General features: G+C 48.7%; 7 protein-coding genes, 7 non-coding genes and 2 pseudogenes across 32 annotated transcripts in view, besides 7 other annotated features; 9 read left to right on the top strand and 7 right to left on the bottom strand.

Moving 5' to 3' along the window:
* The window catches only part of Armh1 (armadillo-like helical domain containing 1), a 38,592-nt gene extending 23,822 nt beyond the window's left edge, over positions 1 to 14,770 (top strand). For 3 of the 5 annotated variants that reach the window (XM_006503206.4, XM_030253635.1, XM_006503207.4), the window contains 6 exons: positions 12,535 to 12,657; positions 12,731 to 12,803; positions 13,631 to 13,760; positions 13,855 to 13,932; positions 14,298 to 14,379; positions 14,466 to 14,770. In XM_006503206.4, coding sequence (XP_006503269.1) covers positions 12,535 to 12,657; positions 12,731 to 12,803; positions 13,631 to 13,760; positions 13,855 to 13,932; positions 14,298 to 14,379; positions 14,466 to 14,581 — 602 coding nt within the window. In that variant the 3' untranslated portion in view covers positions 14,582 to 14,770. Of the gene's footprint in view, positions 1 to 12,534; positions 12,658 to 12,730; positions 12,804 to 13,630; positions 13,761 to 13,854; positions 13,933 to 14,066; positions 14,115 to 14,297; positions 14,380 to 14,465 lie in introns of all 5 variants that reach the window. The other 2 variants (XR_867885.3, NM_001145637.1) reach the window with 2 other exon arrangements.
* A 2,366-nt stretch (positions 14,771 to 17,136) lies between these two features.
* Positions 17,137 to 17,252, bottom strand: Gm23287. Its single transcript, XR_003955548.1, has one exon. It is a non-coding gene; the product is annotated as a U5 spliceosomal RNA (small nuclear RNA).
* Positions 17,253 to 25,452: 8,200 nt separating this feature from the next.
* Gm23143 lies at positions 25,453 to 25,568 on the bottom strand. The gene has a single exon (XR_003955549.1). It is a non-coding gene; the product is annotated as a U5 spliceosomal RNA (small nuclear RNA).
* Positions 25,569 to 38,038: 12,470 nt separating this feature from the next.
* Gm25099 lies at positions 38,039 to 38,154 on the bottom strand. The gene has a single exon (XR_003955550.1). It is a non-coding gene; the product is annotated as a U5 spliceosomal RNA (small nuclear RNA).
* Positions 38,155 to 45,471: 7,317 nt separating this feature from the next.
* On the top strand, positions 45,472 to 68,463 carry Kif2c (kinesin family member 2C). Of its 9 annotated transcripts, none has more exons than NM_134471.4 (20): positions 45,472 to 45,665; positions 47,430 to 47,524; positions 49,850 to 49,951; positions 50,127 to 50,175; positions 53,088 to 53,210; positions 54,375 to 54,494; positions 55,711 to 55,811; positions 56,284 to 56,379; positions 57,957 to 58,011; positions 58,099 to 58,261; positions 60,712 to 60,802; positions 60,984 to 61,047; positions 61,124 to 61,215; positions 61,642 to 61,784; positions 62,534 to 62,738; positions 62,844 to 62,954; positions 65,426 to 65,493; positions 65,778 to 65,883; positions 65,982 to 66,086; positions 67,714 to 68,462. In NM_134471.4, the coding sequence occupies exons 1-20, from the start codon at positions 45,605 to 45,607 to the stop codon at positions 67,927 to 67,929; spliced, it is 2,166 nt and encodes a 721-aa protein (NP_608301.3). In that variant the 5' UTR covers positions 45,472 to 45,604; the 3' UTR covers positions 67,930 to 68,462. The 9 variants fall into 9 exon arrangements, with proteins under 9 accessions (NP_608301.3, XP_011238923.1, XP_006503498.1 ...); XM_011240621.2 differs by lacking the exons at positions 45,472 to 45,665; positions 47,430 to 47,524 and adding exons at positions 49,322 to 49,387; positions 49,512 to 49,754; XM_006503435.3 differs by lacking the exons at positions 45,472 to 45,665; positions 47,430 to 47,524 and adding exons at positions 49,322 to 49,387; positions 49,508 to 49,695.
* A 3,500-nt stretch (positions 68,464 to 71,963) lies between these two features.
* Positions 71,964 to 74,260, top strand: Rps8 (ribosomal protein S8). The gene is made up of 6 exons (NM_009098.2): positions 71,964 to 72,038; positions 72,419 to 72,525; positions 72,989 to 73,088; positions 73,283 to 73,458; positions 73,668 to 73,797; positions 74,109 to 74,260. Exons 1-6 carry the CDS (start codon positions 72,035 to 72,037, stop codon positions 74,216 to 74,218), a joined length of 627 nt encoding a protein of 208 aa, NP_033124.1. The 5' UTR covers positions 71,964 to 72,034; the 3' UTR covers positions 74,219 to 74,260.
* On the top strand, positions 72,248 to 72,325 carry Snord55 (small nucleolar RNA, C/D box 55). The gene has a single exon (NR_030704.1). It is a non-coding gene; the product is annotated as a small nucleolar RNA, C/D box 55 (small nucleolar RNA).
* LOC115490046 lies at positions 72,807 to 72,910 on the top strand. Its single transcript, XR_003955478.1, has one exon. It is a non-coding gene; the product is annotated as a small nucleolar RNA SNORD46 (small nucleolar RNA).
* On the top strand, positions 73,522 to 73,580 carry Snord38a (small nucleolar RNA, C/D box 38A). The gene has a single exon (NR_028524.1). It is a non-coding gene; the product is annotated as a small nucleolar RNA, C/D box 38A (small nucleolar RNA).
* Positions 73,934 to 74,003, top strand: Gm22980. Its single transcript, XR_003955476.1, has one exon. It is a non-coding gene; the product is annotated as a small nucleolar RNA SNORD38 (small nucleolar RNA).
* Gm13015 (predicted gene 13015) lies at positions 78,791 to 79,194 on the bottom strand (annotated as a pseudogene).
* On the bottom strand, positions 79,811 to 82,839 carry Best4-ps (bestrophin 4, pseudogene; annotated as a pseudogene).
* On the top strand, positions 94,133 to 99,441 carry Plk3 (polo like kinase 3). Of its 2 annotated transcripts, none has more exons than NM_001313916.1 (15): positions 94,133 to 94,444; positions 94,594 to 94,701; positions 94,791 to 94,907; positions 95,062 to 95,191; positions 95,282 to 95,369; positions 96,100 to 96,195; positions 96,288 to 96,486; positions 96,597 to 96,723; positions 96,943 to 96,983; positions 97,279 to 97,372; positions 97,505 to 97,588; positions 97,691 to 97,853; positions 98,007 to 98,136; positions 98,697 to 98,810; positions 98,918 to 99,441. In NM_001313916.1, the coding sequence occupies exons 1-15, from the start codon at positions 94,232 to 94,234 to the stop codon at positions 99,107 to 99,109; spliced, it is 1,896 nt and encodes a 631-aa protein (NP_001300845.1). In that variant the 5' UTR covers positions 94,133 to 94,231; the 3' UTR covers positions 99,110 to 99,441. The 2 variants fall into 2 exon arrangements, with proteins under 2 accessions (NP_001300845.1, NP_038835.2); NM_013807.3 differs by having other exon boundaries at positions 96,943 to 97,034.
* Tctex1d4 (Tctex1 domain containing 4) lies at positions 99,358 to 103,553 on the bottom strand. Of its 5 annotated transcripts, none has more exons than XM_006503100.4 (5): positions 103,509 to 103,553; positions 101,238 to 101,300; positions 101,008 to 101,114; positions 100,752 to 100,820; positions 99,358 to 100,125 (listed from the first exon to the last, which is right to left on the bottom strand). In XM_006503100.4, exon 5 carries the CDS (start codon positions 100,112 to 100,114, stop codon positions 99,455 to 99,457), a length of 660 nt encoding a protein of 219 aa, XP_006503163.1. In that variant the 5' UTR covers positions 100,115 to 100,125; positions 100,752 to 100,820; positions 101,008 to 101,114; positions 101,238 to 101,300; positions 103,509 to 103,553; the 3' UTR covers positions 99,358 to 99,454. The 5 variants fall into 5 exon arrangements, with proteins under 5 accessions (XP_006503163.1, XP_006503162.1, XP_006503161.1 ...); XM_006503099.4 differs by having other exon boundaries at positions 99,358 to 100,122; positions 103,509 to 103,551; XM_006503098.4 differs by lacking the exon at positions 101,008 to 101,114.
* Btbd19 (BTB (POZ) domain containing 19) lies at positions 102,438 to 108,877 on the top strand. The gene is made up of 8 exons (NM_001384196.1): positions 102,438 to 102,767; positions 103,956 to 104,157; positions 104,314 to 104,367; positions 105,818 to 105,877; positions 106,614 to 106,682; positions 106,767 to 106,898; positions 107,000 to 107,125; positions 107,235 to 108,877. Exons 1-8 carry the CDS (start codon positions 102,682 to 102,684, stop codon positions 107,367 to 107,369), a joined length of 864 nt encoding a protein of 287 aa, NP_001371125.1. The 5' UTR covers positions 102,438 to 102,681; the 3' UTR covers positions 107,370 to 108,877.
* Positions 108,878 to 111,994: 3,117 nt separating this feature from the next.
* Positions 111,995 to 132,040, bottom strand: Ptch2 (patched 2). 2 transcript variants are annotated; one of them, NM_008958.3, is made up of 22 exons: positions 131,669 to 132,040; positions 131,057 to 131,249; positions 123,174 to 123,363; positions 122,997 to 123,066; positions 122,771 to 122,862; positions 121,966 to 122,161; positions 120,076 to 120,197; positions 119,794 to 119,941; positions 119,582 to 119,713; positions 119,337 to 119,492; positions 119,148 to 119,240; positions 118,678 to 118,803; positions 118,466 to 118,584; positions 118,011 to 118,359; positions 117,589 to 117,901; positions 117,355 to 117,497; positions 117,089 to 117,269; positions 116,691 to 116,971; positions 116,444 to 116,581; positions 113,942 to 114,084; positions 113,754 to 113,853; positions 111,995 to 113,456 (listed from the first exon to the last, which is right to left on the bottom strand). In NM_008958.3, the coding sequence occupies exons 1-22, from the start codon at positions 131,738 to 131,740 to the stop codon at positions 113,265 to 113,267; spliced, it is 3,549 nt and encodes a 1,182-aa protein (NP_032984.1). In that variant the 5' UTR covers positions 131,741 to 132,040; the 3' UTR covers positions 111,995 to 113,264. The 2 variants fall into 2 exon arrangements, with proteins under 2 accessions (NP_032984.1, NP_001299832.1); NM_001312903.1 differs by having other exon boundaries at positions 119,794 to 119,936.
* Positions 129,330 to 129,921: an enhancer, noted in NCBI's record as "Ptch2 peak 1 region based on Gli1 ChIP". NCBI's record gives its function as "Gli1-inducible enhancer" and the evidence as "EXISTENCE:reporter gene assay evidence [ECO:0000049][PMID:17442700]".
* Positions 129,330 to 132,944: a biological region, named in NCBI's record as "Ptch2 Hedgehog-responsive enhancers".
* Positions 129,451 to 129,462: a protein binding site, noted in NCBI's record as "conserved Gli motif in Ptch2 peak 1". NCBI's record gives the evidence for it as "EXISTENCE:chromatin immunoprecipitation evidence [ECO:0000226][PMID:17442700]".
* Positions 131,246 to 132,944: an enhancer, noted in NCBI's record as "Hh enhancer overlapping Ptch2". NCBI's record gives its function as "Hedgehog-responsive enhancer" and the evidence as "EXISTENCE:reporter gene assay evidence [ECO:0000049][PMID:26912062]".
* Positions 131,885 to 132,384: an enhancer, noted in NCBI's record as "Ptch2 peak 2 region based on Gli1 ChIP". NCBI's record gives its function as "Gli1-inducible enhancer" and the evidence as "EXISTENCE:reporter gene assay evidence [ECO:0000049][PMID:17442700]".
* Positions 131,947 to 132,405: an enhancer, noted in NCBI's record as "highly conserved 459 bp Ptch2(-0.5kb) region". NCBI's record gives its function as "Hh enhancer in CNS" and the evidence as "EXISTENCE:transgenic organism evidence [ECO:0001131][PMID:23900540]".
* Positions 132,088 to 132,202: a protein binding site, noted in NCBI's record as "region spanning three conserved Gli motifs in Ptch2 peak 2". NCBI's record gives the evidence for it as "EXISTENCE:chromatin immunoprecipitation evidence [ECO:0000226][PMID:17442700]".

The following is a 136,265-nucleotide window of genomic DNA, read 5'->3' as shown; positions in this document are numbered from 1 at the left end:
AGTCCAGAGCGCTCTCTCATACGTTTCTCGCGTCTGCACTGAAGCCCCTGACTAAGCTACAGTTGTAACTCTGACAGAATGCTCAGCCAGTGTGTACAGGCCTGGGTCGGACTTCAAGCACTGGGAAAACAGAAAAGGAAGCCTAGCACGGTGGTACACACCTCTATCCTCAGCAGTTGGGAGGCTGAGACAGGAGAATCTCAAATTCCAGGCCAATCTCAGCTACACAGTACAACTGTCCTGTTGTAGTAAAGATTTGATCTCTGCTTTTGGTCATTCAGTTTCCAGATAAAATACACAAAACCTTTACGTTTATGATAGCCTTTAAAGCACTAGAGCTGGGCAGATATTTACCCTCCAAGCTATTAGAATCTACTTCTCGGGCTGGCGAGATGGCTCAGCGAGTAAGAGCACTGACTGCTCTTCTGAAGGTCCTGAGTTCAAATCCCAGCAACCACATGGTAGCTCACAACCATCTGTAATGAGATCTGACACCCTCTTCTGGTGTATCTGAAGACAGCTACAGTGTACTTTACATATAATAATAAATAAATCTTTGGGCCTGAGCAAACAGGACCCACCAGAGAGAGCAGGGTTGACCGGAGCAAGCAGAGGTCCTAAAATTCAATTCCCAGCAACCACATAAAGGCTCACAACCACATGTACAGCAACAGTGTACTCATATACATAAAATAAATAAACACATCTTTAAAAATTAAAAAAATGTACTTCTCTATCAATAACCTCAAGTTATAACTTGCCATATTACATCTGAGCTGCTCTTAACTCCAATTGGCCAACCCTCATGGCCATGTTTTCGTGACTCACCTACCCCATGGCATCTTCTCCTCCCTACATGTACTCTCCTGCTGCAGATACCAAGCCGGAGACCTGAAACCCCACCTACCTCTCTTCTGTCCACCTCTAGACCAGTAGGATCTTTATTCAACCAATAGTTTTAAATTAAGGAGCAAGGTCACATAGTATCACTTGGTGCACACTCCAGGCTTCTTTTGTCCCTGAGGTAACCAGGACCAGTATTTAGCATTATGGCATACACAGCAACAGACCAAACCCCACAGCACTGACTCATAACAACACAAACAGGAACCACCCTAGAAATGTCGTTCTCATTAAAAAACAAAAACAAAAAAAACAAAAAAACAAAACAAACAAAAAGCCAACCGACAAACTAAATAATTTGGACCCTGATGGCAGCTACATTTTCATTTGCTGAGTCGTTCACTTATTGATCTTCCATTGGTCACACCATTTATTTCTCAAAATAAACCTCAGGGTACAAAGCCTGCAACCCACCCAGCTGTCGGCTGGCTTGAGGGAATGAAGGCTAGATGTATGGTAAGGGTTTCTTTTTTTCTTTTTTCTTTTTTTTTCTTTTGGTTTTTTTTTTTTTTTTTTTTTGGAGACAGGGTTTCTCTGTGTAGCTCTGGCTGTCCTAGAACTCACTCTGTGGACCAGGCTGTCCTGGAACTCAGAAATCCGCCTGCCTCTGCCTCCCAAGTGCTGGGATTAAAGGTGTGCGCCACCAACGCCTGGCTCCTTTCTTTTTTCTTTTGAGACTGTGTCTCTTAGGCAGTCTAGGCTGGTCTTGAACTCTCTGTCCTCCACCAGCTTCCTAAGAACTGGGATTACAGGCACACAGCACCACACCAGGCCAAGTGTGGTCTTGAACTCATGATTCTCTCAAGTCTACCTTCTTACCTTGGGATGGTGAGCACATGCCACTGCTGTGACCTCAGTGGCTGGGTCCTAGAAACCCAACTTGGGCAACAAGAGAATGGAGAAAGATCAGACAGACAGATGGGAACACACACACACACAGAAGAGCACTCTAAGAGAGATCACCAGCCACAGAGCTTATTTCACACATATTGATTCCAGGAGGCAAGAGTACTGTGCACAGTTGAGAAGGAGGCCATAGGACTCTCCCAGAGGAGCAGGCTGCAAACATCTGGGAGGCAAAAGCCAAGACTGATAGTTTCTGGATACACTGAATAATTTGGATATATTATTCATCATGAATGGCTTTTTCATTAATTTTCTTTTTTTTGTAAATATTGTTTTTAAATGATAATTATTCTGATTTCTAAGGCCTTTTTTTTTGGCCCACTCTACTTGATTTTTATATCTGAAGAAAGTCTAGGTCTTGGGGCTAATTCAAGGGGACTGAAGTATTTGGGGGTAGGACTCAGCCAGGACCATCAACTGTGATGACACTTGGTTTCTCCTAGCTTGGTGGCTGGGTCCCAAAAAAGGGACCTCCAAGGACACCCAGTGTGAAGCTGCGGGGCCTTCTGTGGCCAAGCCTCCTAAACAGCATACACTCTATCCATCCCAGCACTCAGGAGGCAGAGGCAGGCAGATCTCTGAGTTTGAAGCTAGCCTGGTCTATAGAGCAAGTTCCAGGACAGACAGGGCTACACAGAGAAACCCTGTCTCAAAAACAAACAAAAAGTAGTAATTCATGAGACCACACAGTCTTCATGAGAAGAAGGGCAAATAATATTGCAGCCAGTCCTTAAAGCCACTGCAGAGGGGGTGCTGGATCTGGGCAGTACATGAGGGTAGCACTCTATGGGCAGATAGAAGAGGCTCCTCTCCCCTTTCTTGTTCAATTGCTCAATTTAAAAAATAAAATAAGGACTGGAGAGATGGCTCAGTGGTTAAGAGCACTGACTGCTTTTTGACTGCTCTTCCAGAGGTCCTGAGTTCAATTCCCAGCAACCACATGGTGGCTTACAAACCATCTATTAATGGGATCCAGTACCCTCTCTGGCACACAGGTATACATGCAGATAGAACATTCATAGATTAAAAAAATAAATCTTTTAAAAATAAAATAAAGTGTGTGTGTGAATGTGAGTCTGTGTGTGTGTGTGTGTGTGTGTGAGTCTGTGTGAGTCTGTGTGTGTGTGTGAGTATGTGTGTGTGTATGTGTGTATGCATGTGTGTGTGTGAGTCTGTGTGTGTGAGTCTGTGTGTGTGTGTGAGTCTGTGTATGTGTGTGTGAGTCTGTGTGTGTGTGTGAGTCTGTGTGAGTGTGTGTGTGTGAGTCTGTGTGTGTGAGAGTCTGTGTGAGTCTGTGTGTGTGTGTGTGTGTGTGTGTGTGTGTGTGTGTGTGTAAGAAGACACTGAATCCTCTGGAGCTGGAGTTACAGGCAATTGGGAACCAGCCAGTGTGGAGGCTGGAGCTGAATTCCAGTTTTCTGCAAGAGCAACAAGAGCTCTCAACTTCTGAGCCATCCCAGCAGCCCCTGGTTTCTCAGTATGTTAATGCAGTTTTCAGAAGGGTGCAAGGTTTGAGTGTGGGTGCACTTGGGGGATGGGAAGTAGAAACAATGGCGGGAGGGGGCCTGTGTTCCTGACATTCCAGGCCCTTTATCACACTGCAGACTTTAGAATTTCTCTTAATGACCATCCCATTTAAGCTGAGCCAAAATCAGAACAGAAGACTTCTCCAAAGTGGTCCTGCCTGGAATTTATCTCCATTTATAACTGCTCTGAAGTGAAAAATGGCACTTTCCTCACAGGAGGGATTGCCATTCCAGGAACTGGTGGCAAGCGGGGACTTATCAGAACTAGCAATATCAAGGGACAAAAACGGCCATTCATTGTTTCCCTTCCCTAGAGTGGAGAAGCTAGCGAGGCCAAGGCCCCAAGCCTAAGGCCAGCCTCCTGAGCTAAATTGTGAGGCCCTGTCTCCAAAACCCAGAGCTGGTGGGATGGCTCCTGAGTGAAGGCACACCCACGCCTCCAAGCTTGGCAGCCTGAGCTCAGTCACCAGGATACACGTGGAAAAAAAGAACTGACTCCCACAAGATGTCTTGTGACCGCCACAGGAGCACTGTGGCATGTGCGCACGCACACACACACACACACACACACATACACACACTCACATACACACAAAATTGAAAAAAAAATCTTTATTTTGTTTGTTTGTTTCCTCTATGTAGTCCTGGCAGTTCTGAAACTCTCTCTGTAGACCAGGCTGGCCTTGAACTCAGAGATCCACCTGCCTCTACCTTTCTGTTGCTGGGATTAAAGGCGTGTGTCACCACTATCCAACAATAATTTTTTATTTCATTTTATTTTACTTTTGAGATATAGTGTCTCACTGTGTAGTCCTACTGGCCTAGTCTTTGCTTCTCAAGTACTGGGATAAAAGGCATGTGCCACATACCTAGTTAAATGTAAGAATAATTATTTTGTGGAGATGGGTGTTTTGCCTGCTACCTGTGGAAGCCAGAAGAAGGCATCAGATTCCCTTGATACTGGCGTTACAGATGGTTGTTAGCTGCCATGAGGGTGCTGGGAATTGAACCCAGGTCTTCTAGAAGTGCAACCAGTACTCTTAACAGCTGAGCCATCTCTTCAGTACAATGAATGAATGAATGAATAAATAAATAAATAAATAAAATTAATGATTCAGTGGTGGCCTGTTCCCTAGCAAAGAAGAGAGAGAGAGAGAGAGAGAGAGAGAGAGAAAAGGGAACCAATAAAGTTGTTCGTGTCTTTTACAAATAAACTATTAATTGTTGCCTTAGGCACATAAACATTCTGATGTATCACTTGGTAAGGATTCACCAATTCACTGTAACTTAGTTTATCAGATGCATGCTGGCCAAAAGATTAACTTGCTGAATGACAATTCACCAAACCACTGCTTAACTGATGCCATGTGTCCTTCAAAGGTTTGAAAATGGCTTAGCAATTCATATTGGCAGCATTAGTGGAGCCAAAAGAGTTGGCAGAAACCACATCCTGCAAATTCCGAGGCCATCTTCCCAGCACCCCCTTTCTGACCCACGCTGGCTCTTTGACCAGGTCTCTGGCCCTGCGGACCTCACACAGCTTCTCAAGAATGGGCAATCAAAGCCATGCAGATGGCCACCTCTTCCTGACCTTTGTCCCGGGCCACCACACAAAGCAGAGACAAATGATCCCTTATAGTGCTGCCATAAAAGGGAAGTGAGAGCTGTTTATGTGAATGTTTGCATAAACCCACAAAAGCTGTTATCTGTGTATATTAGGGATTATTTCTATATTAAAAATCATATATAAAATGTAGCCGTTAGAGACAGTAAAGCTCTCACTACATAGCCCAGGCTACCTCAAACCCTCTATCCTACTGTCCCTGCCTCCATAATGCTGGGATTACAAACATGGGCCAACACATCTGGCTAGTAAGCTTTTACTGTACCATAGTGTTCACGGCTCAGACTAGTACTAGATCCTCCCACACCACTCCCTTTTTGAGTCTTTTTTTTTTTTTTTTTTTTTTTTGGTAACCCATGGTACTGGGATTATAGCTGTGCACCATCATACCCAGCTCTGACTTGGGATATTTTGTGAGGTTTTCACAAGATATCAGCCGGGCTGTCTATCATCTGGGGCCTACAATGCCAACACTTGGAAGGCAAAAGCGGTAGGATTTCTGTGAGTTCAAGGCCAGCCTCATCTAGAAATCAATTTCCAAAACAGCAAAGAGAGAGAGAGGGAGGGAGGGGGGAGAGGGAAAGAAGGGAGAGAGGGGAGAGGGGGGGAAGGGGAAAGAGAGGATAGAGAGGGGGAGAGAGAGAATGGGGAGAGAGGAGGAAGAGAAGGAGAAGAGATGGGAGAGGGAGGAGAGAAGAGATGGGAGAGGGAGGGGAGGGGAGGGGAGGGGAGGAGAGGAGAGGAGAGGAGGAGGAGAGGAGAAAATAGAGAGGTCCAAGCGCCAGCAAATTTGCTCAGCAGGTAAAGATGCTTGCCTTCAAGTCTGAGGACCTGAATTTGGTCCATAGGACCCATATGGAGGGGAAAGAACTGACTCTTCTGCCATCCACAGGTCCACTGTGGCATGCATTTATCCATATACATACACAGTCACACATGCAAAACATAACCAAAGATGAAAACAGCTCTTACACCTGCATGCTTGTTCTGCTCGATCCTGTCAGCAAAGTAGGTTCCATCCTTGAATTAAAAGCCAACGTGCTGAAGTGTCTATGGGGCCATCCAGCTGGCTCAGCTGGTGAAAGCATTTGCTGCCAAACCTGATGGCCTAAGTTCAACTCCCCAAAGGCACGTGAATAGAGGCGAGAACTGACTTCACAAAGTGTCCTCTGAATCCAACACACATGCTGTAGCACATGCATCCGTGCAAGCACGTGTGTGTGTGTGTGTGTGTGTGTGTGTGTGTGTGTGTGTGTGTGCGTGCGCGCATGCATGTGAGAGTCCAAGTGTCAAGGTGGAGCATGGCAGCAAGCACCTTTACCACCGGATCTTCTCACTGGCTCCAAAACCGACTACTTTTTACAAGTGTGTCACATACACCCGGTTATATTAGCACTGAAACTGTGACACTTGGTTTAGCATTTAAAGAGTTTTATTGCCGGGCGGTGGTGGCCCACGCCCTTGATCCCAGCACTTGGGAGGCAGAGGCAGGCAGATTTCTGAGTTCAAGGCCAGCCTGGTCTACAGAGTGAGTTCCAGAACAGCCAGAGCTACACAGAGAAACCCTGTCTCAAAAACCCTGTCTCCAAAAACCCAACCACCCCCCCCAAAAAAAAGAAAGAAAAGAGTTTTATTATACAGTTATCCAGGGTTTAAGTAGATTAGAAACCCCAAGACAAACTTGTTTTCAGTTTCCGCACTTTCCTGGCCCTCAGGTAGCTGCGCCTCACCCTCACCTGGCAGCATCTTCCCCTCTAGAGCCCGTGATGTTTGACTCAGATCTTAGAGGGCGTTCACATCCTCTGTGCACAGGCTGGATGTACTCCATAAAACCTGCTCAGAAGAGGAAGCTGGAGAGATGATTCAGTAGTTAAGAACATTTGCTGCTCTTCCAGGGAACCCAAGCTGGGTCCCACGTGCACCACACAACTATACCTGGTGTGGTTGCATACATAAAAGGCAAAACACTCAAGCTCATAGAATAAAAATAAGTTAAAAACAAAACCAACAACCCTTGCTGTCTTAGTTTGGGTTTCCATCGATGTGAAGAGACACCATGACCATAGCCACTCTCACTCTCACATTTCATTGGGGCTGGCTTACAGGCTCAGAAGTTCAGTGCATTATCATCATGGCAGGAAGCATGGCAGAAATATGCTGGGGAAGGAGCCAAGAGTTCTACATCTTGATCCACAGGCAGCAGAAGGAGACTGTGTTCCACATTGGGTGGAGTTTTAGCACAGGAAACCTCAAAGCCTGGCCCCACAACACCACACCGACTCCAACAAGGCCACACCTCCTCATAGTGCCACTCTATATGGCCCAAGCATTTAAACACACGAGTCTCTGGGGGGCCATTCCTATTCAAACCACCGCACTTGCCTAGAAGAGCAGAGAGCAGATAACTGAGATAGGTTCACACCTGTAATCCTAGCACTCAAGAGGTTGGGACAGGATGAACAGGATGAATGTCATAAGTTCAAAGCCAGCCTGAGCTACAAAGTAAGATTCTGTCTTCAAACAAACAAACTGGTAAGATCAGTAATTCAAGTTCATACTTAGCTACATAGTAAGCTTGAGTATAGTCTAGCTACAGGAGACTTCAGAGAGAGAGAGAGAGACAGAGAACATGTCACCATAACTCCTGGGTCATCAGCACATATGTCACATCCATAGCTTATGTTTATACTTTATCGATTTTCTTTATTGTTTAAAAATAACAATAATAACAAGCTGGGTTTGGTGGCACACAACTTTAATCCCAGCACTCAGGAGATCTCTGTGAATTCTAGAACAGCATAGTCCATGTAGCATGCTCCAAGACAACAAGGACTATAAAGATAGACCCTGTCACAAATAAGTAAGTAAATAAGTAAACAAACAAATACAATAACAATACTGATAATATATTTTTTGTTTGCATTTTGGAGACAGATTCTTGCTGCATTATCCAGGATAGCCTTGATCCCCAGCACTTAACCAACCCACTTATCTCAGCTTCTCTCAGCTGAGTCTGGCTAGACTTTAAAGTTGTGTGTGTGTGTGTGTGTGTGTGTGTGTGTGTGTGTGTGTGTGTGCACTCGCACACATGTGCATGGAGGTCAGAAAATGACATCAGAGGTCTTCCTTAGCCACTCTGTTTACATGTTAATGTCTCTAGCTGAACCTGTAACTCACCAATGTGATGAGCTGGGCTAACCAGCTTGCCCCTGGGATCTCTGTCTCTAGTTCCCTAGTGCTAAGAGTGCAACCCAGCCACAGTGCTAGCCCAGTTTACCTGGGTGCTGGGGACATGAACTCCAGTTCTCAAGCTTGCTTAACAAGTGTGTTAATGCCGGGCAGTGGTGGCCCACGCCTTTAATCCCAGCACTCGGGAGGCAGAGGCAGGTGGATTTCTGAGTTCGAGGCCAGCCTGGTGTACAGAGTGAGTTCCAGGACAGCCAGGGCTACACAGAGAAACCCTGTCAAAAAAAAACAAAACAAAACAAAACAACAACAAAAAAAAGTGTGTTAACTGCTGAGCCTCTCCTGCCTTATTTATTTATTTGGGAGGGGGTGTGCATGCCACAGGGATGGCAAGGTTGGGGGATAACTAGCAGAACTTTTCTCCTTCCACCATGCAACCCTGGGATCCTACTCAGTTGATGAGGCTTGGTTTCAAGTGTCTTTGTCCACTGAACCATCTCATCAGTCCTCCTCAGCTCTTAAAAAGCAATTCTCTGAAAGTATTTTTATCTGGGCATGATGGCATGTGTCTGTAACCGCCGACGATGGAGGCGGTAGCAGGAGGACTGCCACAAAATGAAGGCCAGTTTGATCTAACAGTGAAGGCTCCATGTCTAATAATTAATCCATCTATTTTTAGTGTTTCAGCATTGGTCTTTGAATACGGTGTAATTAAAAATGTATGAGTTAATCTATTTTTAGTGCTTCAACATTAGTATTTGAATAGAATGTAGTTAAAAGGGCAGCAGAACACTCAGGAATCAGAGAGCATGTGACTGGTCAAGTACAGCCTGCAAGGATATTCCAGTAGAAAAGAAAGAAAATTTATGCTGAAGCGTGCTTCCTCTGTGCAGCCAGCAGGTGGCAGTCTCGTCCAGAAGTGCACAGTAAACCGGTTTCCCAAGACTCTAGCAGCAAAGACATGGGTGGGCACCGTGGAAGTGACTGCATGTGTACACCAGCTTTAGATTTAGTCTGTTCGCTGTCAAGGCATGATCATCTTCATCTGTAAAATGATTTATAGACAGAGTAACAGAAAAAAAAAACTCTGTAGAATCCTACAGAGTATGAGGCTGAAGGGAGGTGCTGGTTAACTGAACTTTATGTAGAGGCATTCAGGCTTCCAGTTATGGAGGAAAAGGAAGTGGCTGCTCTTTATGGAAGGTTGCTGGGAGGAGGCACAAAAGGATTTCCGGTTACACAAAGTCCCTAGTCAAAAACCACCTGTGATGCAATCTGTCTGGGCAAGTGTCGGACCCCAACCTCTTCTGTCATGAAAAGATCTTCCCTAAGCAAAAAGGAGGGTACGTCATAGAAAAGCCTGTGCATAGCCACGAGCTGGCTAAGACAGATTTCCTTCATAATGTCAGCCCCTTTAAGAGAAGGGCGGCCTTCCAGACCTGTTCCTATCTACAAGAGGCCGTACAGTTTCTCTGATAACCAACTCTGATGCTGGGCATGGTGGCACATACCTTTATTCCCAGCACTCAGGAGGCAGAGGCAGGTGGATCTCTATGAGTTCAAGGCCAGCCTGGACTACATAGTTAGTTAGTTCTAGGCTATCTGGGACTATGTAGAAAGATCCTGTCTCAAAAAAACAAAAACAAAAACAAAAAAAACCCAAACAAACAAAAAAACAAAACAACAACAACAAAAAAAACAGTAGCAAAAAGCAATTCTAAAATGCCAAAGCCAAACACACACACACCTGGGATGGAATATTTTATTCTCCCGCACACACGGGATATCCAAGTGCTGGACCACTTATTTTGTTCCTTTGTTTTGTTTCGAGACAGGATTTCTCCATGTAGCCCTGGCTGTTCTGGAACTCACTCTGTAGACCAGGCTGACTTTGAACTCAGAGATCTGCCTGCCTCTGCCTCCCAAGGCAGAGGTCAAAGGCGTGCGCCACCACCAACTTTGGTTACTTGGCCACTTGTAAGGTCCTTTTGCCACAGGAACATTAACCCTGGTAGAAGCTTTCCTGCTCACTGGCCCCCTAACAAGGCCACTTGCCCTCAACTTCTTCATCTGTTCAGAGGGATCAGCAGGAAAGCACGAGGCATCCTGGTGCAGACAAGGGTGAGTTGTTTTGCTTTGGTTTTTTTAGACAGAGTCTTAGACAGCTTAGACTGGCCTCAAACTCTATATGAAGTAAGCAGTGGCCCTCCAGCTCCCGAGTGTTGCTCTTATAGGCACGTGCTGCCTCATCCAGCTTCAGGCTGTGGGCTTTCTGGACTTGAGATATGACTCTTTCCTCTTGAACTAAGTGTCCATGGCATCCACCTTACATCTGCTGATCACTGCCCCCTCTATCTCCTCAGCACAGGTCCTGTAGCGAGCGCATGCCCCATCCGGGTTGGCCAAGGGGTGGGGATGAGTCCGTAAAGTGCTTGCTCAGAGAGCAAATGTCTCAGCAGAGAGGCAGGGCCCTGCTTCTCTCTCTTTGGGTATAACCAGTGACAGCTGCGAACACAAAACACAGAACTGGCTGGGTGAGAAAAATCTTCATTTGTCCCAGGAGCTTCGAGCATTCTAGTTACATAACCAATGGAAGATGAAGCATTCAGTTTAAAGTGGGTTGGCAGAAGTAAATATTTATCTCCTGGAATATCTGACTACGTTGCAGAACCTGCTGCTCCCAGCCAGGAATTTATCATAAACATATCTTCTTACACTCCTTTGGAGCCTGGGCATCCACCCAGTCACTTCTCTTCACATCTCAGGCATAGACATATTTCCCAGGGTGCACTGGCATCGCTGTGGCATCCTGCTCTAGCTGGCAAAGTGACTCACAATCCAATAAAAGGAGTCAAAGCGTTCAGACCCAAACGCATCCCCATCAACCCAGCAGCAGAGCAAGTAAGAAACATTGGAGAGTCTGGGACTCTGGCCGCTGCACACAGTGGCTGCCAAGCATTCAGAGCTTCTTGTTTTGTTTGCATAAAGTTTGGGAGATGCCAGAGAGGCTCCAAATGCTCTGCGGCACCCCAGGGCTGGACCCTGTCCCTGTACAGTGTTTTCGGATCTGTGACTCCAGGTTAGAACGCTAATCAGATGGGCACGCCAAATGCAGTCTCTTGTCCCAGCACTCGGGAGGCAGAGGCAGAAGGATCTCTGAGTTCAGAGTCAGTCTGGTCTACATAACAAGCCCCAGTCCAGCCAGGGCTACATAGCCTAGGCCCCCATCCACTACAGTAGCAACAACAATACGAGCCACCTCTGAGCATCAAGAAGTGTCAGGGGCTGCATCAGAATTGACTTTGAGGGTACCCTGGAGGATCTCTATGAAGCACACAATCCAGAGACATGGCTGGCAGGACCAAGAGGACAGTGGGTGGCTGTTAGCACTGTCGTCTTGTCGTGGTTTCCATTCGTTCGTCTGAGACAGAGTCTGACTGTGTAGCCTAGATTTGTCAGGAATTAGCTATATAGAGCTATCCTCAAACTCAAAGCTCCTGCCTCTGACTTCCTCAGCCTCCCAAGTGCTTAGAGCACAAACTTGTTCCACTGTCCCGAGCTGCATAAAAAGTGTTTCTCCTTTTTGTTTGTTTGTTTGTTTGTTTGTTTTATTTTGTTTTGTTAATTCATTAAAAAAAACTTTAGTTAGATAGATAGAGGGTCTTTTTTTGTTTGTTTTTGTTTTCCGAGACAGGGTTTCTCTGTGTATCTCTGGCTGTCCTGGAACTCACTCTGTAGACCAGGCTGGCCTCAAACTCAGAAATCCGCCTGCTTCTGCCTCCTAAATGCTGGGATTAAAGGCGTGCACCACCACTGCCCGGCGATAAAGGGTCTTGATCTACCTAAAGCCTAAACCATGCTCAAATTCAAAATCCTCGTGCCCCAGCATCTGGAGTGCAGAGACTGCAGGCGTCTCCCTGTAGGAAGTATTTTGTGGAGGAAGCAGATGTTGTGGCTACCTTTCCTAGCTACTTCTGAGGATGTAGCTAAATGCTTGCCTAGAATGTAGGAGGCCCTGAGTGTTTGATCCCTAGGGATCAGATTTTTAAAAGGTAAATGTAATCTGTTCTAACCCAGCCCTTTCTTCCTCTAATCAAACCTGAAGCCCTTCAAGCTAAAGGCAGCTCTTTTCTGTGGGCCTCAGATCCGCAGCTCTGACCTCCGGGACTTTCTTGATGGGCTAGGCATCCCCTTCCTTCCCTCTGACTCCTACTCTTGTATTTAATCATGGGCTCCAGAATGGCAGGAAGGATGGGTAACCTCCCCCATAAGGTCTTACCAGTACTGAGCAGCAGAAGGTACTAGGAGAGGTGACAGAGGCAGCAGGGTAAAAGGTATGGTAGGTTTGGAAGGACACAGGGCCTCCCCAGCATCTCTCTCCTCCTCCAGCCATCGAGCTGATAAAGGACCTGATCCACTACGACGTGCGCTTGCCTCTGCTCAAGGGCCTTGTGGCGCTGCTCATGCCACCAGTCAAGGAGACATCCAAACTGCAGGCCAAGATCTTCAGTGGTAGGACTCCTCCATGGGACTGCCCCCTGGAAGTGGGAAAGGCTTCCTGGCTGACGGTCCCTCATTTCTTCAGACTCTTCGATTCTCCAGACCACAACCCAGTTACCCGTGTTCCTGCAGCAGGCTGCAGCTGCCAAGACCATTGGGTAGGGCTGCAGCAAGAGTGGGTGATTGCAGCAAGCTAAGCTGGACAATGCAAGCCCATGCATTTATCTGCCTCCTGCATGCTAGGATTAAAGGCGTGTCATGATCCCTGGCTCATAGATAGATAGATAGATAGATAGATAGATAGATAGATAGATAGACAGACAGATATGCACCACTCAGGAGGCAGAGGTGAGTGGATCTCTGTAAGGTCAAGTCCATCCTGGTCTACATAGAGAGTTCCAGAATAGCCAGGACTACATAGTGAGACCCAGTCGCAAAAAAGGAAAGACAAACAGTAGTGTGGGTATGGGCTTCTCAAGGAAGAATTGTAGATTACTGATTGTGTGTGTGTGTGTGTGTGTGTGTGTGTGTGTGAGAGAGAGAGAGAGAGAGAGAGAGAGAGAGAGAGAGAGAGAGAGGACAGAGAGACAAAGACAGAGACAGAGACAGAGACAGAGACAGAGACAGAGAAGGTTTCTCTATAACATAAAGTCTATGTAGCCATGGTTGTTATGGAACTCTCTACATAGACCAAGCTGGCCTGGAACTCACAGAGATCTACCTGCCTCCATCTCTGCCTCTGCCTATGCCTCTGCCCCTCTTCCCCTCTGCCCCTCTGCCCCTCTGCCCCTCTGCCCCTCTGCCCCTCTGCCCCTCTGCCTCTGCCCTTCCTGAATGCTGAGATTAAAGGCATGGGCCGCTAATCCTCCCTCTACTGGAATTCTTGTTTCTCAGCTGGAGAGAGGCTTCAAACTTGGGGTTGAGGGGCTCCTTTGCCTTCCTATGTCCCCACATTTTTTTTCTGTCTTTTTTCCTACCTCACAAGGATCCTGGCACGCAATGACTTGAACTTGGCAGTGGAGCTGCTGAACCTGCGTGTGGTCCATGGCCTGATGTCGGCCATGGGTAACACTGACCACAGCAATAGCCAGAGGCTAGCCAGCCTCACACTGGAGGTATGAGGGCTGGGGTGGGCAGACTGCAGGACTCGGGCAGTCAAGTCTGCAGATGCCCACACTGTCCTGTCACCCCGCCCACCCTCTGCCACAGTACTTTGTGCAAATGTTCCCATTGGTGGAGGAACAGGTCCGCAAGTCCATGGGGGACGAACTCTACCAGCTCTTCCTTGTAAGTACTTCCATTCCCACCAGCCTCAGCAAATGCCCAGAACAAAACAGTGCCCCTGTGCACAGAATGAATCTTGTCTCCTGACTTGGACATCCCCACCCCTACACTGTCTTCTTGTCCCCTCCCTGCCCTAGCCAGTAAGCTGGAAGCAGGATCTCTCTGCCTAAGCAGCTCTGCTCGAGGTAACCCTTCCTCCCTAGCCCCAGCTCCAGGGGTGCACTGCTCTGGTGCCCAGCCCCAGCTCCAGGGGTGCACTGCTCTGGTGCCAGCCCCAGCTCCAGGGCGCGCTGCTGTGGTGCCCAGCCTCAGCTCCAGGGGCGCACTGATCTGGTGCCCAGCCAAGCTCCTGCTGTTTCTCTCCCCAGAATGACGCCGAGATCCTGTACACAAAAATAGACAGTATTCAGGCGGACATTTTGGCAGCCAATAAAGTCAATGCTACCACAGGTGAGCAGCGGGTAAGGGGACCCAGAGCCCTTCCTGTCAGGGCCAGCCATCAGGCTCACTCTGACTTTTGCTGCGTGCAATGTTAGACAGCTGCGAGTGCATTGACAACAGCTCCATCAGCTTCTCCACGGGCTCCAATGATATGAATCAGAGGGGCTACACCAATGACTTTGAGAAACTTCATTCAAAGTCCAAGGAGTGACAGAGCCCTGTGACAAACCAGGAAAGCTAAGGTTGTGCCTTGTGGAAGCCTGCCTGACTGCCAGGAGGGTGGCATTGAGGATGGTGCCATCTGGCCCTGGGTGGGAAGCTGAGTATTATAAAATGCAGGGGGGAAGGGGGAAGCTGTTTCTGCAGAAGGGCCTAATAAAGAGTCTTGATGCTATCCGCACTGTGTGGTGTGAGCAGAAAGGAGATCTATGAGAGCTGTGTAATAGGGTTGAGGAGTGCTCCTACTTATCCAAAGCAAGTCCCAGGGGAAGGGTAACCAAGACTCTGGAAGGGCTCCAGGGCATACTGTGGCCTTAATAGAGGCCCCATCTCCTCTTAATCCTCTAAGGCAATAGTTCTCAGCCTTCTGAACATTGCGACCCTTTATTACTATGCTATGGTGACCCCAACCATAAAGTCATTTTTATTGCTATTTCACAACTGTGATTTGTTACTGTTATGAACCATAAGTATCTGTGTTTTTCATAGTCTTAGGCAACCCCTGTGAAAGGGTTGGCAACCTCAAGGGGTCATGACCCACAGGTTGAAAAACACTGCTCTAAGTCTCTCCTCCCCGCCCCTTTCTCTTCTACCTTCTGCTTTGCTTCTGTTTCCTGTTCCCTCAACCCCTTCTGTTTGCAGACATTTAGCTCTCATTGTCTCTGAAACAACTCCAGATACAAACACCTTTCCCAGTTTTCCCTGCAGTTGCTCTTCCTTCCTGTAACTCAATACCAGAGTGTTCCTTGAAGTCCCTTCCGAATCTTCATCTCCCTAACCATCTGCTGACCTCCCGAGTACTTTGACTGAGCCGTCCACACTCCTGTTCCTGCCACCCGCACCCCCACCCCCACCCCTAGTCTCTTAGGCTGCCTTGCATGGTACCAAGGCCCAAGCCCAGATCGTTTCTACTTTTTATTTCTGAGGCCAAAATATAATAAAACTAAGTTTACTAGGCTGGCTTCGAACATTAGATCTTCTGCCGCCTGGAATCACAGGCCTGTGCCACCAGACCCAGCTAACTCGGCTTTGTGTTTCAGTTTGAGTTCCTTTGGGCTCTCTTGCTCTCCCCATTGCTTTGAGTGTTTTGTTGGGGATTCTGTTCGTTTTGGTTTGGCTTATGTTTGTTGCTGTTAGGTTTTGCCCGATATTTCTCTTTTTTTCTCCAGCCAGGATCTCAGTGTGTATAGTCCTGGCCATTCTGGAACTCATATAAAATTTCTGTCTGCATCTGCCTCCTGAGTGTGGGGATTAAAGGCACACACCAGTGCGCCTACCTGGGTGGTTCATTCATGTCACCAGAGTAGGCGAGGACCCAAGGAGAGAATACCAAAACGTTGCTTTGCTGCATTGGTTGGGTTTCTTCCTTTTGAGAGGGTGGGGCTACTCTCTTGCTTTGTTTTTAAGAGAGTTTCTTCCTGGAACTCACTCTGTAGACCAGGCTGGCCTCGAACTCAGAAATCCGCCTGCCTCTGCCTCCCAAGTGCTGGGATTAAAGGCGTGCACAGCCGCCCAGCTCCTTTAAGATGATTTCTTTTTTTTTTTTTTTTTTTAATTAGGTATTTTCCTCATTTACATTTCCAATGCTATCCCAAAAGTCTCCCATGCCCTCCCCCAACTCCACTTCTTGGCCCTGGCGTTCCCCTTTACTTAGGCATATAAAGTTTGCAAGACCATTGGGCCTCTCTTTCCACTGATGGCCGACTAGGCCATCTTCTGATACATATGCAGCCTAAGACACAAGCTCCGGGGTACTGGTTAGTTCATATTGTTGTTCCACCTATAGGGTTGCAGATCCCTTTAGCTCCTTGGGTACTTTCTCTAGCTCCTCCATTGGGGGCCCTGTGTTCCATCCATTAGCTGACTGTGAGCATCCACTTCTGTGTTTGCTAGGCTCAAGAATAGCCTCACAAGAGACTGCTATATCAGGGTCCTTTTCAGCAAAATCTTGCTAGTGTATGCAATGGTGTCAGCGTTTGGAGGCTGATTATGGGATGGATCCCCAGGTATGGCAGTCTCTAGATGGTCCATCCTTTCGTCTCAGCTCCAAACTTTGTCTCTGTAACTCCTTCCATGGGTGTTTTGTTCTCAATTCTAAGAAGGGGCAAAGTGTCCACACTTTGGTTTTCGTTCGTCTTGAGTTTCATGTGTTTTACAAATTGTGTCTTATATCTTGGGTATTCTAAGTTTCTGGGCTAATATCCACTTATCAGTGAGTACATATCATGTGAGTTCTTTTGTGATTGAGTTACCTCACTCAGGATGATACCCTCCAGGTCCATCCATTTGCCTAAGAATTTCATAAATCCATCCTTTTTAATAGCTGAGTAGTACTCCATTGTGTAAATGTACCACATTTTCTGTATTCATTCCTCTGTTGAGGGGCATCTGGGTTCTTTCCAGCTTCTGGATATTATAAATAAGGCTGTTATAAACATAGTGGAACATGTGTGTCCTTACCGGTTGGAACATCTTCTGGGTATATGCCCAGAAGAATTTTAAGAGAATCTCTTTGGCAGAACATCCTATCTTTTCATTACCATTACTAGTCTTGTAAGCACAAGACCTCAAAAAATTGGGTTAAGACTCAGATTTGTTCCTCTCCACGGAAATCTTTAGTAAAAGGCGAAAGATTTATACGATCTGAAGAGAAACCAGAGTATGGAAGGGGGTCGCTGTATGCAGTTCTCACCTGACTGTGTATCTTAGATCACCGATGGTAACTTTTTCCTCAAAAGTACACAAAATTTCTGCTTTAGTCTCACTTAAATCTGTGAAAGTCATACCATTTTGAAGGAAATCAAGATAGAAAAAAGAAACCAGCGATTTCTGGTTTTAAATCAAGCAATGACCTCTCTGCAGTGCATTGTGGGTATGTAAATGAGATCAAGTCGCCGCCGTCCCGCCTCTAAAAATGCCTTAGTTATTTCATCCCCACCCCCCCCCACACACACACACACACTCGCTGTAAAGCGTGGGCTGACCACCAGGGGGCAGTACAAATGCCAACTAATATTCGGAATACTACCCTACTAGGCAAGTCTGGGTTAAAATTGTCACTCTGGGATAACGTGCTCTAAAAAAAAATAAAATAAAATAAAAAAAAGAGCCCTTGTCTATACACGAGACACTGGATTCCACCCTCCGCATTAATCAGTAAGTAAACAACAAAGAAAGTATTGTATTAACACAAAGGATTGAACATCTGAGGTCCTTGCCCTAAGACACAGGAATGTGTGCCAAGCATGACAACGGAAAGTTCAAAGACACAGGAGTCAAACACGAGAGGGTCGAGAGAAGCAAGTGGGAAGGGCTGAGGGCTGGAACTTTCCTTACCTCAGGTTTATCTTGAAATGTAATGGGGGAGCTATTGAAAGCTCCACAGAAAACAATACAACCGAACAGTTGCTGGCTTTTGTTTGCTTATTTAGGGGTGTTTGCTTGGAACAGGGTCTCCTATAGTCTCAGTTTCTCCAGATAGCTGAAAATGACTGGACTCGAGATGGTCTGCCTGCGTCCCCATACTTGAACAGCAGGCGTGGGTCACACATCAAACTTGTTATTCCAGACTGACGACTCAGTTTTGTTCTGTTGTTTAATAGCCATGGATAGCCCAGAACTTGATATATAGACAAGGCTGGCCTAGAACTCACAGAGATCTATCTGCCTGACTGTAACTCCCTAATGCGAGGGTTTAAAGGCCATCACATCATGTCAGGGTGAACTGGTAACTCCCCTCCACCATCACCCAAATTCACACACGTGGTGCTGGGAACAGTGTGACAAGAGCAGGAGGCCAGTATCCGATTAGGACAGAGTTGTTAAAGTGTTACTATAGAGCCAATAGGGCAGTACACACTTATAACCTGTAATCCCAACATTGGAGAGGAGATGAAAGCGAAGGACACCCAAGACCAAGTTCTCCGCACAAAGGAGATTTGTTTACCCCTGAGGGACGGAAGGCAGGAATATGAGACAAAGGCAGGAGACAGAGGACAAGGGAGAAGGGAAAACAGGGGAGAAGAAGAAGGAGTATTTGTCCCGGAGGGTGACAGAGGACTGCCCCTGCATAGAGAGCAGACAGATGCGGTCCATAGGCAAATGGTGTTTTTTAAGGTTTCCTGGTTTATAAAGGAAACCCAGTGTTATGGTGAGGTAGCTCATTGTTTGTTGTTGTTCTTTTTTTGTTTGTTTGTTTTGTTTTGTTTTTTGTTTTTTGTTTTGGTTTGGTTTGGTTTGGTTTTTGGTTTTTTGAGACAGGGTTTCTCTGTGTAGCCCTGGCTGTCCTGGAACTCACTTTGTAGACCAGGCTGGCCTCAAACTCAGAAATCCGCCTGCCTCTGCCTGGGATTAAAGGCGTGTGCCACCATGCCCGGCTTTTTAAAATAATTTTTAAATTTATGTTCTTTTTTATTGTTTTCAGTATTCTGACTCCATGTACACCAGCATACCAAAAAGGATGTCAGACCCTTTTATAGATGGTTGTGAGCCACTATGTGGTTGCTGAGAATGGAACTCGGGAACTCTGGAAGCGCAGTCAGTGCTCTTAACTGCCAGCCATCTCTCCAGCCTGAGGTATTTAGTTTTCATTGGGCATGTAAATTAGATGAGCCAAAGAGAACTTTTGGTTGCTGGACTTCAAGACTTTGGTAGTTAGCCTCCTGAGGAGGAAGTGGTCAAGAGGCTAGAGCTTGGTGGCTAGCTTTAGGAATGTAATTTTAACAGTTTTTAGCAAGGCAGAGGGGATGGGGGAGAAGGGCAGGCAGCCTGCCAGAGCCATGTTTGTCGTGCTTAGGCTGACTAGAGTTCCTCCAGAAGGACCAGGTACTGAAGCCCAGCCTGAGCTATATGAGGCTCTGTCTCAACAACAAAAAGATGCAGTTGTCAGACCTAGTGGCTCACCCTCACAATCACCATACAGAGGAAGCAGAGGCCAACAGCAAAGGCAAGAGGATCGCCTACAAGTTCAAGGGCAGCTTGGTCTACACATCAATACTTTTACGTCAAAGCAGAAAGAGTTAAAAGGAAAACATGCCGGGCAGACGAGGTAAAGGTGCATGCAGCCAAGTGTGATGACTTCAATTCAATCCCTAGGATCCACATAGCAGAAGGACGGGACTCCTGCAAGTTATCCCTGACTCTCTCTCTCTCTCTCTCTCTCTCTCTCTCTCTCTCTCTCTTTCTTACACACACACACACACACACACACACACACACACACACACACACACACACACAATTTATCTATTTCATTTTTTAGTTTCTTTTCTTTCTTTGGTTTTTCAAGACAGGGTTTCTCTGTATAGCCCTGGCTGTCCTCGAACTCACTCTGTAGACCAGGCTGGCCTCGAACTCAGAAATCTGCCTGCCTCTGCCTCCCGAGTGCTGGGACTAAAGGCGTGCGCCACCACTGCCTGCCTTACATTTTTAAAAAGGGAAATAATGCTGCAGGAGAGACAGGTGACAGAGTGGGAGAGACAATTTCTCCCAGAGAATTACTGCTCTAAAAGGGAGGGGGAGGCTTAGGGTTTTTGGTGGTTGGTTGGTTTGGTTTGGTTTGGTTTCTAGAAATAGGGTCTCTCTTAGCACTGGCTGTCCTAGAACTTACCCTATAGACCAAGCTATCCTTGAACTCAGAGATCCACCTGCCTCTGCCTCCTCAGTGCTGGGATTAAATATGTGTACTGTACCACCCAGCATAGGGCTTTTTGTTTGATTTTAGTTTAAGAGAATTATCATCGCCTCTCATTTATGTGGGGTACATATCTAGGTAGCTAAATAGACACCTCACCCTAGTAAATTTTACAACACCAGTTGTCTTTTGGGCCATTTGGAATAAGATGCCATGGGTCATTAGGAGTTGGGCTCGAAATACTTCCATTTGGGTCTTTCTCTCTCAACATGTCCTCGCGACAGCAAGGTCAAATTTAAATCCTAGCTATAAGTCCAAGATGTCTATGTGCACCCCACCCCAGCATGCTGGCTATTTCATACAGAGACAGCGCCCTGGGTAAACTGACTCGAAGGCTGTAGACTTCTAAAGCAGAAAAGGATTGGGTGGCATTTTACATCAGTGGTTACTGTAGGAAACTGGAGGCTGGGCCGGGTCCTAGTCTTGCACACTTTTAACTCCAGCTCTCAAGCACACAAAAGAGCGAGGGTCAAGAAACCAAAAGAAAAAAGAAAAAAAAAAAGAAAGAAAAAAGAAAGGGTGAGGGAATGGATCTGTGAGGTGTGAAGTCAGAGGTCAGGAGGTTCTCTGTGGGTGTTGGTGGTAATGGTTAAAAGTGCTGAGGTAAACCGGGCGTGGTGGCGCACGCCTTTAATCCCAGCACTCGGGAGGCAGAGGCAGGCGGATTTCTGAGTTCGAGGCCAGCCTGGTCTACAGAGTGAGCTCCAGGACAGCCAGGGCTATGCAGAGAAACCCTGTCTCGAAAAACCAAAAAAAAAAAAAAAAAAAGTGCTGAGGTAGCATCAGCCTTGTGGAGTTTAAGCCGGAAGGCACCAATCTCACCATATGATAAAATAAACAAGGGACAAATGGAAAGAGAAGAATAACAGTGGTGAGGAGACCCAGGAGAGACCCATGGAAGCCACCCCATGTGTCCATCATAGCAGTCATTCCGTCATCCCTAGGAGGTGCTCCCTTGCTCTCTTTCTCCTTCTTCCCCCTTTTCCTCTGCAGAGTAGAAAGGAAACTTTTAAAAAAAGCAAAACGCCAGGCGGTGGTGCCTCATGACTTTAATCCCAGCACTTGGGAGGCAGAGGCAGGCGGATTTCTGAGTTCAAGGCCAGCCTGGTCTACAGGGTGAGCTCCAGGACAGCCTGGTCTACAAAGTGAGTTCCAGGACAGCCAGGGCTACACAGAGAAACCCTGTCTTGAAAAACCAAAAAAAAAAAGGCAATAATACAAGTCAGAAATATCTGTCTGTCGTGGTTTGAATATGCTTGGCCTCAGGAGCAGCACTATTAGAAGGTGTGGCCTTATTGGAGGAAGTGTGTCACTGTGCATGTGGGCTTTGAGACCCTCATCCTAGCTGCCTGGAAGCCAGTCTTCTCCTATCTGCCTTCGGAACAAGATGTAGAACTCTCAGCTCTGCCAGAGCCATGCCTGCCTGGAAGCTGTCATGCTTCTTGTCATGATGATAATGGACTGAACCTCTGAATCTGTAAACCAGCCCCAATTAAATGTTGTCTTTTATAAGAATTGCCTTGGTCATGGTGTCTCTTCAGAGCAATGGAAACCCTAAGACAATGTCTAATGACAAGTATCTATCTGTAACCCCAGTTACAGGGGATCTTCTGCCTTTTAGGACCTATTCTGATTCTTGCATGCATGTGGCAAAGATACATATTTAAGGCACAGACACATACAAACATGTTTTAAAGGAAGATGTCAAGGTACACCATGAATTAAGAGAGTATACAAGCCGGGCGTGGTGGCACACGCCTTTAATCCCAGCACTCGGGAGGCAGGGGCAGGCGGATTTCTGAGTTCGAGGCCAGCCTGGTCTACAAAGTGAGCTCCAGGACAGCCAGGGCTATACAGAGAAACCCTGTCTCGAAAAACCAAAAAAAAAAAAAAAAAAAAAAACAAAAACAAAAAAAAAAGAGGATCTCTTTCTAATTGTTTAAAGATTATATGTGGGGGCTGGAGAGATGGCTCAGCAGTTTAAAACACTGGCTGCTCTTCCAGAGGTCCTGAGTTCAATTCCCAGCACCCCACATAGCAGCTCACAATTGTCTGTGGGATCCAATGCCCTCTTCTGAGGTGCAGATGTACCTGCAAACAAAATATAGATAGAATACATAAAATAAAGGTTATATGTGTCTGAGTGTTTTACCTGCATATATGCATGTATATCACGTGTGTGCCTAGTGCCATTGGGGTCCGAAAAAGGTGTCAGATCCCCTGGAACTGGAGTTAGTACTGATTGTGGCCACCACCACCACCACACAAGAACTGTTAAAGGAAAACAAAAAACAAAACAAAACAAAAAAACCCAAAACCCTCTCAAAGGAAATAAGAAATAGTTTATTCTGGAGCCAAATTTGAGTAACTATGACTCAAAGACATATCTAGGTTACTCCAAATATTATGTTCCAACAAAGAAGCAGTTTTGACTTTGAGTTGAGACACACCTCTGATCGTAGCACTCAGAAGACATAGGCAGGCAAATCTCTGAGTTCAAGACCAACCTTGTCTAGAGGGAGTTTCAGAACAGCCAGGGCTATCCAGAGAATCTTGTCTAGAAAAAAACAACAAAAAGATTTGTCTGATTTGGGTTTCCGTTGCTGTGAGGAGACACCACAACCAAGGCAAGTCTTATAAAGGACATTTACTTGGGTCTGGCTTACAGGTTCAGAGGTTTAGTCCATTAGCATCATGGCGGGAAGCATGGCAGCGTCCAGGCAGTCACGGCGCTGGAGGAGCTGAGAGGTCTACATTTCATCCTAGGCAGCAGAAGGAGACTGACTGGTCTGGATCACGCCAGCCAGACTTACGTATATGAGACCTCAAAGCCCCACCTTTAATCTCCCTCCCCCTCCCCCAAATAAAAGAGTCACAAGCCTGTTACCAGACTTACGTATATGAGACCTCAAAGCCCCACCTCCACAGTCACTTTAACAAGGCCACATCATGCCAGGCGTGGTGGCGCACGCCTTTAATCCCAGCACTTGGGAGGCAGAGGCAGGCAAATTTCTGAGTTTGAGGCCAGCCTGGTCTACAGTGTGAGTTCCAGGACAGCCAGGGCTATGCAGAGAAACCCTGTCTCGAAAAACCAAAACCAAACCAAACAAACAAACAAAACACCCCACATCCCCTCCAATAAGGACACATCTCGTAATAGTGTCACTTCCCATGGGCCACCACAATGAAGGTTTATAGAACAGAACAAGAAAATTTCATAAATTAAGGAAAATTTTAATTTTCCTGGGTAGTTACAGCTAGATGAGGTCAGCTCTCCTCCAGGCAAATGTCTGATGGCATTCTTAGTTTGGGAGTTGGTGGAAGTTAGTACTCTGCTCGGTTAATAGATTCCAAGAGGTTAAGTTACAGGAGGCTAGTTCTGACACAGAGGTGGGTTAAGGGCAGGCAAAGTCAGCAGTCTTCTCCATGGACCTCAGTCCTTGTGTTATGTGAGGTGAATGTGAGCCTTTCCGAGAGGTGCTAGGAGAGGTGGTTGTAAGAGCTGGAAGGAGACTGGGGGTGGGGGTGGGGGATAAGGAAGGAAGTTATAATGACTTTTTTATTTTATTTTATTTTATTTTTGAGGCCAGGTCCTAACATGGAGTTTTCCCTGACCTGAAATTCACTGGATAGCCTAGGCTGCCTTCAAACTTATGGACAATCCTCTTGTCTCTGTCTCTCTCTGGAGTGTTTGATGTGTCATCACACCCAGCTCAGAAAGTTAAATTGCCTTAAAGTTAACACCAAACGATGATTATCTAGTGATTATGAAAATGAGAAGAGCCCCTATGTCCAGGGGAGTTGGGGTCTGGGAACCCTCACTCGAAGCATGTTTGGAAAAGGTGCAAGTCTCCCTGAAGATACAGGTCTAGGATAAAAGCTCCTAAATTAGGCTGGATTTTGTTTAATATTTTTTGTAATTTTAGTACTTTTAAGTGTGTGTGTGTGTGTGACAGAGAGAGAGAGAGAGAGAGAGAGAGAGAGAGAGAGAGAGAGAGAGAGAGAGAGTGCAGGTGCCTTTGAGGCCAGAAGCAAGCATTAGATCCATCCCCTGGAGCTGGAGTTACAGCCAGCCACAGGATGTGGGTGCTGGGAATCCAACTTGGGTCCTCTTCACCTCTCTCCATGTCCTTGGTTGGGTTTTTAGAATACCAAGGCTGAAAGAGGAGAGAATTTATAAAATTATGGATCCTAGGGGGCCAGGACCTGGTGGTGTGCACCTTTAATCCCAGTACTTGGGAGGCAAAAACAGACAGATCTCTGAGTTTGAGGCCAGCCTGGTCTATGGATCAAGTTCCAGGACATCCAGGGCTACACAGAGAAACACTGAAAAGAAAAAGAGCAGAAAAGAAGAAAGAAAACAAAACTTGGTGCTGCTAAACCTGCCAGTTTTCTTTGGCTTTTTTTTTTTTTTAAGATTTATTTATTTTTATTATATGTAAGTACATTGTAGCTGTCTTCAGACACTCCAGAAGAGGGTATCAGATCTCGTTATGGATGGTTGTGAGCCACCATGTGGTTGCTGGGATTTGAACTCCGGACCTTTGGAAGAGTTGGTGCTCTTACCAACTGAGCCATCTCACCAGCCCTTCTTTGGCTTTTTGGGACCGGGGTTGGAGGTGTTTCTCTGTGTAGCTCTGGCTGTCCTGGAACTCACTGTGTGGGTCAGACTGGCCTCGAACTCAACAGATCTCCCTCCTGGGTGCTAGGATGAGAACCTAGCTCAACCAGTTTGATTTTCTCAGAGAGACACTGAGACAGGTAACAGGCTTGTGACTCTTTTATTGGGGGGGGGGGGGGGGGATTCAAGACAGGGTTTCTCTGTATAGCCTTGGCTGTCCTGGAACTCACTCTGTAAACCTCTGCCTTCCAAGTGCTGGGATTAAAGGCGAGAGCCACCACTGCCCGGCTAACTTGTGACTTAATAGAAAGTATTCCTGGAGAAGGGCCATTGGAAAGGACAAAAGTCGACTTGTGAGCAAAACCATGGCAAAAACTGCTGAATGTACTTGAGGATGTCTGGCTCCCTCAAGATATGTTTGAGTATTTTGCAATCATGTGTGGATACCTACTGTGTATGCATACCTGCACAGCAAAAACAAGATATGCAGGTACCACTCACACTGCAAGAATGTGGTCTTAAACACTACTAACTTTCAACATGCAATAGTAGTCCTGGGTAGGCAGGACCTCAAAAAATTGAGTTAAGACTCAGAGTTGTTCCTCTCCACGGAAATCTTTAGTAAAAGGCGAAAGATTTATACGATCTGAAGAGAAACCAGAGTATGGAGCTGCGTTTCCGCCCACTGTCCTCGGCTGACTGTCACTCCTACATAACCGATGGGAACTAGATGCACGAAATAATTGGTTAGTGACGTCTTCTTTCGATTCACAGTAAGCCTCTGAAAACTGAATAACTACTGATAAAACAAAACAAAACAAGAAACCGAAGTAAAAGAGTTTACACTTTTAAATGTAAGCGCGGGCCTGTGTGCAGTGCATTGTGGGTATGTAAAAAAGATGCTAAATCACAGAACAGATTTCCAAAAGGCCGACCTTTCTTCCTGTGTTACCTCTGAGCTACCATTAGGGGGCAGGACGAAAGCGGTATTTACGAGAATATACGAATCAACAACAAAGTCTGATTTGGGGGGTGGGGGGTCTTCAGAACCCCACCCTTAGCGAACGAACTACTGGCAGTTAACCGGTACTGAGGAAGGGGGGGTTCTCTCGAAGGTTGCTCATGCTCCCAGTGTGACTCCACATTCATGTGCATTTGGGTAGCATTAACTGAACCCAGAAAGTTATTACTACAAAAACAAACATAAAAACACAGTAAAGAGAACATGAGGTTGGAGGAAGGTGGCGGTGGTCCATACCTTTAGTCCCAACACTTAGAAGCAAAGGCAAACATATCTCTCTGGTTGAGTCTGATCTGTTCTACAGAGCAAGTTCTAGAACAGCTAGACCCTATTTCAAAATAAATCCTAAAATAGACAAATGATAACTATAAATAAAATAGGGGTTGGAGAAATGACTCAGCAGTTAAGAGCACCGGCTACTCTTTTAGAAGGCCAGGGTTCAATTCTCAGCACCCACATGGCAGCTCACAACTGTTTATAACTCCAGTTCCAGGGGATCCGACGTCCTCAAACACACACACAAGCAAAACACCAATGCACATTAAAGAAATAAATACATCTTAAAGAAATAAAAACCTTGAAAATTGTCTTGACACATACACTTTACACCAATGTGTTGAGCGTTAACTGTGCTTGCCCTGGGACCCAAGAATGTGGCTGAGCTTTGGGGGGTTTTGTTTGGTTGGTTTTGGTTTTTCAAGACAGGGTTTCTCTGTGTAGCCCTGGCTGTCCTGGAACTCACTCTGTAGACCAGGCTGGCCTCGAACTCAGAAATCCACCTGCCTCTGCCTCCCAAGTGCTGGGATTATGTAGTAAGATAAATTAAAGCTATACTACTACATACAAAAATTTGACAATAGTCAATTATTATACAATTTTTCAAACTTAAGGAAAAGAAGTCAAAGGACTGAAAGATGATTCCGTCTAATCTACAGTGTGCTGATTTCTACAAGTGTTGAAAGGGTTTGGTACAGTGCACCTGTCTGTACTTCTGGGGCATTAAAAAAGTCAGCTTGGGGGGCTGGAAAGATAGCTCAGCGGTTAAGAGTGCCAACTGCTCTTCTGAAGGTCGTGAGTTCAAATCCCAGCAACCACATGATGGCTCACAACCATCTGTAATGAGATCTAATGCCCTCTTCTGGGGTGTTTGAAGACAGCTACAATGTACTTACATATAATAAATAAATAAGTGTTAAAAAAAAAAGTCTGGGCTGGCGAGATGGCTCAGTGGTTAAGAGCTCCGACTGCTCTTCCGAAGGTCCCGAGTTCAAATCCCAGCAACCACATGGTGGCTCACAACCATCCATAACGAAATCTGATGCCCTCTTCTGGAGTGTCTGAAGACAGCTACAGTGTACTTACATATAATAAAAAATAAATAAGGGCTGGTGAGATGGCTCAGTGGGTAAGAGCACCCGACTGCTCTTCCGAAGGTCAGGAGTTCAAATCCCAGCAACCACATGGTGGCTCGCAACCATCCGTAACGAGATCTGACTCCCTCTTCTGGAGTGTCTGAAGACAGCTACAGTGTACTTACATATAATAAATAAATAAATCTTTAAAATAAAAAAATAAATAAATAAATCTTTAAAAAAAAAAAACTGGCCATAAAAAAAAAAGTCAGCCTGCTTTCTTATAGAACCTAGGACCACCAGTGCATGCTTGGTCCTCCCCCATTGATCACTAATTAAGAAAATGCCTCAGATCTTAAGGATGACTCTGGCTTGTTTCAACTTGGCCTAATATTAGTCAGTACAATTAGAATGTGATTTTTTTTCTTTTTACAATTTATTTTGTTTATCCAAGACAAGGTTTTTCTATGCCTGGAACTCACCCACTACAGACCAGGTTAGCCAGGGTCTCACTGTAGACCAGGCAGGCCTGGAACTCACTAAAGCCCAGGAATGTGGGTTTATTTGGAAATTGGGTTATATCAGGCACTTTTTCTAAAAAGTATGGAGCCTTCAGTCGACTATCAGAAAGCCAAAAGCTGGAGAGAAGTCTGGAATCTCTGCCTTCGTTTTGCACCTGTTTCCTCTGCTTTGGACCACCAGCTTGCTTTAGCACATAGGTGGGTACGCTAGTCACTGAAGGAATGTTTGCCTGAAATCCCCAGCGCTGTGACCATGCCACCCCCTAATGCTAGAGGCACCTGAGGAATCTTGCCGTCAGTTTAACTGTTCTGGGTTTTTTACAGTGTTATATTCTAAGATCCCCAAAACTGTCTAAAAGGTATTCAGTTGTTTCCCTAAACCTTGTCACCCTGGCTTTCTAGGAGCAGTGAAGCTTCAGGCAACTGACAACCCCACCCCTCAGAGAACAGGTAGTTATCCCCTATGGCAACTGTAGCAATCCCGTTGTCTCTGTGTCCTAAGTGTTGCAGTACAGACAGGGGCCACCAGACTGATTTTGTTGTCTTTTTCTTTCTGGTTTAGTAACTATAGCTTGTGGTCAGGTGTCCTCTTCCAAGACTCCCTGAGCACACATTCATTCATGTGTCCACACACTCACGCAGACACACACCCACACAGGAAATAAATAAATCTTTAAAGGCTGGAGCAGTGGCTCAGCCATGAAAGAGCACTGGTTGCTCTTCCAGAGATTCTGGGTTCAATCCCCAGTCCCCACATGCTGACTCGAAACCATCTGTAACACCAGTCTCAGAGGATCCAATGCCCTCTTTTGACCTTCTCAGGTACTAGGCATGCTACTAGTGTATAGGCATACTTCAGTAAAACATCTCCACACATACTATAGAAATAAATTAATAAAAAATAAACAACTGGTCTACTGAGAGAGTTCCAGTACATTCAGGGGGACACAGAGAAACCCTGTCTCAAAAACAAAAACAATGAGAAAGGCTCAGTACTGAAAGAGAGAAAGTGAGAATTCAGGAGTGAGGAAATAGTGAGGGGGACTCTGGGACCAGGACATGGAGTAGAGGCGAGCAGAGCAGAACCTTGTTATTAGACGCGTTCTCACGACCGGCCAGGAAGAACACCACAGACCAGAATCTTCTGCGGCAAAGCTTTATTTCTTACATCTTCAGGAGCCAGGGTGCAGGAAGCAAGAGAGCAAGAAGCAAGAGCGAGAGAAAACGAAACCCCGTCCCTCTTAAGGAGCATTCTCCTTCGCCTCGGACGTGTCACTCCCTGATTGGCTGCAGCCCATCGGCCGAGTTGACGTCACGGGGAAGGCAGAGCACAAGTAGTCATAAGATACCCTTGGCACATGCGCAGATTATTTGTTTACCACTTAGAACACAGGATGTCAGCGCCATCTTGTAACGGCGAATGTGGGGGCGGCTCCCAACATCTCCCCCTATCCTTTTAATAAGAGCAAATAGGCCACCCATATTAATGAGAGTGGAGATAGAGGTCAAATCCCCAGTGTGTAGGTAAAGGAGCCATGTACAGGATTAGCTCTTAGGCTTACAGGCTTTTACCCAGAGCAACCCTGACCTGCTCCCGTGTCGTTTTGCCTGGGGGAAGGGAACTAGGACACTGAACCTTCTTGAAAGATGACATGTCTCCCTAGAATAGGCTCATATATGCCGCAGAGCCTTTCCATTGCAGTGCTTAGCCTTGCAACTCTCTCGGGCTGCTGAAGCACACTCACTCTATCCCGTGCAATGAGTCTAGCCTCATGGGATATAAGAGCTGAGTGGCCAGCGACCTATTGCCTAAGCATAGATAACCATATATCAGGGGGAGCTCCATGTTCTAGTCCTGCAAGCGCCTGGGCAATAACCACCTTGTCTCTCCTAGTTTAGGCCTTAAGCTTACAGACCAATCAAAGAAGCAACACTAATCCACAGCAAAGTGTATCTCCAAATAATATTAATCCCACCCATTTTTTAAAGAAAGAAAATGCTGAGGAGATCCAATTGGGTAATCCTTTGGTCAGCGACAGGTCCAAGCGCGTGGAGTTGACCTGAAGTCTCAATTCCCGAAGGATCTGTTCAAATTCAGCCATCCAATTCTGTAACATATACTGAAAAAGACTTTTTGACAATTTAGCTGCCCTAGTAAATTTAACATACTGAATGGAAATAACACACAATCCCGGAAACTTTTGTTTACATCCCTGCTGAGTTATTTGTCATAATACATCTAGTTGTATCTGGACAAGATCTATGAGTTGATTAACCAGCATGAGACCTCTCTGTATCTTGACATTAGCTGAGGCCTGTTCATCTATGACTGTAGTCACTGAGGCTGACAAAGTGTTAATGGTGTCAGTCGTCTGGACCTGTCCAGACAGAGCCAAGGCTGTCTGAATTAAGGCCAAACCCAGTTCCTAGTTAGTGGTAAAAAAGCAGGAGAATACTTGAGCATTATACATCACCGTCATTGGGAGTGGAAATGTCGACATTATCCCCCAACGCTGCTCTCTCTTTATTATTGACGCCCTGGACATCACCAAGACGAGGGACATTAGTATTCCCTTGGTCAGTCTGGATTTTTCGGGTGAGTCTTTCTGGTACCCAAAATGGGTTGTCTTCATTCTGTGGGAAAACACAGACAGCTCCCCTGGATCTTATCAAAATAGGATCCGGGCCATACCATTTATTATCAAGGACATTTTTCCATTTAACCATCTCATTGGGCCTATCTGGCTCTGAACAATGACGTTCAGCCGCAGTATGGCCATGAGCATCAATATTTAAAAAATTGAGTGTAAAGAGTGCCAAAGACACAGACACTCTTGGTGCTCGGGGTACAGTCTCCTCAAAAGTTCCCCTCTTCTGTTTTATAAGATAGGCTTTGAGGGTGCGATGCGCACGCTCAACAATACCCTGTCCTTGAGGGTTGTACGGAAGTCCAGTCAGGTGGGTTACGTCCATCTGACGGCAGAACTGCTGGAATTTTTGAGACGTATAAGCTGGTCCATTATCAGTCTTAAGGAGTCTGGGTTTCCCCCAAGCACTCCATGCCTCAAGACAATGTTGAATCACATGTGAGGCTTTTTCTCCGGTTAACGGAGAAGCAAACATGATGCCAGAACATGTGTCAATGGACACATGGAGATATTGAAGTTTTCCAAAGGAAGAAACATGTGTAACATCCATTTGCCAGACCTGTAGAGGTCGAATACCGCGTGGGTTAATTCCCACATGAGGAACTGGCAAGAACTCACAGCAGCTTTGACATTGAGTAACAATGTCACGGGCTTCTTTTCTTGTCAAGGAGAAACGACTGCGTAATGTTTCAGCCGTCACATGAAAATTGTTATGAAAATTTCTTGCATCCTCTACCGGGGATGATAGGGCAGCAGCCACCACTTTAGTGGCCTTATCTGCCAAATCATTTCCCAGAGCCATGGGGCCAGGTAGGCCTGAATGGGCTCTAACATGAGTAATATAAACAGGAGATCTTCTAGATAACAAAACTAATTGTATCTGCTGAAAAATATTGGCAACTCTACTGGAAGGCTTAATCACTCCAGCCACTTCTAAAAGATTTACTGCATTTACCACATAACAGGAATCTGACACAATATTAAGGGGTTCTAAAAAGGTTTTTAAAACTTCTAAGACCACTAAACATTCTACCACTTGAGGTGAATTTTCATTATATTGTTTGGATACCACTTTACCATTAGCCACATAGGCACCTATGCCAGTTTTTGATCCATCAGTATATACCACAATCCCATTTTTAAGTGGGTTTCTTACTGTTATTTGTGGAAACACAACAGATTGATTTTGGGCAAACTGTAAGATTGGATGTTTTGGATAATGGTTATCTATTTTTCCTGAAAAGGAGGTAACTAAAACTGCCCAATCATTAGATGCGGCTGCCAAGGTTTGAACCTGTGCAGCAGTATAAGGTACAATTAAAAGATATGGACTTTGCCCAAAGTGGGTGATTGCTGCTTTTAGGCCTTTAAGGGCAAGCTGTGCAATTGCATCAGGATACCAATCTATTATTTTAGCTGGGGATACGTTTGGATGGATCCACAACAATGGCCCATTCTGCCACAAAACTGCAGTTGGCAATTGTGCTGTCTTAAAGACACACAAACTGAAAGGCTGCGAATCCTCAATACGTTGTAATTGTGCATTCTGTAAGGCCTTTTCCACTTTTTGTAAGGCCTGGTTAGCAGCTAGAGTAAGAGTCCTAGGGGAGGAGATATGAGGATCTCCTTCTAAAATACCAAACAAAGGCCTTAACTCAGCGGAAGGAATCTTTAAAAAAGGTCTAAGCCAATTAATATCTCCCAACAGCTTTTGAAAATCATTTAAGGTATGGAGGTGATCTCTTCTTATCTCTACCTTTTGGGGCACAATCTTATCTGGGGACACCACAGAGCCCAAGAATTGTCCTGTATCAGAAATTTGGACCTTTTCTGTGGCTATCTGTAAACCCCACTGACTTAAAGTTTTAAGTAGAAAAGGATATGCCTTTTGTAGCATGGTAAGGTCTTTATGGCACAGGAGGATGTCATCCATGTAAAGGAGCAAAATTAAAGAGGGGAATTGTTCCCTCACTGGCAAAAGAGCTTCTTGTACATAAAGTTGACACATAGTAGGACTATTGGACATTCCCTGTGGTAAGACCTTCCATTGATACCTCTTATCAGGTTCCATGTGATTAATAGAGGGGATGGTAAAGGCAAATCTGGGCCTATCCCTTGGACACAAAGGTATAGAAAAGAAACAATCTTTAATATCTATAATAATTAAATTCCAGCCACGTGGTAAGGCGGAAAGTACAGGGAGACCCCTCTGTACTGGGCCAAATAAGTTCATTTGCTCATTAATGGCTCTGAGGTCATGGAGCAGTCTCCACTTTCCTGACTTTTTCTTAATTACAAAAATTGGAGTATTCCAAGGTGAGGTAGAGGGTTCAATATGGCCTAATTTTAATTGTTCCTCTACCAGTTGAATCACAGCTTCTAGTTTTTCAGAGGATAGGTGCCATTGAGGAACCCACACTGGGTCCCCTGTTTTCCATGGTATGGGTCGTGCTGCCCCAATGGCCGCTAAGGAAAACCCAGACCCTGTCTGTCTTGGTTTCCATTAGGTGAGATGGGCTCTATCCTTCCCTGTTCTTGATGTCCTAACCCTTTTCCTTCTTTATAACCCATCTTTGCCATGATATTTTTTGCTTTAGCTGAATACCCTCCTGATGGGGCGTTTTCATTGGACAAAATAAGGCCCAAATGCTGCATAATATCCCTTCCCCAGAGGTTAACCGGGAGTGGGAGCACATAAGGTATGAATTTCCCTTGCTGCCCTTCAGAGGATTCCCACGTCAAGGCAATGGAGCTTATAGTGGGACATGATTGATATCCTAGGCCCTGTAATGAATGAGATGACTCTGTGGTGGGCCATGCTTTGGGCCACCAATGTGTAGAAATTATACTTTTATCTGCTCCGGTATCAAGGATGCCTTCAAACTCTTTTCCATTAATCTTAAGGCGGAGCTTAGGTCTATCATTTAAAGATACAACCAAATAGGCAGAATCATTTCCTGAGGAGCCCATTTTCTTTATCTCAGGTCCTGCAGATTTCTCCCTGGTATTATCAGGGAGGAGCAGCAGCTGAGCTATCCTATCTCCTTTACTAATAGAAAAAACGCCTTTAGGGCTTGAGCACAGGACCTGTATTTCAGGGGAATGTTGACAATCCATAACTCCAGGGTGGACTACTAAGCCCTGCAAGGTGAGTGAACCTCGGCCGAGAATAAGGCCCATGGTTCCCGGGGGCAAGGATGGTATAGGCTCCACCGGCACCGGCTGAATACTCATTTGAGGCATTAGTAGGAAGTCGGAGGCGGCACGCAGGTCCACCCTTGTGGGTCTTCCTGGGTCGCCTCTCTGACTGCTTCCTGGGTCCTGACAAACCGGTTCCCATATCTTTGAGGGCCCTGGGACCGAGGGCCCGATGACCCGTTTTTTGGCACATCAGTTGATTGACTATCAGGTGGGGGAAGGACTCTGCCCTTTATATCCCTCACAGAGCGACACTGGTCAGCTCTATGATAACCCTTGCCACACTTAGAGCAAAGAGTGAGAGTCCCTCCCTGTTTATCTGGAGCTCTGCAATCTTTCTTAAAATGCCCAGGCTTTCCGCAATTAAAACATGTCCTCTGATCATTTCTGCTCATGGAGCGGTTCTGAGATTGGAGGATGGCGGCCGCTAAGCCTGCATTGGTGAGAGGTCCCCCAAGCTCTCGACAGACCCTGAGCCAGTCTTGTAAGCCTTTGTTCTTTCTTGGGGCTATGGCCGCTCGGCACTCCTTTGTGGCTTGCTCATAGATTAGCTGTTCTATCAGAGGCGCAGCTTGCTCTGACTCTCCAAAAATACGCTCTGCTGCCTCTGTCATTCTGGCCACAAAATCTGAGAAGGATTCCTGAGGTCCCTGGATTATCTTTGTTAACTGCCCAGTGGTTTCACCTGCTCGAGAGAGCGCCTTCCAGGCCCTAATAGCCGTGGAAGAAATCTGGGCATAAGCTCCCCAATGGTAGTTTGTCTGATCAGCAGAATAAGCTCCCTGACCCGTTAACAAGTCAAAAGTCCAATCTCTCTGCTCTGGAGTCAAAGCAGCTGCGTTTGCTCGGGCCTGCGCTTGTGCAGCTTCGTGCCAAAGCGCTCTCCATTCCATATATTTTCCCATACTAGGGAGAGCGGCTTTTACAACCGTTTGCCAGTCGGCAGGAGTTAGTGCCATGCCAGCGAGCCTGTCTAACTGCACCAAGGTAAAATTAGCATTGGTTCCGTATTTACGAACCGACTCGGCAATTTCCTTAATTTGTAAGTATTCTACCGGAGCGTGGACACGCCCACCCTCGGCTCCTTCAAAGACCGGAAATGCCTGTTGTATTTTCCTTTGTTCCTCTCTGGGAATGAATGAGTCTGCGCACTGCCTCTCTGCGCACTGCCTCTCTGCGCATTGCTGACGCACTACGCAGGGCGGGGACTCCGCATAGGGCGGACCTTGAAGCCGACTGCCCTGAGGCCAATCAGCAAACTGGCCTTCGCCAGCCGCTTTTGGCTTTTTTCTTGACCAATTAGCTGGCTGGTAATGGGCTGCTTCTTCCTCCCAGTCTGTTTCCTCAGAGGAGGATTCTTCACCTGCTTCAGAGCTACTAAGAGCTGGCTCCCCGAGCCCATCCAGCGATGAGCACAGGCTCCTTTTCCTAGAGACCTCCGCTAATTGATCTTTCTTCTTTTCCCTTTTTCCTCTTTTTCTTCTAATCTCTCTCCAGGTATTCCTACCTAACCTTAACTTTTCCTCGGGTTCAAGACCCTTGGAAAGGCCTGTATACTTATTTTGTGTACCATATTTCCTCTTTGTTCCTACTCTCTCTCCCCGCTTTACTTCTGATAGCTTGTCCTGAATTTCATCTAGAATCCGCCCTATCTTAACCACTTGATAACATGTGAAAAGGAACAAAAGGGCTTCTAACACTAGAAAAAATTCAAGGCCAAACATATTCCACTTTACTTCTGATAGACTGTCTTGAATTTCGTTAGAAAGTTCAAGATCGGACTTACCTCGTAAAGCTGTACTCACTGGTACTCTCGTTCCCCAGCTGAAAAGTTCTGAATTCATACAGTTGAATCCTTCTTAACAGTCTGCTTTACGGGAACCTTTATTACCGCGACCCGCAGTTCTGGTTCTGGAATGAGGGATCTTCCTTGCGCCAGTCCCGAGTTTTTTCTCGTCCCGGAATTCGGCACCAATTGTTATTAGACGCGTTCTCACGACCGGCCAGGAAGAACACCACAGACCAGAATCTTCTGCGGCAAAGCTTTATTTCTTACATCTTCAGGAGCCAGGGTGCAGGAAGCAAGAGAGCAAGAAGCAAGAGCGAGAGAAAACGAAACCCCGTCCCTCTTAAGGAGCATTCTCCTTCGCCTCGGACGTGTCACTCCCTGATTGGCTGCAGCCCATCGGCCGAGTTGACGTCACGGGGAAGGCAGAGCACAAGTAGTCATAAGATACCCTTGGCACATGCGCAGATTATTTGTTTACCACTTAGAACACAGGATGTCAGCGCCATCTTGTAACGGCGAATGTGGGGGCGGCTCCCAACAGAACCTCTTCTCAGATCAGAGTGCAAAAGATCACCCACGTAGTGGTCATGGCCTCCTGGCTCCACTGACATTCCGACTCCTGAGCAACCTTCTGTCCAGCACTACCCTCTCAGCACCAACAGCTGAAGTGACGGAAAAACCAGGAAGCCGGAGCTGTGCCGCGCGGCTCACACTGGTGTTCTCCGAATTCAGGAGGCAGATGAGGTGTGAGTTCGAGAATAGCCTCATCTACAGAATGAGATCCTGTTTCAAAAACCTATAAAAGTCTGGGCATGGTGGTGCACACACCTTCGGTCTCAGCAGAGGAAGACTGAGGCAGCTGGATTATCTGTGAGTTCAAGGCCACCCTGGTCTACTTAGCAAGTATCAAGACAGCTAGGGCTACACATAGAGATTCTGTCTCAAAAATAAATAAATAAAATAATATAAGACAGGAAGCTGAGTGTGATGTTCACATCTGTAACCCTACCAGCTGGGAGGCTGAGACAGGCAATTATAAAAGTTCTGGACTAATATGGTCCACATAGTGAGTTTCAAGCCAGCCAAAGATATAAAGCGAGACCCTAAAAGCTGGGGGGCGGGGTAGCAGGGAGGAAAAAAAACTAAAAAAAATAACCAAACAACAAAATACAACAAAACAAAACAGAAACTAAGAAACTGAGCTGAAGTCGGGATGTTATTGGCAAGTCCTTAATTGGCTTCTTGGCCTGCACTACACAGGAGCGCCACAATTCCTACCCAGCTCTCGCTGCCGGCAGCCCACCACCTAGAGCGAGCAGAGCCAAACACTTCCTCACCTAACAGTGACCAATATCTGCCCTTCTCACTTCCAAGGCAGACCCCCAACTGGGGCTTGAGGGCATCCTCTCAGTCTCTTCTGTTGGGTTACTCCTAAGAACAAATTGCTGGCTAGCAAGCTCCAGGAATCCACCTGCATGTCCATTACCACAGTGCTGGAGTTACGGACACCACTACCCCCTGTACACAGGTGTTAAGATCTAAACTCAGTCCCTGTACTTGATCAGCAAACACTCCCCAATCCCTACATATATAAAAAATTGTTTTATCACCAAGTTATATGCCTCAGCCCTTTAGTGGCAGTTAGAGGAGGAAGGCTTGGTCTTTTGAAATGGTCTTGTCATGGAACCAAGTCTGGAATTCTGCTGTCTCAGCCTCTTGAGTAGTTAAGATTACAGCCTGTCATCATTCCAAGTCGTATCATGTGTTGTTTATATAATTTATTCTCATTATTTTTAAATATGTCCATGCAGGGAGGCCAGAGGGAAGGATGCTAGAGTTACAGGTAACTGGAATCAAACTTGCAAGAGCTGAGCCAGGCGTGGTGGCGAACGCTTTTAATCCCAGGGAGACAGAAGCAGGCGGATTTCTGAGTTCGAGGCCAGCCTGGTCTACAAAGTGAGTTCCAGGACAGCCAGAGCTATATAGAGAAACCCTGTCTCGAAACAAAACAAAAACAAACAAAAAACTTGCAAGAGCAACAGATTTGCAAGAGCAACAGGTTTTTATTGCTTAGCCATTTCTGCAGCTCCTGCTGTGTTGTTTCTCCCTAGCTCTCTGAGCTACCTAGTCTCTGGCTCTTTGTCACCCAAGCAGTGTCAGTTAGTATGGATACAGGAATCCACCTGCATGTCCATGACCACAGTGCTGGAGTTACAGACACGTTACCACCCACCCCCATCCTGAGGAACCTAGAACTAGTAACTTAGTAGAAAGTATGCTCATACTGGTACACTAATTTAAATGCAGCACAGAGGCAGGCCAGCCTGGCCTGCATAATGAGACTTTAGTCATGAAAAAAAATGCTACAAAATAAGAGCACTTACTGATCTGTATAAACATAAACATGACTGTCTGACTAAATTAGTAATCCTTTTTCTGGGGAGGTACTGCTAGAGATGTGAAAGAAAGCCCAAGAACAGGCTTCAATTGAACTAAATACTAATAGTACTAATTACTCAGAAGATAGGCAGACAAACTGAAATAAGTAACTACTCAGAAGTTTTCCTATTTCAGGAACATAAGTTCTAATCTTAAACCAGAATTATTAGCCCTGCACGAGCAGGACCTCAAAAAATTGGGTTAAGACTCAGAATTGTTCCTCTCCACGGAAATCTTTAGTAAAAGGCGAAAGATTTATACGATCTGAAGAGAAACCAGAGTATGCTAAACCCGCGTCAGTGAGCTTTCTCTACCGACTGTACCTCCTAGATAACCGATGGTGGTTAGTTACACAAAAATAAATAATGACTTCTCAATTGCTTTCACGCAGGTCTCTCAAAAAACACATCGCTGTAAAGAAAATATAACGGGAAAGAAAAAAAATAAGCGTTTACTAATTTAAATTTACGCACTGATCCGTGCGCAATGTATTGTGGGTATGTAAATAAGCCTGCCCTTATTTTATTTTCCCTTAGTAGATGCCGAGCTGCCGCCAGAGGGCAGTGCAGAAGCCGGAGTCACAGAAATTTACACCAAGTAAAAGTTTTCTTTTCTTTTCTTTCTTTCTTTTTTATTTTTAAGCCGGGGAGGAAGGCGTAGTTTGATTTTGCTTCTTGAAAGTTTGAGACTGTGCTTCACACTGACTTTGAACTCACTATGGAACCAGGTGGGCCTGGGAAGTTGAGCATAGTTCTCTGCCTTAATCTCATCCGTGCTGGGCAGCCATTAGGGAGCCTGCTGTATCTCAGGCTGGCACTAAACTCGCCGAGTGAACTCGGAAGATCTTGAACTCTTTATCTTCCTACCTCATCTTCCTAAATGTTGGCATGACAGGCACGTGCACCTACACCCAACTTAAAAGTTCTCTTAATTAATTAAAAATAAAATAAATGGGGGGCAGGGGAGGGACTTGCCTAGCAGGTAGACAACACTGGGTTTAATCCCAGCACCAAGAGATAAATATAAAAATGAACAGTCAAACCTTGAAACCAGTTATCCTGGTATATTCATTTACAAAAAAAAAAAAAAAAAAAAAAAAAAAAAAAAGCCAAAAACAAACAACAACAACAACAACAAAAAATGTATTGAGAACTAGCAGTTCTTGTTCTAGGACACAGGGCCGTCTGTGTGCTGAGCCTCTAATAATACATCGCTAACCAATACAGGCCAAGCACCAAGGATCCTGAGGAGCAAGGTGACAACTGTGTGTTACCTACTTATAGCCTGATGTTACGACTTATTGAAGAAAAGGAAAGCCAAGGGGAAACTAGACAATTGCATAACTATGGGCTATGGGCAGGAGACGTGAGGACGGAGTATCATAGGAAAGGCTGAAACAGAATGACAGGGTTTTGTTTTGTTGTTTTGTTTTCTCTCTTTTTCCTCTTCCTTTTCCTTCTCCTGTTTCAATAGGGTCTCAACATGTAGCCCTGGCTGCCCTGGACTTTGCTATGCAGCCCATGCTGACCTGGAACTCATAGATCTATTTGCTTCTGCCTCCTTCTGCTTGGATTAAAGGTGTACATCACCAAACCAGGCCATAATGTTGAGGTGATGAGGAAAAGAGACAGCCCTCACTTCTAGAGGATAAAATGGGATCCTGACTCTCTTATTACAGGTTTCCCGGTGGGCAAGCTCTTTACTTTGTAATCTAGCCTGGCATGGCCAGGAGTGCCTAGAGTCACAATGTAGGAAGACACTAGATAAAAGCAAGGTTATGATTAAGGCTACCCTTGGTCTAGGGCTCAGACGGGGGCTGGCTTTGCTCATAGTTGCAAGGGAGGGAGAGAGAGAGAGAGAGAGAGAGAGCAAGAGAGCTGAGCTCTTTGTAAGAACTGTAAGGTCACAACACTTTCTCAACTCTGTCTCAGAAAGAGAGAGTTGCATAGGGGCATGGCCTGATTTCTAGGAGAGGAGAGAGGAATCTAGAGAGTCTGTGAACTGTTCCTTGGCAGCAAGAGGAAGCCACTGAAGAGCTGGAAAGCAATCCCAGCACTGGGGAGGAGGAGGAGGCAGGAGGGTTGTTCACAAGTTCAAAGCCAGGTTATTTTCATGTGAGTTTCCAGCCAGCCTGGTCTGCTTTTTTATTTTAGGTTTTGTTTTTATTATTATTATCATTATTAGATTTTTTTTAAAGATTTATTTATTTATTATATGTAAGTACACTGTAGCTGTCTTCAGACACTCCAGAAGAGGGCGTCAGATCTTGTTACAGATGGTTGTGAGCCACCATGTGGTTGCTGGGATTTGAACTCCTGACCTTCGGGAGAGCAGTCGGGTGCTCTTACCCACTGAGCCATCTCACCAGCCCTCATTATTAGATTTTTTAATTTACATTTCAAATGTTGGTTTTGTTTTTTTCAAGACAAGGTTTCTCTGTGCAGTCTTGTCTATCCTGGAATTCAATCTATAGACCTCGAGCTCACAGAGATCTGCCTGCCTCTGCCTTCCCAATGCTGGGATAAAAAGTGCAGGCCATCATACTTGACTGAGGACTACTTATTAAGCACTCGATGAAATATAAATACTGTTTTGTTTTGTTTTGTTTTGTCTTGCGTGCGCTGGACTGGCCAGCAGTAACGACGCTGCACCAGGATCCTTCTGCACACGTTTATTGAGAGAGCTTGATTGCCGAGAAGAAGAGACCCCGAGCCCAGAACTGGTGTTGCTTATATAGGCCTAGGAGAGGCGTGTCTCACACCCGGATTGGTTATGCACTAAGCCTCATCTGCATGTTCCTCATCTGATTGGCTACTCTCTCTCTCTCTGTACCTCACAGAGCCTCATTATCATACCTCATTTGCATGTCTCACATCTGATTGGTTATACTCTCAAAGCCTCATTATCATGCCCGGGCCAGGCAATGTCTTTGCAAAAAACTTTATTGCATATGTATACATTGGTTGTTTGTCCAAACTTATGCATGGTGGCCAGCAGTAGTCAGTGCCACTCTGCAACGGCACATGTGGCTTCCCACAGTTTTGTTTTGTTTTGAAAACGCTGCAAGGCATGGCGGCACATGCCCTTAATCCCCGGGATTATGAGGTAGAGGCAGGCAGGTGTATTTTTTTTGAGTCTGAGGCCAGCCTGGTCTGGTTTGCATATGGAGTTTTAGACAGCCATGGCTGTCTAGTAAGACCCTGTCTAACTCTAACCAAACCAAAAAATTGGAGAAAGAAAGAAAGAAAGAAAGAAAGAAAGAAAGAAAGAAAGAAAGAAAGAGAGAAAGAGAGAAAGAGAGAAAGAGAGAGAGAAAGAAAAAGAAGGAAGAAAGAAAGAAAAAGAAAGAAAGAAAGAAAGGAAGGAAGGAAGGAAGGAAGGTGGGTGAAGAAACGAAAGCAGGGCAGTGGTGGAGCACACCTTTGAACCCAGCACTCAAAGGAAGAGGCAGATGGATCTCTGTAAGTTTGAGGCCAGCCTGGTCTACAGAGTGAGTTCCAGGACAGCCAGGGCTATACAGTAAAACTCTGTCTCAAAACAAACAAAAACAACAATAAAAAGCTGAGCCAAACTCCTGCTGAATATTACTTGGGATGTCCCTAAAGCCACTGATCTGATGACCTCTGCTGTCATTGCAACAGGAGAGGAACTTAATAGATGTCCATCACCCTCTACCCCTATCTCTCTTATGAAATATCGTCAAAGGAAATCTTCATTTTGTATGTCTGTTTCAGATAAAAACACTGAGAGAAAATTACAGGCATATTTCACCAAAAGAGTATGTTGTATTTTATAAAAAGAAAGAAAGAACGGGATATGTTTTGGTAGAGACCAGGGGTGCCTCTGAGGGCCCATGCTGAGGAATTCCTTCTCCCTGAGGTGCCAGCCATAGTATGGAACAGAGTTTATTTAGGACATGAGAAGGGGAATTGAAGAGGGAATAGAGTCAGAGAAAGGCTGGGGGGGGGGGGGAGAAGGGGAGAGGAGAAGGGGAGGGAGAAAGAGAGGGAGAAAGGGCAGGGAGAGAAGGGTCTGAGAGTAAGAGATTAAGAGGATTAGAGAGTGAGGAGGTGGCAAGCAGCCCCTTTTATAGTGAGTCAGACACACCTGGATGCCAGGTAACTGTGGGGCAGAGCCTAGAAGAAATGTTAACAGAGTGGGCTGGTTCTCTGTTTCTGTCTCTCTCTCCCTCTCTCCCTCCCTCCTGCCTGCCTCCCTCTCTTCCTCTCTCTTCCTCTCTCTCTCTCTCTCTTTCTTTCTTTCATTTTTTTCTTTTTAAAAAATTTTGAGACTGGGTCTAGCTATGTAACCCTGGCTGGCCTGGAACTCACTCTATTGACCAGGCTGGCTTTACTCTGCTGCCTGTCTCTCTGCCTTTGCTACCATGCCCTCACAAATACACACTCTTGAAAACTATTTATATTTGTTTATTTTGTGTGTGTTGGGATTCAGACCCAGGACAAATGGCTGAGGTGCATATTTTACACACCAAAGTAGACCTGGCCTCCATGTGACCCCAGCATTCCTTAGTCCCTACCTGGCAAATCTCTCCCCCCAACCCTAAACTTCCTCTCACCAAGAGGTTCTTCAATCTATCACCCAGACATCGTGGTTCCCGCTCTCTCTCTCTCTCCCTCTCTCTCTGCATTTTTTCTCTCTTCCTAAGTGCATGTTCTTTCTCTTTCTCTAACCTCCTCCCTCTGTCTCTCTCCCCTTGGCAACTTCCCTGGTCTCCTTTCTTGGGACCAGTGAGAGCAGCTTTAATTTGGCTTGAGTAGGTTTATTACATTGGCAAAGATTACCTATCAGTATATATGAGTGTTTTATACTGTGCATCCCATGCAAGATGGTGCCATCAGAGGTCAGAAGAGGGCATACCTGATCCTCTGGATCGGATTTACAAATGATTGTAGGTAGCTGGATGGGTGATGGGAATGGAACTAAGTCCTCTGCAAGAGTAACTAGTGTCTTTAACTGCAAAGCCCTCTCTCCAACCCCAATAAATGTATTTTTAAAAAGAAAGGAGTTGGGCAGTGGTACACACCTTTAATCCCAGGATCAGGAGGCAGAGGCAGGCAGATCGCTGAGTTCCAGGCCAGCCTGGTCTACAGAGTGAGCACCAGGACAGCCAGGGCTACACAGAGAAACCTGAGAGGGGAAGGGGAAGGAGGAGGGGGAGGAGGGGCAGATACTTAGTAGATAAAGGTACTTGCCGCCCAGCCTGAAGACTTGATCTTGATCCCTGGCACCTGCACACTAGAAGGAGAGAACTGACTATTGAGAGTTTCCCTCTGATCTTCATAGGAGCACACCCACATGCACACACAAATAAATAAAGAAATATAAAATAAAGGAGGCTGGAGAGAAGGCTCAGCTGATAAGGGTATTTGCTGCTTTCCTGAGACCCGTGTTGTCTGCTCCATAACAAGACCCTGTCTTAAGGCCAGGTTTAAATTTTTTTTAAGATTTATTTATTTCATGTATATGAGTACGCTGTCTTCATGCACAACAGAAGAGAGCATTGGACCCCATTACAGATGGTTGTGAGCCATCATGTGGTTGCTGGGAATTGAACTCAGGAGCTCTGGAAGATCAGGTTCTATAACAGACTCAGCACAGCCAGAGCTACATAGTAAGACCCTGCCTCAAAAAACAAAACAAAGAAAACAGGTCACTCTGCTACACTGTGAGTTAGAGGCCAGTCTAAGATGTTCATGGACAAGAAGTTGTTTTCTTTTATATTTTAACTTTACCATCATCGTCATCGGCATGAGGTTAAAGGGATGACAGCCTTCAGGGGTTAGCTCTCTCTTTCCATCCTGTGTGTTCCAGGCTCAAGCACAGCAGCAAGGGCTTTTACCCTCTGAGCCATCTCAATACCCTGTCCTTCCTTCCACTGTTGCTATTCTTGGTTGTTGTTTTTTTTAAGATTTATTTATTTATTATATGTAAGTACACTGTAGTTGTCTTCAGACACTCCAGAAGAGGGCATCAGATTTCATTAGATTTGAACTCGGGACCTTCGGAAGAGTAGTCAGCGCTCTTAACCACTGACCTATCTCGCCAGCCCTAACAAAGAGTATTTGTTTTGGTTTGGGTTTTTTGTTTTGTTTTGTTTTTCGAGACAGGGTTTCTCTGTATAGCCCTGGCTGTCCTGGAACTCACTTTGTAGACCAGGCTGGCCTCGAACTCAGAAATCTGCCTGCCTCTGCCTCCCGAGTGCTGGGATTAAAGGCATGTGCCACCAAGCCTGGCACTATTCTTGTTTTTAATGTAACTACATTTAACTTGTTTATTTAGTATGTGTGTGTGTGTATGTGGTGCATGCCATGGCACATTTGTGGAGGCTTTGGGGAGTTCATTCTCCTACCATGTAGGTCCAGAAGATCAAACTCAGGTCTTCAGGCTTGTCAAGGTTGGATAGACCAAGGGCTAGACACCATTTACACTATACATATCCTCCGCGGGGCGGTGGGGGTTCTTGGTCTGCATAGGTCTGCATACTGGGGCAGTAATGATGTGGTTCAGTGTAAGAACGTTCCCCTAGAAGCCGGACAGTAGTGGCACATGCACAAAGTCCTGGAGTTAATACCTAGTACTACGAAACAAAAAGACATTATAAATAATGACAAAAATCAGGTATGGTGATTCATGCTAATTCCAGCATTTAGGCATTGTAGGCTGCTTTTCATTGCCAGCATCTTTTTTTGTTTGTTTGTTTGTTTGTTTGAGACAGTTTCACACAGCCCACTCTGGCCTCAAACATGCTGCTTAGCTAAGGTTGGCTTTGAAATTATTCTCTTTTCTTCATCTACAGGGAGCTAGGATTATAGGCATGATCTACCATACCCCGCTTCTCTTGTGTTCTGTTTTGTTTTGTTTTTCTAGAAAGGGTTTCCCTGTGTAATCTTGGCTATTCTGGAACTCAGGCTGTAGACCAGACTGACTTCGAAGTCAAATTTGCCTCTCTCTAGTGGTAGGATTAAAGGCTCGAGTCACCACCGTATGACTTCCCCCGTGTTCCTAATAGGAAAAAAAAAAAAAAAAAAGTTTCACGGACAGGAACCATTCGTCTTGTTTATTCCACTATCCCAATCTAGCACTATGTCTAGCACTAGCATGTGACTATTTTTAATTGGTGTCTTCGAAATATTGTATACATTTCAAAGAGAAAGCAATCATCAAGAAACCAGGATTTGAACCCCTGTCTGTAGAATCACAAGGCCCTCACTGAAACATTATACATAAGTTTCCTAGTCTTACATAAAGGCAGAAGTTCGACCTGGTAGCGGGAGGGTAAGGCCAGAAGCCATAAAACCTTCCCATCAGCTGGGCGTGGTGGCGCACGCCTTTAATCCCAGCACTCGGGAGGCAGAGGCAAGCGGATTTCTGAGTTCGAGGCCAGCCTGGTTTACAGAGTGAGTTCCAGGACAGCAAGAGCTAGAAAAACAAAACAAAACAAACAAACGAAAAAACCAAACAACCAACCAACCAACCAAAAACCCTTCCCATCAGTCTCAGAGCTCGGGAGCCCGGCCACGCGCCGGAAGTCGGAGACCAAGACTACATATCCCACATTGCTCTGCGGTGCGTCGCACTGGTGACGTTGTAGGGAGGCTGGCGCGCGGGATTTAAACTGCAGCGGTTTAGGCGTTGTTAACACAGCGCAGTATTAGCAGAGTCGTGGTTTCCAAGCTTCTTTCATTTGTGTTGCCTGTTGTTGTTCCTGAGTCCATGGAGTCGCTTCACGCACGCCTGTTTCCTGGTCTCTCCATCAACATTCAACGCAGCAATGGTGAGGGCAGGGTCTTGAGGCCAAGGGGACGACCCAAGAGCGGTGAGACTGCCAAGATGGTTATCTGAATCTCCGTGTGGCAAAGCTTTGGGATACTTTCCCTTATTCCACACTGAGGGGGTCCATGTCACTACACTGGCAGTCGGTGTCCCCTACACAGGAGGAAAACGCTACTTTGGTTGTGGGTCCCTTGCCTGCTTTCTGAGTGTGGGCGGAGCACGTCTGCGGTTATTGGTGCGCCTAGCTAGGTTATAGCGATTGGATGCATTTCCTCTGAACCTGTTTTGCTTTGTTGGACCCGCGGCTTCCTCGGCCTCCTGAGTGCTGGGATTAAAGGTCATGCACTACCACGCCCGGCTTTTTTTTTTTTTTTTTTTTTTTTTTGGCGTTTGTTTTGGTTTTTCAAGGAAGGGTTTCTCTGTGTAGTCCTGGAACTCCTGTAGACCAGGCCTCGAACTCACAAATCCCCTGCCTCTGCCTCCCAAGGGCTGGGATTAAAGGCGTTGCACCACCACTGCCCGGCTCAACCATCTGTCTTTATTAAGCAATTTCTACAGGTCTAATAACGGGTCATTCATGGACTAGCCAACCACTGCCAAAAATGGACCAGGGAACTCCAGCGGTCCAGCTCTTTACTGATGTGTTCAGGAATAGCTCCTCCAAGGAATGTAGTAACTTACTTGCTCAAATGAATCTTCATTCTGTTGGAGCGGTGATGCAATTTTATCCTATGGAGCTGGGGTTTAAGGCCCATTCCCTGTTCACTTCCACTGTGGAATGGTCTAAGGGTGAACCCCACTAGAATTACTAACTAGCATTTGTGTTTTGTTTTATTTTTTGAGACAGTTTCTCTGTAACAGGGCCTTGGACCTGGACTTGCTTTGTAGATCAGGCTGACCTCGAACTCACAGAGATCCACCTACTGTACTTTGCAAGTGCTAGGATTAAAGGCATGCACCATCACAGGCCTAGTTCTTTGGTGTTTTGTTTGTTTGTTGCTTTTTAAATTTATTATTTTATTTTATGTTCATTGGTGTTTTGTGAAATCCTCTGGAAGTGGAATTACACTTTGACAACAGGGTTTCTCTGTGTAGCCCTGTCTGTCCTGGAACTCACGTTGTAGACCAGGCTGTCCTCACTCACAGAACTCCTCAGGCCTCTATCCCTGATGTATTGGGATTAAAGGCAAGGGCCACCACTGCCTGGCTGTTTGTATTTTTTAAAAGAGAATTAAATTTTCCCTTCCGGAGCCGGGCATGGTGGCTCATGCCTTTAATCCCAGCACTCGGGAGGCAGAGGCAGGCGGATTTCTGAGTTCGAGGCCAGCCTGGTCTACAAAGTAAGTTTCAGGACAGCCAGGGCTATACAGAGAAACCCTGTCTTGAAAAACAAAACAAAGCCGGGCGTGGTGGCGCACGCCTTTAATCTCAGCACTCGGGAGGCAGAGGCAGGCGGATTTCTGAGTTCGAGGCCAGCCTGGTCTACAAAGTGAGCTCCAGGACAGCCAGGGCTACACAGAGAAACCCTGTCTCGAAAAAACAAACAAACAAACAAACAAAAAAAAACAAAAACAAAACAAAACAAATTTCCCTTCCGAGGTAAATGTAAATTTGAAGTCTTTAGGATCCTAAAAGCAAAGTGGAGAATAAAAACTTAAGTTTGGCCAGGCAGTGGTGGCGCAGTCAAAAAAAAAAAAAGAACACCTTAAAAAAAACTTAAGTTCTTAGGAGACACATGGATAACTTCTGACCTTCTCATACATAGGCTTAATTCACCCCGCCAATATAAGCACAGTGAACGTGGAGAAATCCTGTGTTTCGGTGGAATGGATCGAAGGAGGTACCACAAAAGGCAAAGAGGTAGGTCCTCTGAGGATGCTTGTGTGGCATCTCCCATGATCCTGTGCAGAGCATCTGTGTGAACCGGTGACAGCCCAGCCTAATGCTGTGCTATCCTCTCCAGTCTTAAGAAATGGTGCTCCCTGGAGACATTGGGATTCCTTTTAGTCAGATGTTCTAAATTGAAGCAATTAGCCATTTCTGGTTTGTCTATGGAGAGCAAATTGCATCGAACCCTAACCAAGGCTCTGCCCACTCACCTAAGCTTGAGTCCTGAGTACACAGTACCAGTGTCAGTTTGGGTAACAAAATCTGCAACCCAGGAAAGGAAATGAAGGTGTGGTTTTGACAAGCCTTCAAGGCATAAAGCCGCTGTTAATGGATGGCACAGGTGAGCATCGTAAGAGCCGCTCCAGGTTGGGACTTGCAGGGATCGTGAGGGCTTAGCTGAAGCAGTACGGTGGCATGCCTCAGCCAGAGGGCAGAATGACAGCACTGGCCACAGGCAGAGCAGACTCAGCAGGCGATGGCAGCAGGAAAATGCCTGGAAAGGGATGGGAGGAAGGCATTGTGAAAATGTCTCTCTGATCTGTGCATATAAACCCTGGATTTCTCCTCTGTCTCTGCCTCTTTTTTACATGAGCTTAGTCACATTTCCACCTATAAAGTGAAGGTGACAATGTCTATCTCAGAATGTTGTGAGGATTTAACCACAAAGTCCTCCTGGACTGATTCCAAAATGATAGGTAGTGTGTGGAGGCCTGGGGGTGTAGGTGACTAAGGTGCAGTCTCTAGTGGTGTTTTAGAGGGTGACACAGCAGGCCTGTGGTGGTGCATACCCTTAATCTCAGTGCCCAGGAGCCAGAGGCAGGCAGAATTCTATGTTCTTGAGGCTAGTCAGGGCTACACAGTGAAAGCCTTGTCAAAAACAAACAAAAGAAAAGTATTTGTTTGTTTGTATGAGTGTTCTCTCTGCATGTACACCTTTCATGCCAGAAGAGGGCATCTGATCTCATTACAGATGGTTGTGAGGCACCATGTGGTTGCTAGGAATTTAACTCAGGACCTCTGGTAGAGCTGTCAGAGCTCTTAACTGCTGAGCCATCTCTCCAGCCCCAGGGAAATATATATATAATATATAAATTAAATACATATACATATTATATATTTTATATTTATATATATATATATATTTTTTTTTCTTTTGGTTTTTTGAGACAGGGTTTCTTTCTCTGTGTAGCCCTGGCTGTCCTGGAACTCACTTTGTAGACCAGGTTGGCCTCAAACTCAGAGATCCGCCTGCCTCTCTCCCAAGTGCTGGGATTAAAGGCGTGCACCACCATGCCCAGCTAAAATTTGTTAATCTTTTTTTTTTTTTTTTAAGATTTATTTATTTGTTATATGTAAGTACACTGTAGCTGTCTTCAGACACTCCAGAAAAGGGAGTCAGATCTCATTATGGGTGGTTGTGAGCCACTATGTGGTTGCTGGGATTTGAACTCCGGACCTTCGAAAGAGCAGTCGGGTGCTCTTACCCGCTGAGCCATCTCACCAGCCTGGGAAGTATATTCTTAAGCTTTATCAGTTTTAAATATAAACAAAAGTGGGCTCTATTTGGTGCCCTGTGTCATGTGTGGTGCTGCAGTGTGACTTCAGGCCCTCTCTCATGCAAAGGAAACACGGCTGCTGAGCTCCATCCCTCAGCCCAGGCTGCTCTTTCAAACCTGAGTAATGCTGGTAAAGTCTGAGTTGTTCCTAAAGAGGTACAGGACTCTGGTGATGTAAACCCAGAATTGTGACCTCATCGTGGGTGTGAGCAGGGACTAGGAAAGGCATCAACTGGAAGATGTGACTGGGAAGAAGTCTCTGGGCCCAGTAGAAAATGTAGGTAGACTTAGGGTTAGGTAGCAGCTTTCGGGAACTTACTCCTGCTTATAAGATCCTAAGGGGCCCTCCATTTTGATATCACCAGCTGGTTAGAACTTGTTTCCTCCTTCGTGTCAGCCAGCAAGAAGTGCTCAGGGGGCTGTGGCCAGCAGGACGTCACTGCCCAGCAGAGCAGTAGGAGAGCCAAGTGGTGTAGGTCTGCTGTGGACTTCTGTGTGCCTGCTGTCTGCTTTCTTCTCCACCTCATCCTCCTCACTCACAATCTTCTGTTGGCTTGGAAACTGGAACCCCATTCCATCTAGATGGTAAACCATTTCTAAGGAATAACTATTTTGTAGTGGTCAGTGCTTTAATGGAACTTAAGGTTGGTAAAGCCTCCATCGATCTTGGGTGGTCTTGATCACAGCAATTCATTTAGATCAAGCAGCGCTCCTTCACCCAGACTTATTGCCCTTGCAGATTGACATTGACGATGTGGCTGCAATAAACCCAGAGCTCCTACAGCTTCTTCCCTTACGACCGAAGGACAGTCTGCCACTGCAGGAAAACGTAACGGTCCCGGTAAGTGCCTGTCACCACATTGCAGTTGCTGTCCCTGAAGAGCCACTTAGCTTGGTACCTTCTTGCTGATTTTTGTCTGGGTCTGCCTGGGGCCTTATCCTAATACATAGGCTCATGATAGAGCTATGATTACTGACAAGAGCCATATATTGTGGTGATTTGTTCTGTTTTTCAGAAGCAAAAACGCAAATCAGTCAACTCCAAAATTCCAGCTCTAAAAGAAGGTAAATGATTGACTGTTGTCACGGTGGTTTTGCTGTGGGCGAGATTCCTAGGGCTCAGAGTGGAAGCCAGAGTAGTCACATTAGGAAACCCTAACTGAGCATGTGACTTCTGTATAAGCTGAGTTCTGTCCTTTGTGCATCCATCTTTCTCAGCCATAAGAACTCAACCTACTCCTAACCTTTGAGAGAAGTGTATGTATGACTCAGGCGTTTGCTTTCAGGACACTTGTCCTGTGCTGGGGAGAGTGAGCTCAGCTACTTCCTTTCCTCAGAACAATGCGCCTTACAGTGAGGTCGTGAGGAAAGCGTAGGTGTAGTTTGGGGGCTATTTGGAGAATCAATGGGTCTGAATACAGTGATGTGTGCCTATGATCCTCATAGGAAGCTGAGGCAGGAGGATTGAAAATTCCAGCTGCTTTGGGCTGTATAAGGAGACCATCCCCTAAAAATAATCTGGGTGTGGTATTGTATACTTTAATCCTAGCAGAGACAGAGGCAAGAGGATTTCTGAGTTTGAAACCAGCAAGTTCCAGGACAACCAGAGCTATATAGTGGGGCCCTGTCTAAAAATTTAAAGTAATAACAACAGCAACAATAATAATCATAAACTTAAAGGTGAAGGGCTGGCAAGATAATTCAGGTAAAAGGATTGTGTGCCACAGTCCTGACAACCTGAGTTTAATCTTAAATGGAGAACGAGAAAAGGTAACAGAGTGTCTTCGGCTCTCCACACGTGCTCCACGTGTGCAGCTTCACACACACACACACACACACACACACACACACACACACACACACACACACACACACACGGGGCCTGCAGGAAGAGCTCGGGTACCATCCCAGTGCAAGTCTCACAGGATGTAGATCCTTTCCTGGTTGGTTGGTTCTTGTTGATCTTAGCGGCATGGTCCCACACAGGCAGAAGTACTACTCACTTTTGGAAGTCAGTGCCCTCCTTCCACCTTGGGCTCCGTGGTCAGACTCAGGTCAGCAGGCTGTGCAGCAAGCGCCCCCTGATGAGTTGTGGGTTTTTTTTTTTTTTATTTATTTTTTAATGTTTTAGATTCTTCTTATTTTTTTTAAATTCTGTATTTTTTTAGTATATGCTACATACAAATGCAGGTGCCCAAAGAGGCTAGAGGCATCAGAATCTTGTAGAGCTAGAGTTAGAAGCCATTGTGAGTCACTTTAGTCTTAACTGCTGAACCATCTCAGCTCTGGTATCCAGGTTTTTTGAGAAAGGGTCTCTTGTTCAGCCTGTCCTGGAACTCACTGTGTAACCCAGGCTGACCTCTAAGTTGTAGGCCTACTATCTCAGCCTTCTCTAAGTGTTAGGATTGTAGGTGTTGGCATTCATTCAGCCTGACTTGGAAAAAAAGATTATTTTGTTTGTTTGGCATTTCAAGACAGGGTTTCTCTGTGTAGCCCTGGCTGTCCTGGAACTTATTCTGTAGACCAGGCTGGCCTCGAACTCAGAGATCCCCCCTGCCTCTGCCTCCCAGGTACTAGAATTAAATGTTTGTATCACTAACTTGAAGGGCTTTATAGATGACTAATTGTTTCTCTGTCTTACTACAGCTACAAGAATTCAGGTGTTGGGGCTGGAGAGATGGCTCAGTGGTTAAGAGCATTGGCTGATCTACCAGAGGAATTAGGTTCAATTCCCATCACCTATATGGCAGCTCACGACTGTCTATAACTGCAGTTCCAAGGGATTTGACACTCTCACACAGACATGTGCCAGCAAAACACTAATGCCCATAAAATAAATAACATACATACATACATACATACATACACACACACGCACACACACATATATATATGTATGTATGTATATATATATGTATGTATGTATATATATATATATATATATGTTCAGTAACAGCTTACCTATGTCTCAGTTATAACCTTTCCTTGAGATTTCCGAATAGTTGGTCCATGGGCTTCTGAAGAGGTGGCCTGTCTCAGTCCTGATAAAGCACCCTAGGACAGTGGGGAAAGCCCAGATTTTGTCATGACAGCCCATCACACCCTGGCTTTAGCCATTCTGGCTTCTTCTCATTCTCTGGCTCCTGACTTCACCTGTGTCTAGCTTGTTCTCTTCAACCTGTGTCTTTAAACTCCCCAGTCAAACTGTCTCCTCCTCCTCTCCCTTTCTCCCCATTGCTCCCTAAGCAGCTTCCCTTTCCCTTCTCTTCTAGTGGCAGATCCTGGTCTGTTAAGTCTTTCTCTGATTCATCACTTTGTCTGCCCCTCAATCGGAAGTCATTTTCAAACATGCGTGCTTCCTTCTACAAACTAACTTTACTCTCATTGTTTGGGATTAAAGGTGTGTACTAAGGGTATGTCTGCACTCCAGCCAGAGGGATTAAAGAACAAGAAACAGTTTTCCAGTAAACAACACAATCTTGGCATTCACAATGTGATCAAGATATCCTGCAACAGTCACGTTAACCCTGAGCCATCTCTCCATCCCTAAAAATATAAAGTGAATCTTTTAAAAAGCCCCCCCCCCCCCCCGCATCAAGACTTAGAAGAATAGGTTTTCCTCTCCAGAAATGATTTTAGATTTGCTGTAGGTCCTTCCATTTATTTATTCATCCCCTCCTTACCCTCCTGACTGCCTCCCATACTAGGAATTGAACCCAGGGCCACATACATTCTAGATTAGCACTTGACCACTGAGCTATATTGCCAGCCCAAGACAAATGTTCTTAAGGGAGATAACTTTGCCCACAGGAGCACAGGTCTACCAACTGCACAAATAGTTTGGGGTAGCAGTTCTTGGTCTTCCAAAGTGCTTGCTTTCCCGGACTCATTTCCGGGTGGCTAGGATCTGGCCTGCCTTGTGTGGAAGCTGCTGCTTTAGCTCATCTTGTAGCACTGATTGATCCCTTCATTCTTAGGCCTTCGAAGCCGCTCCACTCGCATGTCCACTGTCTCAGAAGTTCGAATCCCTGCTCAGGAGAATGAAATGGAGGTGGAGCTGCCTGTGCCTACAAACTCTCGCAAGCAGTTTGCCATTCCCAGTGAGTGATGAGTGTGTTCTTGTGTAAGCCCTCAGCAGCTCCTTTTGCTTCACATGAGCCCACTGCATTCCCAGGGTCCCGGCATGCGTACTTCAGGATGGGCTTTGTCCTGAAGGGAAAAGCCTCCGAGGCTGCCTGACTCTACAGACTTGAGCCAAGCATGGCTTCTCAGGCCAAGCCAGCCCTTTCTGACTTTTCCAAAGCCCCAGAAACCACGTGGTTAGCAGAAGTGGCGAAGGTGGGGGAGAAGAAAACAACATGGATGACGATGACTGCTGCTTGGGCAACAGTTAACTCTATGGGCTCAGTGAACCAGTGACTGTGGTTGTCGCAATTAAGATGCCAGTACTTAAGAGATTGCCACGGGTTTGAGATCAGTCTGGGCTACAGGGTGAAACTCTGTCTCCATATATACACATGAGCACTCATGCCGTGCACAGGCACACACACCCACCAAGAACAACAAAAATTCAAACTGGAAAAAAAAAAAACAGCAGAAAGGATGATCTATCACCCCTTCCTGCCCTCATGTGTGGTCCTGATCCTTTCATGTAGATGGATTTAATACATACAACATAATCTAGTGCCTCGTAAAATCTTCATCTACTTTACCCAACCAGTGGAGAGAGCCCTTTAATTAAAATTATTATTGGGTTGGGGTTATAGCTCAATTGTTAGACTGCTTGCCTGGGTTCCATTCCTGGTGGCACATAAGATGGCATAGTGGACCTCATCGGAGAGTCTAGCGCTCACGCGGCAGGAGGATTACAAGTTTGACTTAACCTCAGTTCAATCATAGTGAGTTGGAGGTCAGCCTAGGCTATGTGATTCCCTGTTTCAAAACAATTGTTTTGGGACAGGGTCTCTCTTTCCTTCTTTACCCTGTGATAGCCTAGAATTTACCCTAGGCTGCCCTTGGACTTGGAAAAAAATCATCCTCCCTTAGCCTTCCGAGTGCTGGGATTACAGGTGGGAGCTGCTTTGATGTTTAGTTTATGGTTCTTGAGCCAGGTGTGGTCCCTGGCTGGCAGGTGGTTGGATTCGGGATGAGGGCAGAGGAAAAGCCTAAATACGGCCCTTGGCCCCCCACCCCCACCCCCGAGATTCAAGGACAACTGCTCCATGCTGCCCGCTTCTCCAGTGACTCTTGTTCTTCCACTGCAGGCCACCCTCGGGCCTCCTGCTCCACAGTGACAGAATTGCCGTTGTTGATGGTCAGTGAGGAGGCAGAAGAGCAAGCCCACTCCACCCGCAGTACCTCATCTGCAAACCCTGGGAACTCAGGTAGATAGGCTGGGCCCTGTGTGCTTGCCCTCTAGCACAGGACAGGAGTTAACACTGGGCCTGCCTGGGTCCAAGTTCAAACCCTTTTGTTACCTTGAAGGTATGTTACCCAGTGCTTATGGACTGAGTCTTCCACAAGACACAGTTTGTTAGAAGCCATTTGGTGAGATAGATGGACTTACAACCCAGAGGACTTTCCCTAGTGCAGTGGGAATGGCTTCTTTTTTTTTTTTTTTTTAAATTAAGATTTATTGATTTTATGATTTTAGCCAGATGTAGTGGCTCATGCCTTTGATCCCACCATTTGGGGAGCAGAGGCAGGTGAATTGTGGGTTCGAGGCCAGCCTGGTCTATAGAGGGAGTTTCAGGACAGCCACAGCTACACAGAGAAATCTTGTCTGGAAAAACAAACAAAAAGATTTATTGATTTTTATTGTATTTTTTTTAATGTGTATGAGTGTTTTAATTGTATGCATGTCTGTGTACCTGGTGCCTGTGGAAGTCAGAAGAGGGCATCAGATCTCCTCGGTTGTGAGCTACCATGTAGATGCTGGGAATCAATCCTGGGTCTTCTGCAAGAGCAAATGGTCTTAGTCACCGAGCCACCTCTCCAGCCCTGCCTCATTTTGATTCTACAGGAACTAGCTGCATAAGCATAAAGAGAGCTTAGGTCAAAACCAGAGTGGGATGATTATCACTCTGACGTCACTCTAGCCCAGTTAGTGCTCCATGGACTCGTCCATCCCAGGGTCAGAGCAGGTGCTCCTTGCATTTGCTGGTGGGGTATTGGTGAGGTGGCTGAACAATGAAAGGTGCTTGCCACCAAGCCTGATGACCTGAGTTCTGTTTCTGGATCCCACGCAGTAGGAGGGGAGAACTGACTTCTAAAAATTAAACCTGACTTCCACATGTATGGTGTGCATGAGCGTGCGTACAAATATACACTCTAATTTACAAATAAGCCGGACATGGTGGCTCACACCTTTGACCCCAGAATGTGGGAGGCAAAGGAGGGCAAATCTGATCTATAAAGGAGATCAGCCTGATGTATCTACAGTGAGTTCTGAGATAGCCAGAGCTACATGGAGGAAAAAGCCAAAATAAGCAGAAGCAGAGAGGGTCTAGAGAAAGATGACCTGTTTTATGAAAGATCCAGTGCTCAGGGAATAGCCAGAGACTGACAGAGGGAACCCGGTGTGTTTCCTTCTCTTCTTAGTTCGGAGGAAATCGTGTATCGTGAAGGAGATGGAGAAAATGAAGAACAAGCGTGAAGAGAAGAGGGCCCAGAACTCGGAGCTAAGAATAAAGCGAGCACAGGTGACTGTCGGGAGATGTGGTCGAGAGTTTCCGCACAGGTCCCTAACAGATGTGCAGTCAGCTGATGACCAGCTGAGCCATACTTGGTGCTGATTGGCCAGTGGGGTAGCCCATCTTGTCCTCACAAGGTGTAATGCTTTTGCTGGGCACACCTACTTGCTTTCTTGTCCATCCCCTGTAAGCTGTATTATCACAGGGTGAAATCGGTGGCAAAGAAGGCTCCTTAGCTGGGTAACTGCTCTGAGGAAACCCATTCTGTTGCTTTGCCTCCTAAGATGGTGAAAGCAGCTCTCGTCCTTGGTGCATGCCTATGCTCCCCCACAGTCCTGCCTCAGAACTTTGTGCCTGGCTTCTCAGACTGGAGCCGGGGTGAGGCACTCCTTAGCTGCGGAGCTGTTGCTGCCTGGTAGCTCTGGGTCTAAGAGCACCCGCACCTGAACTTTTGTCCTTCTGTCCCTCCTGCCTCACACAGGAATATGACAGCAGCTTTCCAAACTGGGAATTTGCCCGGATGATCAAAGAATTTCGGGTTACTATGGAATGTAGCCCGCTTACTGTGACAGACCCTGTGAGTATACCAGAAAGTCTCCTCCTCTTCCCTGAGCAGGTAAACCACTGAAGGACAAAGAGAAAGCATGCAGGGATCACCATGCAGTCTTGAGTGTTATCTGAGGGAGTGCTTCTCTCTCTCTCTCTCTCTCTCTTTTTCTATGTGTGTGTGTGTTAATGGGGATTGAATTTGGTACTCCATATAACTGAGCACAGTCTCCCCTTGAGCCATATCCCTGGTGGGGCCTCCCAACACTTTTTAAAGATAGTGTCTTAGGGCTGGAGAAATGGCTCAACAGTTAAGAGTACTTGTTCTCCCAAAACACCGGGGTTCGATTCCCTACAGGTGTCTCACAACCAGCTGTAAATCCCCTGCTTCCTGGGCACTGCTCCCATGTGATACACAGACATGTACAGGCCGGCACTCTTACATATTTACAAAAACGAAAGGGTCACACTTTAGAACTGCCTGGCCTAGAACTTGCTGTGTAGACTAAACTTGCCTTAAACTCACACAAATCTGCTTGCCTGTCTCCCAGGTGCTAGAATTACAGTGACATGGCAGAACACCCAGTAAACAATGTCCTTAAATTAGCTTTGTTTCCCCTGGCAGGGTGCTTGTGCTCACTCCCATATGGATGACAGGACAGCTTGCAGGACTCAGTTCTCTAACGTGTGTGTGTGTGTGTGTGTGTGTGTGTGTGTGTGTGTGTGTGTGTATGTGTATGTGCGGGTGCGCGTGTGCACGTGCCAGGGATTGAACTTGGGTCTTCAGGCTTGGTGTCCTGACTGCCTGTATCTGCTGAGCCATCTCCCAGGCTGGTTTTTGTTTGTTTGGCTGGATTTTTTTCCCCTTCTTGAGACAGAGTCTCAATGTATGGTGAGATTACAGGTATATGCTGTCAAACTTTGCCTTAAAAAAACAAAGCAAGGCCTAGAGACATGACTCAGCAGTTAAGAGCACAGGCTGCTCTTCCAGAGGTCAAGTCCCACTAACCTCATGGTGGCTCGCAACTATCTATAATGGGATCTGATGCCCTCTTCTGGTGTGTCTGAAGATAGCAACAATGTATTCATACAATAGAATACAATAAACAAATAATTCTCTAAAAAAATAAAAACCAAAAACCAAACAAAATTCTGGGGGTATTGCACCTGTGTGGCCATGCCGTGGAGAAGGTCAGGAACAGCTTACTGAGTTGGGCCTCCTGTCTTGTGGGTTCCAGGTATGGAACTGAGGTCATCCGGCTTGGCAAAGGAGCTCTTGCCCACCCGGCCATCTCAGCAGCTAGATTTTTTGTTTGTTTTTAAATACTTTAGGGGAGAACATTAGTTAAGGCTCAGATGAGGCACTCGCTCTCTGCTTTAGGCTGGCCTGACTGCTAAGGGCTAGTTGAGTAGTGCTGAATCCTTGAAGGCCATGGAGTAAGAGAACGAGGGCCATTCAGAATGACTTTCTTGTCCCCTAGAGTGGTTAACAGGGTTCTAGTATCAGGTTTCTTTGTCCCTTGCTAGAGCCAAGAAAGGGGTTGTGGATAAACTCTGCTTTGGTACTGTTCTGACCTCCCGTTGGCTGTCTCCCTCATTCTCTTGCAGATCGAAGAGCACAGGATCTGTGTCTGTGTCAGGAAACGCCCACTGAATAAACAAGGTGAGCTGTTGAGTCAGAAGCAGAGGGCTGACTGAGAGGAAGGTCCTGTGTTCAGAGAGCAGCCCCTGAAATCTTCTCCTTCTGCAGAACTGGCCAAGAAAGAAATCGATGTGATTTCTGTTCCCAGCAAGTGTCTCCTCCTGGTGCATGAACCCAAGTTAAAAGTGGACTTAACGAAGTACCTGGAGAACCAAGCTTTCTGCTTTGACTTTGCATTTGATGAGACAGCTTCCAATGAAGTTGTCTACAGGTGAGCCCTGTGCTCTCGCTTATCCTCCTCATGCCACTTTCTCCCCCAAGTCTCTCTCTGTCTGACAGCGGACGTCGAACTCCTCCCTGATCTGTCGAGTTTTACTGGGTTAGCTCTCTGATTCAGGAGCACTGGCCCCTCTAACTGTGAGGTCTTGTTTGGGACCTGCCATGTCACCTTTTAAGCTATAGCAGCCCAGCCTTAGATGACTCATGAGTGAGACATTACCACTGCACTGAGGATCATGGGTAGGCACCAGCAGTTCTCTTCGATGTTTTGTTGGGACAAGAGCTCATCTGTAGCCCAGGCTATCCTAGACCTGTCTGTGCTGCTCGCTCACATGGTCTTGAACCATAGCAGTCCTGCCTCAGTCTCCCAAGTGCTGAGATTACACTTTCCAATGGTTTATGCAGCTACCTCATGACCCACATGAGCTTAGCAGCCTCAGGTATCTTCAGATCTACTCGGTGCAGTGTGCCACTCAGCACCTAAGCTTACATCTTTGGTTGTGAGCTTAGTCTTTCATGTCTGAGCCATCTCTCCGTCCCAGCATTTAATTCACAGTGAAGGTTTCAGGGAGGGGGTTGGTGGTGGGGTGTGTTTGTGTGGATGCATGAGGAGAAAATGGACATGGTTGTGCCATGGTGTGTGTGTAGAAGTCAGGACAGCTTTGAGAGGTCAGCTCTCCTTCCACGAGTGCAGACTTAGACAGAAAGCACTTTTTATCAGCTAAGCCCCAGCCTTCAAGGCTTTGAGTTTGTCAGACATTTTTTTTTAAAAGAGGTTTGGAGGTGCAGTCTTACACTTCTGGTGCTGGGGAAGCTGAGGTAATAGGTCTTGACATTGGCCAGGCAGTGGTGACACACACCTTTAATCCCAGCACTCGGGAGGCAGAGGCAGGCAGATTTCTGAGTTCGAGGCCAGCCTGGTCTACAGAGTGAGTTCCAGGACAGCCAGGGCTATACAGAGAAACCCTGTCTCGAAAAAACAAAACAAAACAAAAAACGGACACAGGAGGGTTTGGAACTTAAGGCCAGCCTAGGCTATAGTGTGAGATCCTAATTATGACAGACATTCTATGTAGTTCACATACGACATATTTTCGGCCTGGTTTTCTTTTGCCCTTTGTAATACATCCTGAGCAGTGGGGTCAGAGGAGGGGCTGTTTGGCTTAAAGTCTGGATCATCAGCTTGTTCCTGGTAGGTGAGTTGGACACTGCCTGCACCCTTTTATTTAGCTAGTAGTACAGATTGGTTAGTGGGATGGATCAGGGTAGACCTTGAGAGGAATGCTCTACTTAAGGAATTAAGACTTGCAGCTTGACCCGGGTGTGGTGGCGCACGCCTTTAATCCAGCACTCGGGAGGCAGAGGCAGGCAAATTTCTGAGTTTGAGGCCAGCCTGGTCTACAGAGTGAGTTCCAGGACAGCCAGGGCTATACAGAGAAACCCTTTCTCAAAAAAAAAAAAAAAAAAAAAAAGACTTGCAGCTTGACAGGCAGTGGTGGTCACACCTTTAATTCCTTTAATTTCTTGAGTTGGAAGCCAGCCTGGTCTACAGAGAGTTCCAGGACAGCCAGGGCTGTACAGAGAAACCCTGTCTTTTGGTTTTTGTTTGTTTGGTTTTTGTTTTTCCAGACAGTTTCTCCGTACAGTCCTGGCTGTCCTAGAACTCACTCTGTAGATCAGACTGGTCTCAAACTCAGATCTGCCTGCCTCTGCCTCCGAAGTGCTGGGATTAAAGGTGTGCACCACCGCTGCCCAGCTGAAACCCTGTCTTAAAAAAATGAACCAAACAAAAAGACTTGGAGCTCTACAAAGGACCATGTTTTAGAGAGCACATTTTGCAGTTTTTCCTTCATGTTCTCGAGTTGCTGTGGACTCAACCACAAAGGGAAAATACTTACTTCCGAAAGAGCGGCCTGTGAGACGGCTTACCAAGCCTGGCGACCTAAGCCGGGGCCCCAGGTTAGGGTGGCAGGAGGAGAAAACTGACTTCCACACGTGGTCTGCTGACCTTGCCATGTGTCACACCAGGTCACCAACCCATGTGCACACAGAGAAATACATGGAATTGAAAAGTTAGAAAGAACCGTTTGTCCTAAACATAGTTCTTTTCATTTTTCCCCCTGAACAGTAGAGTGTAAGGAATATATCATCTTTCTATCTTATTAGGATATAGATAATCTAGAGATATGTAATAGTGTATGTAAGTACTGTGCAAACATGATGCCAGTTTAGATAATGGACCTGAGTAAGAGTCAACTCAGTGACAGTGTTTGCTCAGCATGCTAGGCCCTGGGTTCTGCCCAGAAGAAAGAAAGAAAAGAAAGGGAAGTGATTTACCAGCAGCCATGTGCTGAGTGTCCGGGGGTTCCCGTAGCCAGTACCTCTTGGACTCTAAGGGATAGCTACACAGATGCACTTCCTCCACACTGTCTTTTCTCCTAGGTTCACAGCAAGGCCACTGGTACAGACGATTTTTGAAGGGGGAAAAGCAACATGCTTTGCCTATGGACAGACAGGCAGTGGGAAGACACATGTGAGTATTTCAGTCAGGAGAGAAAGCTTTACTAAGTTCTTGAGAAGGAAGACAGATGCCCAGTCAACTAGCATTTGCCATGCCAGATGCAGAGAGGGGCTTTAGATAGGTCCATCCTCCTGACTCTGGCATGGGCCACTGTGTTCTACTGGGCTGTGTCACATGCGGTTTCCCTTTGCAGACAATGGGTGGAGATCTGTCTGGTAAAAGTCAGAACGCATCTAAAGGGATCTACGCCATGGCTTGTGAGTAAACTGTTTGGCTACATTGGGGTTGGGTATGGACAGCAAGCTGCTTACTGAGGGAGGCTCTTCCTTGCAGCCCGGGATGTCTTCCTTCTGAAGAACCAGCCTCGGTACCGGAACTTAAACCTGGAAGTTTATGTGACATTCTTCGAGATCTACAATGGGAAGGTAAAGTGACTTAAAACCTTGTGTGCCAGCCGCCCTTTTGTTTGTTTGTTTCTCTGTGTAGCCCTGGCTGTCCTGGAACTCACTCTGTAGACCAGGCTGGCCTCGAACTCAGCAATCCACCTGTCTCTGCCTCCTGAATGCTGCGATTAAAGGCATGCAGCACCACCACGTGGTCGGCTGCTGTTGTAGTTAGCTTTTTGAATTTGTTTGTTTGCTTTTAGTAGTCTCAGCTTTATAGACGGAACAGGCTAGAGTGGTTCAGTAACTTGCTCAGATTGGTACAGCTAGTAAAACAGTGGCATTTATGTGAGTCATGGAAATGGGTTCACTTGCTAGGTCTGTTACCTGAGCAGGCTGGGGCCAGCTCTGCAGGAGCAGGGTACCCAGCACCTATGGAACTAAGCTTATGCTCTCTGCCTGGCACAGGTGTTTGATCTGCTCAACAAAAAGGCCAAGTTACGTGTGCTGGAGGACAGCAGGCAGCAGGTGCAGGTTGTGGGACTGCAGGAGTACCTGGTCACCTGTGCTGATGATGTCATCAAGATGATCAACATGGGCAGTGCCTGCAGGTCAGAGTTCTGGCAAGGGAGGGAACTACTTGTAATTCCTGGTTCAGGTGATGACGTCTCAGATGCAGAAACAGCATGAGCAGGAGACGTCATCTCTTTCTCATAGTCAGCACAGCAGCTGTGAGGGCCTCTGCCCTAGGGACCTCGTAGAGCAGATAATCCCAGAAGGTCTCAAGGACAGACTTAGAGCAGGCTTTACTGACAGGCATTCTTGCCCGGGATCTGTGAGCTTCTTGTTTTCCCTTGTGGAAGAAGTGGGCAGCCCTGAGTCTGTTGTGGGCCAGAGGTAAATGAGCACCCTCCTGTGCTGACACATACAGTGGGGCACTGGGCAGTTGTGGGGTTCAGATTTCTTCCTCTCTGTGCTGAGGATTAAACCCAGAGCCTTCCTTTGCATGTGAGGCAGGAGCTCTGCTAGAGCTCCATCCACACAAGAGCCCTCAAGTTTGCACAGGTACCTAGCCCCCTTTCCTTGTGGCCGTCAGCCCCTCTCCATCTTCATGAGCCTGAGGTCTGGCTAGTGCCCCAGCACAGACTCAGGTACTGATTTGACTGCCTGGAAGATACTAGGTTAAGACAAAGGAGACGTTCGAGAGGGAAGACACGGACGGGACTTGTTAGGATCCTGATCCGTATCCTTCCTTTACCATAGGTTTCACTGCTGGGCCTAGGCTAGTGTAGACCTGGGGGTTCCCTGGGGACAGTGGCCCCAGAACTTTATAACCTTTGTCTTTCCCTCCTTTTAATAGGACTTCTGGACAAACATTTGCCAACTCCAATTCCTCCCGCTCCCACGCCTGCTTCCAGATTCTTCTTCGAACTAAAGGGAGATTACATGGCAAATTCTCTTTGGTGGATCTGGCAGGGAATGAACGAGGGGCCGACACATCTAGTGCTGACCGGCAGACTCGCATGGAGGGAGCAGAAATTAACAAGTCTCTCCTGGCTCTGAAGGTAGCAGGCCGGTGCTAGTGGAGCCTGGCAGCTAGTTGGGAAGGGAGAGAGTAGGCTGCCTAAGAAGTGAAGAGAGGGTCCAGTGTTTTTTCTGTTGCCCCACAGGAGTGCATCCGGGCGCTGGGACAGAACAAGGCTCACACCCCGTTCCGTGAGAGCAAGCTGACCCAGGTGCTGAGGGACTCGTTCATTGGGGAGAACTCGAGGACCTGCATGGTGAGTGGGGGCTTTGCAGATGCTGCCCTGTCTGTGGACAGGGAGCTCAGCAATCTTAGTAAGGAGGAAAGAGTCTGTTCTCTTGGTGTAGGTGCAGCCTTGCCTTGAGGACAGCCATTGCTCCCTTACCACGAAAAAGGGTTCTGGAATTCAGGAAGTGAACCTTGTAGAGACAGAAGGAAGTCTTTCCACAGCTTCCCTCTGGGTCCATGGCTTCTACCGTGGAATCTCATATTCCAAGCCTCCAGTGACTTCTTCATTCCCTACTTTTCTTTTTTCTTTCTTTTAAAGATTTATTTGTTTAATGTATGTGAGTACACTGTCATTCTCTTCAGACACACCAGAAGGGGGCATCAGATCAAATTACAGATGGTTGTGAGCCACCATTGGTTGCTGGAAATTGAACTCAGGGCCTCTGGAAGAGCAGCCAGTGCTCTTAACTGCTGAGCCATCTTCTCTCCATTTTAGGTTTTTGAGATAGGATTTCTCTGTGTAGCCCTGGCTGTCCTAGAACTCACTTTGTAGACCAGGCTGGCCTCGAACTCAGAGATTTGCCTGTCTCTGCCTCCCAAGTGCTGGGATTAACGGCGGGAGCCACACCCGCCTGACCTTCCTTCCTGCTTAATCTCCAGGTCCTGCTAAGTGAGATCTGCCACTATCCGGAGCACAGCTCTCCTCTTCTCTAATAGTGCCTTTGCATGAATAGACTTCTCTATCTCTATTAGTATTAGTGTTAATTAGTACTAATTATTAGTGTACTAATTAGTTAGTACCCCTGTTCCCTCCTTCTCCCTCTGTCAGCATAGAGGGTTGAACTCAGACTTCCAAGGCCTCTCCAAGCATTTTACCCTGAGCTTTCTGTCTAAGCTGTAAACCCTTCTCTCAGAGGCATCACCTCAGGGATTGAGTAACGTGAGCAGGAGTCACCGAGTTTTGAGATGTCTTTTTGATAGAGGAAATTAAAGAAGCAGAAGATAATTAAGAGCACCTTTAAAAACAGAACCCAGCCAGGCTTGGTGCCCCCCTGTAGTTATGGTTACTAGACAGGCTAAAGGTGGAGTATCATTTAGAACCAGCCTGGGCAACATGAAGGCCCATACTGGAAACCTTTAGTTTTGTTTGTTTTTGAGATACAACAGGCTAGCCTCAATTTCACAGTGATTCTGAATACAAGGATTATAGATATGATGTACCACACCATTTGGGAGCCTCTTTTCTTTATTGGGGAGTGGAGTTTGGTCTCTCTTTGTAGTCTGACTGTCCTAGATACTGCTTTGTAGACCAAGCTGACCTCAAACTCACAGATCTACCTGTTCTGCCTCCTAAGTGATGAGATTAAAGGCGTGCATCACCACCACACCTGGCAACCTTTTTCCTTTTTCTTTTTTAAATATTTTTTAAGTTTAGGGCTAGAGAGATGGCTTAGTGGTTAAGAGCACTAACTACTTTTCCAGAAGTCCTGAGTTCAATTCCCAGCAACCACATGGTGGCTCACAACCATCTCTAATGGGATCTGGTGCCCTCTTCTGGTGTGTCTGAAGACAGCTACAGTGTACTCCCATATGAAAAATAAGTAAATCTTTAAATATACATATTTTTTAAATGTATGTATATGAATATTGTGCTTGCATATGTATGTGCACCACAGATGTACCTAGTGTTCTCAGAGTTCAGAGCAGGATAACTGATCTTTGGAATTGGAGTCTTATGGTTATAAACAGCCATATGGGTGCTGGAAGCTGAACCCAGGTCCTTAGCAAGAACAGGTGTTCTTTTTTCTTTTTTTTCATTTTTAAAGATTTATTTATTTATATGTAAGTACACTGTAGCTATTCTCAGAAACCCCAGAAGAGGGCATCAGATCTCATAACAGATGGTTGTGAGCCACCATGTGGTTGCTGGGAGTTGAACTCAGGACCTCTGGAAGAGCAGTCAGTGCTCTTAACCTCTGAGCCATCTCTCCAGTTCTTTTCCTTTTCCCAACCTATGTCTCACTATATGTAGCTCTGGTTGTCCTGGAACTCATTACATAGACCAAGTTGGTCTCAAACTCATAGAGATCTGCCTCTACCTCCCAAGTGCTGGGATTAAAGGGTATGTGTCATCACACCTGACCTTTTTTTTTTTTTTTTAAACCTGTGTTTATTGTGCAAGTGTGTTACATATGAACATATGCCATGGTAACCATGTGAGAGTCAGAAGATAACTCACAGGTGTCTACTCTCCTTCCTCCATGTAGGTCCTAGAGTCATATTTAGCCTTTTACTTGCTAAGCCATTTCACCAATCCCCCTGGAGCCGGTTTTTAAAGTTGCCCTAGTTTACATGCCCCGGAACAAATAGCCTAGCAGAGCACATGTGCTTCAGACGCACCTGTCGACTGACACTCCTGGTGCCATCTCCAGGGCCAGAGTGTCCTGTGCCCTCAGTCCCTGACTCTCAAGCTCTAAACATGATTCCCTCTTTTCTCAGATCGCCATGATCTCACCAGGCATAAGCTCCTGTGAATACACCTTAAACACGCTGAGATACGCAGACAGGTATGCGGGCCTTCATCGTGGTAAGACAGGCAGCATCTAAGGGACAGCTGAATGTCCTCCATAAACAGTATGTGTGTGGAGGTCAGCTGCATGCTAGGTCAGTCCCAGTCCTTTCCAGTATATAGTATGTGAGTGTCTTTCCATGTCAGCTTCAGCCTCTCCTTGGCTGCAGGCTCCTGCTACTCACCCCTTGGATCCCTAAGATTTGTCGTCTTGAGTGGTGGTACACTCCTGTAGTGAGTGCCCAGGGGGCTGCTGGGACATTCAAGCCCTTATTTCCTCAGAGTCAAGGAGCTAAGCCCCCACAGCGGACCCAGTGGAGAGCAGCCGGTTCAGATGGAAACAGAAGTGATGGAAGCCAGCTCTAATGGGACGTCTCTGACTGGCAATGTAAGGCGGGAGGGTGAGATGCAATGTGGCCTTTGAGATGGACCTTGGGCCCCGGTCTTTACACTGTTATCTCCCTCTTTGGCCTTCGGTTCTCCAAGGAAGAGGAGGAGCTGTCTTCCCAGATGTCCAGCTTTAATGAAGCCATGACTCAGATCAGGGAGCTGGAAGAGAGGGCCCTGGAAGAGCTCAGAGAGATCATACAGGTGCGAACTGGCTCCAGCCAGGGAGGGATCGGCAGGCCACTCTCAGCCTGCAGAGCTCAGCTCCATCCCTGCAGCATAGGCTGGGCTGGGCTGCTCTGGCTCCTTGTTGGTTTGGGACAGGGCAGTCCTCTACAGCCAGCTCTCCTCAGTCTCTCTTCTAGGAGAATTAATGACACAGGCTCTCCTGTGGCACAGTGCTGCTGTTTAGGGGTGAGAGGGTCCTGCATATAAGGGATTGTCATTCAGTGTAGTGACACATGGTCCTACAACACCTCCTACTGAAAGGCCTTTGGTCTCACGGAGCCTCAGTTTCCTTTTCTCTAAGCTGGGGAAGACACAGTGTGGTCTTTGGGAACTAAATGCTAGACTGCTATAGCCGCAGTGTGGTACCAGCACCACTCAGAACCGAGGGGGGGGGGGGCTCTTTTGTTTTGTTTTGTCTTTTCTGTATTTTTTCTTTGTTTTTATTTTTTGGGGACAAGATTTCTCTGTGTGACAGCCCTGGCTCTGCCTCCCAAGTGCTGGGAATAAAGGCATGTGCTAGCACTCCCAGCCAAGGGAGATGCTGTGGGAGAAGTAGGAAGCATGCCCTGACAGTGGCAGACAGCGAAGCAGGAGGAGCTTAGGACCCTGTGGTGAAGACTAAGTGTGCAGACTCGTCCCCCTTCCCTGTGGAGGCCAGGGCTCTGCAATAAAATGCATGGTCTTTTCAGGATACATGAGAGTTGACTCTGGTAAAGCAAAAGCTGAACAGATATCACAGGGTGGCAGCTAAAGGCAGGGTCAGTGGGGCAGAGGGCCTTGCATCCGGCTCGTGCCAGAGGCTTAGATTTTATTATGATGCATTGAGTGAGGCCTCCAGCAGTGTGGTCAGAGCAAAGGTTGGCTGTTTGGTTTTTATTTTTAATGTGTTTGAGTTTTTTTGCCTGCATATATTTATGTGCTTCATTTTTTAAAATATTTTTTATTATTATTTATGTGAGTACACTGTAGGTGTCTTCAGACACACACCAGAAGAGGGCATCAGATCCCATTACAGATGGCTGTGAGCCACCATGTGGTCGCTGGGAATTGAACTCAGGACCTCTGGAATAGCAGTCAGTGCTCTTACCTGCAGGGCTATCTTTCCAGCCCACCAGTTTCTGACTCTTAAGAACAGAATCAGTGATGTTATTCACTTGACATAGGGACAGATTTTGGATAGGATGATGCTAACTAAGTTCAAGCTAAGGATTTCCTTTTGTTTGGTTTTGGTTTAGGCCATGGTCTCTTGAAGCCTAGGCTGTTCTTGAGCTCCTGAAGTTTTTTTTTTCTTTGTAATTTCTTGTGGGTATGGGTACCTGTGTAGAAGGCAAGGACAACTTGGAGTCCGTTCTCTCCTGGGAATTGAACTAAGATTGTCTCTCCAGCCCAACCTCCTGATCCTCCACCCTGAGTGCTGAGATCATAGGCATATCCCACTCCCTGGGCCCAGACTGAGGACTTCCTGAGGACAGGGTTTCAGGAGGCAGAATGAAGGCTTGGCCTCCTGCTTGTGTGTCTATATTGCAGGTGGTTGAGCTCTGTTTGCAACTTGCTGGAGTGTTGTGGTGAGTGTATGCTGACTGGGTTCTCCCTGTTGTTGCAGCAAGGACCAAACTGGCTTGAGCTCTCCGAGATGACAGATCAGCCAGACTATGACTTGGAGACCTTTGTGAACAAAGCAGAATCTGCCCTGACACAGCAGGCTAAGCAGGCGAAGCACTTCTCAGCCCTTCGAGAAGTCATCAAGGCCCTGCGCCTAGCCATGCAACTGGAAGAACAGGCTAGCAAACAAATAAACAGCAAGAAACGGCACCAATGATGACTTCAAATAAAGATCTGTTTGATATCACACTAGCCTCTTCCCCTCCCCAGAAAACTTTGGGCACCTTCTGGCTTTGGTTAGGAACTGAGTTGGACAGGTTGGGTAAATTTCAACCTCAGGGCATCATGCCCAGGAAAGCTGGGGAGAGGCGATGTTCTTTTCCTCAGTTTGGAGCGGGAAGAAGGAGTTTTAATGACTGTGCTTCCTCTTCTCCTCCCCATGGAAGGGGGGGGGGATCCCTGGCTCAGCATCCACTGCTGGTGGAAACCTCGCTGCGAGGTGCCGCTGTGAGGTGTGCCGCTGTGAGGTGCGTGCTCTGGAAGAGAGGCGGAGCTTGTCCGCTTCCTGCTGCCTCTGCCTGCAGTACCACCCTCGGTCTAAGCACTCATGATTTTATACTTTCAGAAAAAAGTTTTAAGACTTCTTTGGGTTTTTTGTTTTTGTTTTGAAGCCTAAGAAAGTCACTAGTTCTTGCCTTTATGTATTTATATGCTGTACCTAACAATAAAGAAAGAAGAAAAAAAACAAAAGCAGATTCTGTGTGATTATCAGAAGACTATAGTGTGTCTTGAGCCTTCTGAGTCCAGGGACAGAGCGACCACCTTGGGCTCTGATTTTGTTTTTTTTTTCCTCAGACCCCAAGCCCACACCTGAGACCTCTCAGCAGGGTAGAGCTGTAGCCTTTGGCTTGTCTGCCGTAGATGTGCATTGAGCTCCAGGTTCTCTAGTGAGTGGGGCTGGAGTCATACTGCCTGCTGTTGTATAACCCTAGCTACAAAGCAGCAGTGATTTAACCTGGCAGGCAAGTGCTCTACAGCTGTCTCCCCAGCCCCTGAGAGGAGAAACCGAGGCACGAGACGCCCCTCCAAGCGGAATCGAGGCAGAGGACAGCGGGGACAATGTCCCACTAAGTCTCTAACCTCAAACTCTAGTCGTCCTGCCTTAGCTTCTGCAGTTAACTGGAACATAGCCTGTGACACCAGGCCTGGCTTAGACTGCTCAGGACATGTTGAAGAACCGGTAACCCTGACAAGAAAGCACTTGACTTCCTGAAGAGAAAGGCCTCTGAAGGGAACACTTACTATGGTTGTACACAGAAGCTCACTGGGTGGACTGAGGAAACAAGCTTAAAGAAGAAGTGTGTGGGCACTAGAGGGTTCCATGTCAGAATGAGTGCAGTGATTGGTACCCAGGTGTGTCTACAGGGTTTTAATGGTCACGTTGTGTAAAGATTGGGTAAAACAGTGAGTCAGCCCACGAGCCGAGGGGTGGAAGTCCTTGGCTTTGCCTCTCCTGTGAAGGGACGATTAAGGTTTACACCTAGGGCTTTCTGGGAAATAACAGACAGGCCCGGCCTAACCCTTCCTAAAATCCCCCATCTAGTTTCTTTGCGGTACGCAGAAGTTACTTCTTGCCACAGACCATTTCCATGGATGCTGGTTCTCCCAGCCATACCAATGACGTGGCTCTCATAAGGTGTGGGCCCTATGGTTTCTGAGCTGAAGACTTGAGGGGTCTTTGACTGCTGAGCAAGACCTGCTTCTGCATCACCCACCCATCTTGCTGAGCAAGACCTGCTTCTGCATGACACACCCATCTTGCAGAAGTTTGCTGGACAGCTGGCTATAGTAGCAATCCGTGATGTTCTACAAACCTGTCTCTCTTTTTTTTTTCTCTGATAATTTTTTTCTCTGATAATTCTTTTTTTTTTTTTTTTTTTTTTGAGACAGGGTTTCTCTGTGTAGCCCTGGCTGTCCTGGAACTCACTCTGTAGACCAGGCTGGCCTCGAACTCAGAAATCCACCTGCCTCTGCCTCCCGAGTGCTGGGATTAAAGGCATGCGCCACCATGCCCGGCTGATAATTCTTTTTTTTTTTTTATTTTTTATTAGGTATTTTCCTCGTTTACATTTTCAATGCTATCCCAAAAGTCCCCCATACCCACCCATACCCACCCTCCCACTCCCCTACCCACTCACTCCCCCTTTTTGGCCCTGGCATTCCCCTGTACTGGGGCATATAAAGTTTGCAAGTCCAATGGGCCTCTCTTTCCACTGATGGCCGACTAGGCCATCTTTTGATACATATGCAGCTAGAACCAAGAGCTCCGGGGTACTGGTTAGTTCATATTGTTGTTCCACCTATAGTACAAACCTGTCTCTTGTACATAACCTTCAGTCTCCTGAGCCAAGAGCTTGCAAATCCAGCTTAGGTACATTGGTGGTGGCTCTGACTTGCATGTGGCAGATTCTCTCTACCACTGAAGTGGCCCAGCTGCTGCTATGAGGGATACTATGGCAAATCCCAAGGTCAGGCCAATTCAGAAAACCTAGATGTGGTAGCTCGCCTATAATTCCACAAGTCAGAAAGGCTGACACAGGAGGATTACCAGGAGTTCAAGGCTAGGCTGGGCTACTGTGAGCATGTAAGACCCTCAAAAAAACAAAAACAAAGCTGGGTGGTAATGCAGCTTTAATCCCAGCACTTGGAAGGCAAATCACAAGCTTGTGCCTTCAGGCCTGGCTCAAGAACACTTTTAAATGATATTAAAATGATTAAATGATATTAAAACAAAATTAAAAATCTCTTCAAGCCAGGCGGTGGTGGTGCACGCCTTTAATCCAGCACTCGGGAGGCAGAGGCAGGTAGATTTCTGAGTTCGAGGCCAGCCTGGTCTACAAAGTGAGTTCCAGGACAGCCAGGGCTATTCAGAGAAACCCTGTCTCAAAAAAACAAAACAAAACAAACAAACAAACAAAAAACCCCAAAAAAACAAACACAACAAAAAAATCGCTTCAAAACTGTAAAATCGTGGGGGGGGGGGGGGCTGGCGAGATGGCTCAGTGGTTAAGAGGGCCGACTGCTCTTCCAAAGGTCCGGAGTTCAAATCCCAGCAACCACATGGTGGCTCACAAACATCCGTAACGAAATCTGATGCCCTCTTCTGGAGTGTCTCAAGACAGCTACAGTGTACTTACATATACTAAATAAATAAATCTTTAAAAAAAAAAAATCGGATACACGCAGTAAAAACCTCAGAATCAAAATTTAAAACATTTGAAGTTAAAGTTTAAAATTCAAAAAGAAATCGGTCAGGTGAGAGGTCCCTTTAAAAGTAGACGTTCACTGACATTCAAGGCGACGTTTAAGTTTAAGAAATAAAATGTACTGACTGAGCTCTCATCTTGTCTGACGCCGGAGCCCCACTGTCCTCTGCTTTGATTTCACTTGGAGGGGTGTCTAGTGCCTCAGTTTCTCCTCAGCCGGCCGCTTGTTCCTCCCACTGAGCAGTAGCTCATTCTTTAGCTCAGGCTAGCCCTCAACTGGTGATAATTCTCTGTCTCAGTGCTGGATTTCAGGTTTGACCCACTGGGCCAGACCAGATTGTCAGATACTTTGGAATTGGAATTTCAGGAACTGTGAGTCGACCTAAGCACTTGATGCTTTTGAAGAGACCCTGAGCACAGTTTGCAGTACCAATCTTTCCAGAACTAAAACTGTTTTTAATTTCCTTTTTGATTGCTAATTGCTGCCATGTAAGAGATACACATGAATTTTGTGTGTTCATATACAGGGTCAAGTCCCCCTGTGAACAGAGCGTTGGAGCTTCTACTACTTCACTTTTCCAATTAGGGCCCTTTACTCTTTTTTCTTTTTTGGTTTTACAAGTTTACAAGGGTTTCTCTGTATAGCCCTGGCTGTCCTAGAACTCACTTTGTAGACCAGGTTGGCCTCAAACTCAGAAATTCGCCTGCCTCTGTCTCCCGAGTGCTGGGATTAAAGGCGTGCGCCACCACGCCCGGTTTAAAAAAAAAAAAAAAAAAAAAAATTTAAAGGACAAAATGTAAGCACAACAGGCAGGCAAGTGTGCCCTATAGCTCAGCTTAAGGAGCCCGCCCTCCAGACCGCCCAAGGTCAAGGGATTTGAGGCGGGGTCCGCGTGAGTTCGCACGCCGCAGGACCCTCCCCTGTGCCAGCGTCCCAGGCTCGCCGCGGCCCCAGGTCCTTCCCGGCAACCGGAAGAGACGTAAAGAAGGCGGGGCTGAGTTTTAGAAACCGGACCGTGAAGCTTTGCGCTTCCTCTTTCCAGCCAGCGCCGAGCGATGGGTGAGTGTTGCTGCGGGCCGGGTCGGGCCGCGGGGGAGCGAGCTCCATCCGTCTCCATCCTGCCTCCCGACGCATGCTCGGCCCGACCATGGGCCACGGGCAGCCGTGGCAAGGGCCTGCGGTGGGCTAGGGCTGTGGAGATCGCTGCGGCCGCCTCCGGGGCTCCGGGCTGCGAGCGGGCCAACATGGCTGCCGCGGGCCGGGCCGCACGCGGATGATGACACCTGGGTATGCTGCACACTCCCGACTGCGTCGTGGGGAAGCCAACCTTGGAGAGCTGAGCGTGCGGGCAGCCCGCGCAGCGCGGGGCTCGGGAGCGGGCTGATTGGCCGGCGGCGAGGCCCGGTTGCTCAGGCTTGCGTCCTCGCTCCCACACACAGGCATCTCTCGGGACAACTGGCACAAGCGCCGCAAGACCGGGGGTAAGCGAAAACCCTACCACAAGAAGCGAAAGTATGAGCTGGGACGGCCCGCTGCCAACACGAAGGTGCGTGCGGGGGTCGGGGGGAGGACGACTGGGAGAGGCTGCCTTCCCCTGCGCTAGAGCGTGTTTGCTGGGGAACACGAGTGGCTGTGATCACCTTTGTAAGGCTCAGGTTTCTCGGTGCTGGCGACTGGACATGGAAGTGTGTCCACGTGCAGGGTCTGTGCACCCTAATCTCCAAGCTTAGGGTCTACTGGAGCCTAGGAGTGGGAGAGCTGCAAGCTTGGTGTGTTCCTTACTGGGGTTCTTCCTGTGTTAGGGGGGGTCTGGCTTTTTCTGGAGGTAACTAGGGTGATGAAAACGTATCCTTAGGCGTGGTTATGGCCGTCTTGGCCACCTGTACACCACTTGCCAATGCAAGGACTTGTCATAGTTACACTGACTGTTACCTCCGTCTGGTTCGGGTTCCTCTCCCAGTCCCCACTCGTTTTGATGACACATGTTCTGGCCTTCTTGTGTTCTCTAGATTGGCCCTCGCCGCATACACACAGTCCGAGTTCGAGGAGGCAATAAGAAGTACCGTGCCCTGAGATTGGATGTGGGGAACTTTTCCTGGGGCTCTGAGTGTAAGTAGGTGTTGAAGTATTTGAATTTGTTCTTGCTGAAAGATCCTGAGGTAGTTGGAGAATTCTTTGCCATATTCTGATCTCTTAACTCCTGCAATGAGAGGTGCTTTCTAGAGAATGTTAAAAAAAGATTTCAGTAATAAAAAAACATTAACTGCCCCAGCCCCTGATTGTGAATCTCTCTTTGTATGCAGGTTGTACTCGCAAAACAAGGATCATTGATGTTGTCTACAATGCATCCAACAACGAGCTTGTCCGCACCAAGACCCTGGTGAAGAACTGCATCGTGCTTATTGACAGCACGCCGTACCGACAGTGGTACGAGTCCCACTATGCACTGCCCCTGGGCCGCAAGAAGGGGGCCAAGCTGGTGCGTTGTCTTCCTGTAAGGGGTTGATTGGCTGGGGGTGGGATGGGTGCTGCCTTCTTGTGATGAAAATACTGTCCAGTTCTGCTACTGAAGGAATGAGATGAACACTTTAGTGCTGAAGAAGGCAAGCATGGCGACTTGGGGGGGGGGGGTTCAAGGAGGCTTGTGACTTTCCTGGTGACAAATCAATTCATATTCTTTTCATTCAGACTCCTGAGGAGGAAGAGATTTTAAACAAAAAACGATCAAAGAAAATTCAAAAGAAATACGATGAAAGGAAAAAGAATGCCAAAATCAGCAGCCTCCTGGAGGAGCAGTTCCAGCAGGGCAAGCTTCTAGGTGAGGTGGCTGTGGGGCTGGGGTGGGTGGACCCTTCCTGGTTCAGTGGGGTACATGTGAGTGTAGGTGGCTAATAACGTGCTGTGTGGGTGGAAAGCAGGTTGTGTAGCTGGGGGCAGGGGATGATGCGGCACTGTCTCGGTGATGAGAACTTTGTCCAGTTCTGCTGCTGATCTCTTAAGTGAGGATGAAGTTATCTGAGGAGACGGTTGGCCTTCAACGCCTGCCCCCTGGGTGTCAGGCCAGCGTGGACTTCTACAGGTGGCGTGGAGTGTCTTGTCCTTTACTGAAGACTGCCTGTTCTCTTTCAGCCTGTATTGCCTCACGACCAGGCCAGTGTGGCAGAGCAGACGGCTATGTGCTCGAAGGCAAGGAGCTGGAGTTCTATCTGCGGAAGATCAAAGCCCGGAAAGGCAAATGAGCCTCATGTGTAGTGTAATAAAGGTGTCTGCTGTTCTATCTGTATGCTGTCTAGGTGTTTGGAGAGGCTGGTTTTTTTCCTGCTCTCTGAGCAAACTCATCTCTACTGTGCAGCTGTAGTGAGGGGCCCAGTCCAGTAAAGCCAGATTTCCCCTGGTCTTTTGGGAACCTAGAGTGGATTGGTGTGGCAGGGGCTCTTCTATGCGGAGATTCAACATTAGGGTGTGTGTAAATCATGCTTGTATTATGGCTAGAAAGGCTGCCCCTTTCCTTTGTAGATGTGAGTTTTGAGGGTTCTTTAATTGGTGTATGTGTGCTGGGCATCTTAAGCACATAGCTGGCTACACCTCCAGCCAGGTTCCGGGAAAGGCTGGGACTTTGACATTGAGTCTTCCCAGCAGTTAAGATTTTCGTGGATTTTGAAGTTACCTGCAAAGAATCCTGAATGGAGAGCACGGACAGGCCCTTAGAGCTGATAGTGATGTAAAAGTGGGTCACAGGTTAGAACATGGCCTTACTGGGTGGTTTAGGGGGTTTTGGTTGAGGCACACTTGGCCTTGGCTGGCCAGGCCAGGCAGATGGCAGCTCCTGAGATCCAGACCCACCTTATCTAAGAGGACTGTTGGTAGATTTAACAGCGAATATTTTCTGCTGAATTGTTTTACTTGTGAATGGGCTGCCCACTAAGGTAACTGGCCACACTGTCTGCACTGTCTCTTTGGACACCGGTGTCAAGGTTAGGTTAGAAGGGAGTGTCTTCCACCTTAGAAATGGGTCTCACTAAACTGAGATGCCAGCTTAGCCAGTGAGCTCTAAGAGTCCCCTCCAAGGCCGGAACCGGTGTGCTCTGTTGTACCTGGCTTTTATCTGGATGCTTGGGGGTTTAAATTTAGGTCTCCATGTTTGCATAGCAATTAGCATTTTATCGTCTGACCTCCCAACAATTCAAAGTTTGTTTTGAGGGGAAGTTCTGAGGCTGGAATTCCAAGGCCCACAAGCTGCTTCTGCCTCTTGTGAGTGGTGAGAGTAAGGGTGTGCCCTACAGGAGCTTGCTTACAGTTCTGGAGGTTAATCTGGCCCTCGGGGAGGGGGAGGGGAGCATTGCAGCTGGGCAGGTCCAGCACCGCTGCAATTTGCTGAGTTTTTATCTGTCAGAAATGGAGGAAGGAGAGAGCTAAATGGAAATGGTTAAGGTTTTAAGACTGAAGTGTGATTGTTTTTGAGATGTGGTGTCACTATATTTGGATTGGCTGATCAGAAACTCTTGAGTAGACTAGGCTAGCCTTGAACTCGATTTGCTTTTCCCTCTCCAGTGCTGGGATTAAAGGTGTGCCATCACGCCTCACCTAATAAGTGGGTTGGGGGTTTTTGAGACAGGGTTTCTCTGTGTAGCCCTGAGTGTCCTGGACTCACTCTGTAGGACAGGCTGGCCTTGAACTCACAGGGATGGTCCACCTGCTTCTGCTTTCTGAGTGCTGGGATAAGACATGAGTCACATCAGACCAGGTTTATTTTTAGAGACAGGTATTGAGCAGGCCTCCAGGTTATGTCTAGGGAAGTGTGCATTTGTAAACTGGTCACAGGTGTGAGCACATGTTGTAGCCTTCCGCTCTTGATCTCAGTTGAGCTTCCCCTTGGTCTCAACTAGCACAGAATTTTTAATGTTTTTTTTTTTTTTTTGTTTTTTTGTTTTTTTTTTTTTAAGATTTATTTATTATTATATATAAGTACACTGTAGCTATCTTCAGACACACCAGAAGAGGGAGTCAGGTCTTGTTACGGATGGTTGTGAGCCACCATGTGGTTGCTGGGATTTGAACTCTGGACCTTCGGAAGAGCAGTCGGGTGCTCTTACCTGCTGAGCCATCTCACCAGCCCCAATGTTTTTTTTTTTTTGTTCTACATTGCGTGTGTTTAGTTTTGCTAACTGGAATGTACATCACATGTGTGCACTGCCCTTAGACCCTGAAACAACTGTCTGGTGGTGAGCTGTTGTGGGTGTTAGAGCTCCGAGGTCTTCAGCTAGTGCTCTTAACTACGGAGCTCTCTCTCCAGACCTTATAAGTTTTTTGTGTGTGGGGAGGGGTTGGCCCCTCACTGGTCACCAACAGCTTGGTCCCATCAGTCAGATCTAAGCACATTTAACCGGAGCCACTGCTGCCTCCCTCTAGATGTGGGGGGTGGGGGGAGGATGTTGCATCCCTAGGAGCTAAGGTACTGATGGTTAGGAGCCACCTGACTGGGTGCTGGGAATTAAGCAAGTTCTGAGAGAGCACCAACCAGCAAGCACTTTCCAGTGCTGAGTGTGCCCTCTGTAGCCCCAGGTTGGCTTCAGTTTTGTGGTAATCTTGCCTTAGCCTTCAGACTGGTAGGAGAGCCAGGGCTATGCTGTCAGGTTGGTTCTATGCATTGTCTTGTGGTTTAGTTATTGAAACAAGTTCTCATGGCCTAGGCTGTAGCCATGGATAACAACTCCTGATCCAACTCACTGCAGTGTGTGCCACCAAGCCTTGCCTATTTGAACTTAATGGATATTAAACATTTAATGAGCTGTCCTCCACTTCAAGGCAGATTTGGGATTTAATATTCTTTTGTTTTTTGTGACAGGGTTTCTCTGTGTAGCCCTGGCTGTCCTGGAACTCACTCTGTAGACCAGGCTGGCCTCGAACTCAGAAATCCGCCTGCCTCTGCCTCCCGAGTGCTGGGATTAAAGGCATGCGCCACCACGCCCGGCTTAATATTCTTAACAGGGTTTTAAGCTCAGATGTTTCAAGCAAGTGGATGTCTAGGGGCTGATGAGATGGCTCAGCAGCTCACTGTTTTCCAGAGGGCCCAGGTTCAACTCACAGCACCCAACATGGTATCTCACAACTCTGTAATTTTGGTTCCAGGGAACCTGACACCCTCACACAGACATAAAAAAACATGTCAGAACACCAGTATGCATAAGTCATAGGTGTGGGGGCAGGCTTTTCAAACAAATATTATCCCAGCTTATAAGCATCTGCAAAAGCATTCATGTTTTCTATATTAATCCTAATCTTGGGATTTTATATAGAAATATCACTGCGGTGTGCTATTGTCTGTACACTTGAGATTTTGATAAATGACTCAACCTGCAAAGACACTTGTCATGCAAGCCAGGTGACCTAAATTTGATTTCCAGAAGGACAAGAGAACTCCCAAAAAATTGTCTTCTGGCCTCACATGCTGCTAGGGCCAGTGGGATAGTTTGGTCATTGAGGTGAGTGCCTAGCCTGAATTTGAACCCAAAGGGGAGGGGAAGAGCATCATTTGAGATGGGCATGCTGTGGAGCATCCCTGGGCACAGTGTAAAATCTCTATGCAGCCTAGGCTATGCTGAAACTAAAGCTGACTGGCTGGCCTGAAGCAGAGGACCCCTGCGGAAGCCTTCACAGTGCTGGTCTATACACCTCGTGTTTTAATTGCCATTGAGATGACTCAGCAGGTAAAGGCAGCTGGTTCCAAGCCTGGTGACCTGAGATCCTGTCCCTGGAAGAATTATAAAAGATCTCTAGCCAGGTGTGTAGACACACTGATAAATGTAGCGTGGTTTTCATTTTAAAAATGAAATGCCGGAGCCCGGCATAGTGGCGCACACCTTTAATCCCAGCACTCTGGAGGCAGAGGCAGGAGGATTTCTGAGCTCGAGGCCAGCCTGGTCTACAGAGTGAGTTCAGGACAGCCAGGGCTACACAGAGAAACCCTGTCTCGAAACAAAAAAAAATTGGAGGGGCCAAGAGGTGGGTCCTCCAGTGAGGACTCAGGATCAGTACCCACATGGCAGCTCACAGCTCACTTTGTCTACAACACAATGTCCCAGGGCACCGCATGGCCTCTGTGGCACTTAGGTTACGTGCCCAAAAATATTTTTGAAAAGGAGTAATCCTACCTACTTGGAAGGCTGAGGCAGGGGAAGGTCAGCTTGGGCAATTTAGTGAGATTCCCTCCTTAGCTTCCACTGTTGTGCTGAGCCATCCTTTCATGAAAGCAGGAGTCAAGTTTTAACAACTCTGGTCTCCATGAACCAAATGCTCTTAATGGTGGGCCAAATACCAAATTAAACATAATCCCACAACAAAGAGATGGATATATATAGTAACAATAAAAAAGAAGCATTCCAGGCAAAGCCAGCACATTGACTGACCTGCCTTCAGAGTGAAGTTACTGGGTAAGGAATGTGGTTCTGAGATGGCTATCTCAGGCCAGCAGCATCCTCTCGGTGGGAATGCCACTTCCTGAACTCCCTACTAAGTCTAGGAAGCACAGGTGGAGCTAGGCACCAGGTACGCCTTTTATTTATTTTCTTTTTTCTTCCAAGATTTAATGTAAGTACACTGTAGCTGTCTGTCTTCAGACACTCCAGAAGAGGGCATCAGATCTCACTATGGGTGGTTGTGGGCCACCATGTGGTTGCTGGGGATTGAACTTGGGACCTCTGGAAGATCAGTCAGTGCTCTTAGCCACTGAGCCATCTCTCCAGCCCCAGGTTCCTCAACTCTGGACCACTGGCCTAGCTCTCCAATGCCTGACAACAGTCAAGGTAACAAATATTTAGACTTTTTGTGGTTCTTGCAAACATCTTTACTAAACAGTTCCTTCCAGGGTGACAGGACTTCGCCACAGGGCCGCGGCCAGGCAATACACCAACATCCCCAATAGCTCAGTTTGAATATAGCATGACAGGCTGCCGGTGGCCAGCAGAAGACAGAGGAGGGCAGGCTCCAGTGGTCACTTCTCTAGGGGTGCATAGTTAAGCAGCTTCTCAATCAGGTCCACGTGTGCTAGCAGCGTGCGGCGGCAGCAGTAGCGCTTTAGGCCCAGAGCGTCCAGGGCATCCCCCTCCGTGTACTCGGCCTGCAGCAGACCCAGGTAGGCTTCCCGTTTGTTGCCGACGGTCTTCCCGCAGATGAAGCAGCGTACCGGGATGATCATGGCGGCGTCTGGCGTTCAGGCCTGAAGCGGCGGTGTTCCTTGCTCGCGCCCACCCGGGGCTCCAAGAGCCTCCCAGCCCGTGGCAGCATCCATATTTAGACTTTTGTGCTAAACGGATATACATTGTTCCTCCAGCTCACTCTGCCATCTTTGCTTCCAGGGGTTGTCCCCAAATGCTTTTCCCAACAGCCAGTCCCGATGTCCAGAAAAGTTGTACTAAATTGTGTATAAGACCCAGTGAAGCTGGGGAAGAAGGTGGGGTGGTGGCTACCGCAGAGAGGATTGTTAGAGATCCAGGGCTTCACTCTCAGGCCCTTCACCCACAGCCTCATCAATGCGGCCCTCAGCCTCCTCGTCGCCCGTTTGGAAGTGCAGCAGGTACGAGGTCCTGGAAGCATCATGCGCTCAGCCGAAGTTTTGCAGGCTTATAGCAGGCGAGGGCACACCTGCACCCACGAAGCCACCCAGCTGCAGGGTCTGTGTGGCGGACCTCTGAGATGCCTCCACCTGCACCTCAAGGTCATCACTCATGCGGGCACCAGGGCAAGCAAAGACAACTAAACTCCTGGACGACTTGTTTGTAACCCCATAGGGTAGTCAGGCACTAAATCAGTTTCCATGTCAAATCCCAACTCACCGCAAGTTGAAAGTGGAATCCAGGAAGGAAGGACGCAGCGACTCAGCAGCTATGGCCACCCACCGTATAGAGTGGCTGAGGTTGGGCCTTATCCCAGTACAGATCCTGCTCAGTGGGAGGCAGGTTCTGGTATGTATCATCCACAGAGAGCAGAGACACCTGGGCCAGCAGAAGGGCAAGCAGTAGGCCACAAGCATTTCTCTGCATACCTGGCTGTCTCTGCCCCGGGCCCCTACCCCACACCTAACCTGCAAGTGTCAGTCTATGAGCTGATTGGTCTCAAAGTCCTCGTCATTCTAGGGGTTGGTGAGCTGTTCAGCCACCTATGAATTGCAAAAATGGTGTCTTCTAGCCTCAAAGCCCCCTCCCTGCTGCCCCGACCGCTCAGCATTGCAGTATGCAGATATAGTGATTATATGTGCCCACCTCTACAAAGGAGGATGCCATACTCGCCTTGAGCCAACCAGCCCAAAAGAAAAACTGCAGCAATGTGGTGAAAGGCACGAACATGTCCACGTCCCACAGGGCTGGAGAGGCCTCTCTGCCTGGCTCCCAGAGGCTCCTGAAGTTTTCCAGCCCCCGTTTCTGGCTCTACAAACTGGCGGCCAATCAGGGAAAGGGTGAAGAGGAATAGACAGCTATGGTCACCACCTGAAGAGGGAAAAGCCAGGACTGGGCACTGGGACAGCAAGAAGTGTCCCTGTCTCTGAGGGCCTGAAGAAGTCTGACAAGCAGGGCAGGTTCATCCTCTGTTCTGCTTTCTTTGTGTGTTTGTTTGAGACAGGGGCTCTATGTAGTCCTGGCTGTCTTAGAGCTTGCTTATGTAGACCAGACTGACCTTGAACTCACAGAGACCCTTTTGCCTCTGTCTCCCAAGTGTTGGGATTTTAAAGATGTGTTTCTCCATGCCTGGCAGGTCATCATGGTGGGTTGGGAGGAAAGTTTCTGAGGACGGTCCTCAGCAGTTCAGTGCTTCCTGAGCCTGAGTTGGCCCGGGTGAAGAGAAGAGCCTTCTCTGTCCCTCAGTATCTCCCACACCTGAGAACATCCAATCCGCACCTGAGCTGGGCAGTTACCTGGGTGTAGACCAGGGGGACGCTGATCCAGTCATAGTGAAATAGCATGCTGCACTTGGCCCGATACTTGTTCAGCTCCTAGAGAAAGAGGATGAAAGGGAGGGCATAGGAGACAGAAGGAGAATGAGGAAGAGAATATGAGACTCCACACACAGCAGACCTGGGCCAGGCCTGAGGCTCCCCTGCTGTCAGGTGGTACCAGGCTGGAGTGCTTCTGATAACAATTTAGGAAATTAGCAAAAAAAATCGTATTTTGGAGCTGGCCTCAGTTTCCTTACCTGTGAAAGGGGGTGATAGTAGCACTTGTCCCAAGGGTTGTTTTGAGGACTGAGCCAGTTGTAAACACATGCTTCCAAAATGTCTAGACGGTGGCAGAATTGCCATGTGTTTAGGGCCAGCCTGGGCTAAATAGTGAGTTCCAGGCAAGCTTGAGCTATGGAGAGTAATCCTAGATCCTCTCTAAAAGAGTGTGTGGTATACAGTTGGTGCCTAGTAAGTTTTAAGTACCAAAAATATTAATCTGACGATAGAGAAAGGAGAACCAAGGATCCAAATCCTAAACTGACTTACTTCCAGTATGAGACAGAGAGCGATGTCGTCACGGATTCGTCCATCCCTGCAGGCCTGGGCGGCCAGGTTAGTGAACCAAACGCAAGGGACCCAGTACTTGTTAAAGTCAGATTTCAAGCTCTCAAACTTTTTCCTCTCTTCTTGAGACATGAAACCTGGCCAGGGTGAAGAAGGTAAATGCAGAGTCCTCTACCGCCAGGGGGCGCCAGTGATTCTGTAGCTGGCTGTTCTCCCTTAAACCCATTGGCCTCCCTGGAATCCTAGAGCGCCCCCTAAAGGTCAGACCTTTCCATCACGGGAGGAAAGCCGAGATGGCAGCCACCAGCCACCCACCCCGGGGCTGCGACCTGCCAGCACCTGCATCCACCACATGCTCCATGGTGGGGAAGCGCTTGAGTACACGGGTGCTCACGGAACGTAGCACCAAAACCGATGCCAGGTTGGCATAGCGCGTAGCAAACAGCCACTCTGGTTCACACCGTGCACACTGGCTGAGATGACACACATTAACTGGTCCGGCAGTGGAATGCTTGTGTACTGAGACCACCAACGGTTCACCACCAAAGTCACGTAGAAACCTAGTGAGCTTCCATGGGTAACAGAGACAGAAAGAAGGGTCCCGGGCCCTCAAAAGCGGTTGAGATACTCCATTGGATTCTAGCACCCTTCTAGTCCCATTAGAAGTGGCACTTGCTGGGGAAGTCGGGCCAGGAAGACACAAAGAATACAAACTTGCAGGGAAGAGGAAAGTGGGGTTTGAGGCCAGGTGGTTATTGAGTCTAAGACTTTTCCATGAGGGTAGGGATCTCTTCTCTCTAGATTCCGACTGATAACTCAGAGTGGGGTTATAAAGCCAGCGAGTGTCTTTGTGCCAGTGAAGACTGAGGGTCCAGAAATGACAGACAAGTAATAACCCAGAGGAAACTGTGGACCCAGGATCTAGCCCTTCTGTCTACTGGTTAACCACAGGCCAAGCTGCTCAGAGTTGTCACGTCAGCCCGAAGGTCAGAAAACATGATCAGGATACCAGGGAGATCTAGAAGGGTCCTTACCCAGCACAAAGGACAAGGGGATGAGCTCTGCTGAGCGGTTGCAGTATCGGGCCACCTGGGCATAAATGTGTCTCTGCTCCTGGGTCAGCAACAGCCTAAGGAATGTCAGGCAGAAACCTGGGTTAGAAGGAGGCAGGCGGTACAGGTCCCCGCAGGCCAGGGCTCAGAGCTGCCCTCACCGGTAGGTGATGCTGAGCGCAGCACACAAGGTGCACAAGAGCAGGAACTCCGTGTACATGAGCTTGTAGATGCTGCCCCTCCAGTGGAAGAGCAGGCCAGAGAAGGCTCCGAAGCGCGCCTCTGCCACTCGGAGAGTGTAAGACACCGTCATGGTGCTGGGGCCTGGCACAGAAGGTCACAGAACTGTCTGTCCTCTTCTCTGCTTGTCATCCTACCACTAAACCTAGCACCCCGAGCAAAGTTCCTTCATCTCTGACCGCTCATCTTTTTTTTTTTTTTTTTTTTTTTTTTTTGGTTTTTCGAGACAGGGTTTCTCTGTATAGCTCTGGCTGACCTGGAACTCACTTTGTAGACCAGGCTGGCCTCGAACTCAGAAATCCACCTGCCCCTGCCTCCCGAGTGCTGGGATTAAAGGCGTGCGCCACCACACCCGACTCTGACCGCTCATCTTCACCCTGTGTCTGTAGACAAGGGGCTAAAAAATGATAGGACAAAGTCTAAACTGTCCCCTGCAGAACATGGGTAAAACCAGGATGGAGTTGGGTGAAGTGGGGCTGAGCTCTGTGCCCCATACAGAGGTTTTCCACAACCCTTCTGCCTTTGGAGCTGGGATAGGTAGATTCTGAAGTGTTGAGGATCAGAGCCCCAGCTTACTAGGTGCCATGGTGCCCGTCTACAAGCCCAGCACTCCTAGCAGGAGATCGTGAGTTCAAGGCCAGCCCATGCTATAGAGCAATACCTTGTCTCAAAACAAACACAACCAACCAACTGCAGCCCAGAGGCACCACTTTCCCCTGGAGCGTCCCCTCGACACCTGGTTACCCGGTCTCCCAAGTCCCAGGGCCCTCTAATCCCCACTCACACCTGCCTACCTGTTCTGAGCCGCAGCCTGGAGGAACTGGACCAGACCCCATTTTCCATGATCTTAAGTAGCTGCTGGATCCATAAAGTTAGGGTGGATTGGTGCCATCATGATGGATGGAGGCAGTCACACAGCTACTCCTGGGAACTGGGTGTGTGCTGCTAGCCTTGTGGGGCTGGTCTGGACTTTGAGTGGCCATGTGTCCTCACCCTACATTTTACAGGTGATACCATGTCCTTTAAGCTAGGGACAATAGGGAGGACTATCTTATGCTCCAAGTGAGATGACAGTTCAGGGCAAACTGTTGTGGTAACTCTCAGCTGTTGATCACTGAGTACTAAGGGACAGACAGACACTGTGCCAAGAACAACATTCTTTTTCTTTGCACGGGCTCTTCATCACATCCTCACCAGTCAGGAATCATCCCAGTTTCTCAGAGTAGGTTCCAAGAGGAGAGTGACTTGCCCAAGGTCACACAGCTAGGTCGTGTTGGAGGCAGGAGACCATGCCACAGCTTCAGGCTAGATGGGCTCTGTTTGGACCCTAGAGCAGGACTTGGGCACCAAGATCAGAGTTCTTGGTACCAGTGGCTTCAACACAGGGCCAGGCTCCTGTCCCAGGCTCTGGGGTCCTAGTCAGGCCATTTCCATGCCACAGTGTTAAAGAGGTCATGAATCTAAGGACTTGGACCATGAGGTACATTTCTTTAAGTTCTGTGAAACCATCTTAACTCCTGGATGCTCTCAGGGACTCGCTCTCTCTTGACTGTTCTAAGTTTGAGTGTGTGGATGAGTGTGTGTGCATGCACTGTGCGTATGCAAGACCTACAGAGGGCAGAAGCCCAGCTTGCTGGAGGGATTCTGTCTGTATCCTATCTTGGTTTTTACCCTTTCTTTCCTTTCTCTTGCCTTCTCTCCTTCCCATTCTTCTGTCCTTCCTTCCTTCCTTCCTTCCTTCCTTCCTTCCTTCCTTCCTTCCTTCCTTCCTTCCTTCCTTCCTTTCTCCATCTCCTCCTTGAGATCCTGTGCCCCGCACCTTCAGGGCCCTCACACACTTGAACCTGTTACCAGCTTTCTGGTTTGTGAATTTCCCACAGAGTTAGGATAAAAAGTTCGTGACCTGGAGCTGCTGTCCAGGAAGGACGAGCAGCCCCCACCTTGTCTCCCTTCCCACTGAGGATGGATCTCTTGTCCTGCTTTATGACCCTAGAAAGGGAACCATTCCGTCTATAAATCATGCGCCCTGCCCTGCTTCTCCATGTTCTTCTTGTTGGTCCTACCCACCAGCGCCCTCCGCTCCCCACAGGGAATTTGGTTATGCAGCTGAGTACTTAACATCAGGGGTGTGCAGCCAGCCAGTCTGCATTCCCAAGCTCTCCCAGCTTCATGACCTCAGACAGACAAACTCTTTATCTATCTATCCACGCAGCTCCGGCTAGCCTCAAACTCTCTGTGTAACTGAGCATGATCTTTAATTCCTGAGCCTCCTGCCTTCACCTTCCAAGTGCTAGGCTCACAGACAAATGCCAGAATACCAGCAAACGTCTGTATGCTTGATCAATGAATTTCACCGAGAATAAATGGCGATGACAGTACCAGTTTCACTGAGTTGCTGGAAAGATTAGTTAATATGTAAAGTACTCAGAGGAGCAATAAGTAAGCATGAAGTCTGGTCTAGCTCTAGCCATTGTATCGGGGATGGGAGTGGGATGAGTCTCATGTAGCCCAGGCTGACCTCAAGTTGCCTGTGTAGGTGAGGATGACCTTGGATTCACGACCTTCTTTCTTGCTTTCAATTCTCAAGAGCTGGGATTGCAGGTGTGTATTGCCACACCCAGTTTTATGCTGTACTGGGAACTGAACCCAGGGACTCCAGCATGTTAGGCAAGCCTTCTACCTAATGAGCTGAATTCTCAGCCCTTTGGTTCTCTCTCTCTCTCTCTCTCTCTCTCTCTCTCTCTCTCTCTCTCTCCCTTCTTTCCTCCCTCCCTCTCTCTCCCATCTCTCTCATCTCTCTCTCAGTGTGTGTGTGTGTGTGTCTGGGGTTTGGGCTGATTGCCTGTTTGAGCTCATGTACTAGAAGATAGAGGTCAATATTCTCTTTGTTTTTTTGAGACAGGGCCTGGAGTTTGTGGATTATAGCCAGGCTGATCAGTCAGCTCTAGGGATTCATCAGTCTCCCCACCTATGAGGATGTGCTGCCATGCCTGGCTCCTCACATGGACTCCAGGATCAAACCCAAGTCCTGGCGCTTGCATTGGGTAACTATGCTGACTGAGATGTCCCCCAGCCTCCTGCTTTAAATCCTCTCTCTCTCTCTCTCTCTCTCTCTCTCTCTCTCTCTCTCTCTTCTCTGTCTCTGTCTCTCCCTCCCTCCCTTCCTCCCTCCCTCCCTTCCTCCCTCCCTCCCTCCCTCCCTCCCTCCCTCCCTCCCTCCCTTCCTTCCTTCCTTCCTTCCTTCCTTCCTTCTATTTGAACCTGGTTCTTTCTGCAGCCCTGGCCGTCCTGGAATTCAGTATATAGACCAGACTGGCCTCGAACTCACAGAGATCCACCTGCCTCCTGAGGGCTGGGATTAGTGTGTTACCACTGCCTCGGCTTGCTTTAAATTTAAAAATTACACTAACTTATTCACTTATTCTGTGTATAGGTAAGTCAGTTCTTTCCCTCTACCATGTGAGTTCTGGGTACTGAATTCAAGTTGTTAGTGGCAAGTGTTTTAACTCAGGGGACCCTTCACACTTTTGAAACTTAAAGTTATTTATTTGGTTATCATCAACACCCCCACCATCATCATCACAGCTGTGTGTGTATACAATGGGCATGTGCAGGTCAGAGGATAAATTTGTGGAATCTCTTTCCCCCTTTATATGGGTTTTGAGGGTGGGACAGGGGTCACCAGTCTTACATGGCAACCGTTTTGTTCTTGTAGAATGTAACTCTGTACGCCATGCTGGCCTCCCTCGATCCAGGAGGTGGGTTGTAGCACATCACAGATAATGAGATCTCCTTGCAGATTAGCCAGGTGTTTGCTCCTGAGTCTGAATCCTAACCTCTTATTCTTGCCCTGTCTTAGCTTCTGATCAAGAGATATATGACTCTGAGTTGCCAAGGGAACCAGGAGTCTAGACCATATGCTCAACAGAGCAGACACAGCATTCAGGGATGGACACACAGAGAGCTCAGAAAAATCTCAGGCTCTCAGCCCTGGAAAGATGAGGCAAGCTGGATCTGCCCACGGGAAGCTGAGTTAACCTTGGGGAAACTGTTTCATCCTGTGAACTTTTATTTCCTTCTGAGGATTATAATCACTTCCATATCACAGGCTTACTGGAAGCAATCAATACACTAAATGCCCAGGTCGGCTCCTGGGCCATGGGAGGCCCACAGATGGGGAGCAGCTGTCAGGGAGAGGAGGCACAGGCAGGCCCTTCTATTACAGCATCCCCAGAATACTGTCCATAGAATACTGTCTACATGCACAGGGCCCCTTGGTTTGATACCATGGCGGAGAGTTGAGAAAGATAATGACATCTAGAAAGCTCCTCCTGGTATCCTGGCTCCCAAAAGAAGATTCAAATAGCTTGTTCACCTTCCAAGTTGCGCAGTTGTCTGGGGGTATAGCTCTGTGGTAGATTCTTTTCATTTTAAAATTTATTTATATATTTTTTAATAAATATATTAATGCTCTATCTGCACATACATCTTTGTGCCAGAAGAGGGCATCAGATCCCTTTATAGATTAAGTCATGAGCCACCTGTAATTTCTGGGAATGAACTCAGGACCTCTAGAAGAGCACCCGGTGCTTTTTTTTTTCCCCCCCAATTTTTTATTAGGTATTTTCTTCATTTACATTTCAAGTGCTATCCCGAAAGTCCCTTATACCCTCCCCACGCAGCCAGTGCTTTTAACCACTGGGGCATCTTACCAGCTCTTAGATTACTTTCTAGATGGCCTTGGACTCAATCTCCAGCACTGGAGAGAGAATGAGAAAGACAGTTGTGCAGGGGGCTCGCAGTGCCATGTTGTGGCTGAGGGTACAAGCCAGGGGAGGAAAGCAAAGAAAGGGGACAGGACATCCCTGGAGGGATTCGGGTGAGGGTCCTGTCTTGAGTGGCAAATGTAGGTCAGATGGCCTGAGCTCAGCCTTCGATCTGAAGCCTAGCAAGAGCTTGGCATCAGACGCTTGGTGAGAACATCTCTTCAGTGTTGGAAAGGAGAACCGGAGAGCCGGGAGTGGGGCCACAGCGTCAGCTGTCAGCTTCACCTCCCCAGAAGCCCATTAAGGCTATCCTGCCCACCATTACCCCAGACCCACTTCCAGACTCCGGTGGCATTGGCTGACTCCAAATAACTCTTTTATCAAACCCCAAAGCGTAATCTAGCCTTCCAAGGTTGTCCACAAGCAGTCTACCTGTTGGCTGCCTACCTACTTTTAGGCAACTTGGGAACCTTGCAAAGTTAGGAAGGGAAAGAATACTTCTAACCCCACCCTCCAGCTTGCAGAATCATTTTAGGGTCCAGTCCTTGAAGTGTTTCAGATATATATATTTGGTTTTGGTTTTTTGAGACAGGGTTTCTCTGTATAGCCCTGGCTGTCCTGGAACTCACTTTGTAGACCAGGCTGGCCTCGAACTCAGAAATCCGCCTGCCTCTGCCTCCCTGAGTGCTGGGATTAAAGGGGTGTGCCACCACCACGCCCAGCTGTGTTTCAGCTATTTTTAACTTTTGGTTAAAAAGTAAGGGTTTTGGTTTGGGCTTTATTATTATTTTTATTATTATGGTTCTTTTGTTTGGAGATGGCCTACTGTAGCCAGCTAGCTTGGAATTTACTATTTAGCTGAGACTGATCTTGAACCTCTACCTCCTGGGTGATAGGATTGTAGGTGGTGATGCTGGTCTAGGCTTATGTCACAAAGGGCCAACTGCGCTAACCCCCAGGTGTTTTCTTCTCTTCCTCCTTATTTTTCTTTCTTTTGGTTTTTCTTTTTTGTTTTTAAAAGATTCATTTATTTTATGCATGAGTGCTCTATCTGCATGTACACTTGAAGGCCAGTAGAGGGCATCAGCTCCCAGTACAGATGGTTGTGAGCCACCACGTGGTTGCTGGGGATTGAATTCAAGACCTTTGGTAGAACAGGCGGTGCTCTTAACTACTGAACCATCTCTCCAGCTTTCTTTTGTTTTTTTCAAAACAGGGTCTCACTGTGTAGCCCTGCCTGTCTTGGAACATGTTCTGTAGAGTAGGCTGGCCTCAAACTCAGAGATCTGCCTGTCTTTGCCATTTGAGTGCTGGGATAAATGGTGTGTGCTATCACCACCTGGTTCTAGTTGTTTTCCTAGACAGTGTCCTTTACAGTTCAGGCTTCCCTACAAACTATGTATGAGAGGCTGACCTTGAACTCCTGATCTTCTGCCTCCCACTGCCAAAGGCTGTGGTTATAGGTGTGTGCCACTATTCCTGGTTTGTGCAATGCTAGGGTTCAAACCCATTGTTTGGTTCTAGGGATTGTCAGATCGCAAAAAAAATCTCATGACAAATGGCCAACTATGGTGCCTTAGCACATCGAGCTGTCTGCTGGACCTCTAGGCTCACTCAGCACCTGCAGCTCCTTCCCGATCTCCTCACCCCTACCTCCCACGCTCTGCCTAAAACCTCAGCAGCCCAGGGGCTTGGCTTCCCCTCCCCTCCCCTGCCCTCCCCTCCCCTCCCCTCCCCTCTCCTCCCCTCCCCTGCCCTCCCCTCCCCTCCTCTCCCTTCCCCTCCCCCTAACTCAGCCTCAAGCTCTCTGTCCTCTTGGTCTTCTTCGCTTCCTCTCTCATTCATCCTCTACCACTCCCACCCCCACCCCCACCCCCACCCCCACCCTCATGCTCCTGCTCTGTCTGCTGGTCTTGTTCGGTCTATTTCTTTCTCTCCTTGTTCAGGTCTCTTCCAGGTGCCCTCTGGCTGTTCTCGCCCTGAAATCTACAATAAAAACCTCCTTAGCCACACCCAGGAGCTGACAGGTGTTCTCAGTTTCATTTAGGGATCAAACCTCATGCCTGCTAGACCAAGGAGTCTCCCAATGGCGCTCCACCCCCACCCCAACTTGTAGTTCTTTATGGACCCGTGAGCCCTCACTTCAGGCCGCCAGGAGCACAGGATCCTGAGCCGTGCTACGCCTGCTTGACTTTTACCCAGCTCTCAGGGTTCACTTTAGAAATCTTACCCGGTTCGGGCGTGGTGGCGCATGCAGGCGGATTTCTGAGTTCGAGGCCAGCCTGGTCTACAAAGTGAGTTCCAGGACAGTCAGAGTTACATAGAGAAACCCTGTCTTGAAACAACAACAAAACAAACAAATTCATAGTTAAGACTTGGTTTAAGATTATGTAACTAAAGCTGGCCATGGTGGCCTTTAGTCCCAGCACTCGGGAGGCAGAGGTAGGCAGATCTCTGAGTTCGAGGCCAGCCTGGGCTACTGAGGGAGCCTCCGTCCCTCTCCTTGGCTTACACATGATGATCTTCCCTGCATTAACCTTTTTTTTTTGTTTTGTTTTTTTGTTTGTTTGTTTTTCGAGACAGGGTTTCTCTGTGTAGCCCTGGCTGTCCTGGCACTCACTTTGTAGACCAGGCTGGCCTCGAACTCAGAAATCTGCCTGTCTGTGCCTCCCAAGTGCTGGGATTAAAAGCGTGCACCACCACCCCGGGCTTGTGGTTTGGTTTTTCAAGACAAGAGTCCCTCTGTGTAGCCCTGGCTGTCCTGGAACTCATTCTGTAGACCAGGCCAGTCTTGAGTTGCTTGTTTTCATTCATCAGGCCAAGATGATCTGGGTCGGTGATTAACAGAAATCAGCTCCTGTTTCTTAGTCTCTAACCTTCGTGTGTGCGCACCAACACCTGTACACCAACACATGTAATTTTAAATTCTGTCCTTCTCTGGGCACTTGCACTTCCACACACACATACACAGAGAGACAGAGACACAGAGAGAAATTAATAATAATTGTTTTAAAAATAAAAAACAGGGGGCTGGAGAGATGGCTCAGCAGGTAAGAGCACCCGACTGCTCTTCCGAAGGTCCAGAGTTCAAATCCCAGCAACCACATGGTGGCTCACAACCATCCGTAATGAGATCTGACTCCCTCTTCTGGAGTGTCTCAAGACAGCTACAGTGTACTTACATATAATAAATAATAAATAAGTCTTAAAAAAATAAAAATAAAAAACAGGAACTGGAGAGATGGCTCAGCAGTTAAGAGCACTGACTCTTCTTCCAGAGGTCCTGAGTTCAATTCCTAGCAACCACATGGTGGCTCACAACCACCTGTAATGAGATCTGATGCCCTCTTCTGGTGTGTCTGAAGACAGCTACAGTGTACTCATATATACATAAAATAAATAAATAGATCTTTTTTTTAAAAAAGTAAAAAGCAAAAAACAGAAAAATCCAAGAAACCTGTCCTGATTTGATCTTGCACCTCCGACTGTGAAAATAATTTTATTAATTTATTTTTTGTCATTTGAACCATTCAAGGTTATTTTGTTATGGCATCTCCAGCAAAGTAATACACAGACATCTTAATTTATTTTCCAGATATAAAGCTGTAACATCAAGCTGGGGATAGTTTAGTAACACTTGCCTCCCGTAGACAAAGCCCTGGGCTTAATTCCCAGACCATAGCATAAAAGTAACCAGTAGTGAATATATCTTTTTCAAAGATCTAATTTTTATTATTTTATGTGTGAGTGTTTTGTCTGCATCACACATGGCCTGGTATCCTGGTGCCCAGAAAGGTGACGGGCCTCCATGATTCCCAGGATGCTGGGTCCTTTGCAACAAGTGCTCTTAACCACTGCGCTAACTCTCCAGGGCCAAATAGACAGGATGTTATTTACTCCAGGTTAGTCTCAGGTTCACTCTGCAGGGAGACCTTTTTCACTTTTCTGCAGCTGTGATAAACACCCAGACCAAAAGCAGCCTGGGGAGGGAAGGTTTATTTCATTTTATAGGTTACAGTCAGTCACAGAGGGAAGCCAGGGCAAGACGCTGAAGCAGGAACTGAGGCAGAAACCACGGAGGAGTGCTGCCTCATGCCTGGCTCCCTCACTTGCTCCTTGTTAGCTTCCTTAAATAATTAATTACACACGTACTTATGTGAGTATGCACATGCCAGGTACCCAGCTGAGAAGGCTGGAGGTGTAGAGTTCCCCAGGAGCTCTGGTCACTCAGTGAATTCAGGTCCTCTGACAGAAAGAACACTGTGTTCTCCTAACCGCTGAGTCATCTCTCCAGATCACTCGGCTAGCTTCCGTCTATAGTTCAGCTCTACCTACCCAGGGGTGGTGCCACACGCGGTGGGCAGGGCCCTCCCATGCCAATCATCAATCAAGACAATTCCTCCCAGGCCAAAGGTCAACCTGAACTGTGTAGTTGCCCAGCGAGACTCTGTCAGATGACTCTTCATTACGTCAGGGTGACAGTTGACTTTAACTAGGACAACCTTGGACTCCTGAACCTCTTGCCTCAACTCCAGCTCAGATTTTTGACTCTGTCTTTTGAAGCTCTACCTGTGCTTCAGGCCATGTGACCTGAAGAGTTTGTCCTTTCTGGCCCTACCACTACCTTCTCCGCCAGGGAAATTGCTAAGCATAGCACCTAGGACTTTCCTGCCCACCCCTATCATTTAAACTACTAATATTTCTCCTGGTCTTAGGCTTTTTGGGACGTGTGTGTGTGTGTGTGTGTGTGTGTGTGTGTGTCCATGTCTTCACAGTATGTACATGCAAGATGAAATGCAGATGAGACCAAAGGCAGGGACGGCCGTATGCAATAATCCCAACAAGATAGGTTATGATCCAGACCAGACACTGGGGAAGGAGGGAGCTGATTCACAGCTGTATGTGTGTGTTTGTTGGTTTTTCTGGGTGCTCCTTGTTTACTTCCGTCTTAGCACTTTTCACAGCCTGTAATTACTTTATTTATGTACTTAAGTCTGTTTCCACAATAGAGAAACTGCAGAAACTAAGTAAGGGCTGCAGCCTTGGCCATTCTTATTGGTAGCAGCGCCTGCCACTTTGCAGATGTTTTCAGTAAATCTGAGGTCTGAATGTATGGCTCCAAGTGAAAACGAAGGCTACACAGCCAGCAGGAGATCTGTGACCCCTGGAGAAAGTTTAGGGATTAAGATTCCACTGGGGAAACTAGGCAGGTGGTGGCATACTCCTTTAATCCCAGCACTCTGGAGGCAGAGACAGGCAGCAGATCTCTGAGTTGGAGGCCAGCCTGGTTTACAGAATGATTCCAGGACAGCCAAGTCTACACAGAGAAACCTATTTCAAGGAAAAAAAAAAAAAAAAAAAAAGATTTCACATCGAAGCCGGGCAGTGGTGGAGGGGCAGAGACAGGTAGGAAGTCAAGGCCAGTCTGGTTTACAGGTCGAATTCCTGGCTTCCTGGAAACTCTGTCACAAAACAAAACAAAAACCAAAACAACCCTCCACAACACCCCCCCCCCAAAAAAAAAACCCACACAGAAAAAGATTCCACATAGATCATAGATTCCTGCCACCTACTTGAGTTTATCTGTAATGGACTTCAAAGCTAACTGCCCAGTTGCAGGTCTCTAGCACCTAAGAGTGTCCAGTTCTCATTCCTCACTGTCTGGCCTTTTGCCTGCTGACTCGGTGCAATAGGTATTTTTGAGAATATGATGGGGAACTCAGGGTCTGGGGCAGAGGTACAGGTCTGGAGTCCCATCATGTCAAAGGTGAAGACAGAAGGACCTCGAGTTCAAAGCCAGCCTGGATCACATGACAGCTACTCTGCCTCAGCTCTCCTTTCCCTCAGAAGAATAATAAGGTAGAATTGGGTAGCAGAAGATGTAGCCTGGAACATGGTGAAAAACAGTGAATACTGGGAGGCAGGGGCAGGTGGATCTTTGATTTCAAAGCCAGCCTGGTCTACATAGTGGGTTCTGGGACAGCCAGGGCCACACAGAGACACCCTGTCTTGGAAAAACAAAACGCAAACATAAAACCTTGAATACCAGGCTCTGTTCCACAAACCCATTGCACAGTCCCAGACCAGGTAAATCGGGCTCTGCAGCGTGCTATTCCACAGTCCCCGAAGAGGGCAGCATGCTCTGTACCAGAGCAAGAGATGCTTGCAGGAAACCACCTGTGTTGGTGATGTGCACTGAGCAGTTTGCAACACCCCTGTCTTTCCTCCCCAGTTTGAATGCTAACCCTTACTGTTGCTCGAAAGAGGCCTCCGGATAACTGGCCTCCACTCCGACTTCAGCACACATTCTAAGGATGAAGGGGAAAAAAAGAGTCACTTGCACTGGGTAGCCTAGAGAAACGGAGCAGGGTTACACCTGCCAGGCGACTAGCTCAACCGGGGCTCCTTTAAGGCCAGAGCAGGAGGAGTGGCCTTTAAGAACGCCCAGGCAAGGGAAGATCTTTCAGGTGACGTAAGGCGGAGCAATGGGCGTGGCCTCTCCAAGCCTGGCAGCCAGGAAAGGGGCGGAGCTCGAGATGACGAAACACCGGGGAGGGGGCAGGGGTTCATTGATAAAAACGTCGGACTCCCCCTTGCCCTGGCGCGATCGCAGCGTAGAGAAACCAGGCAGCGCCACGCGCGGCCGGGGCCGGGCGGAACCGAGAACCAGCTCGGCAGGCGCTGCGCCGCGCCGTCCGCATGGAGCCCGCCGCCGGCTTCTTGTCTCCGCGCCCCTTCCCGCGCGCGGCTGCCCCGTCCGCGCCCCCCGCCGGCCCGGGGCCGCCTGCCAATGCCTCCCCGCGATCGGAACCTGAGGTGCTGGCCGGGCCACGGGCGCCGGATCCTCCTGGTCGCCTCATCACCGACCCTCTCAGCGGCCGTACCTACACCAAGGGTCGCTTGTTGGGCAAGGTGGGTCGGGGCTCCGGGGTAGCGTTGACGGAGGTGGAGGGGAGCTCTGCGGACCCGACCGGGCCACTCCGGAGGTGGAGAGGAGCTCTACGGGCCGGATCCGGCCACTCCGGAGCGCCCAGATCGATGATGCAGCTTCTTCTTTCTAGGGGGGCTTCGCACGCTGCTATGAAGCCACTGACACCGAGTCTGGTATAGCCTACGCGGTCAAAGTCATCCCACAGAGTCGCGTCGCCAAGCCGCATCAGCGCGAGAAGGTGGGTCCAGGCCCTGCGGTCCAAGGGATGGGGAGGGGATGGTGGCGTGGGAACCCTGGAAAGATGAGGATTTCACTCCCCTGTCGCAGATCCTAAATGAGATAGAGTTGCACCGAGACCTACAGCACCGCCATATCGTTCGCTTTTCACATCATTTCGAGGATGCTGACAACATATACATTTTCCTGGAGCTCTGTAGCCGAAAGGTCCGGAATGGGGGCGGGGTGGGTTCATTGGGAACAGGGGTAGGGGAGGAAGCGGGTTCTTAAGATCCAAAGCTGTTCTTGTCATCTTTAGCAAACACAGATGGAGGGAGGGTCTGGGAAGGCAAGCGGGGTCTGAAACAGTGACTTTCTGCAGTCCCTGGCCCACATCTGGAAGGCCCGACACACCCTGTTGGAACCAGAGGTTCGCTACTACCTGCGCCAGATCCTTTCTGGCCTCAAGTACTTGCACCAGAGGGGTATCTTACACAGAGATCTCAAGCTGGGTGAGATTCCTGCGTCTGGTCTGAAGGGTGGAGACCTGCGGAGGGATGAAAGGCGTTAAGAATCTGACGCGTCTCTCTGCTACTGTCTAGGAAATTTTTTCATCACGGATAACATGGAACTGAAGGTGGGGGATTTTGGGCTGGCAGCTCGATTAGAGCCCCCAGAGCAGAGGAAAAAGTGAGTGAGGGGATGGTGGCCACAGCCTGTTTGTGACACAGATGATGTACAAGGTGACCAGATATGTACTTGGGATAACCAGGGAAGGGGTAATGATGGGTTTTCTGTATGTGTGACAGTAGAGGTGGCAACCTAGGTCACTGGGTTAGGTGAAGAAGGACAGCAATCTTATGAGTGTATGGCACAGATGGGTGTCTAGGATTTTTGGAAATGTATGGGGAAAACATAGGCTAGGCAGTCAGCATGTGTAAGACACTGAATGGGAATGACAGATCATGATGGTACCGTGATACCTTGTGTGTGTATGTGACCCTGCTGTGGTCACTGGGACAGGGTGTGTGTAACTAGCATGTGAGGCAGGTGAGTCTTTATGAAGGTTATGACAGCTGGTGTTGGCACAGACAGTGGGAGGTGACAGCCTAGTGAGTATTTGCAGATGGGAGTGGGGGGAGGGCTCAGTCATGGACCCTCTGTATTGACCTTGGGAGAGGGGTCTTTGATGGGTCAGGGCCTCCTGTCCTGCAGAGCAGCTGAGCAGCTGGGCTAGAGGGGTGGGTGAGGGTTCAGCTGCCGTGTTCTCAGCATCCATTGTCCCAAGACAAGCAGGAGCTCTCTGGCCTTTGGTGACAGGCAGCTGCTTTGTCTGAACTCACAGCAGGGGCAGGAATGGGGGCGGGTACCAGCACTGGGCTGGGTCTGAGCCTTGCTCTCTCTGCTCTGCCTTTTTCAGGACCATCTGTGGCACTCCCAACTACGTGGCTCCAGAAGTGCTGCTGAGACAGGGCCATGGCCCCGAGGCAGATGTGTGGTCGCTTGGTTGTGTCATGTGAGTGTCAGTCATTGGTGGACAGGTGGTAAGTGCATGGATGGGGGGGGGTCCCCACTACTTTATTCCTGATCTCCCATTCCTGGGCATAGGTACACGCTCCTGTGTGGGAGCCCCCCATTTGAGACTGCTGACCTGAAGGAGACATACCGCTGCATCAAGCAGGTTCATTACACGCTACCTGCCAGCCTCTCCCTGCCTGCCCGGCAGCTCCTGGCTGCCATCCTCCGAGCTTCACCCAGAGACCGCCCTTCCATTGAACAGATTTTACGCCATGACTTCTTTACGAAGGTCTGTGGTTCTCCAGACACTGGAGTTCAGTGTTCATGTTCCTAGAGGACACACAGGAACAGGGCCCTTGGGGGTCTCACTGACACTGTTTTCCTGACTCTCTTCCTCAGGGCTACACCCCTGATCGGCTCCCGGTCAGCAGCTGTGTGACAGTCCCAGATCTGACACCCCCCAACCCTGCGAGGAGTCTGTTTGCCAAAGTTACCAAGAGCCTGTTTGGCAGGAAAAAGAACAAGAGTGAGTCAGGTGCCAGTGGGCTGAGGGTATAGAGCAATAGAGTGGCTTAGTGGCTTGTTACATTCAGGGGGAGGCGGGGTGGGGGGGGTGTGCTTCCAGGGTGTCGGTGTCTTCAGACTCCAGGGAGAGCATGTGCTGTCTAGACACTTGGGAAGATCTGCCCGTGTGTGAACACTTTCAGGCAGGACCCAGAGGGCTATTTTCTCCTTCACCCTCCAGATAAGAACCATTCTGAGGACCAGGATAATGTCTCCTGCTTGGTGAGTGGCCTCATGCGCACATCCATCGGTCATCCAGATGTCAGGCCGGAGGTAAGATGCTCACGTGAGCCATTATTCCCCTGACTCACCCTGACCCTAGCAGCTGAGGGAAGCCCAGCATAAAAGGCTGATGAAGCATCTAACCTCGTGGTGGCCTAATTGGCTGTGTCTCATTAGCCAGCTGAGGCTGACCTGGGGTGCCCTGAGAGCCGCCAGGGACAGGGCTGGGCCATTGGACTTTCAAGGATTTGGATTTTGGGGCCTAATTTTATTCCCTCTCTCCCCAACTGTCCAGGCTCCTGTAGTTTCAGGCCAGGCCCCTGCCAGCTTGGTAGAGACAGCTGCCGAGGACAGCTCGCCCCGTGGGACACTGGCCAGCAGTGGAGATGGTGAGGAGCCACAAGATGAGAGGTGCTAGGGGCTGCTGAGGTAGAGACCAGGGGCTGAAGGAAGTAGTTGGCTGAGGGTGAACTGGGCCCAGGGTGGCTCTTGCCTAAATGTCAGTGCCCTATTCCCTTCAGGGTTTGAAGAAGGTTTGACTGTGGCCACAGTGGTAGAGTCTGCCCTCTGTGCACTGAGAAACTGTGTGGCCTTCATGCCCCCAGGTAAGGCTGGACTCTGGTGCATATGAATAGTTTGCAAGTCCAGAGGCGGTGGGGGGGAGGGGGGTTGGGGGAGTCTTCATTTCCCTCCTCTCCTCTTAACAGCCGAACAGAACCCAGCCCCGCTGGCACAGCCAGAGCCTCTGGTGTGGGTCAGCAAGTGGGTTGACTACTCCAACAAGTTTGGCTTTGGCTATCAGCTGTCCAGCCGCCGTGTAGCCGTGCTCTTCAATGATGGCACACACATGGCCCTGTCAGCCAATAGGAAGTAAGTGCTGTTTTGGCGTGCTTTGTAATTAGGCTTGCTGGGTACCACAATACCAGCAGGGTTGCACCGTGGTGTGTGTTTCTGTGCTTAGGGGTCTGGGGAAGAATGGTGGTGCCGGGTTCCTCCTCCTCCTCTCTACGTTCCCACTTTCAGGACGGTGCACTACAACCCCACCAGCACGAAGCACTTCTCCTTCTCCATGGGTTCTGTGCCCCGAGCTCTGCAGCCTCAGCTGGGCATCCTGCGGTATTTTGCGTCCTACATGGAACAGCACCTCATGAAGGTGTGTAGGCTGCGGTGGGGGCACTTTAGGGGGCAGGGGTGGCTCAAAGGTAGTGGCTGAGGGCTGGGGAGATGGCCCAGCGGCTAAGAGCATGGACTTCACTTCCGGAAGTCCTGAGTTCAAATCCCAGCAACCACATGGTGCACAACCATCTGTAATGGGATCCAATGCTTTCTTTTTGATGTGTCTGAAGACAGCTACAGTGCACTCACATACATAAAATAAATAAATTGTGTAAAAAAAAAAAAGTGGGGCTGGAGAGATGGCTCAGCAGTTAAGAGCACTGGCTGCCCCTCAGATCCTGAGTTCAATTCCCAGCAACCACATGGTAGCTCACAACCATCTGTAATTCTGTAATGGGATCTGATGTCCTTTTCTGGTGTGTCTAAAGACAGTGACAGTGCACTCATATATACATAAAATAAATAAATTAATTTAAAAAGCTAGTGGCTTTTAGGGAAAAAAAAAAGCTAGTGGCTGAACCTGTAAGGGAAGGGGGCATCCATAGGGAGAGACCCAGCTCATGCCAGTCCAGGGGCCTGACTTGCCTCTTCTCCCAGGGTGGAGATCTGCCCAGTGTGGAAGAGGCGGAGGTGCCTGCCCCACCCTTGCTGCTGCAGTGGGTCAAGACTGACCAGGCCCTCCTCATGCTGTTCAGTGATGGCACTGTCCAGGTAAGAGCCTACCCTGTGCTTTGGTGGAAGGTCTGGTATCCCAGGGTTCTGGGAAGGAATGTGGATCTGGTGTCCAAGTCCTGATCGCTGTTATCTTCTGTGTACAGGTGAACTTCTACGGGGACCACACGAAGCTGATCCTCAGTGGCTGGGAGCCTCTCCTTGTGACCTTCGTGGCCCGCAATCGCAGTGCTTGTACTTACCTCGCTTCCCACCTCCGGCAGCTGGGCTGCTCCCCAGACTTGCGGCAGCGACTGCGCTACGCTCTGCGCCTGCTCAGGGACCAAAGCCCTGCTTAGGTTCCAACTCGGAGAGCGGGCTGTGATCCAGATCCTGGGCCTGAGCCTGAAAGGCTTCAGGGCCTTGCCTTTGTGGCCCTTCCTGTCCCTTTGGTGCCTCACTGGGGGCTCCTGGCTGAATCCCCCCAGGGAATCAGGGACCAGCTTTACTACAGTCGGGGATGGCCTGCCCTCCCTGAATCTTACCCTTCTCTCTGAGATAAGCCTGAGCCTTAGCTCCCAGCTAGGGGGCATTATTTATGGACCACTTTTATTTATTAACAGACATTTATTTATTGGGATGTGAGCCCCAGGGGGGCCTCCTCCTGGGGTAATAAACCGTTTTTTCAGAACTTGAAGGCCTTATCATTCCCAGTAGACCGCGTGGACGGTAGCCACAGCAAACAGAGAAGGGTTGGTGAAGGTGGCAGAGGCCAGTCCATCGTGCACCGCATCCCAGAGTGCTCGGCTGACCACATGCACACCCTGTCCCTCGCGTGGCCCCAGCACCACGTTGCACACGAGTTTGTAGCGGGGTAGGTTGAGCTCCCTCACGCGGGTGTGTATCTGTTCACATAGTGCCTGCACCAGTTTCCCTGCCTCAGAACCGCAGTAGCACACACCGTTCAGCTGTGTGGTCAGTGCTGCCTCCAGGGCCCGCTGGGCACCTGCAGCTTCCCAGTGTTCCCCAGGCGCCGGTTCTAAGCGGTATGAGGGTGCCATCCTACGGGGAAGCATCAGGGGCAGCCCAGAAAAACTAACTCGTGAACCTAGAGGGGGCACTGGGCCCAGGGATGGTCGTCGACCTCCAGGACCCACTAAGGGTCCCGCCAGTGAGTTGCGGCGCGAAAAGGATGGGTGTAGGCCCGGCAGGGAGCCACGACGGGAGGCTGGGCCTGGGCCTATAGGTCGGGTCTCATCAATGCTGGGCAGGTGACCTCCAGGTTTCCCTGGTGGTAATTTCAGAGCCAGGTCTTTGGTAGTCTCCTCTTCCTGGCGTCTGGATGGCAGGGTCCTGCAAGCCATGGACCTGCCTGCTGGAAGATCCATACTTAGGAGTGGCCCTCATAGGCTGAGATCACCCTACATCCAGCCTCTTGCTCTGTGAAGTAGACACTTTTCTTTTTGAGTGTGTGCTCACACGACCTCTTGTGTGTTTGAGACAAGGTCTCATATGGCCTCCAACTCTCTCTTCCTCTCTCCTTTTTTTTTTTTTCTGAAACAGGGTTTCTCTGTGTAGCCCTGGCTGTCCTGAAAAATCACTCTGTAGACCAGGCTGGCCTGGAACTCAGAAATCCACCTGCCTCTGCCTCCCAAGTGCTGGGATTAAAGGCGAGCACCACCACTGCCCAGCTTTTCTTTCTTTTTTCTTTTTTTCTTTCTTAAAACAGTATTTCCCTTTGTAGCCCTGGCTGTCCTGGAACTGGCTTTGTAGACCAGGCTAGCCTCAAACTCATCAAGATCCATCTGTTTTCTGCTTCCTGAGTGCTGCGATCAAAGGCTGTTGTCAACTCTTTTATGTACCTGAGGCTGGCCTTGAACTCCATCTCCCTGCCTCCAACTCCGGAATGGTGGGATTATAGGCATGACTACATTCACTGTCTCCCTAGGAGACTATAGGCATATATACCTTGTCTATAGCCACTCCATAGCCCTTTCTTACCTGTACGTTTGGAACAAGTAGGTCAGATTGGGGCTGTGTGCCTACTAGGTGCTTAGAGCCGGTTAAGAGCTGTGAGAGACACAAGCAAGGAAAGGGGCTGCTTAGTCTATGGTCATGGAACCTCTACCCAGTGTTCCTTTCCCTTGGTCACAGGAGGCTAGATCCACTTCCCCTTTCTCCTCCCACTTGACTTCATCAGCAGAATGGGGACATGAAGCTGGTTTCTGGGTTTCTTCAATAGCCAGAAGGGACAGACCCGACTCCATCACTCCCACAGCTCTCTGTAGCCTCAGAGGTAGAGAACTTAATCATCTTCCCTGCTCTGTGTACGGTGGGACTTTTCTCCCTCTCCACCGGCTGCATCTGGAGGTGGGAGACATGGGGAGAAGCAACTTCCATCGTCCTGCTTGGGTCTCTAACTCCTTCGGAATCACCTATGAGACGGATGCCCTCTTCCCCTGAAACTCCCGCAGGCATCTGACTCACCTGCAGCCTTTGGCCTCCAAGCTCTGCTGGCCCCACAGTCTTCACTGAGCTGGCCTGACAGGCCTGTGGGCGAGGAAGGCTTGTGTTGTGCAGTTACCATGGGGCTGTGGCAAGCACACCTCTCCCTCCCAGAAATCCTTCCCCTGGCCAAACTCTGGAATAACCTAAGTGTTCCTGCTATGGGCACCTGCAGAAAGGAGGGGCGCTCTGAGTTACCAGGGAGAGAGGGTCCACGGGGGCTTGGAGTTCTAGGGCATCACAGGCTAAGGGAGCCGGTGCCGAGAGAGGTGCACTGTTCAGAAAGGTCCTAGTTTCAGAGCCACTATTTCATATGAATCTCTCCCTGCCTCTTCACCCTTAGCTAGCCTCCTCTAATTCACAGGTCCACGAGAGGAAAACCCACCAGGGGGCCACTGGATCTGGCCTGGCCATCTGTGAATAAGTCACGGGGGGGGGGGGGGGCTGGGATATGCTAAAACCTTGAGATTGCGGGGGCAGCTTCTTAGGAATTTAGTATCTGGGCTCACAGGAAAGAGCACGTCATGGTTCAGCATTCTCCCCAGCAGCCTCAACAAGGACAAACATTTCCGCTTCAGGGCAGGGTGGGGCTTGGATGACTTCCTTAGTTCAGAGCTATGTGCTGAAGGGAGGCCTATTGGTTCAGCGGGAAGGACCCAGGCCTGGCATGGCCATGACTCAGTGATTCTAAGTCCGGTTTCTTAACCTTTGCTGACCTACTCACGTGTCTGGGACCTGTAGGCAGCACCTCTTTCCTTAGGGGGATTGCTTTTCGGGGCTGCCAGAGGCTGCGCTACTCCTGTTAGAACTGACACCTCACCTCCCCTGCTCTGGGAGGTGTGGGGCTGCCCCCTCCCAGGCAAGCTAAGTCTGAGCCTTGAAAACCACACTTAGGTTTGAGAATTTTCCCTGATGGGGTGATGTCTCGGGTGTTTCTAAAATGCAGCCGTGGGAAGGGATTAGAAAAGCAGAGGCCTTGGATTCTGAACTCAGTGTAGGCGGGGAGCCAGCCAGCACTAGGGCCCTCAGACTCATCTTAGGGCCCTTCTACTGCTGATTTTTTTCCCCCCCTGGGCGTATAGGGAGATGGGCGGGGCCTCCTCAGGCTCAGCTCCAGTTTCTATGGAAACCCACAGGCTTCCCACCCAGCTGCTGCCTGGGCAGATTCCCAACCTGGGCCTCATCCACCACCAGCCTCTCCCGGGATCATAGGCCTTTCTAGCCCCAGCTTCTTCTCTGGGTCCTGTCTGCATCTGCATCCCTTTCCTGAACCTCAGGCCTTCTTTAAGGACCTGGGCCTTTCTGCTCCTATATTTTAGCTCCTCGGCAAACAGGCCTCCAGCTCCTGCCCTCCCTCTCAGGTCTTTCTTGGCCTGGCTAGGCCTTCTAGACTGTTCCACCCTTTAACCTACTGCCCACTGCACTTATGGAGAACCCAGGACTGGTGGTACGTGGGCAGGCTGCACCCTTTTCCACAGCACTTCGAAGCCTCATCAACAACCCCCAGTACAGGTGAGGCAGTGGCCCCCTGGGGGGTTTTCCCTAGCTGGCCTGTGAATTTGAGGAGGCTAAGGGCAAGGAAGCCCGGGAAAGAACACTTGGCCTCCCTGGGGAACTCAGTCTGTGAGGAAGTCAGCTATAGAGGAAATTTACTTGTCTGTGGCCACACTACCCTGAGAGTCAGAGGCGGGGGTAGTGGCAGATAGAAGGGAGGGCAGCTGTGTGAACTCAGGCAATGCCTGAGTTCTCTGGCTTCTCCTCCACCCCCTCGGCCCTGAAAGATGGGTTATGATTTGATTCACCCCCATTGGGCTTTCGACTGAGCACTGGAACGTCTTATCTTGAAGAGACAGAGGTATGGATGGCTCTAGCGATTCATAAGAGGAACGAAGCCCAAAGGATCGAGCCGGAGACCCAGACAGGAAGTAGTTCAAGGTTTCCGACCACCCACTGCTTGCCCAAGAGACTAGTGCTGTCTGAAACCAGGAATAGAGTTCACTGGGGGCAGGGCTGGTCATGGGAGACAAGAACTCTGTTTCCCATCCCCAGACTCTCAGAGGCTGCCCTGCTCCCCAGGGTTAAGACTGCCATAATTCTCGGTTTTTTGAGGACAGGGTGCCACAGTCTGGCCTGAAGAGTGGAGCCTTAGGCAGGAGGCTTTGGAAGCTGAAGCGCTCGCTGCTGCCTCCTACCCCTACTTAACACAGAGGCTGGGGCCGGAAGTGATTATGAAGATGGAAAATGTGGTCTCACCTCATGATGGTGATCACTGTCATGTCTGTCTGCAGTCAGTGTGCTCTGTACCCCACATCCTCACACCCTCCCACAGGAAGAAGGGTAAAAATGCTGAGTTGGCATTTGGTGAAGGCGTCCCAAGAGGAGTGTCCTCTCCCCCAAGATTCAGACTGGGGAGACATCAACCTGGCTTGCATGAGCTCTGCTATCCCCCTACCCCCCCATCCCCCCGCCCCCTGTGAACCAAGCATAGTCCACTCCCTTGAGACCTGCCATCATGGCTGAAAAGTCTTAGAGTCAAAGATATAAAGTCACCGAGTGGAACTGAGACTAGAGCACAGGCTTGTGTCTTCCAGATGTAGGCTTTGACCTCACACAAAAAGAAGCCCTAGTGTGACAGAGGTAAAGCCAACAGTGTGATCTAGGTCTGAGATCCCCTCCCCTGGCCCTCCCTCTCTTCCACAGTGATATTTGCTTTGTGGTTGGTCAAGAACGGCAAGAGGTATTTGCCCACCGGTGCTTGTTGGCCTGTAGATGTAACTTCTTCCAGAGACTTTTGGGCCCTGGGGTACCTAGTCCTGTGGTGCTAAGCACTGTGCCTGCCGAAGCCTTCTTAGCTGTGCTGGAGTTCCTATACACCAACAGTGTCAAGCTGCACCAACACTCTGTGAGCCTACCAAGCAGAGGTCTGGGTGGGAGAGAAGATGAGGATGCCCGAGTCAGAAGGATGCCCATTATGCTGTGGGTTGAGGGGTGGGGGAAACTCCCTTCTGCTCCCTCAGCCACTCCCCTCTCCCTCCTCGCCCCCCCCCCCCCCCCGCAGGTGCTGGAGGTGCTGACAACAGCTGTGGAATATGGGCTGGAGGAACTTCGAGAGGTGAGTGTCTCAGGCAAGCCATCTTGTCTCCCTTGCCTTTCAGTTCATCGTCTCCTTCATAGTCTGACCTTCTCACACAGAGTATGATAGCTCTCTGTGTACACAGGATCTGTACATGCTCAGTGTGTGCTGAGTGAGCACAGGAAGTATTTATGGCTGGTTCTTCAGTGCAACGGTGAATTGGCTTTGGCCCATGATTGAATGGAAGGAGAGACATGAAAATGCTTAACATATATGGAGGCTTTGTGCTTCTGGCTTAGGGAGGATGGCAAGGTTAAGGCCAGCCTGAACTACCTAAGGAGTTCCAGGCTAGCCTGAGCTACAGAGTAAGAGTCTCAAAACCCTAGACTTAAAAGTAGGGGTCTAAGTGTGATGGGCAAACAGCTGATGTGTGGAGAGAGATTCTTGGAGAAGGAAACCTTTGTGTCAGAGCTGGAAGAACAAATAGGGTTTTGTTCAGGGGTGGGAAGATGACATTACAGTCACAGGACACTCAAGGAACTCCTTAGCTGTGTGGTGGACTGGGAACTTGGGTGTGGGGTGAGCTGGGAAGGGTACCAGGAAGCTGATTCACACAGGTGCTTCAAGAATCGGGACTTGCCGGGCGTTGGTGGTGCCCGCCTTTAATCCCAGCACTTGGGAGGCAGAGGCAGGCAGATTTCTGAGTTCAAGGCCAGCCTGATCTACAGAGTGAGTTCCAGGACAGCCAGGGCTACACAGAGAAACTCTGTCCAAAAAAAGGAAAAAAAAAAAAAAAAGAATCGGGGCTTTAGGCTGGGAGTGTAGGTCAGTGGCAGAGCACTTGCCTAGCATACTATAGGCTCTGGGTTTAATTCCTAGCACCAGCCAGGTGTGGTGGTGGTATGTACCTATATATCCAGCACCCAGTAGGCAGAATAGAGGAGGATAATTCTAAGCTCAGGGCTAACCTTGTCCACAGAGTGAGTTCTAAGCCAGCCAGGGCTACACAGCAAGACCCTGTCTCAACTCTTCCTTCCCTGGACTTTTGACGCAAGGATAGTGGAGATTCATTGAAAGTTTTTGGCAAGGGAAAGGGACTGAGAGAAGAGGGAAAGGAAAGGGCCTGTCAGATCAGTGCAGAAATCCAGAGGGTGTGGCCGAGGAGGAAATGGCAGTCCACAAGAGGTAGGTGGCCCTGAGAAGGGACAGCTGGCACTGCCCAGTGCCTTTTTGGAGGAAGAGACTGGAGTTTTTGGATGAGTTTTACCAGAGACAAGTGTACCAGAAGGTGCTTTGCTGGCCTCCAGGCCCTCTGGGCTTGCTAAATTACAGGTCTGAACAATTGCATCTGTTTTCCAAATCTGGGCGCTCAAGGTGGCGCTGGGGCTGCTGGGAGTCTGAATGAGTCATTGCTCCAAGCTCCATTGTTTCTGGGATAGGACTTGGAGTCTTGACACCGGCACACAGGTCGCTTCATTTCTGTCCCCAGCTCTGCCTGGAGTTTGTGGTGAAGGTGTTGGATGTGGAGCTGGTCTGTGAGGCTCTGCAGGTGAGTACTGATGAGCAGCCCTGTGGATGAATCTGATGTTTAGAATGTGGTCCTCCAATGGCCTATAGAATGGCCTCCTCCGTCAGAAGCCCGGACTGGTCTGTCTGTTAAAGAACAATATGTGCTCAAGGATATGCTTATGAAAGAAATTCTGCCTGTGCTCAGATCTGTAGGGTACAGAGTATATCAGTAAGGTCATATGTAGGACGAATAGGCTGGGAAAGGCAGGTGTGATGACACACACCTTTAACTCCAGTACTTGGAAAGCAGAAGCCAGAGTTCGAGACCTGCCAGGGCTACATAGTGATCTATTAAGAGTGGGAAAAAAGAGGTTGAAAGATGGTGGTGCATGCCTTTAATCCAAGCAGAGGCAGGTAGATCTCTGAGTTCAAGGCCAGCTTGGACTACAGAGTGAGTTCCATGACAACCAAGGTTACCTAGAGAAACTCTGTCTTGAAAAACAACAACAAAACAATTCTAAACATGGATAGTAGAAAGGTGGGGGTGTGGAGTTTAGAAGCCAAGCTTGGGCTCAAAGATGGAGTTTGAAAGACCTGAACATGGTCTCCTCTACCCCACACCTGTGTGCTCTGCACAAGGCACTTTGCCTACTTTCAGGAGACACTGCAGGTGCTGCTAGCCTTCTGTTTAGATTGTGCTCAGTGGCAGTACCTTGTGTGCAAATCTGGGTTATCCAGCTTCTTCAGTCTCTAGCCTAATCATACTCTGCTCTCAGGTTGCTGTAACCTTTGGCCTGGGGTCACTACAGGAGCGGTGCATAGCCTTTATAGAAGCTCACAGCCAGGTACAACTCCCCATCCTTATACTTGTAACTTGTAGCCCCCCCATGCCATTTTTTCTCTGCCCTGACCGACACACCGGCCCATAGGAGGCGCTCCGCACCCGTGGCTTTCTGGAGCTGTCCGCCACCGCGCTGCTGCCTGTGCTACGCAGTGACAAGCTCTGCGTGGATGAGACTGAGCTAGTCCAGGCAGCCCGAAGCTGGGCACGCGTGGGCGCCGTGAGTGGGACCTGGGGGGAGGGCGAGGACACCGAAACGGTGCAGGCCACGGGAACTCTGTAAGCGGGCAGCAGGCACGTGCTCAAGGCTCGCTTCCACAGGCGGTGTTAGAGCAACCCGTGGCTGAGGTGGCAGCTCCAGTGGTCCGAGAGCTGAGACTGGCTTTGCTTGCCCCGGCGGAGCTAAGCGCCCTGGAAGAGCAGAACCGACGGGAACCGCTCATCCCGGTGCGGACGCCAGTAACCAAACTCAGATCCACTCTGCCACGTGGGAACGAGGAGCAAGGGCGGGAGGCTTGGGACTTCGGTCTGCGTGGTGACCCGCTTTCCCCTACAGGTTGAACAGATTGTGGAGGCATGGAAGTGTCACGCCCTACGGAGAGGAGATGCGGCCCGGAGCGCGCCGTGCCGCCGGCGGAGGGGTACCCGGCCCCGGGATCACCATCGCTTTCTGGACCTTCGTTTCAAATGATCCACTTCCGGACCTTCCCAGGAAGTTGACTACATCCCAAACTACAGCTCCCGAGGTGCTCTGCGTTGGAGGTGGGCTTCCGCTCCCAGCAAGCTCAGCCGCCGGATACGGGAAGGACCGCTCTGCGTCTAGAGTGAAACCTAAGCCTCTGTGGAAGAGTAGGGATTGCGCAATGGGCCCAAAGTTGTGGCTTGGGTGATGTCCTGAGACCGGAAACGAGGGTGGCCTTTGTTGCATAAGCTCATGCGGCATTCTGCAAGTCGATCATTCCTCTACGCCCCTCTACTCGGATGACGCGATCTCTATGTAGCTCATCCTCTTTAACAAATCAGCTTCAGGCTCAGCGCAAATTCGAGCTTCTCACCATCTTTCCCAACCCTGGAAATAGTGTTAATCTTTTGTGCGGATCTGGAACCCGGACCTCATTCTTGCCTACCTCATGCCTTTTCTCCCTTCTAGGGTCTCTTCTGCTGTTACCCTAGCCAGTGCCCCTCACTCCTTTCTCTGTCAGGGGACAGTATCCATCCCTATGATGGTCCCATCGCTTTGATTGTCAAGCTTTTCCTCCTGAGCCCTTTAACGTCCATACTGCTTTCCAGGACAGCCTACAAAATTTCCTTGAGATTTAGCAATCCTAAACTCTGCGTTTGGGAGTTCCAGAATTATTGGGGGGTGGGATGGGTTGTCGACAATCTCTCACTGTAACCCCATCTGACCTAGAGCTATTTAGGACAGACTAGCTTTGAACTCACTGCGCTCCGACTGCCTCTGCCTCCCTGGTACAGAGATTAAAGGCGTGTACTATCGCTCCTAATTCTGGCTTTACATAAAAATATATTGCTTATGAATTAAAGATGAATATTTGTATTCTGTCAAGATGGAAAAGGTGGCTGCCCAGTGGGACCACTCCTGGCACCCTTCTTTGGATCATGAACACTGAAAGTAATTTGCTGCTTGCTTGCCTGTTCCATGCTTTTGCTTCCTTTACATCAACTTTAGAAGCCATGTACTAATCTGTACTAATACTGCGCTTCCATTAGCTTTGCTGTATTGTGATGAAAAGGCTTTTGAAATTATTATTATTTTATTTTATTTTATTTTTTTGGTTTTTTTGAGACAGGGTTTCTCTGTGTAGCCCTGGCTGTCCTGGAACTCACTTTGTAGACCAGGCTGGCCTCAAACTCAGAAATCCGCCTGCCTCTGCCTCCTGAGTGCTGGGATTAAAGGCGTGCACCACCACGCCCGGCCTCTAAATTATTTTTGGGAGCTTGGAGAGTCTTCAGATTGCTTTAAAGCACCCATCCTTTTCCTTGAGGATAGAAAGCTTTTGTTCATGCAGGCTGTCTTCTGGACATGTGTTCTGCGAGGCAAGCATAGCATGGCGGCATACATAGGTAAATGTCAGCACTTGGGAAGTGGACGGAGGAGGATCAGCAGTTTGAGGCTAGCCTAGGTTAGTTACAAGGTGAGACCTGTTTCAAAAAATAAACTGAGCATGATGTTACACAGCTTTAATGTCAGCATTCAAGTTTCTGGTTTGGTAAATCAACTTTGGGAATGTTGGTAAACAGAACTGACCGAGTGGAACCCTGGACCGCAGCCACTGTTCTCCCTGGTTCTCTTGACAATTGCTTGACTGGGACCTAGCTCTGTCTTCCCTCCTAGGGTCTGGGTTTGGTAAATTGTTGCTTCTAATGTTACTGTTTTGTTTTCAGAGAGGGGCAGAGCACCCCATTTAGACTGAGCAGCACAGGACAGCTCTCAGGCAGTAGCCGGACCACACAGGAGCCGTATTACTACCCCTTGTGCAGGTCTCATCTCTGCTACTTTTTTTATTTTCTTGGATTTTGAGAAAGGGTCTCTCTGTTTAGCCCTGATTGTTGAAATCACTACATCCACCAGGCTGGCCTTGAACTCACAGGCTGGTCTTAAACTCATAGCAGTTCTCCTGTTTCAGCCTTCCGAGGATACCAGTGACATTACCAGTGTGAGCTGCTACACTCAGTAGCATCCAGTTCTTCTTGAAGGATGGCTTGGGGTTAGGACAAAGGAAGTCGAGGAAGACTCTATGTAGAGCCAGGCCATGGGGGTGGGTGCACACCTTTTATCTGAGCACTCGGGAGGTAAAGGTAGGCAGATCTCTGAGTTCTAGACCAGCCTTGTCTACAGAGTTCCAGAACACCCAAAGCTACACAGAGAAGCCCTGTTTCAGAAACAAACAAACAGACAAAACAGGTCCTAGGCAGAAGAAATGACACGTTCAAAGTTATGGTGATACAAATATTAGTGAAGTATTCTTGTCCAGAAGTGTGGTGTGTTTTTAGAAGGCTGTGTTTGGCAGTGGAGGCTAGCCCTAGTGGAGCTTGGAAAGGGATTGAGTTTAAGCTAAGGACTAGGGAGCCGTGAAAGGCTGCTAAGCCAGAAGGTAAAGTAGGGCTAGGTGCTACGCAGGTTGAGCTGACTTTACAAGTATGGAACTTCTCACCCCAGGCTAGATGAGATCAGTGGCCAAGGCTGACTGTGCCTGGGGGTTCAGCTCTGACTGGACTTGCTTAGTGACACCTTCATTCTTCAGGACCACACTGATCATGCAATCAGGGTAAAAACTTTCAACACAGCTGTGAACAATGTTTCTGAAAGGAACCGCGCCTTCTGCGAGGCTGATTAAGTGATCAGGACCACATGATGTGGGGCGGTTGGAATGCTCCAAATCTAGAGCCATTTTATCTTGGAACATCTTTGGCCCCCACAAGAGCCATTTATTGTCCTCCGAAGGTGACATCACATCTTTGTGACTATTAGGCAAATCTTTTGAAATGTACAAGTTCCTAGTTTCTAACCAACAGAAGGGCCCAGGACACTGACAGCATCTGTGGTTGAAATGCTGCTCTTTGGTCTGTGGTAACCTTGGCCACCTAAAGTTTCCATCAATGTGTCATACAGATTCGTTTATTTATTTAAAAGATTTACTATTTGGTAGACACTGTAGCTGTCTTCAGACACCCCAGAAGAGGGCATCAGATCATATTACGGATGGTTGTGAGCCACCGTGTGGTTGCTGGGATTTGAACTCAGGACCTTTGGAAGAACAGACAGTGCTCTTAATCTCTGAGCCATCTCTCCATCCCCTATTTATTTATTCGTTGTATTGTTTTTCAAGCCCGGTTTCTCTGTGTAGCTCAGGCTATCCTGAAACTCTGTAGCTCAGAATAGCCTGGAACTCACAGAGATGTGCCTGCCTCTGCCTCTCAAGTGCTGGGATTAAAGGCAGGTGCCACCGCTGGCTTTTCATTTTTTAGAAGACAATTTTTGTGTTGCTGAGATGGTGTCAGTAGATCAAGGTGTCTACCACCAAGCCTGATAACCTGAATTCAATCCACAGGACCCATGTGGTAGGAAAGCTGACTCTGACCTTCACACTAGAAACATAGCACACCAACACACACCAGTACACCGTATGCCATCCCAAACACCAAATAAAATGTTAAAAAAAAAGACAGCATTTCATGTGGCTGAGGTTAATCCCAAACCCACATAGTAGAGGACAACCTCTAATCCTACCACATAAATGCTGAAATTGCAGGTCTTCCTCACCATGCCAGCTAGTCTTTTTGGTTTTTTCAAGACAGGGTTTCTCTGTATAACCCTGGCTGTCCTGGAACTCACTCTGTAGGCCAGGCTGGCCTCAAACTCAGAAATCCACCTGCCTCTGCCTCCCAAGTGCTGGAATTAAAGGTGTGTGCCACCACTGCCTGGCATAATCTCAATTATTTTAAGGCATTTTAGTATTGGTTTAGCTGCAGTGTGCTTTGTGTGTGTAATGTTTGGTTGGACTATGGTGTTCCAGCCTCTGTGTGGGAGGTGTGAGGCGGCAGTGCACGTGGGTGGGATCATTCCTGGTAAGCGGTGGCTGGAACCCAGGATGTCTAATGTCCGTTGGGAGTGCTCTGACTGTAGCCCAGGGGTGTGTTCAGCTTCTTCCATGGCTCTGCACAACGGGGCTGGCCAACTCTCCACCATCAGCACCTTACCTCGGTGACGTCGCTGGCTTGTGTACTGATATCCTACATGGTTAACTGGCCATCGAAAACTTTCTGCCCCTGACACTGATGTTGGAAGTTATTCTGGACTCTTGCCCCTCACTCCACAGCCTCCTAAAACAGCTCCTTAGGCTCTGCCCTCAGTGGGCCATTTCCCTGACCTTCTATTTCATCATGTCTACCTGTACCTGTTTCTCAAATTTGCCCCTCCCCTATGTGCTGAAGGAGCAGGGAGCTGGAAGGTAAAGAGGCTGGCAGGACTGGAATACCATATGGACACTAATGTTTGCAATATTTTCTGTTTGTCATGTATGTATGTATATATGTATGTATGTATGTATGTATGTATTGTTTTTTCGAGACAGGGTTTCTCTGTGTAGCCCTGGTTGTCCTGGAACTCACTCTGTAGACCAGGCTGGCCTCGAACTCAAAAATCTGCCTGCCTCTGCCTCCCGAGTGCTGGGATCACAGGTGTACTCCACCATGCCCAGCGCCTGTTTGTCTTTTCTTTTTCAAGAAGGGCTTTGTTTACATTTCCTATACTAAGCTTTTTAAAAACAAACAAACAAGCAAGCAAACAAGCAGACCTTGCTTCTAGTTTATTTGTAAAAACAGCACAGAGCACTGGTCATCTGCAAACAGTGTGTAGCTGTGTCACACCAGTCCACCTGTCTCACATTGGTAGATAGAAGCCTTTTCTATGGAGCCTTTACAGGGACCTGTGCACCTCTGGGAGCCCAACCTGGAGCTGCAGCCTCTGCTTTGGTTTGAACCTTGGGCTTTGGTTGGCAGAGCCTACGACTCTTAGCCATGTAGCTTTGAGTATGCTTCCCAAGTGTGTGTGGGGGGGTCATGATGAAAGGCAGATGTCTGAGTGTGCAGCTGGGGTCTTTAGCACCTGGGCTTCACAGGGGCTTTGATGCGTGCGCAAGCACTGCCTTTGCCTGTGTCTTCTTCAGGCCTAGAATTCTTGTGCTTCTTGGCAAAGCACAGGCTCCTCGGGCACTTGGGGTAGGTGTCCTTGGGAGATTTGTGACAGGGGTTTCTTGGTGCGTTTCTGTGTCATTTTCAGGACTGGTTGTGTGTGGTGTTTCTTGGACTTGGCCATGTTTGCACGGTCACCTGAGGCTCCCATAGCACCTTATACTAAGCATTTATGCCGACCCAATTATTTTGATAAAACTTCAGCATCTGAGGTCGTCCCCACCCAGAACTAGACAAGTCCAGGCCCTGACACCCCACAAGCCACCTCTGATGCTCACTCCCCTAAAAGTCATCTAAGAAAAACTCCAGCCATCTGAGATGAGTTTGTATAGAATATATTTCACTCTTTAAAAATAGAACTTTGAGCAGTGATAGCATCTATATACAAAAATAAACATCTTCATATAAATAATTTATATGGTAGGAGGTAGGGAGGGGAACAGAGGGCCTCCCTAGGAGTCATCAAGCAATGAAAGGCCAGGGATGGGAGAATGTGCTGGAAACCCTCAGGCTTCATCTACTGAGGTGACAGTGTGGGACAGAACAGGACAGGGCTGCACTGCAGCCAGAATGGAGCCTCTCGGCCCAACCTGGATACAGACGTGAGCTCCCGTGAGTCCCTATGTGCTGGGAGCCTCTTGTCCAAGCAGTAGCTATTCTTTTTGGGTGTCAGCTAGGTGTGTGGAGTCGGGAGGAGATACAGACAGCAGCATAAGGCCCTCCAGGGGTCCATCCTGCACTCCATACCTCACCCATTGCGTCCCAGTGACTCTGTATGGCCCTGCAGGTCTCTGTGGTTCTGACACTCTTTCACTCGGTGGCTAGACCCAGTCCTCTACAACTGAGGTTGTGCTGGGGCGGCAGCAGGAGACTATGTGGGCTCCTCGGAGGCTGGGTGGACGTATGCTCCAGGCAGAGGTGGTGGGTGGAGGGCCACAGTCATGGAGGTAGTCACTCTGGCAAAACTCTGGGGCAGGGTGGGGGGCCTGTCCCACCTGAGCCCACCTCTCTGTGGAGCAGCGGAGTTTAGGGTCTGTGGACTCTCCTTGTATACCTGCACCACCTGAAAGACACACCAGTCCCAAGCCAGGCTCCCGGTCAGATTTCACAGAGCATGAAGATTTCAAGGCCTGCCAAACCCACCTTCTGCCCTGGGTCCTAAAAGGCTAAGTAAGGCCAGTCCCACTGAAGGCTGAGGGGCAGGAGCCCAGCATCCGAGGAGGCCTCTTTCAGCCCTCTTTTAGGAGGGCCCTTCAGAGCTGAGCCCTCTGCTAGCCACTGAGGGCCTTTGGTTATGGGTCTGTCCCTCCCTTGCTTTACTACCCTGTCCCTTAGGGTGAGGACAGGAGAGTTTGGTCACCTGTGGCGGGGGGCCTAGGATAGAGAGCAGCACAGGCAGCAGCAGGAGTCCATGGAGCAGGCCCAAGAGTGTCAGCACCGTCAGCACCACAAAGAAATACCTGCACGAGAGCGCGAGGGTCGGTGGCCAGGCCTCGGGGTCACCCGAGGCCAGGGTGGGCAGTCCCCTCTTCCGGAGCCCTCTTGTACCTTATGATGAAGTCAAAGTTAGAACCAGCAAGCATGAGCAGACCCAGCAAGGTGGAGACAGCTCCATCAGTCACAGGGGCAAAGGTCTGTTCCAGAGCGCTAGCAGCCCGCAGGTTCCGGCTACCATGGCTGGTCAGGAAGCCCTGGGGAGAGAAGAGAGCCCTGGAGTTCCTCCTCTGCTAAACAGCCAGTGTCCCCCGTGGGTATTTCTCCATTCCTGGGTGCACCCAGGCCTTCCCCCACAGAGGGCCAGGCCACCTAGCTTCATGGGGATGGTCTGGAAGCATTGTGGAGTGCACTTTGGTAACACTAGAGATGTGTCTGGCCACACAGAGCAATGCCCAGGTTGGTGTCAATGATGTCTGGTCAGGTTTGGCTGAAGTACACTACTCATCCATTAAAGCACTGCTGCTACCGCGTGTGCCATCACCGCGGGCTCAGAGATTGTTCTTACTGTTACTGTGGGGCTGTGGGGACGGGAGAGGAAGGCTACTGTGGAGAGCGGTGTGCTGGTGCTTTAGCTGGTCCAAGTGTGGAGCTCTAGGGGAGCCCTGGGCCTTCTTTGCCTCTCAGGCATTTGTTTCAGTAGAATCCCTCCTGCATACCCACAGTGCTATTATTATTCATGCAAGTCCTGATCCCTTTTTTACAAAAAGATTTACTTATTTATTATGCAGACAGCGGTCTGCCTGCAGACCAGAAGAGGGCACCAGATCTCATCAGAGATGGTTGTGAGCCACCATGTGGGTGCTCAAATTGAACTCAGGTCCTCTGGAAGAGCAGCCATCTCTTCACTTCCAAGCCATCTCTCCAGCCCCTCATTCTGTCTTTAAACTATTCCAGATAGGCCTTCATTTCTTTCTCATATAGATATGGCCCTTATTTATTTAGTTCCTGGCCATCTAGACTACCTAAGATATAAGTATTAAGGCTGGAGAGATAGCCTGGTGACTGAGGGCACTTGTTGCTCTTGCAGAGGACCTGGGTTCAAGTTCCAGCACCCACATGGTGGCTCTCAATCATTTGTAACTCTAGTTCCAGGGCACTCTACACCCTCTTCTGGTCTCTTTGTGCATTAGGCACACACACAGTGCACATATATAAGTACAGGCAAAACACTCATACACATTAAAAAAAAAAAAAAAAAAAAAAAAACAGCCGGGCATGGTGGTACACGCCTTTAATCCCAGCACTCGGGAGGCAGAGGCAGGCGGATTTCTGAGTTTGAGGCCAGCCTGGTCTACAGAGTGAGTTCCAGGATAGCCAGGGCTATACAGAGAAACCCTGTCTCGAAAAACCAATAAATAAATAAATAAAATAAAATAAAATAAAAATTAAAAAACAATTTAAAAAACATATAAATGGGATACAGTCAATACTTGATGTAGGAACTGGGCCCCACATGGTTGTGCATACCTGTAATAACTGGCTGTAATAAAAGCTGGGGCTGGTATACTGCAGTAGTTGAATGCTCACCGATAGGACAAGGCTAAACCAAGATGGCTCAGTGGTTTAAAAGCATTGGCTGTTTTTCTAGAAGACCTGGGTTCAAGTCCCAGCACTCACATGGCAGCCCACACCTGACTATAGCTCCAGTTCCAGGGTATCCGATACTCTCACACAGATATACATAGGAAAAACATCAGTGAACATAAATATAAATAGATCTTTTTTTTTAAAGATATTAAAGGTCACCCTCAATTACCGAGCTTGAGGTCAGCTTGGGCTGCATGGAACCTTGTCTGAACAAGGCTATATTGTCAACGGAATTGCCCCTGCACACCAGGTCTGAGACAGTCTTGCTATGCCTCGGATTAGCCCAAATGACTTGAACTTGAGACGTTCCTGCTGCTGCCTCTCATGAACTGGAACTGCTCGTGCGTGTGTGTGTGTGTGTGTGTGTGTCCACGCCTGGCTAGGATGCTATTGCTGTAATAGTCGTTTTCAGGACTGGAGCTTCAACTCAGGACCTTCTGTATGAAGGCGAGGCTCTACTGTACTAGGTTTAAGTCCTCTTTCTTTTTATTTTTTAATATTTATTTATTTATTTTATGCAATATGAGTGTACCACCATTGCTCTCTTCAGACACGCCAGAAGAAGACATCAAACCCCATTACAGATGGTTGTGAGCCACCATGTGGTTGCTGGGAATTGAACTCAGGATCCCTGGAAGAGCAGTCAGTGCTCTTAACCACTGAGCCATCTCTCCGGCCCCTTTATAATTCTTTCTAGATTTATTAATTTTATGTATGTGTTTTGCTTGCATGCATGCATGCATGTATGAGTACCAGGTGTGTACCTAATGCAAAGAGATCAGAAGAGGGGGGGCAGGTCCCCTGGATCTTGAGTTAAAGAGAGTTGTGAACCACCTGTGGGTGCTGGGACTTGAACCCAGGTCCTCTGTGCCACCACACCCAGCACACAGAAGGTGATCTCACCAATTTTGTTGTTTGTTGTTAAAAACCCATCACCTGACCTTTCCTCTTGGGGTCTATGCTTACCAGAGCCACGTGAACTGTGAATTCAACACCAATGCCTATAGAGGCCACGAGGATTACCACGGGGATGGCACTCAGTTTGATGCCCAGGAATCCCATGATACCAAAGAGCTCCACAGTCATCATTGCCAGGACCAGCACCTGCGGAGGGTAGGGCTTACCCAGGGCTCCCGGCAGGAGGAGCGCTGGTCCAGACAGGGCAGGGTGGGTTGCTGCTGGGGACTCTCCCATCCACCCTGCCAATACTCACTATGAGGCCAGCTGTCCACGGGCTGAGTAGAAGCAGGGCACAGACGAGGAAGGTGCACACCAGCAAGATGCAGACTGCCAGCAGGAAGCAGCGCCGAAGACCCAGATACTGCTCCCAGAAGAGGAAGGGGGAGCCACTGGGGTAGGCATGCACCCCTGCCTGGCCTGCCTCTGTGCATGCCGCCCTGGCCCCTTCGATGGCTTCTACAAAGTCTGCAGTCTTCTGGAGTCCATGCAGCAGGAAGGGGAACTGGGCAAACTCCAAGGGCTGGGCTGCCGGGACTGTGGAGAGGATGGAGGAGCAGAGGGACCAGATGGAGTGGGCGCAGTGAGGGGTTGGAGGGTCAGGGCCTGTGTGGGCTGAGGACCAGGTTCCGGGCGAGCTCCCATGGGACTCACTGCGAAGGTTCTCCCCGGTGGTATCATATTTGTCGTGAAGCCACTCTGGAGGTGGGGGGTAGAAGTTGGCCTGAGAGGCTGCGAGGCCCAGGGGGTCGCTGCTCACCCACACGGTTAGCCCCATGTAGAAGAGCTCTGGGGGAATGAGTCCCTCCTTGTCCACCAGTTTCCTTGTGGTCAGCTGTGAAGGCAGAGGTGGCTAAAGGCCTGGCCCGTGGGGTCTGGAGCCCACCAGTGCTCCTTGCCCAAGTCAGCTCCCCTTTTACCTGGCTGAAATCCAGAGGCTCCTGGGCATTCCCGGTTTGGATGAGCAGCTTGTAGGCCAGGGCGCCATCTTCTGAGCCGTTGCGGTAAGAGTGGCAGGTGATGCGCCCAGAAGCCCAGTCTTGGTCAAATGCAGCCTGGATACCTGGAGGCACACGGGATGGACCAGGATCCACCTACAGTTCTAAACACGGCGCCCTGTGCCATTTCTGCCCGTTGGTCTCTTGGCCTCTTACCCTGTAGCCAGCTGCGGTAGTAGTGAAGCCAGGTGCGGGGTGCCTGGGTGGCAGGTGGGGGCAGCACAGCCTTGAGGGAGCTGAAGCGCTGGTGCAGATCAAAGAGGGCGCGTTGGGAGTGGGCGTAGTCAAAGCCACCCTGTGTCACTAGAGCCACCTCGTACAGGGAGAAGTACCTGAGCTGGGCGCTCAGGAAAGCATGTTCCTTGGTGCCCCTAGGGACCACATCTGTCAGGGCCAGCCCATCTTGTACCAAGGTGGCTCCATAGAGGCTCAGGCCCAAAAGAGCCCCAAAGAACAGCAACACCAGGGCCTGTGAGAAATGAGAACTAAGCAGGAGGCCCAGGGCTGACCCCCAGCCCTCTGCCCTTCTTGGAACAGACAGACTGAGCCTCCATCCTGCCCCACCCACCTGGACTAACCTTGGCTCGTGTCTGGAGCAGTAAAGGTGCAAACTGATAGCGGGCAAAATGGGCGAGAGTCCAGTGGGCACAGAGCAGGGGCCTGCAGGCCGCCTGTGGCCCTGTCCCCTCCTCCTGACTGAGAAGGTCCCGTGTAGACCCTCCAGGGCTATAGAGTTCGGAGCCCAGTGGGTCAGAAGCTGGAGACAGCAGGTGGGCTTGAGGAGGCAAAATGGTGACTACATGCTGGCTGCTGGCTTCGCAGTGGGTGAAGGCTTGCACGGTGGCAGTCAGGTGGGCAATGCCCACTGGTACTGCTCTGTCCCCTAGCTCCTGGGGCAGCATCTGAATGACCTGAGCGGAGCAGGGGCTGGAAGGGTCAGACAGAGCAGATGGGTCATAGGCTGGAATGCAGGGCAGGGCACAGGCTAGGGCGAGGCTGAGGACGGGAAAGGGCGGGCATGAAGGAACAGTACCTAGAAAAGCAGCAGAGAACGTCCAGGCGTTGGCGGTGGCGCCGGCGCAGGTCGAGGCTGAGGATGGCAGGGAAGACGAGCATTACCGCTGCAAAGTTGCAGCCGACCACTATGGCTGCCTGGGGAGACAGGAGGTGGCGGAGGAGGCCGGATGAAGCCTGCTCCGTGCTCCATGCCCACCCCAGCCCGCCTGCCCATTCGCGACGCCTCACCTGCAGGGAGAAGGCCCGCAGCGCAGGAATGGGAACCAGGGCAGCCATGAAAAAGGCGACCATGTTGTTGACGGATGTGAGTGCCACGCTGGTGCCCGTGCTCCTCAAACACTCACCCATACGCTCCTGCCAGGACAGAGCAGGGACAGACCTTCAGGCCACAGAGGACTGTGGCAGAGTGAGTGGAGGCTCAGGAACTCAGCAGCAGAAATGCAATTCTGAGGCCGCAGCAGTCAACATCTGTTGTGTGCCATGAATGGGCATCTGCTGTTCTAAGCACCAGTCTTGAATTACGTCACTGGTTTTACGTCAACCCTTGGGACACAACTAGCATTACACCCATTTCCATGCGGGGAGAAGAGAATGCTCAACTCAGAAAGGTTACAACCAGACACGATTAATCAGACCAAGAGGCTCTTAACCACTTTGATGAATTCTGGATGGGTTCAAGCTGGTGGATGGGTGCTTACTGGGAGAGGGGTGTCAGGTGGGGCTTTTGTGAAGGCATGCGCCAGCAGGAAGATGTCATCCACGCCAATGCCCAGAGCCAAGAAGGGCAGCACCTGGAGGGGCAGAGCAGGGAATCAAACATCTGGAGGGACTGTGTAGCTTGGAGGTGGCCCCCAAAGGCTGGCCCCCTACCCCCAGTTCTGGTTTACCTGTGTAGTGGCAGCATTGAAAGTGATGCCAAGTAGGGCACAAAGCCCAAGACCTGAGGCCACCGCCAGGGCCACCAGCAACACCCCAGCAAGACCTACGGCACCCTGGGACTGGGCGCAGTCCCACCGCAGCATTGTTACGCAGGCATAGGCCAGCTGTGGGGAGAGACGACATGAGATCTCAGACAGGGATTTCTAGGGAAACTTGCTGGAGGGGAGGCAAGGTTGCTTGAAGCAGGACCCACCATAAGCAGATAGCCTCCTACCACACGGGTGGTGCTGACTTCAGAGAACGCGCGCAGGATGTCATCCAGGGTGGTGGAGGAGAAGGCATGGATCTGCTGGGACGCGTTGGCCGGCAGAGCCTCCTGGGCTAGCTGGAGAGACTGGGTGAGTGAGAGGGGACAGGGGGAAGGCGTGGCCTCGGGAACCCTCCTCGGGCCTTGCCCATACTGACCTGCACAAAGCGCCTCTGCCAGGCCTGCAGCACCATGCTGGCCTGCTCCTCGCTCCAGCCGATGTCATGTGTCTGGTAGTCGCCCCGGAAGTGCTCGTACAGCTGACGGGGACTCATGAGCAGGAAGGTGCTCTGCAAGGCCTCTGCCCTGGTCAGGGGAGTGGGAGTGGGAGTCAGAGCCTGGACACTCAGTGTGGGTCTGTGGGGTGCTCTGTCCAGAGCTGTTTAGCCTGACAGTGTCAATTCCCAAGTCCCCTCACCAAGTCCCAGGGGAGGCCCGACCTCAGCAGCTGTCCTTGGAGATCTCTGGCTGTGCCCCCTAGTAGCAGTTCCTCCTGCCAGTGCATGAACTTGTGGGAGAAGCCATGGCAGCCCCCACTCAGCTCCTGAGCCACATTGGGAGCCTAGAGTGGAACAGAAAGGAGCTTATCTTTAGAATTAGGCTGGAGAGATGGCTCAGTGGTTAAGAGCACTGATTGCTCTTTCAGAGGACCCAAGTTCAAGTCCCAGCAACTACATGCTAGCTCACAACTTTAGAATTTTAAAAGTTATGCTTATTGTTTGTGTGTGTGTAGGCATGTAAGTGAACATGCAAGCATGTAATAGCATGTATGTGGAGGTCAAAGCACAGCTTCTGAGAAATAGTTCTCTCTTTCCATCATGTGGCCCCTGGCCTGGGAATCAAACTCTGGTCACTAGACCTGGTGGCAAATGCCTTTACCTTAAAGGCTGAGCCATCTCAGCACCAGAGAGAGGTTTAAAATACCCAGAGCTCCAGGTGCTCAGGGATAACGCTCAGTGATAGAGCACTTGCCTAGCCAGCTCTGGACTCAATTACCATTCCCACCACATACCAAAGAAGAGACATAGCATGTAAGCTCAGGGCTTAGGACACGTGTCTGTGTGTGTGTGTGTGTGTGTGTGTGTGTGTGTGTGTGAGACAGAGAGAGAGAGAGAGAGAGAGAGAGAGAGAGAGAGAGAGAGAGAGAGAGAGTGCAAGTAGAGAAAGTGTCTGGGCTTGCACCTCTAAGACCCATGCCTGACACAGAACTCAGTGGACCTGACTCTCCTCTCCTAACAGCTAGTATTCCACAGGGGTTACAGGAACAATCACAGGCCTGGAAACAGGCTGCTGGAAGGAGGCATAACCACAGCTCACAAGTATCTGCAGCCTGAGCGAGGTCTCACACCTTCTTCTGGCATCCACAGGCACCCATATGCGCACATAGGTCTCTCTCTTTTTTACACATGCACAGGCGCGAGCAAACACACACACACACACACACACACACACACACACACACACACATACACACACACACACACACACACACTCACACACACACACTCACACAAATAAATCTTAAAAACAAAACAGAACTAAAAGTGCAATGCAGGCTTTAGTCCTAGCACTTAGGGAGATGGCAGCAGGTGAGTCTCTGTGAGCTCAGTGCCGTCTACACAGCAGGTTCCAGGCCAATCAGGGCTGGATAGTGAGACCCTGTCTTATCCCAGCCCCCAAACACACCAACCACATAACAACAAAGGAAAAAGAACAAAACCAAGAACTGAAAAACAAAACAAGAGGAGCTGGGGCTGCAGAGATGGCTTGCTCGCTCAGTGGGTGGTGAAGGGCACAGGCTGCACTTCCAAGGGAGTGGAGCTTGGCCCCCAGCACCAATGCCAGGCAGCTTACAACTGTCAGAAATACCACTTACAGGGGACCCAACACTTGGGTCTCCTCTGGCGCCTATACTCACTTGCATTCAGGTGCACACCTACATTTAATTAAAAAAAAAAAGTGATTTGTGTGCCACTTGAGGGTTCTTTAGAAATGAATGAGAGGGCTGGTGAGATGGCTCAGTGGGTAAGAGCACCCGACTGCTCTTCTGAAGGTCAGGAGTTCAAATCCCAGCAACCACATGGTGGCTCACAACCATCCGTAACGAGATCTGACTCCCTCTTCTGGAGTGTCTGAGGACAGCTACAGTGTACTTAAATATAATAAAAAAAAAAAAAAAAGAAAGAAATGAATGAGAATGGAACACTGTGTGTGTGTGTGTGTGTTCAGAAAATGGAGGTGGCGGGAGCACCCCTTAGAACACACAAACACACAGGTGAGAGAGAAGGCTGGGAAGCCATCTTTCTTGGCAGACCTGTCCAGGAACCCACCTGCCTGCTGTGCCGGTTGGGAGCACTAGGTGGACAGTGGGGGTCATCAGGGTCCAGACAGGGTCGCCCCACATAGGCCTGGCCCACCTGTGCCTTATCTAGCAGTTCCCGGAAGCCCTCCAGAGAGGCAAAGGGGCCCAGCTCCTCGAGCAGCTGCTGAGGGTCCAGGTTGGTCCACTGGATATCAGGGCGGCCCCTGGGGAAAGCCTGAGGTTAGTGAAGGTCAAAACGCAGCGCCTGCCCCCAGACAGACTGCTGCTGCATACGCCCTGCTTCACTGCGAGAATCTCTTACACACTGATCCGTCGTCCTTCCCTAAGGAGAGTGTGCAGGGCTCAGCTCGCCTCAGCTGCTAGGCTGCACCCGCACACGAGAGCTTTGGACATGAAAGGGACTAAGACTTGGGATGGGCGTGCCCACTATGTGGACGGGTCCAGAATGTCTACCTTTGGTCCTAACCTGTAACCGGACACACACCTGCATCTAACAGGCTTTCTTTTCAGTCTAAGCAGAAAGTCAGCTGACAGCTGGCTGATGTGTGCAGGAAAGTCTCAGACAGATCTTTGCCTGAGGATCTGTGTGTTCTGTCTGAGCCACACAGGTCCCCTTCCCTCCGTGGGTGAGGGGAGGCAGGTGGGAAGCCTTGGGCAGCCCAGGCTCTCTCTGATCCTGTCCTGGGAGGCAGTCAGAACTTGGCAAGGATCTCCTTTTTTTCATTCATGCCCCCACACCTCCCCTTTCTGCAGGGGAGTCCCTGGCAGGAGATGAAACGGGTGAAGGGGCGGCTGGCTGGGGCGGCACTCACGGCAAGTAGGCAGAGCCCCCTTGGAGTTTGGCTCCTTCCCAGAAGCAGTCAAGCGGGGTGAGGATCACACAGGGAAACAGCTTCTCAATCATCTGCCAGGGACACCCGGGTCGCATCAGTCCTGCTCTACGACACCCTCTGTCATCTCCCAACCCCCCCACGCCTGAGCCTCAGACCTCCCACAATGCCTCCACCAGCACCTGGGAACAGCCTAGGGGGTACTCACCCGCTCGATCATCCCATTTTCAATAAGGGGAACCCCTGATTTGTAGCAGATCTTGTTCAAATCCCAGGATCTGTAATGGCCCGGGCACAGGTGATCAGCAGAAGATGGACCCTCATTCTAGAACCTTCACACAGTGCCCGGCAACGCCCCCTCCCCAGGGGCCTCCCCTGGACTTACTTCCCATAGAGTGATACTTGGACTTTACTGGCAGTGAGCGCCGCCTGGAGGTGCAAGTCAAGTGCCTCGGGGGTGAGGACGTTTCCCCCTTCCTGGTGCGCAGTCTGAATCAACATCTGGGAGGTGTACGCAGCCTCTTCCCCCAGCTTCTCCTTGGTGTAGTGCAGCTCCTGGCTCACCCTGCTGCCCACTGCCAGAGCACAGAGAAAAGGGCTGGGAGAAGGGCCCAGGTTAAACCGGAGGCCTGGGAGATGGGGTCCCAACCCCTGAGGGAAAGAAATGCTGTGGAGACATCTCTGCCTTCTCCTTGGTGGCTTTGCCCCCTACCCCTGCGATCTTCTTCCCCACTTAGGGCTGTGGAGAAGCCACAGCTACGGAACTCTATGGTGGTCCCACATTTTAAGCGTGACTGACCCACATTGGCTGGGATCCAACGCAAATGCTTGCACACACACGTGAATAGGTGTGTAAGTCAGTGCTGGAGCTCTTGCACAGGATGTGCAGGGCCCGGGGCTCCATCCCACTACACCAAAAGGCAAAGATCAGTGTGAGCTGAGCTTTCAGGGTTCCAGAACCATCCACAGGTCAGCAGCCCTCAGACCCTCTCTGCTTGGCTGGGCAGGATGAGGAGGGGCCCTGGGGCCTGTGGGGAGGGTTTACAGAAAATCAGGTCTACAGGATAATTCTAGTCCGACTGCCTGGTGCAGTGATGGCTGCACTCTGTGACGATGTCCTGCAGCCCATGCGCAAGGGAGAGGGTGGGTCTTCAGTGTGACGCTTCCTGCCACCAGGGCAAGATGCGGCAGAGATGAAATCAAGGAGACTCAGGAGCTCCAGGTCCCTCCCCAGCCTCACTGAGGTGAGAGCCAGGAGGCCTGCCCTGAGTTCTTAATCCCAGCATCCCTGTCAGCCATGGAGTCACACTGTATAACGGGGACTCGAGAAAGGATGGGGATTTCTGTTGTTCTTTTTGCTTTTCGAGACAGGGCTTCTCTGTGTTAACAGCCCTGGCTCTCCTGGAACTCAATTTTGTTTGAACTCTCAGAGATCCACAGGCCTCTGCTTTCTACATGCTGGAACTAAAGGCAGGAGCCACCACATCCGGCTAGGAAGGAACATTTTGGGGGGGATACCGCTTACGATCGGGAGGAGGGTAAGAGCCACACCAGGGACATTGTGGCTCTGGTCTGCTCCCAGACTCTGTCTGGCTTTTTCTTGCCTGGAGGCCTTTCTTGTTGGCCTCTGTCATCCTCCCGAATCCAGGCGTGAGATCCGCCTTCACCTACTCCTTCCCCTCTCCTGCTCCCTCGGTAGTCCTGCCTGATCTAGAACTCACTGTGTAGTCAGGATGGTCTCAAACTCAGGACAATCCTCCTGCCTCTACTTTCCAAATGCTAGGATTACAAGTGTGCGCCACCATTCCCAGTAGCCAATTCCTTTTCCAAGACCACAGGCTCTCCTCAAACCCCTGATAACGTCCCAATTTAGGTTTCTACGCAGGTTCAATCCTTTGCCCTCCCCCAGGAATGGTCCTGTACTGCCACAGTGCTCTCCGACTATATTGCAGTATTTTTTCCACCAGGCTGGGAATAATGGCTGCTACACAGAAGGAAGGAGGGCAGGGCAGAGAGGAACCCCCCTGTAAGGATGGACATGGAGGCATGGGGGAGAAGAAACTGGGAGAGACACAATAAGAAGGCTGGAGTAAGAAACACAGTTCACTTCAAACACACTGGAAGACTAAAGAATCCTCTGGGTAAACTGTGGACAGAGAAAGTTAAATGTCAGCTGGCAAGGCTGGTGACCGATACCAGAGCAGAGAGCACACACCGTACAAGGGAGGGAGGGTCGCTAATGTTCAATTTCATGGGCCTACAGCCTGGTTATACAATGAGCCCCTGTCTCAAACACCAAACCAACCAACCAAACGACCAAACTAAAAAACAGATAGTGTCCACCTTGGTAGTATTAGGATAAAGGCAGGTAGGGCTGGAGAGATGGCTGAGTGGTTAGAGCACTGGCTACTCTTCCACAGGACCCAGGTTCAATTCCCAGCACCCACATGGCAGCTCACAGTCTGTAACTCATGTTCCAGGGGATCTGACCCCTCACACAGACACACATGCAGGCCAAACACCAATGCACATAAAATAAAAATAAATCATTAAAAAAAAGAGACCTAAGACCTGCCTGGCACCATAGGTAAGATATGGAATTGTAGCCAAGAGTTGCCAGGAGAGAAATGACATGTCAGAAAAAGGAGGGAACTAGGAGAGAGAAGGGACAGTTGGGAAAAAGCAGGAGGACAGACAATGATGACATCTGCTGAGGGCAGGTTCCTTTACAAAAAGGGACATAATTGGTTAAACCAGTGTAGATGCTACCTCTGAGGGAACAGCACATGACAGGCAAGTGCCCTGCCCTAAGGCACATCCCCCTAACCCAAGGCGCCTTTCTTAAAGAGAGGGTCTTATGTAGCCCAGGCTGACCTTGCTATGGTAAGTTCCCTGCCTCCTGCAGAGATAAGCATGCCTGCTTCTGTGTAGTGCCTGGAATTGAAGCCAGGGTTTCCCGAAGGCTAGAAAAGCACTCTACCAGCTGCGTCCTCTCGCACCTCTGCTTTCTGTGGCTTTCTTTTTATTTTTTGCAATGGGGTTTCACGTAGTCCAGGCTGGCCTCAGTGCTGGACTGAGTACTTTCTATGTAGCCGAGGCCAGTATTTAAGTAGCTGGGGTAGGATTGTTGTGAGTTTAAGGCCAACGTGAACTACTGTGGCGATCCTGTTTGAATAATAAGACAGCAACGGATTACTATTTACTAAATCAATAAAAAAATTTAAAATTGGCAGCACTGCCGGCTTATAGAGGTCCCCATGGAGCGTCATTTGGTACATTATTTCAGTATCCATGCTTTCAAACACCAGTCCAAAAATTGTGCCTGTAAGGGCCTAGGAACTATGACAGAAAGTCAGGCCCTGTGAGGGAACAGGAATCATTGTAGGCTCCGAACAGAGCCTCAGACGACCTGATGTTTTCACTTCCTGACAAGCCAGTAAGAACTGGCCCATGAATTAGGAAAGGGGGTTCAGAATCCAGGGCTATGCACTATTAAAGGTTTGGGGGTTTGATCGTGTTAAGAAAGAACCAAAGGGCTTTAGTCGGAGAGTTGGCACAGCAGCTAAGGAGCTGGTTGTTCTTTCGGAGGAGCGAGTTCGATTACTGGCACCTACATGGTGGCCCACAGCTGTCTGTAACACCAGCTCCAGGGCATCTGTTATTTTTTTCTAGCCTCTGCAGGCACTTGGCAAACATATGGTACACAGACATACATGCAGACAAACACCCATGCACATAAGAAAACCACAAGTGTGAGCCAGGGAGGCACCATAACTCTGCTGAAGAAGCCAGACCAGGGCCTAGAGCGTGTGTTCAGGGCTCACGTAAGAGTCTGAGCCTTCACAGGATCTGACAGGAAGGAAGCACAGGACAGGAAGGCTCCAGGCAGGAACTGACTTGGCCAGGTTTATATGTACCCCAGGGGGCGATGTGGAGGCTAATTGTTTCCTTAGCCCCTTTGCTAGCTGACTTCCCTGACCATCCTCAGACAGGCCGGTGAGACTCCTCTCTAGCGCCACCGGGTGAGTCCACATTTTCCATGGACCATCTTACAACCACACTGCACTTCGATGAGTGAAGAATTTACCAGTAATATATTCTTGACAAGTAGAACAGACAGGAAATTGGCTGGAAGGCTTCTCGATCCCCCCCCCAACTTTATTCTGTCTGTTCGTCGGTCTGTCTATCCATCCATCTATCCATCTGTATTTAGTATTGAATGTAGGCCCATGGCATGCTAGCTTAGCTCACTACCAGTACAGATTTTTAAAAAGTACTTTTAATTGTGCGTGTGTGTGCCAGTGTGTGTTTGTGTATGTGTGACTGTGTGTGTGCCTGTGTATGTGTGCTAATCCATGTGCACTTGTCTGTGTGTGTGCATGTATATATGTCTGTGTTTGTGTTTGCCTGTGCATATGCCTGTGTCTATGTGCATGCGTGTGTGCGTGTGCTTGTGTGTGTATGTGTGTGTGTGTGAAGGCCAGAGGTTGATGTCAGGTGTCCATCACTCTATTTTTTGAGACAGGTCTTCTCAGTGAACCTGGATCTCGCCCCTTCTGCTATATCGGCTTGCCAGCAAGGTGCAGGATCCACGTGTGTCCGCTCTGCTCTCCCTCTGTGCTGGAGTTACAGATGTGCGCTCCACAGCCTCTGCGTGGGTGTTGGGAATTCACAGTGCAGCCCACAAGCTTGTGCAGCAAGCACTGACCCACTGAGCATCCCGCCCTGGCCCTAGCGCTTTAGTGTTGAGACACCATTGCAATAAGTTCTCAAGACTGGTCTTGAACTCGCTCTGCAGCCCACTGGGATAAGTCTCATGTGCTGAGGACAGAAGAGAGAAGAGAGAACATGGGTCCTGGCTAATGTCCTTTGTCTGACAGACTAATCACCCCAGAATTCTCTATTGCCAAATCTCCTGTTACAAGAATAAAACCCCAGCCTCTTCCTTCCTGCTCTATGAACCCCCTTTCTTTCTCTTTCATGTGGCTGCAAGGACTCCAATGTATAATTACAGTGTTCGTGGAAGATTGAGATCACCTTAACAATGGCACCACCACAGGGTGGAAGGGCGGGCTGGCTGTGAGAGACTCTAAAGACAGGAACCGAGATGAGCTCCTGAGACTACTAGCTCCTGGGGACTGAGCATGGGGCAGCTGCAGGCTCCACCAATAGGTGGGTGCTGATCCCCTGCCTTCCACATCAAACAGCTGTCTGCGCCTTACCTTCAAGTCAGGGTACATGATAGCATTGTAACTCACAGACCTATCTGTGTGTGTGCAGGTGCGCATGCCTGTGTCCATCAAAGAAGGTGTCCTCTGCCTCTTTGAAGCTGGGTTTTACGTTTTCTCAGCTAGGCCTGAAGCCAACAAATCCCAGAGATCCTCCTGCTTACACTCCTTTGATGCCGTGTATGTGTGTGTGTGTGTGTGTGTGTGTGTGTGTGTGTATGTGTGATACTCAGTTTATCACAGGGGCATTGGGATCTGAACTCTGGTCCTCGGAACTGCACAGCAAGTGCTCCTAACTACTAAGGCATCTTTGCAGTCCCTCCACCTTCTGTTTTGGAGACAAGGTTTCTGCCTGAGCTGGAGCCCATGGGTTCTGTCAGATGAGCTGCCAATCTCAGAATGCCCCTGCCACACTCGCCCAGTGCTGGGGTTACAGGTGTGCGCTGCTGTACCTGACTTTTACACAGATGCTGGGGATCCAAACTCAGGTTCCGTGTGCACCGGAAGTGCTTTACTCACTGAGACACTTCCGGCCTAATAACTATTTACTTTTGAGGCTCCACCTCCTTTTTTTAAATTTTTTTATTTTTTATTTGAGACAGGGGTTTCTGCCTGCTCTGAAACTCACTCTTTTTTTTTTTTTTTCTTTTTCTGAGACAGGGTTTCTCTGTATAGCCCTGGCTGTCCTGGAACTCATTTTGTAGACCAGGCTGGCCTCAAACTCAGAAATCCACCTGCCTCTGCCTCCCGAGTGCTGGGATTAAAGGCGTGCGCCACCACCAGCTGAAACTCTTAAGACCAAGCTGGCCTCAAGCTCAGAGATCCTCTGGCCTCTGCCTCCTAGGTGCACTCCACCACTGCCCAGCAAGTTTCTTAGTTTTAAGTTGATCAGGGTATTGGTGTTTGGTCCCTAACCTACAACAACAACAACAACAACAACAGAAAACAAAAAACAAAAACAAAAAAGGAAAGGAAAACACACCACATTTACAGCCAAGGAGAGTCTTGACCTCTATTTGAAACTCTGCTAACTGAGGGTCTTGCTTCTTCCACTTCCAGTCCTAGCAAAACAGGAAGCAAAAATGTCTCTTCAGCTCTCAACTCCATCAACTAACTCCTCAGCTATAGAGAAAAGACCAGTGAGACTGTGGTCTTACTAATCTCAACACAAAGGGGTCCACTGCAGGAGGACCCAAGGTCAAGGTCGCTGAGGTGACACAGGGAATTCCTATCTCAAAGAGACCAACTGCTACCCTCTTATAATACATTTCTCATAACTGCAGGGACTAGCCAGGGGGGCCGGAGAGGGATGAGCAAATGTAGACATCCAAGCAGTGTTTAATTGGGGAAGATCCGGGGAATGCAGAGAGAGGAAAGGCAGGGCCTGGGAGGGAGACTCACTCTATTGTGGCAGGATATTCAGAAGTTATTTGGGACCACCCAAGCAGCAGTGGTTTGTGTGGGGGCATGCATATATGCGTGTGCGCACATGTGTGTCCTGATGCTGGGGGCAGACTGGCAGGCAGGGAGAAACATCTGCTCTGGACCCTAGGGCTGTCTTAAGAGTGTGAACGCTAAGAGTCTGCAGAGGGCTGGGGGTAGGGTGGAGATGGGGTGTGGGAGCCTATGATGTAGGAAGGCTCCAAGAAACATCTGCTCTGTATCCTAGGACTTGCCAGCATTTGAAATAACTCCAGGGTGTGAGGCTGCGACCTGGGGCCTGCCTTGGGTCTGGGCCAGGGCTAGGGAGGTCTGGGGAGCCCACAAATGCAGATTTCCCAGGGAAGAACACAGTTGAATTTGCCTTTGTCAAATAGCAGCCACATGAAACCAGGCACCAGGAAAGAAGAGAGGCATGCTGAAATTATGAGTTGTGTAATCCTTCCACTAGGACGTGAGGATTTGGTCTCATTTGACCCTGACTTTTGCCTCAAAGTCTATGCTCATTCTTCATTAAATGGCTGCAGGTCCCTGGGTGTCTACTCAGAAGCCTGGTCAGATGGCTCGTTCAAGGTTTTCTTTTCTTTTACACCTAACAATTCTTTTCTTATTATTTCTTGTTTTCCCCTTTCCCCCTTCCTTCCTTCCAATCTTTCTTTTTGGTTTTTCGAGAGAGAGTATTTTCATGCAGCTCTGGCTGTCCTGGAATTCTCTGTAGACCAGGCTGGCCCCACCTGCCTCCAGATCCTGGAATTCTCTGTAGACCAGGCTGGCCCCACCTGCCTCCAGATCCCAAGCACTGAGGTTAAACATTAAAGCTGTGCACCACCACTGCTGCCACCAAGCACTAACTTTTCTTTTTCTTCTTGCTCCTCCTCCATCTCTCTCCCCCACCACAGCATGCTCGACAGGCAGTCTGCCATGCCACCCAGCTACATCCCACTGATCTTCCTTCCTTCCTTCCTTCCTTCCTTCCTTCCTTCCTTCCTTCCTTCCTCCCTCCCTCCCTCCCTCTCTTCCATCTGTCCGTCTGTCCCTCTCTCTCTCTCTCTCTCTGACACAGGCTATTGTTAAATTCTTAGACTGAAAGTATTTCTCTTGCCTCAGCCCCTTGAGTAGTTAGAATCACAGTGCTAATCTGAGTTTGCAGGTCAGAGCCGTCTCTCCCTGCCTTCTCTTATACAACACAATACCACTTGGCTTTGTTTTGTTTAGAACTTACCCCCACACACATTTTACTTCCTTTGGCTATTGAAAAATACATCTTGTTCCATTTGTAAACTCTGATGTACAGTTAAAAGAAACCTAGCTATAAACGCTAAATAAGCAGACACATAATCAAAGATGAATATTCCACAAGCTTATTCATAAGAGGCTACCATCTAGAGTTGTCCATTTATGGGTGAGAGAGATAGGTGTGAGACAGTTGATGGTAAAGACTTGCCTAGCTTGCACAATGCCCTGGGCTTCATCCACAGCACTGAGGGAGATTGGGAGAGAGGTAGGCTTTCTGCAACACACCCAGATACACAGGCTCTGAACAGGAGATGGCCCTCTCGATCCTTGACCAAAGCAGCTACGGCCAGCTCCAGTAACTCACCTTCTACCCAGAGCTGTTCTAGGTCTGTCTCAATTACAGCCACTCGGAGACCCAGTGCCAGAGCCCCAAAGGCCACCAGTCCCAGGAAGAGCACTTTGCCGCAGTGTTTCTGGATCCTGCACCCCAGGGAGAAGAGTAGACCTTGGAAGTAAGCTCGAAGCCAGAGAGGAGCCTGCAGGCTCCCAGCTAGGATCTGGGATAGAGAGAGGAGGAGGTCAGCCAGCTGTCAGCACAACAATGGAGGAGCTTTCCCTTTTCTCCCGGTCAAGTCCCAGTTTCCTGACTTCTGGATGCAGGGCAGGAAACAGCTACAGATAAAGGTTTCAAATGTGGAAGATTTAACTCTCTTTCCCTGTGCCTTCTCCATAAGCACACCTGAAAATGCCCATTTTTAGAAGGTTATGAGTCGTGAACACACACACTCGTTGTCAGCTAGGCAAAGAGGTGAACCCACAGACATAACTATTTTCACTGACCAGATAATAGGAAATAAACTAACAAATCACTTGCTGGCTCTCGCTTGTCTTCAAACACAGATCCAGTAACACTAGACTTCTAGCCCTACAGATGTTCAAGCGACGTTTAAGTTACAAACCCAGCCCCTCTACTCACATGAGGTGCGGAGGACCGAGCTGGAGGTGTGTAGCTGGGAGGTAGCTCTCCAAGGGACAGTGGCCGAACCATGCTGGTGAGGATGGGGGGCGCGAGCGCCCCCAACCTGCGTTATCTGAGCGCTGCCATAGGCTAGCTTGGCGCCTTGTGCCGCCCGGCTTCACCTGAGGATTCCTAGCTGCCGTGAACGGCCATACGGTCCTGGGTGAGGCGCGCGTAAAGATGCACAGGAGCAGCCCGCAGCGGCGGTGCGGGGTGGTGGCCCCAAGCCCCGCTGGATCTGTGGGCTGTGGTCCAAAGAGGGCTCCGCGTGTGGGTGGACCCGACTGGCTGCGAAGCACCTCACAGCTAAAGGTGGCGACTGTGGATCTCGGGAAGCACCAGGAGGCTCAGAAAAAAAGGAGCGGGCCGGGGTGACGCCCTCCCATTGGCTAAGGGGGCGGCAAATTACCCGCTGCCTTGCAGCCGGATCCGTTGCTAGGTAACGGCGCCGCAGGGGGCGGGGCAGGAGACCACCCAGGCAGGGCCACCCCTTTGCCTCGCCTCCCGGGCTCCCCAGCCCGCCCGCGGGGCCCTAAGGAGAGGAGAAGGGAGGGTGATCCTGGAGGCGCTAGTCGTTGGCCAAGTGTAAGTCAGGATGTTGAGAAAGGGAGTCTGCTGGTCCCCTTTGGGCCACCCTTTCTTCCCGACCCAGCGCAACCCTAAGGACCTCCTTTCCACTCTTTCCAAGCAGGCCAGACTCAGCTCTAAAATGCAAATCCCACGGCTGCACCAAAGCCCAAAGCCCTGCACCATCCAACTAAAGCTTTTTTTTTTCCTCTAAGTGCCTCACACCCACTCAGTTGCCTTCCAGTCCCGAATTGCCCTCAGTAATTTCCTAAGTTCACATGTTCTTGCCTTTGTACATGTTGGGGCCCCTTTGTCTTGGCAGATAACTTTTAAGCCTGAACTTGAATCAGTCAGCCTAAACTTTTGGAAGCCTTGGCAGATAATTGCTTTTTTCTTTGTGGTTCTTATTAACATTCAGTTTGTGTATTGTATTTTTAAATTTTTATTTTAACTTTTTTTTGTGAGACATGGTCTTAAGTAGTTCAGCTTGGCCTTCAACTCCTTATCCTGGTTGTGTCTGTCAAGTTAAGGGACTATAACAGTCCTGTATTGCCCAGCCTGTCTGATAATTGTATTTGTGATGACATAATTTATGTACAACATTGGGAAACATGTTGCTTTTCCAAGTGACTGTGCTATTTCTGTGCTCCTGACTGTTAAACTCTGATCGGTCATCTGAGGGTAAAAGTCTGACTCCTCATACAGAACATTTGGGAAAGGAGCCGGGCAGTGGCAGGCCCATCTCTTGTGAGTTCCAGGTCTCAGCATGGTCTACATAGAGAATTCTGGAACAGCCAGGGCTACCTAGAAAGATTCTGCCTCAGAAACAAAATACGTTTTTTGGGGGAAAAAAAAGACTTCAATAAATCTGTTGTTCTGATACTGCTATCACATCTGGCTAGCCTCTTGCTCAATTCTTCCAGACTTCTTAATCATTATATCATAAATATTTTATATTACTACACAGTCCTCTCATCAATCATTTGCAGAATGTCCTCAGGACAGATTCCCAGAAATGGGGTTGTTTGGGTCAAAAAGCATGAATATGGTTTTGGCCTTGCTACATACTGCCAAACTTGTGCAAATTAACATCATCAGCTCCAGGGCTTAATCCTAAGGGTTCCCCAGTTGGTTTAAGGGGTGGGCAGTTAAGGAGGAATGAATGTGTCTGTCTACAACACTGCTACTCTGTGGCTAAGAGGCACCTGGGCAGGAATGGAAGCCTTGGGCCTGGAGAGATAGCTCAGCAGTTAAGGCCACCTTTTGTTTTTGCAGAGGACCTGGGTTTGGCTTCCAGCATCCACAAAGGAGAGTTCACAGCTACCTGTAACTCCAGCTCCAGGGGATTCAACACCTGGCCTCTGAGAGCAAGTGTATACACACACACACACACACACACACACACACACACACACACACACACACACACACATGCGTCATATACAGACTCTCCGGCATATACATATAAGTAAAGGTAATATGAAAATGAGAAAGAAAGCCTGTGTACACGGTATTCTCCCGTTTGTAATGGGAGGAAGTGCACCCTGTGTACACGGTATTCTCCTGTCTGTAATGGGAGGAAGTGTACTACAGAGAAAAGTGTACCCTTAGCAAGCCTGGAAATGGAAACAGCTCTGAAGTGGGCTCTCTAGACTCCTGTAGCAATCTTGGGGCTATAAAGGCAGGGAATTGCCTAGAATAAGCGCTGCACGGCATTATAACGCCAGGACAAAATTGACATTTCTTTTTTTTTTTTAATTTTTTTTAAGATTTATTTATTATTATATGTAAGTACACTGTAGCTGTCTTCAGACACACCAGAAGAGGGAGTCAGATTTTCTTACGGATGGTTGTGAGCCACCATGTGGTTGCTGGGATTTGAACTCTGGACCTTCGGAAGAGCAGTCGGGTGCTCTTACCCACTGAGCCATCTCACCAGCCCAAAATTGACATTTCTTGAGCTCTTTCTTCTTTCCAGATTCTCATGGAGACACAGGTGTGTCATCATTTCAGCCTGGATTCTGCTTCCATTTCCAGCTCAACTGACTGCTGCCATCAATTACCAATTGTGGCAAAGTCCTAGACTTTTTTTTTTTTTAAAGATTTATTTATTATTATATCTAAGTACACTGTAGCTGTCTTCAGATACACCAGAAGAGTGCATCAGATCTCATTACAATGGTTGTGAGCCACCATGTGGTTGCTGGGATTTGAACTCAGGACCTTTGGAAGAGCAGTCGGTGCTCTTAACCACTGAGCCATCTCTCCAGCCCCTCTAGTCTTTTTTTTTTTTTTTTAAAGATGATTATATGCAGTTGAGTTGTGCCTCAGACTCCCATGTCTTGAGATTATAGGCATGCATCATTACACTTGGCTTGGATTTTTCTTCCTTCTTTCTTTCTCTCTCTCTCTCTCTCTCTCTTTCTTTCTTTCTTTCTTTCTTTCTTTCTTTCTTCCTTCCTTCCTTCCTTTCTTTCTTTCTTTCTTTCTTTCTTCCCTTTCTCTCTCTTTCTCTCTCTCTCTTTCTCTCTCTTTCTTTCTTTCTTCTCTTTCTTTCTTTCTTTCTTTCTTTCTCTCTTTCTCTCTTTCTCTCTTTCTCTCTTTCTCTCTCTTTCTTTCTTTCTTTCTTTCTTTCTTTCTTTCTTTCTTTCTTTCTTTCTTTCTTTCTTTCTTTCAAGAGTAGTTTCTTTGTGTAGTCAGTCCTGGGACTAGCTCTGTAGACCAGGCTGGCTTTGAACTCACAAAGATGTATTTGCCTCTTGAGTGCTGGGATTAAAGACAGGCGCCACCACTATCTACTTGGCTTGGCCTTTGATGTATGGATTCACTATGCAGCTAAGGTTGGCCTAGAGTAGGGGGTTACTGGTGTGAGTAACCACACTGAGGCTTTCTATGGCCTCTTCGGAAAGAGCCTATCTATCCACTGAGAAACCTCTTGCTGATCCTTCCAACCAGAGGAGAAGGAACTGCTCTACCTTTCTAGCCTTCCCAGTCTAAGATTGTTGCCTTCTGGCTACTTGAGTCTCCAAAATGGCCAAAGGTGTGTTTGTGTGTGGGCATGTACACATGAGTGCAGGTGCCTGTGGAGACCAGGGGCGTCATGTTCTGGCATCTGGAGCCTAGAGGACGACGTGTGTGCTACAAAGGGCATGGCTGGAGAAGTAACCCAAGCCCTTGGAGGAGCCCAGAAGATTGTGAGTTGGATCCCAGACATTGGATGGTTAGAGACTGACTTTTGCTTTTGATTGTGACTGTGCTCTGATATTTTCCCTCTTGAAGGAAGAAACTATTTTAGTGGAGCCCACAGTTAAGAGATTTTTAATTGTAAAAAGAAGATATTGGACATTTTAAAGGGATTGACTTTTAATATGTAAAGACTGTGGGACTTTTAAAGTTGTTTAGATCAGGGAGCTGGAGTTACAAGTAAATCCCTGAGGTGGGTGCTGGAAACTGAACTTGGGTTTTCTGCAGGGGTAGTACATGCCCTTGTCTATCTCTCCATGGCTTTTCTTTCCTTCAACAAAGACTTCCTAGTTGAGCCCAGTGGTGCACACCTTTAATTACTGCACGTGGGAGGCAGAGGCAGGCGGATCTCTGTGAATTTAAGACCAGCCTGGTCTACAGAGTGAGTTCAAGAATATATTCTGGCTACACAGTGAGTCTTGAAAACAAACAAACAAAACTTCCCCAGTGCAAAGCTAAAACAGGTAATTACCAGGAATCAGACAAAGCAGCCACTTCCCTTTGAACAGGGTGCTTCTCTGTTGCCTCTACCGGATGTGGGTTCGCATTTGGGCCCAAACCCAGGACATTCCCAAAGAATATGAGGAGAAAACAACCGACTCCAAGGATTAACTCTTAATTACTGATTTGTGGGCTATGCATGCCCACACCTTTGCTGAGCTCTGGGGTTGTAAGCCTTTTTTTCTTTTTGTGTTTTGAAGACAGGGATTCCCAGTGTAGCCCTGGCTGTCATGGAACTTGCTCT

This window comes from Mus musculus, chromosome 4 (assembly GCF_000001635.26).
Source record: "Mus musculus strain C57BL/6J chromosome 4, GRCm38.p6 C57BL/6J".
Taxonomy (NCBI): domain Eukaryota; kingdom Metazoa; phylum Chordata; class Mammalia; order Rodentia; family Muridae; genus Mus; species Mus musculus.
The sequence above is the reverse complement of the archived record's forward strand: the minus strand, read 5'-3'. Positions and strand labels throughout refer to the sequence as shown.

Excerpts from the sequence above, each read along its gene's own strand:
- Kif2c (NM_134471.4), top strand. The coding sequence starts at position 45,605 with ATGGAGTCGCTTCACGCACGCCTGTTTCCTGGTCTCTCCATCAACATT. Across the intron at positions 45,666-47,429 it reads CAACATTCAACGCAGCAATG|GCTTAATTCACCCCGCCAAT; the intron begins GTGAGGGCAGGG and ends TCTCATACATAG. Across the intron at positions 49,952-50,126 it reads AGGAAAACGTAACGGTCCCG|AAGCAAAAACGCAAATCAGT; the intron begins GTAAGTGCCTGT and ends TCTGTTTTTCAG.
- Rps8 (NM_009098.2), top strand. Across the intron at positions 73,089-73,282 it reads CTTTTCCTGGGGCTCTGAGT|GTTGTACTCGCAAAACAAGG; the intron begins GTAAGTAGGTGT and ends CTTTGTATGCAG. Across the intron at positions 73,798-74,108 it reads CCAGCAGGGCAAGCTTCTAG|CCTGTATTGCCTCACGACCA; the intron begins GTGAGGTGGCTG and ends GTTCTCTTTCAG.
- Plk3 (NM_013807.3), top strand. The coding sequence starts at position 94,232 with ATGGAGCCCGCCGCCGGCTTCTTGTCTCCGCGCCCCTTCCCGCGCGCG. Across the intron at positions 94,908-95,061 it reads TGGAGCTCTGTAGCCGAAAG|TCCCTGGCCCACATCTGGAA; the intron begins GTCCGGAATGGG and ends GACTTTCTGCAG. Across the intron at positions 98,811-98,917 it reads TCAGTGATGGCACTGTCCAG|GTGAACTTCTACGGGGACCA; the intron begins GTAAGAGCCTAC and ends TTCTGTGTACAG.
- Tctex1d4 (XM_006503100.4), bottom strand. The coding sequence starts at position 100,114 with ATGGCTTGCAGGACCCTGCCATCCAGACGCCAGGAAGAGGAGACTACC.
- Btbd19 (NM_001384196.1), top strand. The coding sequence starts at position 102,682 with ATGGAGAACCCAGGACTGGTGGTACGTGGGCAGGCTGCACCCTTTTCC. Across the intron at positions 102,768-103,955 it reads ATCAACAACCCCCAGTACAG|TGATATTTGCTTTGTGGTTG; the intron begins GTGAGGCAGTGG and ends TCTCTTCCACAG. Across the intron at positions 107,126-107,234 it reads GACGGGAACCGCTCATCCCG|GTTGAACAGATTGTGGAGGC; the intron begins GTGCGGACGCCA and ends TTTCCCCTACAG.
- Ptch2 (NM_008958.3), bottom strand. The coding sequence starts at position 131,740 with ATGGTTCGGCCACTGTCCCTTGGAGAGCTACCTCCCAGCTACACACCT. Across the intron at positions 118,804-119,147 it reads CACCTGACACCCCTCTCCCA|GAGCGTATGGGTGAGTGTTT; the intron begins GTAAGCACCCAT and ends CTGTCCTGGCAG. Across the intron at positions 113,854-113,941 it reads AACTTTGACTTCATCATAAG|GTATTTCTTTGTGGTGCTGA; the intron begins GTACAAGAGGGC and ends GCTCTCGTGCAG.